The sequence below is a fragment of the Homo sapiens genome, chromosome 5 (assembly GCF_000001405.40).
Source record: "Homo sapiens chromosome 5, GRCh38.p14 Primary Assembly".
Classification (NCBI taxonomy): Eukaryota; Metazoa; Chordata; class Mammalia; order Primates; family Hominidae; genus Homo; species Homo sapiens.
Window position 1 is genome coordinate 57,146,207 of NC_000005.10, and position 143,314 is coordinate 57,289,520.

A 143,314-nucleotide genomic window follows, 5' to 3' on the forward strand; every position below is an offset into this window, starting at 1 on the left:
ATATATTATTCTAAGTAATAGTTTTTTTTCCTTCAGTACTGTAAATATCTCACGGCACTCTCTCCTGGCATGGAAGGTTTCCACTGAGAAGTTCGCTGCTGGACATACTGGAACTCTGTTGTATGTTATTTGTTTCTATTTTCTTGCTGCTTTTAGGATTCTTTCTTTAACCCTGACCTTTGGGAGTTTCACTATTAAATGCCCTGAAGTGGTTTTCTTTAGGTTAAATTTGCTTGGTGTTCTACAACCTTCTTGTACTTAGATATTGATATTGCTCATTAGGTTTGAAAAGTTTTGTTATTCCTTTGAATAAACGTTCTTTTTTTATTTTAATTTTTTTTATTTTTTGAGGCGGATTTTCGCTCTTGTTGCCCAGGTTGGAGTGCAATGGCACGATCTTGGCTCGCTGCAGCCTCTGCCTCCCAGACCCAAGTGATTCTCCTGCCTCAGCCTCCCCAGTAGCTGGGATTAGAGGCGTCTGCCACCACACCCAGCTAATTTTTTGTATTTTTAGTCTTGAACTCCTGACCTCAGGTGATTCACCGGCCTCGGCCTCTGCCTCCCAAAGTGTTGGGATCACAGGCATGAGCCGCCACACCTGGCCAAATAAACTTTCTACCCCTCTCTCTCTACCTTCTTTTTTTTTTTTTTTTTGAGACAGAGTTTCACTCTTGTTGCCCAGGCTGGAGTGCAGTGGTGCTATCTCGGCTCACCGCAACCTCCGCCTCCCGGGTTCAAGCAATTCTCCTGCCTCGGCCTCCCAAGTAGCTGAGATTACAGGCATGCGCTACCATGCTTGGCTAATTTTTGTATTTTTAGTAGAGACACGGTTTTACCATGTTGGTCAGGCTGGTCTCGAACTTCCGACCTCAGGTGATCTGCCCACCTCGGGCTCCCAAAATGCTGGGATTACAGACATGAGCCACCGCGCCCGGCTCTACCTTCTCTTTTAAGGCCAATAACTCTTAGATTTATACCTTTAAGGCTATTTTCTAGATCTTATAGGCATGCTTCATTGTTTTTTACTTATAGACATGGTAGAGATCATTCAGTAGAGAAGGGAAGAAGGCCAGACAAAACCCTGAGGATCACCTACATTCCCAAGATAGGCAGCAGAAGAGGTTCCTAGAAAAAGACTGAGATGAAATGGCCAAAGAAGTAGGATGGAACGCGAGAGAACATGACCTCACAGAAGTCCTGGAAAGGGAGCTTCAGGCCGGGTGTGGTGGCTCGTGCCTGTAATCCCAGCACTTTGGGAGGCCGAGGCGGGTGGATCACCTGAAGTCAGGAGTTCGAGACCAGCCTGGTCAACATGATGAAAGCCCATCTCTACTAAAAATATAAAAATTAGCCAGGCATGGTGGCAGGCACCTGTAATCCCAGCTACTTTCGGAGCCTGAGGCAGGAGAATCGCTTGAGGCTGCGAGCCAAGATTGCGCCACTGCACTCCAGCCTGGGTGACAGAGAGGGACTCCATCTCAAAGGAAAAACAAAAACAGAAACAAAGGACTCTGATGCGTTCTTGAGCATGTCAATTGCATTTTTCAGCTCCAGAATTTCTGCTTCATTCTTATACATTACTTCAATCTCTTTGTTAAATTTATCTGATCGAATTCTGAATTCCTTCCCTGTTTTATCTTGAATTTGTTTCCTCAAAACAGCTATTTTGAATTCTGTGTCTGAAAGGTCACGTATTTCAGTTTCTCCAGGATTGGTCCCTGAGTGCCTTATTTAGTTTATTTGGTGAGGTCATGTTTTCCTGGATGATACTGATGCTTATGCTTGTTTGTCAGTGTCTGGGCATTGAAAGTTAGGTATACATTTCAGTCTTCACAGAGTGAGCTTGTTCATACCCATCCTTCTTGAGAAGACTTTCCAGGTATTTGAAAAGAATTTGGTGTTGTGATCTAAGCATTATCTGCATAAAGGGGCACCCCAAGCTCAGTGACACTGTATTTCTTGCAGACTCATAGAAGTACTGCCTTGGTAGTTTATATGGTTTGGATTTGTGTCCCCACCCAAATCTCATGTCAAATTGTAGTCCCTAGTGTTAGCAGTGGGACTCAGTGGGAGGTGATTGGATCATGGTGGCAGATTTCCCAGTTGGTGCTGTTCTCATGATAGTAAGTTCTCACAAGATCTGGTTGTTTAAAAGTTTGCGGCACCACCCCCTTCTCTCTCTCTTCCTTCTCCTCTGACCATGTGAAGTGCTGGTTCCCCCTCTGCCTTCCACCATGATTGTATGTTTTCTGAGGCCTCCCCAGAAGTTGCTATGCTTCCTGTACAGCCTGTGTAACCACAAGCCAATTAAACCTCTTTTCTTGCTGGGCACGTTGGCTCACACCTGTAATCCCAACACTTTGGGAGGCTGAGGTAGGCCGACCATGAGGTCAGGAGTTTGAGACCAGCCTGACCAACATGGTAAAACCCCATCTCTACTAAAAATACAAAAATTATAGGGTGTGGTGGTGCGTGCCTATAATTCCAGCTACTCAGGAGGCTAAGCAGGAGAATCACTTGAACCCCGGAGGTAGAGTTTGCAGTGAGCTGAGATCCTGTCACTGTACTCCAGCCTGAGCGATAGAGCAAGACTCTGTCAAAAACAAAACAAAACAAACAAACAAAAAAAACTCTTTTCTTTGTAAATTACCGAGTCTCTGCTATTTCTTTATAGCAATGCAAGAATTGACTAATACAGTGGTCTTGAATAAGATCCAGAAGAATTCTTCAGATTACTAGGCAAAGGCTCTTGTTCTCTTCCCTTATGATCTCCCAAACAAAAAAAGTTTCAGCTGGGTGCACTGGCCTCCTATAATCCCAGCATTTTGGGAAGCTGAGGCAGGTGGATCACTTGAGGACAGGAGTTCCAGATCAGCCTGGCCAACATGGTGAAACCCCATCTCTACTAAAGATACAATAATTAGCCAGGCGTAGTGATGGGCACCTGTATTCCCAGCTACTCAGGAGGCTGAGGCGGAAGAATTGCTTGAACCCCGGAGGGAGAGGTTGCAGTGAGCTAAGATCCTGCCACTGCACTCCAGCCTGAGTGATAGAGCAAGACTCCGTCAAAAACAAACAAACAAAAAAAAGAACTCTTTTCATTATAAATTACCGAGTCTCTGATATTTCTTTATAGCAATGCAAGAATTGACTAATACAGTGGTCTTGAATAAGATCCAGAAGAATTCTTCAGATTACTAGGCAAAGGCTCTTGTTCTCTTATGTTCTCCCAAACAAAAAAAGTTTCAGCTGGGTGCAGTGGCCTCCTATAATCCCAGCACTTTGGGAAGCTGAGGCAGGTGGATCACTTGAGGACAGGAGTTCCAGACCAGCCTGGCCAACATGGTGAAACCCCGTCTCTACTAAAGATACAACAATTAGCCAGGCATAGTGATGGGCACCTGTATTCCCAGCTACTCAGGAGGCTGAGGCAGGAGAATCACTTGAACCCGGGAGGTGGGGGCTGCAGTGAGCTGAGATTGGGCCATTGCACTCCAGCCTGGGCAACAGAGTGAGACTTCGTCACAAAACAAAACAAAACAAAACAAACAAAAAAGAGTTTTTCTGTGTTGAGCTGTCTGGATCTGGGGGTATGGTGACACAAGCAGCCCTGCAACCACCACCACTGGGACTGCACTGGGTCAGACCTAAAGCTAGCACAGAAATGGGTCTTGCCCAAGGCACGCTGCAACCACTGCCTGGCTACTGGCTATGTTCACTCAAGACTCTAGGGATCTACAATCAGCAGATAGCAAAGCCAGCCAGGCTTGTGTTTTTCCCTTCAGGGTGGTGAGTTGTCCCAGGCCCTGGGTGGGTCCAGAGATGCCATCCAGGAATTAGGGACCAGAGTCAAAAACCTTAGGGATCTACCTGGTCTTCTGTGGCTGAGCTGGCACTCAAACAATGAGACACAGTTCTTCCCACTTGTCCCTTCTTGGGGAGCCTCACCCCATGGCCACCACCACCACAGGCCTGTGGGGAGTACTACTGCCGATGTTTACTTAAGGCCCAAGGGCTCTTCAGTCAGCTTGTGGTGAATGCTGCCAGGACTGGTATCCATCATTCAGGGCAGTGGGCTCCCCTCTGGCCCAGGGCAGATCCAGAAATACCATCCAAGAGCCAAAACCTGGAACTGGGGACCCCAAGAGCTCGCTTGGTGCTTTACCTCACTGGGAGGGGAAGATAAAGTTCTTCCCCTCCCCAAACCTTTTGTTTGTTTGCTTGTTTTGAGATAGGGTCTCACTCCAACACCCAGATTGGAGTGTAGTGGTGCAATCATGGCTCACTGCAGCCTTGACCACCTGGGTTCAAGTGATCCTCCTGCCTCAGCCTCCTGAGTAGCTGGGACCACAGGTGCACACCACCATGTCTAGCTTTTTTTTTTTTTTTTTTTTTTTTTTTTTGTAGAGACAAGGTTTCACCATGTTGCCCAGGCTGGTCTTGAACTCCTGGGCTCAGGTGATCTGCCCACCTCAGCCTCCCAGAGTATTAGTATTAGAGGCGTGAGCAACCATGCCCAGCTGAGAAAGTTCCTTTTACTCTTCCCTCTTCTTTTCTTGAGCAGAAGTAGTCTCTCACCATAGCCACCACAGCTGGAAATATGCTGGGTCACACCTGAAGCCAGCACATCTCAGAGTGTTACCTAAGACCCATGGCATATGACCTGGGTATTGCTGCTGGTTATTCAGGGCCCAAGGGCTCTTTACTTAGCAGGAGATGGCTCCCGCTTGATCCATCCCTTCAGGGCAGTGGTTTCCCTTCTGGCCCAGTGTGTGTCTAGAAATCTTGTCTGGAAGCTAGGATTTGGAAAGGGGGCCTCAAGACTTTGCTGATGCCCTGTCCTACTGTGGCTTAGCTGGTATCCAAGTTGAAAGACAAAGTCCTCTTTCCTCTTTATTTCCTCTCCTCACATGAAAGGAAAAGATGTCTTTCAGAGGCATGAGCTATGCTGCCCGGGGTTGGGGGAGGGGTGGCACAACCCCTTAGCCACTTCTGCTGGTATCTCAGTGGGTTGCATTCCCCTTAAGTCCACTGGATCTGGGCCCAGCGCAACACTAGGACTTGCCTAGGAGTGGCAGTCCTCATGGCCTAGACTGCCCCTCAAGTTTATTTAGGGCCCCAGAGCACTTTACTCCGTGACGGTGACACTTGCTAAAACTCAGGTTCCAGCTGCTGGGGTGGGTGATACCCCTCTGGCTAGGACTTGTCTAAATGCTCTCTCTGTGGATGTCAGCTGAATGCAGCCCAGTTTGCTTTTCCACTGTGACATGCCTGACCTATTGTTCTTTACTTAGAACAACAAAATACCAAGAGAAGTCAAGAAAGAGACTTTAAGGCCGGGTGTGGTGGCTCATGCCTGTAATCCCAACACTTTGGGAGGCCAAGGCTGGCGGATCACTTGAGGTCAGGAGTTCCAGACCAGCCTGGCCAACATGGTGAAACCCCATCTCTGCTAAAAATACAAAAATTAGCTGGGTATGGTGGCATGCACCTGTAGTCTCAGCTACTTGGGAGGCTGAGGGCCGGAGAATTCCTTGAACCCATGAGGCAGAGGTTGCAATGAGCCAAGATCACACCACTGCACTCCCATCTGGGCAACAGGGCAAGACTCCATCTCAAAAAATAAAATAAAAAAAATAAAATAGAATAAAAAACAAAAAGACTGTAAAAGAAAAGAAAAAAAATTATACTTTTGTGTCTTTAAGTATACGTTTTTCTTGCTTTTTGAAAAAGGAATCCCAACTTTCATTTTGCACTGGGCCTCCTAAATGATATAGACTGTGTTGCCTTGAATGGAAGCTTTCAAACAAATTGTGTTTTTAGGAAAGAGAGGAGCAATGAGGAAAATAGGGAGATGGGTAGGGCAGGGACCTGGGGGTCCTCTTAACCTTATAGACCTCATAGTGTCCTGGCTGCCAAAGGGACACATCCTGATGTAGGAGAGTTAGAGAGCACAGGAAGAGGCAAGGAATGACAGGGGATAGTCAGCAGGGCAGTTTGATATTTAAGGTTGTATTGTGTGCTGTTTCTTCCAGTGTCTTCTGACCAGGCCTACAAGATAATGGCTCCAAGTGGGACATCATGAGAAACTAAAAGAGTGGTTCAGAAAAGTCCTACAACACAAGGACTGTTATAAGTGTCAGGAAGCATGATCTAAGTTTAGGGCCTAATAACACTGCTAACAGTCGTATTGAAGCAGTTGTTAAAAGGACTATATAGAAAGAAATTATGTCCTTCCAGTCTTCATCCCTGGCTGAGTCCTCAGCAATGGTTAGCACCACGTTATCAGCCATGTGAGTGAGCCATCATGGAGTGGATCTTTCAGCTTCCAGCTGAGTTCCTCCAGTTGACACTAACATGGAACAGACGTGAGCCTTCCCTGCTGAAACTTACTCAGATTGCAGGCTTATGCATCAAGTAACTGATTGTTGCTTAAAGCCACTGAGTTTTAGCATGGTTCGTTATGAGGAAACAAATAACTAATACACTTCCCTGAATTCTACTGGGGGAAAGACAGACTTGATGTGACTCTGGGGTTCTAGCATTTCTACCTATGAAAGCTCAGTATAGTGGTTAGGCACATAGACCCTGGAGTTATACTATCAAGATTAATACTCCCCAGATCTACTACCTTCCAGATGTATGACTGTATGCAAGCCACTTATACTCTCTATATCTCAGTTTCTTCATCTGTAAAATAGGGATATAATGACAATAATATTTCACATTGTTGCCAAGGTTAAAGAAGATAACATCCGGCTGGGCGTGGTGGCTCACGCCTGTAATCCCAGCACTTTGGGAGACTGAGGCAGGCGGATCACAAGGTCAGGAGTTCCAGACCAGCCTGACCAACATGGTGAAACCCCGTCTCTATTAAAAATACAAAAATTGCCTGGTGTGGTGGCTCACGCCTGTAATCCCAGGACGTTGGGAGGCCGAAGCGGGTGGATCACAAGGTCAGGCGATCGAGACCATCCTGGCTAACATGGTGAAACTCCATCTCTACTAAAAAAAAAAAAGAAGAAGATAACATTCATAGCATATTTAGAACAGTATGTGGCACATAGTAGGCAGTGGTCTCTATATTATTATTTTCAAAGCAAGGGTATCTTTATCATTTAAAATTATCCCTTATTTGTGATTTTACTCTCCCCAAAGTAGCTGGACTTGAGAAAATATTTTACTTTTTACACATTTAATAATGACCTCTGTCTTCAGACTCTGTGATCAGTCTACCTCTTTACATTCTACAAGACAATGTTTTACTTTATATATTATTATCAGAAAAAAAATGAAAAAAATCTGCAGCACAAAAGTTATAGAGGCTGGGTGCAGTGCCTTGGCCTCCCAAAGTGCTGGGATTACAGGCGTGAGCCCCATGCCTGGCCTCCTTTTTTGTTTTAAGCCTTCTCAAAGGTCTAGACCTCCAGAGAGAGCAGAATTTATTAATTTATTAAAATGAGGCTGGGCGCGGTGGCTCATGCCTATAATCCCAGCACTTTGGGAGATCAAAGTGGGTGGATCACTTGAGGTCAGGAGTCTAAGACCAGCCTGGCCAACATGGCTAAACTCCATCTCTACTAAAAATACAAAAAAAAAGATAGCTGGGTGTAGTGGCAGGCGCCTGTAATCCCAGCTACTTGGGAGGCTGAGGCAGGAGAATCGCTTGAACCCAGGAGTGGTGGTTGCAGTGAGCCGAGATCGCACCATTGCACTCCAGCCTGGGCAACAAAAGTGAAACTCCGTCTTAAAAACTCCTTAAAAAAAAAAAATGGCCAGGTGCAGTGGCTCACGCCTGTAATCCCAACACTTTGGGAGGCTGAGGCAGGCAGATCACTTGAGGTGAGGAGTTCAAGACCAGCCTGGCCAACATGGCAAAACCCTGTCTCTACTAAAAATACAAAAAGTACCCAGGCGTGGTGGCCCACGCCTGTAATCCCAGCTACTTGGGAGGCTGAGGCAGAAGAATCACTTGAACCTGGGAGGTGGAGGTGGAGGTTGCAGTGAGCCAAGATCGTGCCACTGCACTCCAGCCAGCAAGAGACTCCTCCATCTCAAAAAAAAAAAAAAAAATTGTATTATTTTGTTAATTATAACATTATAGATGAACTCTGGATTGTGGGAACACAGGACACAGGTATTAGTTTATGTTTTTTTCTGCACATTTCTGTATTTTAACATCTCTCAAAGTTAAAAAAAGTTAAAAATGTAATAAATTTAAATAATAAATTTAAAATCTGGGAAACATAAAATAGTGAAACAGTCACCTATAATTTCACAGCCTGGAGGTAATTAATAGTAAAATGTCAGTATCAACTTAATATTGAAGGGAAAATGTACTGATCTTCCAGAGATTATATGAAGATTGAGACAGCGGCATCTGAAAGCACAGGAAAATATTTGTCCAAAGACAAAATTACAACAAATTTAGTTTAAAGATGTCATTGGCTTTTATTTGTAATTCTAAAAAACAGAATGAGTATTATGAGGAGCTGAGCCGAGGAGATTGTTTTTGTTTCTTTTTTGAGATGAAGTCTCGCTCTGTCACCCAGGCCGGAGTGCAGTGGTGCGATCTCGGCTCACTACAGCCTCTGCCTCCTGGGTTCAAGCAATTCTCCTGCCTCAGCCTCCTGAGTAGCTGGGATTACATGTGCGTGCCACCGGGCCTAGCTAATTATTGTATTTTTAGTAGAGATGGGGTTTCACCATGTTGGCCAGGCTTGTCTCGAACACCTGACCTCGTGATCCACCAGCCTTGGCCTCCCAAAGTGCTGGGATTAAAGGCGTGAGCCACCGGCACCGCCTGAGATTGTTCTTAAAAGCAGAAAAGTGCTTAAGGAAAGAGAAACAGAACAAAAAGTAGATAGGCCATTTCAAAGTTACTTTACTTGTAAAAGTTAAAGCAGAGATAACTTTATCTTGCTAAAACTGGCTTGCTTGGGGATTCAGCTCTTCTCTCTCTTTTCTGATTTCTCAGAAGGTCAGATAAACAACTTAGTTTCGGGTTAGTGGCATGGAACTAGAGCATGAGTAACTCCATTTTTATTTGGTCTGATGGGCCTAGTACAGAAGCTCAGTCCAATCCAATGGTTTCCTTTAAGTTTTATTTAATACAGGGCATGTGAAAAAAAGCGATATCAGATCCTTCAAATTAAGTCAGGTGTCACAATGGGATACTTAGCACAGAGGCAGAAGAGTAAAATTATAAACAAATCAGAACATTACAGCACAAAAGTAATAATATACAGCACACTTTTAATTTCATACAAATATGTTTCAGAATTTTGCCATTTGAATCGACAAAACCATTCATTTTATAAAATACCCACTCGCTAAACAATTTAACTTTTCCTTCAGGTGTATAGGTGGCAGAATACTTTTTGTAAATTTATTTCTTCACCCACTTTATTAGTAATAAAGTTATCTCTTGGGAGGCAGAGCAAGATGGGTGAACAGAAGCTTCCATTGATCTCTTCCCCATAGGAATACCAACTTCTACATTAGCAGTAGCCTGGCAGTACTCACCCTGTGCTTGTGGTAGTTATGGACATGGCAAGAGACCCCCATGCCTAGGGAAAGAGGAAGGATGCATAGGAAGGACTTTCTCTTGGGCCTTGGATGCCAGCTCAGCCATAGTAGAGCAAAGCATCAGGTAGATTCCTAAACTTCCTTCCTGAAGTTTCTAACTTCAGGCTCTAGCTCCCAGATGGCATCTCTGAACCCATCCAGGGACTGGGACAATTTGTTGCCCTGAAGTGAAGGACACAAGCCTGGCTGGCTTTGCTATCTGCTGATTGTAGAGCCCTGGGGTCTTGAGCGAACACGGCCAGTAGCCAGATAGTGGTTACAGCCTGCCTTGGGCAAGACCCAGTATTGTGCTAGCTTTAGGTCTGACCCAGTACAGTCCCAGTGGTGGTGGCTGCAGGGCTGCTTGTGTTACCCCAACCCCAGCTCCAGGCAGCTCAGCAAAGAGAGAGAAACTCTTTGTTCAGGGGAAAGTAAGGGGAGAGAACAAGAGTTTCTGCCTGGTAATCCAGAGAATTTTCAAAGATCTTATTCAAGATCACCAAGGGGGTACCTCTACAAGTCTGCAAGGATGACAGCATTACTGGGCTTGGGGTGTCCCCTAATATAGATATAGCTGCAATGACCAGAAACTTAGATAGTAATACCCAAGTCCCTTCAAATACCTGGAGAGAGTCCAGGCGTGGTGACTCACACCTGTAATCCCAGCACCTTGGGAGGCCGAAGTAGGTGGATCCCTTGAGCCCAGGAGTTTGAGACCAGCCTAGGCAACAAAGAAAGACCCTGTCTCTACCAAAAAATTTAAAAATGAGCTGGAGCATCTTTTAAGCCTCAGAGATCCAGGCTGCAGTGAACAGTGTTCATGCCACTGCACTCCAGCCTGGGTGACAGAAGGAGACCCTGTCTCAAGAAAAAGAAAGAAAGAAAGAAAAAAGGTCCAGGCATGGTGGCTCATGCCTGTAATCCGAGCACTCTGAGAGGCCAAGGTGGGCAGATCACCTGAGGTCAGGAGTTTGAGACCAGCCTGACCAACGTGGAGAAACCCCGTCTCTACTGAAAATACAAAATTAGCCTGGTGTGGTGACGCATGCCTGTAATCCCAGCTACTTGGGAGGCTGAGGCAGGAGAATCACTTGAACCTGGGAGGCGGAGGTTGCGGTGAGCCGAGATCGTGCCATTGCATTCTAGCCTGGGCAACAAGAGCGAAATTCCGTCTCAAAAAAAAAGAAAAGAAAAGAAAGGAAAAGTACACATATCCATGAAAACTGAAATTGGCGATCATAAATGTGGAATAAGGCCAATCAGCATGATTCTGGGATTTTTCTATAGAAAAACCCCCAAATGTAGAGAGATAATCCTCTGAAAACAAAACCATTATTAAGGAAATGGTTGAGAACAGTCATTTATAATAATGAGTATGTGACAGACTAGGGAGTTTTAGAACATCCAAATTCAGTCAAGATTTGGTTATGATGAGATGATAATCAGATTTAGTGATCTTCTCAATTCATTAGCATTTCTAAAAGAAAAATACTGTAAAGAGAGTTCTCATCAGCCTAGGAATTCCCCTGAAGTGAGGAAAGGTAAGGGGAAGGGATAAGCAGGAACTGAGACAGCCGGAGAGAAGTGGGAATGGATGACCTCACAGACCTACCCAATGCTGAGCGGTAGAATCTTCCCCTGAGGGTAATCTGGGAATTTGTGAGGGTGTTTTTGATTGTTTCAAAGATAGGGAATCTAAATTTAGTCAACTTTGTTTAATATATAAACACTAAGTGTTTCTGGCATGCCTTAAATGTACACTAATTTTCTAAGAAGGCAACTACTGAATAAACTGAAGAATCGTACGTCCTTTTATGGGAAACTTTACCAAGAAACATTCAGAGCTTCAGAAAATAATACCAGTAGGCTGAGGCAGGAGGATCACCTGAGGTCAGGAGTTCAAGACCAGCCTGGCCAACTTGGTGAAATCCCATGTTTACTAAAAATACAAAAACTAGCTGGGCATGGTGGTATGCGCCTGTAATCCCAGCTACTCGGGAGGCTGAGGTGGGAGAATCACTTGAACCTGTGTTAGAAATAGATAATGAGTGCTGCGAAGAAAAGTCAGCACAGAGACAAAAGATCTCTCAGCAAGGCAATTTTTACATTCTGCAGAAAGGGTACACCTGCCAGCAGTCTTGCCACAAGAGTACACCGAACAAAGGAAAAGCAGACATATTTATCCCTTACGCATATGGCTTATCCTTATTGCTGTGTCCTGCATCCGTTGGCTGGAGCCCAACCTCACAGTCTAAACTGATAACCGATTTGCTAACAACCTAAAACTTTTTTAAATAGGTAAAGGCAAGGGAGAACAAAGGAAAGGAAGAAGTTGCTTACGAAAGATTTAAAGAAGCAATAACAATTTCAAATAAAGAAGGGGCACAGGCTGTGAGCATGTCCAACAGCTGCATAGGATAGGGCTTAACAAAGAGTTATTAACACAAAGCAAGGAGGCTTGAAGAAAGTTAGTCTTTAAAAGAAACTATTATTTCTAACACTTATGATTTATTCTTTAACAAGAAGGGAAACTTTGAAGAGGAAACTTTTTACTTTCTACACCTGGGAGGCAGAGGCTGCACTGAGCTGAGATCGCACCACTGCATTTCAGCCTGGGCAACAAAAGCGAAACTTCATCTCAAAAAAAAAGAAAAGAATACCAGTAATAACATGTCAGCTAATTTTATCTAAGTCAGTACAATATACCTGCTTTTCTGCACTTGTAGCTTTTCAGTGATTCCACATATGTGTACAGACGTATGACCATCCCATTATGCATTCTAGTGAAACCATGACTAAACATTTACACATTGAACTGTGTGTTTTATCAATTACTTCCAGTTTATTTACTATAGTAAATTAATGAACACAAAATGTTAATTATTGAAAGAAAAGGGAGGTGTTAGATCTGTCGAGTTGGCCAGGCCCAGTGGTTCACACCTGTAATCCTAGCACTTTTGGAAGCTGAGACAGGAAGATCACTTGAGGTCAAGAGTTCAAGATCAGCCTGGCCAACATGGTGAAACCTCGTCTCTACTAAAAATACAAAAATTAGCCAACATGGTGGTGCATACTTGTAATCCCAGCTACTTGGGAGGCTGAGGCAAGAGAATAGCTTGAACCCAGGAGGTGAAGGTTGCAGTGAGCTGAGATCGAGCCACGGCACTCCAGCCTGGGTGACAGAGCAAGACTCCGTCTCAAAAAAAAAGATCTGTAGAGTTGAGACCCACTGGCCTAGAGTAACAGCTTTTCACTTTTGGACCAATAGACCCCTTTCAGGATAGAATGAAAATTAGTAACAATCCCATCTACACGTAAGCAGAAACCTTTGCATAAACAGTCTGTGCTTTATTATATGCAAGTGAGCCCACTCTTGGGGATAGTTGGAAGATGGGGTAATGAAGGAAGGCATGTAAATAGTTTGATAACAGAAAACTATTTCACTCTTTCTCAGTTTGTACATTTAAATCCTTTCTCTACAATGGTTCTTGTCTGTCCCAGGACAAAATCTTAAGCATGTTTTGTAGTTTTTTTACTGTCAATTTTAGACAAGAAAAAGGCCAGTCCAGTTGAATAGTCCACATTCCAAACTGTCACCAATTCAAGTTCTCCTTCCGTCAAGCTCAAATATATTTCATGTTTTATTGTTTGGAAGGGAGGAAGCAGAAATAAAGAACAGAAAGGTCTTATACAGTTATAATCTGGTATTGGTGTCCTCTAGATTGAACGGATGTTAAATGCTGGTTTTTTCCCATAGAGAGTTTCTCTAGATACTCTCCCACTTTGAGAATTTCTTTGTAGAGATAAAGTCTCACTATGTTACCCAGGCTGGAGTGTAGTGGCTATTCATAGATGGGATCCTGGTGCTCTACAGCCTCGAATTCCTGAGCTCAAGGGATATTCCTGCCTCAACCTCCCAAGTAGCTGTGGTGTCCCGGGTGTAGGACACCACACCCAACCACTTTGAGAATTTCTAATGTTAAAAACCTTTTTTTAGGCCGGCGCAGTGGCTTACCTGTAATCCCAGCACTTTGGGAGCCCAAGGTGGGCAGATCACGAGGTCAAGAGATTGAGACTATCCTGGCCAACATGGTGAAGCCCCATGTCTACTAAAAATACAAAAATTAGCTGGGCATGCTAGCGCATGCCTGTAGTCCCACCTACTCAGGAGGCTGAGGCAGGAGAATAGCTTGAACGTGGGAGACAGGGGTTGCGGTGAGTCGAGATCACGCCATTGCACTCCAGCCTGGGCAACAAGAGCAAAACTCCGTCTCAAAAACAAACAAAAAAACAAAAAAACTGTTTTTTATGTAAAGCAATGATTCCTCCAGCTGGCCATGTGTGGTCTTCCCTTGGCCCCTGGTTTCCAGGAGTTTCCAGTGACCCACCTCTCTGCTGGAGTCACCACATCCTTACAAGTGGTCTTCTTGGTGCAAATCCAGCTCCCTTACCCCAGTCCATATTTGGCTTTGGCTTATGAATAACTCACGCATCCTCTGCCCCACCAACCACTGGGTGCAGACCGTTCCCAACACAGTCCCCTCTCTTAGCTCTTTTGTCAGAAAAGCAGGTCAATACAGCCTTGCTGAGTCAGGTGCTGTGTGGCTTCCAAGCTTCAGGGGAAAATGTGAACCTAGCTCACTTGTTCTTCTAAAGCCCTTTAAACAGGAGGCTTGGCGGGGCACGGTGGCTCACGCCTGTAATCCCAGCACTTTGGGAGGCCGAGGCGGGAGGATCACGAGGTCAGGAAATCGAGACCATCCTGGCTAACACGGTGAAACCCCGTCTCTACGAAAAATACAAAAAATTAGCCGGGCGGGGTGGCGGGCGCCTATAGTCCCAGCTACTCGGGAGGCTGAGGCAGGAGAATGGCGTGAACCCGGGAGGCGGAGCTTGCAGTGAGCCGAGATCGCGCCACTGCACTCCAGCCTGGGCGACACAGCGAGACTCCATCTCAAAAACAACAACAACAACAACAACAACAACAACAACAACAATAATAATAATAAACAGGAGGCTTAGCTTGAGAAGGGGCTAAGCTCTAGCCTCCCCTTGCCCATTGCCCAGGGCATTTGGCTAGTGGGGAGAGCATCACCACACTAATACAGTGTGTGTTTGAGATTCATTTATTTCCTACTTAGAACCAAATTTTGACTTCTATAAACAGAGATGAGGCCATGGGTATCTTGCTCCTTGTTGCATCCTCAGCATTTAGCCCAGTCCCTAAGTCAGAGTAGGTTGTATATGACTAACTGTTTAATGGATGAATTACTATGCCATTAGTAACTAAGTTTTCTGCTTGTAAGTTAAAGCAAAAAACAACACAGAAAATTTTAAGTAATTTTTCTGTTTTCATTTTCTTTTTCTCATCCTCCAATTTTACTTTTTCATTCCAATTCTACTTTTCTCTTAACCTTTGATACACCAACTTTTTTTCCTCAAATTGTCTTTTTTCACCCATTCATTTTACACTTCTAGAAGTTTGGCTGGATTCACCTTTTGCAGTAGAAAAGAATGCTAACTGCAAGGAGACTTCCCAGAGTCTTCCTCAGATTGCCTTTCATTATGCTGACGTGAAAAGAGCTTCTGCTTTGGGTGATAGAGGAAAATTGGATAGGATAAATTGCTTCCTTTTCAATTATATTCCACAAAAAGGATCCTGCTTTTAAGGGAAACTTATTTATAGACAGAGCCAGTGATTCTGATTCTTCTTTGGGCTAGCCATGCTGTTGACACAAAAAGAAAAACACCAGAATTGTTACACTTACCTTATAGGTTGTTTCAGATGGCCAGTTTCTTTACCAAAAGCTGAAGGTCTTCCTCAATAGACTTTGGAGATCATGGATGAAAGAAAACACTGCATTGTATCAGTCAACTTACAGGACAAGGGCCCTGAATTCATAGGTGCTCCTTAGGATGAAAATGACAGAAACCCAATACAAACTAGTAAAGAAGTAAAGAAAATGTATTTACTTCCATTACTGTGAAGTTCAGAGATGATCACTGCTTCAGGAAGGAAGGACTACATTCAAAGACTAAAAAATATGTCAATGCTCTGATTATTTTTGTTTCTGAGAGCTACATGGCAGACAATAGAAATCCCAGATTTTGTCGACTGGTGATCCCACATTTACAACCTCTCAGTTTTAGTAACCCCAGTAGAAAGAGAATGTCTTTATGAGAGCATCTCTGGCAAAGTCCTACACAAGGTTATAATTGGTCAAGCTTGAGTCACATCCTCAAATTGACACTGTGGCCATGAAGATGGAATTTTTTCTTTTTTTTCTTTTTTTTTTTTTGAGATGGAGTTTTACTCTGTGGCCCAGGCTGGAGTGCAGTGGTGCAATCTCAGCTCACTGCAACATCTGCCTCCCCGGTTCAAGCAATTCTCCTGCCTCAGCCTCCCGAGTAGCTGGGATTACAGGTGTGTGCCACCATGTCTGGCTAATTTTTTGTATTTTTAGTAGAGATGGGATTTCACCATGCTGGCCAGGCTGGTCTCGAACTCTTGACCTCGTGATCCACCCTCCTCAGCCTCCCAAAGTGCTGTGATAACAGGAGTGAGCCAACATGCCCGGTCGAAGATGGTATATTATCCTTTTTTTTTTTTTTTGTTTTGAGATGGAGTCTTGCTTTGTTGCCCAGGCTGGAGTGCAGTGGCACTATCTCGGCTGACTGCAAGCTCCACCTCCCAGGTTCACGCCATTCTCCTGCCTCAGCCTCCCGAGAAGCTGGGACTACAGGTGCCCGCCACCACGCCCAGCTAATTTTTTCTGTATTTTTTGTAGAGACGGGGTTTCACCGTGTTAGCCAGGATGGTCTCGATCTCCTGACCTCGTGATCCGCCCGCCTTGGCCTCCCAAAGTGCTGGGATTACAGGCGTGAGCCACCGCGCCAGGCCCAAATATGTATTTCATAATATCGCAATGTCCCAAACTGAACTCATGATTTCCATCTTCCACCTAACTTGTTTTTGGGCCTCAGTTAACTCAGGGAATGCCATTAACAGCCAACCAAGTGCCTAAATTAGAAACTGGGTGTCATCGCTGACTTTTTTCTGCCTTGTCTTCACAAACATTGAAACATCACATTTTCTGAGTTCTATATCCTATTCTTGAATCTGTTTATGTTGCTCCACCACTCTCTGCTCATTCATTTATTCACTCATTGAATTCCCCATGAAACCTAGAGTGCAGTGGGTGAGGCAGATATTAAATAAATAATCTTATTTTTTATTTTTTATTTTTTTAAGGCAGAGCTTCCTCTTGTTGCCCAGGCTGGAGTGCAATGGCTTGATCCGCCTCCCAGGTTCAAGCAATTCTCCTGCCTCAGTCTCCAGAGTAGCTGGGATTACAGGCACCCAGAACCACACCCAGCTAAATTTTGTATTTTTAGTAGACACAGGGTTTCATCATGTTGGTCAGGCTGGTCTTGAACTCCTGACCTCTGGTGATCTGCCTGCCTCGGCCTCTCAAAGTGCTGGGATTACAGGTGTGAGACACTGAGCTCGGCAAAAATTTTTTTTTTTTGGAGACACAGCGTTGCTATGTTGGCCAAGCTGGTCTCTACTCCTGGCCTCAAGCAATCCTCCTGCCTTGACCTCCCAAAGTGCTGGGTTACAGGCGTGAGCCACCATGCCCAGCTAAATAAACTTATAAATTATTAATAACCTTAATTTATAAGTATGATCAGTGCAATAAGGGAGAGTAGGGGAACTAGGTAGGTAGTCAATACAGCTGTCTATAAAAGTGACATTTAGGCTGTGACTTAAAAGCTTGTAAGAGATGGAGACAGAAAGTGGGAGAGTACATGTGTTCCAGGCAGAAGAAACAGTTTGCGTAATGATTTTCATCAGGGAGAATCATGGTGTGTGGGAGAAACCAAAAGGAGGCCAGGGGAGTCCCAGCCACCATCATCTTTCACCTGGATTACTGCAATAGGTTTGTAGCTTCTTTCTCTTCCTGTAGCCTCATTTTCCTTATCTCTTTTTCAGGGGATCACAAGAAGGCTCTTTTGAAAGCATGAATCCAATCATGTCTTTCTCCTGCTTAAAAGACTTTCCAAAGCCTCCAGGATAAACATCTAATCTTCCTAGCACAGTGCTGAGGCCCTTGTGATGCGATCTCAACCCTCTCTGGGTTCCCAGCAGCCTGGGTGGTAACAGTCATTTCTCTTTGCATCTTTGGAAATGCCTTGCTGTGGCCTTTTTTTTTTTTTTTTTTTTTTTGACGGACTCTCACTCTGTTGCCCAGGCTGGAGTGCAGTGGCATAATCTTGGCTCGCTGTAACCTCCACCTCCTGGGTTCAAGTGATTCTCCTGACTCAGCCTCCAGAGTAGCTGGAATTACAAGAGTGCGTCACCATGCCCAGCTAATTTTTGTATTTTTAGTGGAGATCGGGTTTTGCCATGTTGGCCAGGCTGGTCTCCGACTCCTGATGTCAGGTGATACGCCTGCCTCGGCCTCCCAAAGTGCTGGCATTTCAGGCATGAGCCACTGTACCCGGCCCCTTTGTGGCTTATTTTTATCCTTGTGCTTCTAGTTGTGCAACAGCATCTACCTGGAAGGCCCCCGCCCCCTGGAATTCTGTTCAATTTACCAGACTCAGCTTTTAAAACTTTTTCTTGAAAAGCCATCCCATAGCACCCTGTACATGCCTCTAACACAGCACCTAGCAAAACGTCTTGAAATGTATTCACTTGACAAATATTTATTGAATGGCTACTATTGCTAGGTACTGTAGGGTACAGCAGTGAGTGTAGATATTTTGTCAGTTTTATCTCTCAGGTGGTAGGAATTTGGAGGCAGGAACTATATCCTAATCATTTGTGTATCCGCAACAGATAGCACAGCAACAACACTTAATATGAAATAAATCCAAAATGAACTGAGCTAGGATTCAAGCCTAGGTCTGTCTAACTCCAAAGCCCACACTCTTTCCACTGCTATGTGGAAACCAGATTAATCTGAGTCTATTAAAGTGAAAATAGTAGCATTTTAAGACAAACGGTAGGGTAGCATGGATCATATCTAATTCATTGAGCAGTGGGTCGCTTGAGCCCAGGAGTTCGAGATCAGTCTGGGCAACATGGTGAAACCCAGTCTTTATAAAAAATACAAAAGTCACTCACAGCCTGGGAAACAGAGTGAGACCCTGTCTCAAAATAATAACAATAATAAAAAAGTTTAATTTTGAAGTACAGTAGGACCTTACTTCTAACATATACTTTTGCTTGATTTCAAAACCACAATGAGATACCATCTCACACCAGTTAGAATGGTGATCATTACAAAGTCAGGAAACAACAGGTGCTGGAGAGGATGTGGAGAAATAGGAACACTTTTACACTATTGGTGGGACTGTAAACTAGTTCGACCATTGTGGAAGACAGTGTGGCGATTCCTCAAGGATCTAGAACTAGAAATACCATTTGACCTAGCCATCCCATTACTGAGTATATACCCAAAGGATTATAAATCATGCTGCTATAAAGACACATGCACACATATGTTTACTGAGGCACTATTCACAATAGCAAAGACTTGGAACCAAGCCAAATGTCCAACAATGATAGACTGGATTAAGAAAATGTGGCACATATACACCATGGAATACTATGCAGCCATAAAAAAGGATGAGTTCATGTCCTTTGTAGGGACATGGATGAAGCTGGAAACCATCATTCTCAGCAAACTATCGCAAGGATTTTTTTTGAGACAGGGTCTCACTTTGTCACCCAGGCCGGAGTGCAGAGGTACGATTTCCACTCACTGCCACTCACTGCAGCTTCCTTGACCTCCCAAGTTCAAGCAATCCTGCCTCTGTCCCCCAGTCCCCCAAGTAGCTGGGACTACAGGCACAGGCCGCCACACCCTGTTAATTTTTGTATTTTGTGTAAAGACAGGGTTTTGCCATGTTGCCCAGGCTGGTCTCGAACTCCTGAGCTGAAGCCATCCGCCAGCCTCAGCCTCCCAAAGTGCTGGGATTACAGGCATGAGCCACCACTCCTGGACTGAATTTTTTAAAAAGCTGATTAGTATGAAAACATGTCCTAGTGTCACTAAAGTTGAAGTGATCTATGACTACTCTAGTTCTGAAACTTAAAAGCTCAATACTAGACACCAAAATGAGAAATCTTTTTAAAAAAATGTTTCTTAGAATAGAGACGGGGTCTTATTATGTTGCCCAGGCTGGTCTCAAACTCCTAGGCTCAAGGGATTCTCCTGCCTCAGCCTCCCAAAGTGCTGGGATTGTAGGTGTGAGCCACCCAGCCCAGCCCAAATGAGAAATCTTTAGTTTTACTTCTATCTCCATTTCCTTTGATTGGCTTTTGACCATGTCATTTAGCTTGTCTGTATCCCTATATGCTCATTAGACAATTAGACTCAATGTTATGAGAAATATTAATTCACTTAAGTAGAGTGGTTGGGAGGGTTGCCACTTAGTTACACTGGGAAGCTATGGATTCAATCAAGTTTCTGAAAAATATGGTGGATTTCCTTTCCTAAAATGGGTAGCCAGAGTTAAAAGTGGAAGATGCTATGCAAAAATGAACTTGGAAAGAAACCTAAGAGGATAAATAAGAGGGAAATTCCACCACGTGTGTTTGCCCTTCTCTTCAATCATTCATTGGCCATACTTCATTCCTTTCACTCCAGAGTGTATTAGACAGAAACAGGAAGTTGGGGTTGCAGTGTATGTTGTCATATCTAGAGAACATAACAAACAGAATACTCCTAACCATGGTCCCACATGTTCATTTTACATAGGATCAGGAAGGAGCAAAGTAGCCCGGCACTGGACTGGGTTTCTTCTTGTGTCACCCAGTCTTTAACAAGATGCAGGGAATCAACTACACCTCCAGGGTTCCCTGTATTCTTTTCCATTTCTAGAGACAAAGGATACAACCTACTGAAATACAGCACTCTTTTGAAACACTACAAAATATATTCTTCACCTTACCTACAAGAATTTACATGTTTACATTCTTGCTGTAGGTTTAAAATAATAAATGTCATTTATAGAGGCAGCGTTTTGAAAGTCACATATTAGGAAAAATTTTTTTTTAATTTTGCTGGTAATTGTGATCATGCTGTGCGTTCTTGCATATACCTTCTAGTACAGAGGGAGAGGCACAGAGGTGGAAGTGCCAATTAGGGAAACTGGGCCACCCAAAACTGGAGCAGGGCGGAATACTTGTCAACCCATGCATCTCTTTGGATTAAGAAGCATGTAGCAAGTCTGGGTGTGGTAGGTCATGCCTTTAATTCTAGCACTTTGGGAGGCTGAGGCAGGAGGATTACTTGACCTCAGGAGTTTGAGACCAGCCTGGGCAACAAGACCCTGTCTCTACAAAAATAAATAAATAAATAAATAAATAAATAAAAGAAAAAATAAATTAAATTAAATAAAAAGAAGCATGTAGTAAATTCTCCAGCAGTTAATATAAAAACTCCTGAAGTGCTGGGTGCAGTGGCTCACACCTATTATCCAAGCCCTTTCGGAGGCCAAGGCAGGAGGACAGCATGAGGCCAGGAGTTTCAGACCAGCTTAGGTAACAGAGATCTACATCTCCAAAAGAAAGTAAGAATTTGGCCGGGTGTGGTGGCTCATGCCTGTAATTCCAGCACTTTGGGAGGCTGAGCGGGGAGGATTGCTTGAGCTCAGGAGTTTGAGACCAGCCTGGGAAATATGGAAAAACCCGTCTCTACCAAAAATACAAAAAAAATTCGCTGAGTGTGGTGGCATGTGCCTGTAGGCCCAGATATTCAGGAGACTGAGAAAGGAGGATCCCTTGAGCCTGGGAGGTGATGACTGCAGTGAGCTGAAATCACATGACTGCACTCCAGCCTGGGCAACAGAGTAAGACCCTGTCTCAAAATAATAAATAAATAAAAATAAAAAATAAAATAAAAATTTCAAAACTAAGCTGAACATGGTGACACCAACCCACCACCCCCAACCTGTTTTTTTTTGGTTTGTTTGTTTTTTGTGTGTTTTTTTAGACGAAGTCTCCCTCTGTTGCCCAGGCTGGAGTGCAGTGGCATGATCTCGGTTCACTGCAACCTCCGCCTCTCGGGTTCAAGTGATTCTCCTGCCTCAGCCTCCTGAGTAGCTGGGATTACAGGCATGCGCCACCATACCCGGCTAATTTTTGTATTTTTAGTAGAGACGGGGTTTCACCATGTTGGTCAGGCTGGTCTCGAACTCCTGACCTTGTGATCCACCCGCCTCCGCCTCCCAAAGTGCTGGGATTACAGGCGTGAGCCAATGCAGCTGGCTGTACCTTTTTTTCTTAAAATTTTTCTTAAAATTTTTTGTAGTCCCCTCAGAGTGGGCACAGATGTAGCTTTTTATCTTTCTATAATTAGAAAAGTAGGCCAGGAACGGTGGCTCACGCCTGTAATCCCAGCACTTTGATAGGACGTGATGGGTGGATCACCTGAGGTCAGGAGTTCGAGACCAGCCTGGCCAACATGGTAAAACCCGGTCTTTACCAAAAATACAAAAATTAGCCAGGCATGGTGGTAGATGCCTGTAATTCCAGCTACTCGGGAGGCTGAGGCAGGAGAATCGCTTGAATCCAGGAGGCAGAGGTTGCAGTGAACCCAGATCGCGTCCCTGCACTCCAGCCTGGCTGATAGCAAGACTCCATCTCAAACAAAAGTAATATATGCTCTTAGCAGGTATGAATAATAAAGATCTTCTATTAGTCTGCCACCTAGGAATAAGCATTGTTAACATTTTGTTTCTAGTCTGTCAAAATTTTTCCTTTGATTATACTTTTTTATTTGACAAAAATAGGATATTATACATACAGTTTTGTAATCTACCTCTCATTTTTCTTTTTTTCTTTCTTTTTTTTTTTTTTTTTTGAGACTGAGTCTCACTCTGTTGCCCAGGCTGGAATGCAGTGGCTCAATCTTGGCTCACTGCAACCTCTGTCTCCCGGGTTTAAGCTATTCTCCTGCCACAGCCTCCTGAGCAGCTGGTATTACAGGTGCACACCACCACACCCGGCTAATTTTTGTATTTTTAGTAGAGATGGGGTTTCACCATGTTGGTTAGGCTGGTCTTAAACTCCTGACCTTGTGATCTGCCTGCCTTGGCCTCCCAAAGTGCTGGGATTACAGGCGTGAGCCACCGCGCCCAGCCCATTTTTCTTAATAGTATGCTGTGAGCATTTTTTCATGTGACCATCTTTTAATAAATACCATTGTTAATGGCTTCATATTCCACTCTATGGATGTAATATAATTTACTTTGTCAATTTATTATAGACATTTAGGTTGTTTCTCTTTTTTTTGTGGTTTTCTTCTTTCATTTTCTTTTTTTTAAGGCTGGTCAAGTGAAGCAGTGGGAGTGGAGAAGGAACAAAGAAATCTCTAACCAGTTGTCATCAATTAGTTGAAAACATCACTGCACTCGGACCATCCTATTTTTTTGTGTGGGGTTTTAAAGAAGTTATCAATGAACAGCTTCATAAACTGTTGGACACCTTTCCTATTATTATTATCATTTATTTTTCTTTGAGATGGAGGCTTGCTCTGTTGCCCAGGTTGGAGTGCAATGGTGTGATCTCGGCTCACTGCAACCTCTGCTGCCTGGGTTCAAGCGATTCTCCTGCCTCAGCCTCCCAAGTAGCTGGGATTACAGGTGCCCACCACCACACCTGGTTAATTTTTGTAGTTTTATTTATTTTTATTTTATTGTTGTTTTTTTTGAGACGGAGTCTCACTCTTGTTGCCCAGGCTGGAGTGCAATGGCTTGATCTCGGCTCACCGCAACCTCCACCTCCAGGGTTCAAGCGATTCTCCTGCCTCAGCCTCCCAAGTAGCTGGGATGACAGGCGCCCACCACCACGCCTGGCTAATTTTTTGTATTTTTAGTAGAGACGGGGTTTCACCATGTTGGCCAGGCTGGTCTTGAACTCCTGACCTAAACTGATCCACCTGGCTCGGCCTCCCAAAATGCTGGTATTACAGGCGTGAGCCACCACGCCCAGCCTAATTTTTGCAGTTTTAGTAGAGATGGGGTTTCACCATCTTGGTCAGGCTGGTCTCCAACTCCTGACCTTGTGATCCACCCGCCTCGGCCTCCCAAAGTGCTGGGATTACAGGCGTGAGCCACAGTGCCTGGCCTCCTATTATTTTATTAAAATAAATTCCAAGGAGTAAGACAACTGCTTAAAGGGTGTCTTAAAGGCTTTGACATTTTTATGAAAGCCAAACTGTCTTCCAGAAAGCCTTGCACATATCAAGAGTTTCATTCTTGATATGGTTAATGCAAATAAATGCCTATTCCTTATATCCTTTTTCTTTTTTTTTTTTTGAGGCAGGGTTTCCCTCCTATTGCCCAGGCTGGAGTGCAGTGGCCCAATCTCGGCTCACTGCAATCTCCATCTCCCGGGTTCAAGCGATTCTCCTGCTTCAACCTCCGGAGTAGCTGGGATTACAAGCACCCGCCACCATGCCCGGCTAATTTTGTATTTTCAGTAGAGACGGAATTTCACCATGCTGGCAGGATGGTCTCGAACTCCTGACCTCAAACGATCCACCCACCTTGGCCTCCCCAAAGTGTTGGGATTACAGGCGTGAGCCACTGCGCCCGGCCAATTCCTTATCCTCATCCAGGTTTTTGGTCTTTTAAAATCTTTGTCAATCTGCTATTTGAAAGTGGTATATTACTGTTTAAGTTTTTCTGATTTCTAGTGAGGTGCGATAATTTTTCATATAATTATTAAATCCCCCCATATGTTATGTATGTATACACACACACACCCGGCTAGCTTGTTCATGCCCTTGACTTTTTATTTTTTATTTTTTTGAGACGGAGTCTTGCTCTGCTGCCCAGGCTGGAGTGCAGCTGCACTCGGCTCACTGCAACCTTCGCTTCCCAGGTTCAAGCAATTCTCCTGCCTCAGCCTCCCAAGTAGCTGGGATTACAGGCGCCCACCTCCATGCCCAGCTAATTTTTTGTATTTTGTTTTTCTCTGTCGCCCAGGCTGGAGTGCAATGCCAGGTTGGAGTGCAATGGCGTGATCTCAGCTCACGGCAACCTCCACCTTCCGGGTTCAAGTGATTCTCCTCCGTCAGCCTCCCAAGTAGCTGGGATTACAGGCGCTCCCCACCAAGCCTGGCTAATTTTGTATTTTTAGTAGAGACGGGGTTTCGCCAATGTTGTGCAGGCTGGTCTTGAACTCCTGACCTCAAGTGATCAACCCGCCTAGGCCTGCCAAAGTGCTGGGATTACAGGAATGAGCCACTGCATCCGGCCTAATTTTTTGTATTTTTAGTAGAGACGGGGTTTCACCATGCTGGCCAGGCTGGTCTCAAACTCCTAACCTCAAATGATCCGCCCGCCTGGGTCTCCCAAAGTGCTGGGATTACAGGCGCGCACCACCACGCCTGGCTAATTTTTGTGTTTTTACTAGCGATGGGGTTTCACCATGTTGGTCAAGCTAGCCTTGAACCCCTCACCTCAGGTGAGCCACCAGCCTCAGCCTCCCAAAGTGCTGGGATTAGAGGCGTGAGCCAGAGCCACCACGCCCGGCCTAATTTTGTATACATATATTTTTTGCTTTGTTTTTGTTTTTTGAGACGGAGTCTCGCTCTGTCGCCCAGGCTGGAGTGCAGTGGAGAGATCTCGGCTCACTGCAAGCTCCGCCTCCCGGGTTCACGCCATTCTCCTGCCTCAACCTCCCGAGTAGATGGGACTACAGACGCCCGCCACCACGCCCGGCTAATTTTTTTTTGTATTTTTAGTAGAGACGGGTTTCACCGTGTTAGCCAGGATGGTCTCGATTTCCTAACCTCGTGATCCGCCCGCCTCAGCCTCCCAAAGTACTGAGATTACAGGCGTGAGCCACCGCGCCCAGCCTAATTTTGTTATTTTTAGTAGAGACGGGGTTTCTCCAAGTTGTTCAGGCTGGTCTAGAACTCGCGACCTCAGGTGATCCGCCCGCCTCGGCCTCCCAAAGTGCTGGGATTACAGGCGTGAGCCACCGCGCCCGGGGCTAAACTTTTTTTTTTGAGACAGGGTCTCACTCTGTCGCCCAGACTTGAGTGCAGTGGTGCAATCTTGGCTCACTGCAACTTCTCCCTCCTGGGTTCAAGCGATTCTCATACCTCACCCTCCCTAGTAACTGGGACTATGGGTGCCCGCCACCACGCCCAGCTAATATTTGTATTTTTAGTAGAGAGGGGGTTTCCGCTGTGTTGGTCACCCGACCTCAGGTGATCCTCCAGCCTCAGCCTTCTGAAGTGTTGGGATTACAGGCGTGAGTCACCGCGACTGGTCCGCCCTTCACTTTTTAAAAGAGTGGGTGTTATCTTTTTCTTAATAATTTGTAAGAGCTCTTTATATTTTCTTATGCAAATAAAACATACGCTAAGGATGGTAATCGAATATAAATATTAACTTGCTTGTGATTTACTACAATTGTTTCTCTGTTTCACTACCAGTTGTTCGACTTTATAGTGTCTTCTGTCACATGAAAGGCACAAATTGTGTGTCTAAGTTATCAGTTTTATCCTTGGGTTTTTTTTTTTGTTTCCTTTATTTTTTCTTGGTTTGATATCATGCTTACACATAAAAGCACGAGCAGGTCCTCTCCCGACACATAAGTTGCTTATACGGAAACAATGTGGTGTAGAGAAAAGAAAGTGGATCAAGCCCCTAATAGACTTGAGTTTAAATGTGGTACAGCCAAGTTGTGGCGCCCAACTTCCATATTCTGTAACGTTAAACACGTCAATCTCATCCTGTTTCCTTATCTGCAAAATAGTACCCACCCCAGAGGGTGATACAAGCATTAAAATGCCCGGCACGGGCAAGGCATCCAGCAAGTGTTAATTCCCTTTCCTCTGCCCCGCAGAGGGGCATTATTAATTGCTTAAAGTGGCCAACTCCCGATAAAGATTAAAACAGAAGGTTGGGGACGGTAAATTTTGGTGAGTTTACGTTCCACCCGTTTTTCAGGTATCTTCTAGAAACATTCCATTAAACTACAAACCCCATAATGCATGTACAACTACCATAAAATTTCTACGTTATGAAGTCCTTGTGGCTTAGGGGAGGGCGAACAGCCAAATATCTTTATTTTCCAGACTTTCCCTCTTTGAGACAACCTCTCCCCACCTTCCCTCTAAACAAATGTGATTTTTCTTTTTCATAGAATGCCAACTTCCCAGGTGTTAAAGTGAGGCTACGGTTATAAGGCGAAAAGGTGTCACAATTAGAGAAACAACTTTGAACACGGTAATACTGATTTTTAAAAATCTCGAATGGGCTCTGTGGTTCTGATACTCTGGCTGTTGAAATAATTCACCTACTGCAGATTTAGTAGAAAGAAAAATAATTAGCATGATTATACCTAGTAGCCATTTCTACCCTCTTGAGAGTCTGGGCTTGGCTCCCCGCACGTCTGCTTTCCTCAGCCGCAGGGCTCCCGCGTTCTCATGCCTGACACAGTCCGCGTTCGCATGCCACGGTGGAGCATCCCCTCAGCGTGCCCTACCGCTCCGGCGCCGGCTCGGCAGATGTTCCGCCTGCGCAGAGCTGAGCATAGGCGCCGTGTGAGCGCCGATTCACCCAGGCCCGAGCGCGAGGCCCAAGCGGGGTACCCGGCGAAGGGCGTGCGCCGCAGCGTCTTCCGCAGCTTGAAGCTCGGAGGAGCTGCGGCGCAGCTTCGGGAGCTTAGAGCTGGGGAAGACGCTGCGGCGCGCGCCACTCGAGCCTGCGCGGCCGCTTCCCGGCGCAGCACCCCCCTCTCGCCCTCTGCGCAGCCCCACCAGCCCGGACTCCGAGGCAGCCCCGGACGGGGGGAGGTGCGGGAGGAGGGGCTCCTCAGGGAGCGGCGGGGAATTCCCCCTTCCACCGAACGTTCCCGATTGTTCACCGTCCTCACGTCAGCAGCAGGGGGTAATCCCCGACTCCAGCTGCTCCTGACGTCACCGCGTGGAGCCACCGCCCCCCGCGCGCCCCTGCTCCGGGGCCTCCTCGAAGCCCCGCCCCCAGCCTTAGCCACGCCTTCTCCCCCTCCCCCCAGGCGCCCGACGTAGAGGGCGGAGCTTCTTTGACCGCGGCGTGAGCGGTTGCTTGGGCCAGAAGGTTCTCTGGTGGAGGCGCTCTTCCTGGTGTCCCGCCCAGTAGGTTCGTTCGCACCGCTTCTTCCACACTCTTTCTCCCTCCTTCTCCTCGCCCCGCCTTCCCTCCCTCCTCAATCCCTCTAGTTCCTTCCCCGCCTCGCCACTGTGCACGATCTCGCGAGACTTGGCCCAGAACATTGCGGATCGGGTCGGCGCCATTTTGGGACTGAGACTGGTTGTGGGGGAGGGAAAAGCGGCAAAAGGGGATTATTCAAAGTACCGAAAACCTTCTCCCGGGATCAGGCGCGGCGGCACCCCCAGGCCAGGGGCACCTCTGGTGGGGCAGAAGGTAACACCGTCCTCTAGGCTCCACGCCCGAGCCCGGGGGAGGAGGGGAGTGCCCGTGTCCGTGTTGGGGTTTGAGGGGTCGGGAGCGGCGTTGGTGGCGCGAGGTGTGAGGCTGCCCGCCGACGGAGGGGCGGCGAGAAGCAAGGAGTGAGAGGGGGGAGAGGCGCAGATAGGCCCCTCTAGGTATTGACTCGGCCCGGGTGGAGCGGAGGTGGTGGTTGTGAGGAGGGGGTGGGTGGTTTAGCCCCGGCGGCTTGGTTGGGGGGTGTTTGGCGTTTGGCGGAGGCTGGGAGCGAGTCCGACGCTCTCAGTGCTCGGCCTTCCTTCCCCCGGCCTCTTGCACACGCCCGCCTGGTTTTGCACCACTACCCTTCTCAGGGCTGAGGGAGTCGAGGCCGAGTTGTGGCCTTCGGCGGTTTCTTCAGCAGCGCCTCAGCTTTCCCCGCCTCTCCCAGGTCCGTGGCACTTGCCGTGGACTGGGGCGAAGGCTACTTTGTTCCTTTGAGTCCTGTGGGGTCTGAGGGGACATGTGCATTTTTGAGAGAGAACCATTCTTTGGTTTACGAAAAGGGCCCTGTACCTTCCACCCCCTCAGTTTTGGGAGAAACCTGTTTTCTTAATTCGAGGAAGTGGAAACCTACACCTTCTAGCCCTTTGCTCCCTCAGAAGTGGGGAAGTCTCCTCGGGAGAATTTAAGAAGCGGGTTTGCCCTACTTCTAGTTCACCTTTCTGGCCTTACTGGGTGGGAATATGCCTCCTCTAGTAGACGTTCTGATTTGGAGGGAGCCTCTTTCTCTTTACACTTATCTCTGAGTTACATTCGCTAATACTCCGTGGCAGCACACCTGTCTTCGCTTTCCTTGGTCCATCGAAGAGGGTTGGAGATCTTTTGTAAGATTATGTGTCAATTTCATAGTTTTAAAATTTATTCAAGAAGTATAAGAAGGTTTGCTTATATAATTCCCCAGTATGGGATCTGCACCCCTTCCCAGGTGAAATCTGCCCTTGCCCTCCATAATACCGTCACCTACCGTTTTTCCCTCCCTCTACTCCGATGTCTTGTTCATTCAGTAGACTTTTATCGGGTGCTTGCTTGGGTAAAGAAGCCCTTTTCCAGGCTCCTGTAGGGTTATATAGAAGTGATTTTCTCTCCAGAGGTTGACTTTTTAAGTTGGGGATTGATTTTTTTAGCTCAAAATCAAAACTCAGTATATAATTTTTTTTATAACTTTTACAGGTGATTGAATTACTCAGATATGAAGATCATCATCTAGGTTTTGTGTAAAAGGCCCTGGATATTTTAAGTGGCCATTTTGGATTTACAGTGTTTTTGGATAATTTTGCCCCAGAAGTTTATTAAAATTGGCAAGAATCGTCTGTGAAGTGAATTGATAGTAGTGAACAATTCAGCAAGCTACTTAAAAAGAGACCCAGGCAGCATTTCTTCAGTATTTTGGTTCAAACGGATTATATAACTGGTTACAGTATTTCAGCTGGTGGTAATTTTTGCCTCCCCTTCCCCCACCCCGTTGTTGGGGTTCTTCAGCCGAAACTGAGAGACGTTGATTTGTGTACTGAGTAGTTTCAGCAGTTTCAAATGACTGAGTATTGCTGAAGTTTCATGGCAGTTTATTTTTACCTTTATTGAAAGTTTTAGGAATTTTTGACTTCAGCTCTTTCATGTCACAATGGGACACTTTTTCTGAATGAAGAGATTGAAAGAATACAGAGTTTTTTTCCTTTTATCTTTTATTTACGTGGAAATTTAAGATGTTGCAGTTTTCCGGCAGCATGGTAGTATTGAGATAGCTATGTGTGTCTCTGTATATGCTGATGTTTAGGAATGCTCTTCAGATGTGAAATTTTCTTTTTGTTTTTGCTTTTTGGCTCGTAAATTGGATATTTCATCTGGAGTGGACAAGTACAACAGTGGCAAGTACATGGAATAATAAAGAAGACTTTGATCTTAAATCTAAAGAACTTGGCTAATTCGGGAGATAGCCATATGAAAACTTTAAAACAGAAGTATGGGTAGCTGACTTGAAGTAACTCTATGTCAAATAGTCGTAGGTTAAGTATCTTCAAAGAACTTCGATATTATTTCAGAGGATACAAAATAAAAATACAAACTGGAAAATAAAGATTACAGAGAAAAAACCAACACCTTCCTGTGCAGTCCTGTTGGAATTTGTAAGTACTATTATGGTGAGCAAATCAAATGTTCATTTGTAAACTGTAATCAGAGTTGAGTTTATCCTATGTTATTCTCGGAAGCCTTTCAGTTTCTTGCAGTAACATTGCTTGGTTTCAGTTTCCTTGACAGTCTGAAAACAACTATTAACCATTGTCTGAGTAAACTGAAATTCAGAAAAAACGTTTAAGGCTTAGGAACTTTTCAGATTCAAACAGTCCTAAGCTACAAGTTTTTGCGCTTTTTAAGTAAAAAGCTAAATTCGTATGGCCGGTATATATTGCCTTAGGCTTTGAAGATTCATTCACAGTGGTAGAAAGGTAGGAAAAAATGCAACAAATAATTCACCACGTGTCTTCCTAGCCAGTTTGTATTCTAAATGCGTGTGCCTTGGTAGCCAGTTGACTTTGCAAATGTGAGTTTAGACTGCATTCCAAATGCAGTTTAGTGTTGCATTTGGAGTTACATAGTTTGGTTATATTACAGGTAGTAGTTCTTAATGTATTTCATGAACTAGCTTGGTTTAAGGCATAGTTGTTCCTAACATATTAATCCGTTATAGAAATTAAGTTTTTGAAATAGTTTTGTTGAAATGGTTTTGTATTTCAAATTATTTCTTTACTTTCAAAAAAAGAGGGTATTACCAGGACCAGAAGCTCAGAGGAACTGAGCAAGCTGAATTAAGAACCTTTAAAATAACTTAAGAAAATATGAGTATACATTTTTTTTTCCACTCAAGAGGTTATGCTGGCCTAAGTTTGTAAGCAAAGCTTTTTTTTAAAAAAAGTTGTGAATTAATTGCTATAATAGAAATTGTTTTGACAGGTGAGAGAGTTATCGTTTAATGTTTGTATTTTTCAGGATTAAACGGTGTTTTTAGTTACCGTTAGTTACTACATTTAATTTTTCGGTGAATCATAGGCATTTAATGTTTTTTAAAGAGATACACTAAAATTTAATTTTTTTTTCTCTTTGACTAATGACAAAATTTAATTTTTAGGCAGTTAATATTAGTGAACACGAGTATAACTAAAATTAGAGGGTATTTCAATTAATTGTCTTTCTGAGACGAAAGACTAATTTTTATTTGAGACCGAGTTTCGCTCTTGTTGCCCAGGATGGAGTACAATGGCATGATTTTGGCTCACTGCAGCCTCCGCCTCCCGGGTTCAAGCGATTCTCCTGCTTCAGCCTCCCAAGTAGCTGGGATTACAGGTGCCCGCCACCACGCTCGGCCAATTTTTGCCTTTTTTTTTTTTTTTTTTTTTTTTTTTTTTAGTAGAGACCTGGGTTTTCACCTTGTTGGTCAGGCTAGCCTCGAACTCTTGACCTCAGGTGATCCTTGCGCCTTGGCTTCCCAAAGTGCTGGGATTATAGGCCTGAGCCCACGCGCCCGGCTGAGATTGCAATTTTTGAACTCTTTACCAAGATGGCCTAACATCATAACTTGTCAGTTGCTTATTTTGAACCAATTTTTTTTTTGCTTAAACTGTTGAATCCTGCTAGCTCCCATAGAGTGAAAGTGGTAGTAAATGTAAAATAGAGTTTTTTTTCTCTGAAATTGATATTAGAGAGTTCAGTGTTTCCCTTTGTTATAATAGACTAGGTTATATGTGTTTTCTCTGTCAGACCTGTGTGTAGTAATTCTAATTGAGTGTCTACCTTGATTTATAAAATCGGTGAGAACATTCCACACCCTTTCACTTGGGAGAGCATGTATTTTGTTCATTCCTCAATTCAATGACTTTTCAAGTTGCTTAACAATATGCATCTTAAATAAGATTAAGTTGAACTGGAGTCAAACGATCATTCTTCTAGAAAACTACATAATATTTATTATTTGTGATTTTTTCTTTTTTTGAGACGGACTCTTGCTCTGTCGCGTGCCCAGGCTAGAGTGCAGTGGCGCAGTCTCGGCTCACTGCAACCTCCGCCTCCTGGGTTCAAGCGATTCTGCCTCAGCCTCGCCAGTAGCTTGGATTACAGGTGCCCGCCACCACGCCCAGCTAATTTTTTGTATTTTTAGTAGGGACAGGGTTTTACCGTGTTGGTCAGGCTGGCCTTGAACTCCTGACCTCAGATGATTCACCTGCCTCCACTTCCCAAAGTGCTGGGATTACAGGCCTGAGCCACTGCGTCCAGCCTTGTTTTCTTCTAAATTGCCATTACTGATATTGTTAATCTAAGCAGTAGTGTTAGGATAAAGATTACTCCAGAGATCAGAGTTTTTAGCAATTAACTTTAATCTGTGAATAGTCTATAACATTTGTCAACTTTGCGTACAGCAGTTCTTCAAGGACAGATTTACTTGAACGTTTTGACAGATATTTTCAGTATTTTATTTTTCTGGAGATTGGAATAAATAGTTGCATCCGTTGGTAATTGGAACTATTGCTGGACGCTGCTTTTCCCCAGAAGTTAACACCACTTTTCCTTTTATCTTTTCTACTCTTTATATTTTGCTTTTTTGTCCCTTTCTAAACTGTAGGTCTAAAAATAATAATCATAGTGGCTAACATTTATAGATGATGATGGTTTTTTTGCTGTGTAATTTATGTGGCATATTTTAATTAATTCTTAATCCCGTGAGGAAAGTACTATTATAGTCACTGTGGTACTGATGAGAAAATTAGGATTTAGGGGGGCTGAGACTGGGAGAAAGTTACTTTGTTAGAATTGTAATCTTGACCAAATAAATGTTCAAGCAGTCTGACTCCAGAGCACATACTCAGCACTATGCCATACTTACACTGCCTTCTTGGGGATTTTACTTTACTAATTCATTTATTTGAACATTATCTTTGATATTTTTTTCTTTTCATGTACTGCTTCTCTTTGGTTGATGTTGATTACAGACTGCTAATGGAGTTTGGAAATAAACTAAGAGATATTACTGTTTTGCTATTTGCAGTAACTATTTGGGTGATACCTTTGGTTAGCTAAAATTGTGTGTGTGTGTGTGTTTGAGACAGGGTCTCGCTCTCTCACCCAGATTGGAGTGTAATGGCACGATTGTAGCTCAGGCAACCTCGAACTCCTGGGGTTAAGGGTTCCTCCTGCCTTGGCCTCTCAAAGTGCTGGGATTACAGGCCTAAACCACAGTGCCTGGCCTTGTATTTTTCTTTCACCCATAGCCTGTTTCCACAGGCATGGAGCTAAATGCATAGCTTTGTTTTACCTTGTCTTTTTTTTGTTGTTTTTTTGGGTTTTTTTGAGACAGAGTTTCGCAGTTGTTGCTGAGGGTGGAGTGCAATGGCGTGATCTTGGCTCACTGCAACCTCTGCCTCCCCGGTTCAAGCGATTCTCCTGCCCCTTCAGCCTCTTGAGTAGCTGGGATTACCCGCATGTGCCACCAGGCCTGGCTAATATTGTATTTTTAGAAGACGGGATTTCACCACGTTGGTCAGGCTGTTCTCAAACTCCTAACTTCAGATGTCTGTCCACCTCTGCCTCCCAATATGCTGGGATTATGGGTGAGAGCCACTGGGCCCGGCCCCTTGTCTCTGTTTTTGAATTGAAATAGTTACATGGATTTTTGTGCTTGAAGCTGCTGATATGTTAAAATTGAGGAAGGGAGGAGTAATGGGGAAAGAACAGGAAGAGTGAGCAGGAAAAAAAAAACTGGGGAGAGTTACAAGAAAGGGGTAATTGAGGAGGACTTCTAATCTGAAAGTAAAATAAGCAAGTGAGGATAGAGTTTAAAACCAGGCCAGATTATTTAACTTTTTTTTCTGAGACGGAGTTTTGCTGTCACCCAGGCTGGAAAGCAGTGGCACAATCTCTGCTCACTGTGACATCCGCATCCCGGGTTCAAGTGATTCTTATGCCTCAGCCTCCCAAGTAGCTGAGGTTACAGGTCCCCGCTGCCATGCCCAGCTAATTTTTTGTATTTTTTGTAGAGATGGGGTTTTGTCATGTTGGCCAGGCTGGTCTCGAACTCCTGACCTCAGGTCAGATGATCACCTGCCTCAGCCTCCCAAAGTGCTGGGATTATAGGCGTGAGCCACTGCACCTGGTCAGATTATTTAACTTTGTTTAACCAAACCATCTTTTCTGTTTCTTTTTTGATAAAAATGTTTATCAAATGTTTAGGTAACAACGTTTAGATCTATCAATGTTTAGGTAACGTTTAGATCCAGGTAAGGTACTGATGTAGAAAAAGGGTCATGGCTGAGGGTTTGGAAGGGAACTTGGTTTAGGATATGGAATATCTAGAAAAATGCCTGTGTGACTGTATGTTCACCTAACTTTTTTTGGCCTTAGTTTCTTCATTATACTGATGGAAATATATATGGAGGGTTTTTGTAAATTGTGAAGTGTAATACAGATGTAAAGATTTTTTTGGGGTTTTTTGTTTTGAGACAGAGTCTCGCTCTGTCACTCATGCTGGAGTGCAATGGCACAATCTCAGTTCATTGCAACCTCCGCCTCCCAGGTCCAAGCGATTTTCCTGCCTCAGCCTCTCAAGTAGCTGGGATTACAGGTGCCCACCACCACGCCCAGCTAATTTTTGAATTTTTAGTAGAGATGGGGTTTCCCCATGTTGGTCAGGCTGGTCTCCAACTCCTGATCTCAGGTGATCCACCCACCTCAACAAATTTAAATATGGCTTTAAAATATAGTTTGAAAACTGAATTAAGAATTAAAGGGGGCCAGGTGCAGTGGCTCATGCCTGTAATCCCAACAGTTTGGGAGGCCAAGGCAGGAGGAACACTTGAGATTAGGAGTTCGAGACTAGCCTGAGAAACATAACAAGACTGTCTCTCTACAAAACATAAAAAAAATTAGCTGAGCATGGTGACATGCGCCTGTAGTCCTAGCTACTTGGAAGGCTGAGGCAGGAGGACTGCTTGAGCCTAGGAAGTCGAGATGGCAGTGAGCGGTGATTGCACCACTGCACTCCAGCCTGGGTTGCAGAGTGACACCCTGCCTCAAAAATGAATAAGAATTAAAGAGATGAGGCCGGATGCCTCGGTATTTTTGGCGCTGCGATCGCGACACTGCACTCCAGCTTGGGGTGACAAGACTGTGTCAAAAAAAAAAAAAAGAACCTCTGACATACAAAATACTATTTAAAAAAGGGGTGAGGGGGCAGGGCATGGTGGCTTATGCCTATTATCCTAATACTTTGGGAGCCTGAGGCACGAGGCTCACTGGAGCCCAGGAGTTTGAAACCAGCCTAGGGAACATTTAAAAAAAAGGTGGGGGGGCGGTGCGGGGGCAGGGAATACATCTCTTTTCAAACTCCTGACCTCAGGTGTTCTACCCACCTCGGCCTCCCAAAGTGCTGGAATTACAGGTGTGAGCCACCATGCCAGGCCGAGACAGTGGTTTCTGAGAATTCTTTGAAATTGATAATTTTGTGGGCATTTCAGTGCATTTTTCTGGAAAGGTCCATTACCTTCAACAGAAATGTTGAAAAACAAAATGTTAGTGGTTACTGGTAAACTGTTTTGTGGTTGTGACTGTTTTTCAGTTTTTACCTGCTTGCTTTTCCCATTTTGTCAGCTGTCCCACCCATCACAATAGTTAACAGATTTGCTGTATAACCCTGCAGATAATTGCTAGTTTCTGCATCTTTTTATATACAAGATATGTCATTTAGTTTCTTGGTCTTTAGTTATTATTTTGTTCACAGCTTGGTGGGTGCAGTGCTTTTGGTCTTTCCATTTTCTTCCCTTTAATTATTTTATAAATTTTTTGAGACGGAGTCTCCCTCTTGCCCAGGCTGGAGTGCAGTGGCATGATCTTGGCTCACTGCAACCTCCACCTCCCAGGCTCAAGTGCTGCTTCTGCCTCAGCCTCCCTAGTAGCTGAGATTACAGGCACCTGCCATCAGGCCTGGCTAAGTTTTGTATTTTTAGTAGAGATGGGGTTTCACCATGTTGACCAGGCTGGTCTTGAACTCCTGACCTGAAGTGATCTGCCCACCTCAGCCTCCCAAAGTGCTGGGATTATAGCCATGAGCTTCTGTGCCTGGCCTTTTTTTGAGATGGAGTCTCACTCTGTCGCCCAGGCTGGGGTGCAGTGGTGCGATCTCGGTTCACTGCAACCTCCAACTCCCGGGTTCAAGTGATTCTCCTGCCTCAGCCTCCCGAGTAGCTGGGATTATAGGCGCCTGGCACCATACTTAGCTAATTTTTGTATTTTTAGTAGAGATGAGGTTTCACCATGTTGGCCAGGCTGGTCTTGAACTCCTGACCTCGTGATCCACCTGCCTCAGCCTCCCAAAGTGCTGGGATTACAGGCGTGAGCCACCGCACTCGGCTTCTTCTCTTTAATTCTTATTTATTTATTTTTGAGACAAAGTGTCACTCTGCCACCCAGGCTGGAGTGCAGTGGTGCAGTCACGGCTCACTGCCATCTCGACCTCCTAGGCTCAAGCAGTCCTCCTGCCTCAGCCTCCCAAGTAGCTGGGACTATAGGCGCATGTCACCATGCTCGGCTAATTTTTTTTATTTTGTAGAGAGAGAGTCTTGTTATGTTTCCCAGGCTAGTCTCGAACTCCTAATCTCAAGTGTTCCTCCTGCCTTGGCCTCCCAAACTGTTGGGATTACAGGCATGAGCCACTGCGTCTGGCCCCCTTTAATTCTTAATTCAGTTTTCAAATTATATTTTAAAGCCATATTTCAATTTTTTTCCTACACTTTTCATGCAAGAATAAGTTTTTAAAACTCTTAGTTGCCAGGCATGGTGGCTCATGCCTGTAATCCCAGCACTTTGGGAGGCTGAAGCGGGTGGATCACCTGAGGTCAGGAGTTCAAGACCAGCCTGACCAACATGGCGAAACCCCGTCTCTAATAAAAATACAAAAAATTAGCTGGGCGTGGTGGCACATGCCTGTAATCCCAGCTACTTGAGAGGCTGAGGCAGGAGAGTCGCTTGAACCCAGGAGGCAGAGGTTGCAGTGAGCCGAGATCATGCCATTGCACTCCAGCCTGGGTGACAAGAGTAAAAACTCTGTCTCTAAATAAATAAAAACATACATACATACAAACATATGTACAACTCTTAAGTTATCCTTTCTCCGAAACTGAGAATCTGGGCTTGGCTTGTGGCTCACGCCTGTAATCCAGCACAGGAAATTTAGAAATTAGCCCAGGTCAGTAGTGCGCCTTGTAGTCCCAGCTACTTGGGAGGCTGAGGTGGGAGGGTCACTTGAGTCCTGGAATTTAAGATGTCAGTGAGCTATGATTGTATCACTGCACTGTAGCCTATGCACCAAACAAGAACCGCCCCCCCATCTCAAAAAAAGAATTACGATGAAAGTGTAGTATAAGGGAAATACTAGTCTATGTTTTTGTATTAAAATTAACATTTCAAGAGTTGATAGCTAATATTTTTTAATACGGGGGGGATATGAATTTTTTTTTTTTTTTTTTGTTTTGGAGACAGGGTCTCACTCTATCACCCAGGCTGGAGGGCAGTGGTGCCATCACAGTTTGCTGCAGCCTCGACCTCCCAGACACAGGTGATCCTTTCTTTCACATCAGCCTTCTAAGTAGCTGGGACCACAGGTGAGTGCTGCCATGTCCAGCGAATTTTTTATTTTTTGTAGAGATGGGCTTCTGCCATGTCTCAGAATTTTGGTAGGCTGAGGCTGGTGGATCGCTTGAACCCAGGAATTTGAGACCAGCCTGGCCAACATGGTGAAACCCTGTCTTTACTAAAAATACAAAAATTAGCCGGGCGTGGTGGTGCATACCTGTAATCCCAGCTACTTGGGAGGCTGAGGCAGGAGAATCACTTGAACCTGGGAGATGGAGGTTGCAGTGAGCCGAGATCGTGCCACTGCAGTCCAACCTGGGTGACAGATTGAGACACTGTCTCAAAGGGAAAAAAAATTAGGTTTATTGGGGTGTAATGTACATAACTTTGTTAGTCTGTTTTTGTGTTGCTTTGAAGAAACACCTGAGACTGGATAATTTATAGAGAAAAATGGTTTTATTGGCTCTTGGTTCAGCAGGCTGTGTAGGAATCTTGGTAGTGGCATCTGCTTGGCTTCTGGTGAGGCCTCAGGGAGCTTACAATAATGGCATAACTGGAGCAGGCATGTCACATGGCAAGAGGGAGCAAGAGTGAGGTGAGGGGGGAGGTGCCACACACTCTTTAAACAGCTCTCTGGTGAACTATCAGCAAGAACTCATCACCAAGGGGTTGGTGCTAAGCCCTTCAGGAGGGATCCGCTTGCACAGTTCAACACCTGGCACTAGGTGCCGCCTTCAACATTGGGGATCACATTGGATATCTCATGGGACAGACATCCAAACTGCATCAATGACAAGAAAATTCTTTAAAGTGTATACAGTTGTGTAACTGCAGAATCAGAATATAGAATATTTTCATCACCCCAAAAAGTTACCTTGTGTCCTCACCCATCATCGTCAGTCCCTGTAAAGTCCCAGTCTGTTTAGTATCGATGTCCTTTCCTATTGGGTATTTTCCGGAATGTCAAAGGAATTATACAGTGGATTAGCCTTTCATGCATGTTGTTTCATGTATTATAGTTGATGTTTTTATTTCATTTTATTTATTAACTCCCTGTGGGGACATCTTAGTTGATTTTTATTATTGCTAAATAGTATTCTCTTGTGTGGTTATACCACAATTTGTTTATCAGTTCTCTCGTTCAGAGACATTTTGTTTGTTTCCAGTTTTTGACTGTTGCAAATAAAGTGAATAGGAACACTTGTGCATAGGACTTGGTGTGGACTTAAGTTTTCATTTCTCATATGAAAATCCCTAGCAGAACTGCCCGGGTCATGTGAATTGTGTGCCTTCCCACCAGCAATGGGTGTTAGTTGTTATCACCAGCCCTCTTTAAAATTTGTTTTTGGCAACCATCTTTGGTTAGGTCTTTTTTTTTTTTTTTTTTTAAAGACAGAGTTTTGCTGTTGTTGCCCAGGCTGGGGTGCAATGGGGCAATCTCGGCTCACTGCAACCTCCGCCTACCGGGTTTAAGTGATTCTCCTGTCTCAGCGTCTGAGTAGCTGGGATTACAGGCACATGCCACAATGCCCGGCTAATTTTTGAATTTTTGTATTTTTAGTAGAAACGGGGTTTCATCATATTGGTCAGGTTGGTCTGGAACTCCTGACCTCAGATGATCCACCCCCTTCAGCCTCCTGCAGTGCTGGGATTACAGGCGTGAGCCACTACGCCTGGCTAGTTATGTCTTTTAAATTTTAACCCTTGTGTATAGTTGGAATTAGCATTATGTCTTTAATTTGCATTTCCCTAATAATGATAGCATCTTTCCGTGTGTTTTGGTGAAGTGTCTGTTCAAATATTTTGCCTGTTTAAAAAAAAAACTGGGGCCTGAGCACGGTGCCTCATGTCTGTAATGCCAGCACTTTGGGAGGCCGAGGTGGGCAGATCGCTTGAGCCCAGGAGTTCGAGACCAGCCTGGGCAACATGATGAAAACCTGTCTTTACAAAAAGTATAAAAGTAAGCCTGGCACAGTGGCGTGCCCCCTGCAGTCCCACCTACTGCAGAGGCTTGAGCCCAGGAGGTAGAGGTTGCAGCCTGGACGATGAGAGTGAACCTTGTCTTAAAAAAAAAAAGGCAAAAAAATTGGGTTGTCTTAACGAATTGTGAGAATTCTTCATGTATTTTGGATACATGTTTTGCAAATAATTTCTCTCAGACTGTGGTTTGTTTTCATTTTCTTGATACAGTGTCTTTTGAAGAGCAAAAATTTTAAGTACTGAAATAAAATGCCTGGTGGCTCATGCCTTTAATCTCAGTACTTTAGGAGGCTGAGGCTGGAGAATCCTTTTACGCTGGAAGTTCAAGACCAGCCTGGGCAACATACTAAGACGCCTATTCTCCAAAAAATTTAAATTAAGTGGGCATGGTGGCATACCTCAGCTACTTGAGAGACCAAGGTGGCAGGTTTGCTTGAACCCAGGAGTTCAAGGCTGTAGTGAGCTATGATTGTGGCACTGCACTCTGGTCTGGGTGACAGAGCGGGACCTTGCCTCTTTAAAAAAAAAAAAAAATTTTTTTTTCTTTCATGGTTTGTGCTTTTGTGTCCTAAGAAATCATTGCCTAACCCAAGGTCATAGAGTTTTCTCCTGTCTTGTAGAAGTTGTGTAATTTCGTTCTTATCTTTTAGGTCTTTGATTCATTTTGAATTTTTTGCATGTGGTGCGATAAAAAGATGTTCACTTTTTGGGGGGTGGGGTACACAGGGTCTCACTCTGTCACCCAGGCTGGAGTGCAGTGGCGTAATTAACAGGTCTCTGCAGCTTTGACTTCTTGGGCTGGAATGATCCTCCTAATCCTTTTGAGTAGTTGAGACTACAGGTATGTGCCACCACACCTGGCTGATTTTTAAATTTTTTTGTGTGGAAACAGAGTCTCACTGTGTTGCCCAGAGTGGTCTCAAATTACTGGACTCATGGGATCCTCCTGCGTTGGCCTCCCAAAGTATTGGGATTACAGGCGAGAGCCGCTGTGACCACCCCTATTTTTTTTTTTCCATGTAAATGTCCAGTTGTGCAAGTTTCATTTGTTGAAAAGATTGTTTCCCATTGAATCACCTTGAAATTTCTGTGATGAAAATCAAATTATGTGTGTCTATTTCTGGACTCAGAGAAGTGTGTGTGTGTGTGTGTGTGTGTGTGTGTGTGTGTATGTATGTTTGTATGTATTATGCTAATTCTATGGAATGCTAGTCCATAAATAAAATAGTATTTGATTTTTTTTTCTGCTTTAACATTGGATGTCTTACATTTTCTAAAATATTTTATAGGAAATTTGGAGCAACAGGGAAATTGTTTTTGTGGGTGTGTGAAGTAAGACCTGTTGCAAAATAACGTCATCTTGAATTCGTATGTCAATCTTCTTTTAAGTGGCTTGAAATGTTAGATATCTAATTCATACTTGAGCATACTTAGAAAATGACAACATTTCTATACTGGAAATGAGAAAGTAGGATGTAAAAGTATCAACTTATTTACTATGATATATTATCTCAACAGTGGATTTGGGACTCTTCTCTCTTGAGTGCTAATTATGTGCTAGAGATTTCCTTTGCCTCAGGAAATGTTTGAGTGCCTATGGTATCGTTGGTGCTGGGGATTTTCTAGTGAACAAGGCAAAAATGTAAGATTCCTCTGTCCGTGAAGTTTGCTGTGAAGTTCTATGAATACAGAATAAAAAGAGTCCTTGAATTTGAATTATGGTTTCATGCCATCTGTTACATTATATAATAGCTATGTGATATTGGCCAACATAGTCTTTATGACTTAATTCTTGCTCTATAAAATAGTGCCTCACAGAGTTGTTGTTATTAAAGTCAAGTGAAATAATGAATGCTAAATGCTTTGAAATTGTAAAATAATACAGACAGTGGTGTTGTGGCTGGTCACAGGTGATAGTGGTTGAAGACCATATCATATGATCAACCAGGAGGGAGAGATTATGAATTGGAGGACATAGGTAAGTATAAATTGAAGGGACAGAAGAAGCAGAAACCAGATATATATATATATATGTATAATGTATTTGTGTATATATAATATATATGTATATATGACATTTAAAATTATCGAGGCTGGGCTTGGTGGCTCATGCCTGTAATCTCAGCACTTTGGGAGGCTGAGGTGGGTGGATCACTTGAGGTCAGGAGTTTGAGACCAGCCTGGTCAACATAGTGAAACCCCATCTCTACCAAAAAATACAAAAATTAACTGGGCATGATTGTGCACGCCTGTAGTCCCAGCTACACAGGAGGCTAAGGCAAGAGAATCGCTTGATCTCAGGAAGTGGAAGTTGCAGTGAGCTGAGATCGCACCACTGCACTCTAGGCTGGGCGACAGAATGAGAGACTGTCTCAAAAAAAAAAAAATGGTTGAAGCACATGCATTCCACTCTTGGGATAATACTTGTGTAATTTGTGGTATGATACCATAGCTTTAAAAGGTATATTTATGCAAATGATCTCAAGTTTAAATTTCCAGTTCAGATCTTCTCTCCATATTCCAGGCTTATAGCTTAACTGCCGTCTTGACTTCTCTACCTGTAAAATTTAACGTTCAGTGCTACACTCAGGCTGGACATGGAGGCTCACGCCTGTAATCCCAGCATTTTGGAAAGCTGAGGCAGGTGGATTGCTCGGGAGTTTGCGACCAGCCTGGGCAGCATGGTGAAATCCTGTCTCTACTTAAAAAAAAAAAATGCAGAAATTAGCTGGGCATGGTATTGGGTGCCTGTAATCCCAGCTACTCGGGAGGCTGAGGCATGAGAATTGCTTAAACACGTCAGGCAGAGGTTGTAGTGAGCCGAGATCGTGGCACTGCACTCCAGCCTGGGCGACAGAGCGAGACATTGTCTCAAAAAAAATAAAAGGCAAGCTACAGTCTTACTTCCTAGCCCCATACTCTCTCTATTCTTTCTCATCTCAGTATGGCTCCACCAGCTACCTATTTATTCAGGCTAAAACACGTGGGAATCATCTTTGGCTTTCTTCTTTCCCCCCATCTAATCCATTAGCAAATTATGTGTTCTACCTTCAAAATCTCCTAAATGTATTCATTAATATCCCACTGCTACTAGACTTGTACAAGCCTCTTTCTGTCTGTCTGTCTGTCTGTCTTTCTTTGCGACGAAGTTTCACTCTTGTTGCCTAGGCTGGAGTATAGTGGTGTGATCTTGGCTCACTGCAACCTCTGCCTCCCAAGTAGCTGGGATTACAGGCATGCACCACCATACCCGGCTAATTTTTTTTTTGGAAGACAGTCTCGCTCTGTCCCCCAGGCTGGAATGTATTGCCACTATCTCAGTTCACTGCAACTTCCACTTTCCAGTTCAGGTCATTCTCATGCCTCAGTCTACTGAGTAGCTGGGATTACAGGTGCCTGCCACCGTGCCCAGCTAATTTTTGTATTTTTAGTAGAGACGGGGCTTTGTCATGTTGGCCAGGCTGGTCTTGACCTCCTGACTTCAGGTGATCTGCCCACCTAGGCCTCCCAAAGTGTTGGGATTATAGGCGTGAGCCACCATGCCCAGCCCAGCTAATTTTGTATTTTTAGTAGAGACAGGGTTTTACTATGTTGGACAGGCAGGTCTCGAACTCCTGGCCTGTGGTGATCCACCCACCTTGGCCTCCCAAAGTGCTGGGATTACAGGCCTGAGCCACTGCGCTCAGCCCACTTTTTTTCACTTGAACTACTGTGGTAGCCTTTTAACTTTATTCCTGTACCATTGTGTACTCTATTTCATTATTCACAGAGCAGTGATCCTTTAAAAATGATATTCGATTGTGTCATTATTGTGCTTAAAACCCTTTAATGTCTTTCCATTGGATCTAAAAATAGCATGCATACTCTATAGCCTGCAAGGATCTGCATTGTTTATTTGTTCCCTCTCCTTGTCTGGAACCTTGCTTACTGTCTTACTGGCCCATTGGCCTTCTTTCTCTTACCTGAACACGAGACATTTTTCTTTATATTTGTTCCCTCTTCTCTGTTCTTCCCTTGTCAGCTCAATTTTAGCTCAAACCTAACTTTCTCTGAGATTCTCTAACCATTTTGTGTAAAGTGGGCCACTCTATTCAATACTTTGATTTCTCTTATTATTCTATATTATTTCACTTAAAGCACAGCTTATAATTATCTTGTTTACCCTGTGCCCGTCTTTATCACATAAGCTCTTTGAGAGCAGGGACCTTGTCTCATTTGTTTACTGTTGTAGTCTCAGTGCACTTATTTGCACAGTAAAAGAACTATTAACATCTATAAATAATTTAGCCTTACTTTTTTTTAGGGGGGGGATTGGGTGTATATGGTTGTTTTTATTATAGAGCTATTTTTAACTGCTTGGGGACTAGGTGGAATTTGTTATTGGATTATAGGAGGGTTGATTTGTTGTCATGTCATTTAGAAGCTGTTTTATCAGCTGGGCGTGGTGGCTCATACCTGTAATCCCAGCACTTTGGGAGGCCGAGGCAGGTGGATCACCTGAGGTCAGGAGTTCAAGACCAGCCTGGCCAACACGGTGAAACCCCATCTCTACTAAAAGTATAAAAATTAGCCGAGCGTGTTGGCACGCACCTGTAATCTCAATTACTGGGAGGCTGAGGCGGGAGAACCACTTGAACCCAGGAGGTGGAGGTTGCAGTGAGCTGAGATCACGCCACTGCACTCCAGCCTGGGTGACAGAGCAAGACTCCATCTCAGTTAAAAAAAAAAAAAGAAAAAAGCTATTTTATGTGTCTAGAATTAAATAAATTGTTATATGAGCTTTTTGTCTGCTAGATTCAAGACTGGCTTTGGATTTGCTGTTAGCTTTTTTTTTTTTTTTTTTTTTTTTTTTTCCTGAGACAAGGTCTTGCTCTGTCACCCAGGCTAGAGTGTGCTCCATTATCACAGCTCACTGCAGCCTTGACCTCCTGGGCTCAAGCAATCTTCCGGCCTCAGCCTTCTGAGTAGCTGGGACTACAGGTACATACCACCATGTCTGGCTAATTTTTGTATTTTTTGGTAGAGACGGGGTTTTGCCATGTTGCCTAGAACTCTAGGCAAAACATGTTGCCTTGAACTCTAGGTAAAACATGTTGTCTTGAACTCTAGGCAAAACATATTGTCTTGAACTCTGGGGTTCAAGTGATCTGCCCGCCTTGGCCTCCCCAAGTGCTGGGGTTACAGGTGTGAGCCATTGTGCCTGGCTCCTCTTAGCTGTTTTTTTCTTTTCTTTTTTTTTTAAGGCATTCTCCGTCACCCAGGCTGGAGTGCAGTGGCACAACCTTGGCTTACTGCAACCTCTGCCTCCTTGGTTCAAGTGATTCTTGTGCCTCAGCTCCCAAGTAGCTGGAATTAACAGGCGCTTGCCATCATGACCAGCTAATTCAGCTAATTTTTGTATTTTTAGTAGAGGCAGGTTTCGCCATGTTGGCCAGGCTGGTCTTGAACTCCGGACCTTAAGTGATCCATCTGCTTCTGCTGTCCAAAGTGCTTGAATTACAGGTGTGAGCCGCCGTGCCTGGCCTTGCTCTTAGCTTTTTGAAGGGACTGCCTCATCTCATAAAGATTTGTTTACTGTGACCCTTGCCTTTAAAAATTTCCCCAATTTTGAACTGTTGAGTCAGAAGCCTTGAAACCTAGGTAATTTTTGCTCTCAGGTTCAAAGAAACAAAATACATTTATCTTTAGGTTTTTTTTTTTTTTGTTTGTTTGAGACCGAGTGTCACTCTATCACCAGGCTGGAGTGCAGTGGTGCGATCTCAGCTCACTGCAACCTCCGCCTCCTGGGTTCAAGTGATTCTCCTGCCTCAGCCTCCCGAGTAGCTGGGACTACAGATGCGCATCACCACACCCAGCTAATTTTTGTATTTTTAGTAGAGACGAGGTTTCACTGTGTTGGCCAGGATGGTCTCAATCTCTTGACCTCATGATCCGCCCACCTCTGCCTCCCAAAGTGCTGGGATTACAGGCGTGAGCCACCACGCCGGCCTGTCTAGGTTTTAAGGAGTGGCTTTGAAATATATGAGCAGAATTTAAGACTTATCATTTTTCAGAGATGAGACCATGATAGTTCATTTGTAGTGTGTCTTTGAGGAGGATACTAATGCAGATAAATATCCACAGAGCTTTAATTATTTTTGGTGTTACAAAGTTTATCTGTGTGATCTTGTTTTCCTTCTATGTAAGAAAAACATGTTATATAGATCCCTTGCAAGGACGTTATTTACTGAAGCTCTTAGAAGGATGCTAAACTTGAGGCTGTTTCAGGTGAGTATCCTCAGGAGAGTGTTGAAATTGTTTCTGGAACACTGGCTAGGTTGAAAACTACTTGAAAAATGCACTTACCTGAGCTGGGTGCCTTAATTTTTTTCTTTTAACTTGACTGGTAGTTTCACATTTCTATTAAGTACTTCCTGTTAAGTACTTCTGAGTACTTAATTTGCTGAGAGGACAGTAGTCTGTTTGGGGATAGCGCTAGATTGCAGTGGTAGCTCAAATTGCTCATCTTTTACCTGTCTAGGTGATTGAGACCTGTATTTTGTACTTTTTGACACAGCAGTAGTGTAAGACAGTGCCTGAGTAAAACTTAAAATTTAGGAGTTGGCTGGGCACGGTGGCTCACGCCTGTAATCCCAGCACTTTGGGAGGCTGAGGTAGGTGGATCACCTGAGGTCAGGAGTTCGAGACCAGCCTGACCAACATGGAGAAACTCCGTCTCTACTAAAAATACAAAATTAGCCTGGCGTGATGGTGAATGGCTGTAATCCCAGCTACTCAGGAGGCTGAGGCAGGAGAATCGCTTGAACCTGGGAGGCGGAGGTTGCGGTGAGCTGCGATCACGCCATTGCACTCCGGTCTGGGCAACGAGAGCGGAACTCCGTCTCAAAAAAAAAAAAAAAAAAAAATTAGGAGTTACTTACATGTCTATTACGAAGGCTAATGTTTTGTGTTAGATAAGATCTCTGTCTGATGTATCCTATGTTACTTACAGTATGTATATGTATCCAGAGCAGTTAAGAGTTTCAGCTACTATTTGACCTTGGGAACTTTAAAATGGACTTCACGTTTATATAAACACTTATTTTTCTTGTTTTGAAAAGAAGGTAACATCAACCTCCTGGAGATGGGATGAGGACTAAATGAGATGAATGTTAAAGAAACTGTTGGCCGGGCACGGTGACTCATGTCTGTAATCCCAGCACTTTGGGACGCCAAGGCGAGTGGATCACCTAAGGTCAGGAGTTGAAGACCAGCCTGGCCAACATGGTGAAACCCTGTCTCGACTAAAAATACAAAAATTAGCTGGGCATGGTGGTGGGTGCCTGTAATCCCAGATACTCAGGAGGCTGAGGCAGGAGAATTGCTTGAACTGGGAGGCCGAGGTTGCAGTGAGCCGAGATCGAGCCCTTGTGCTCTCGCCTGGGTGACAAGAGTGAAACTCCATCTCAAAAAGAAACTGCCTAGGCCGAGTGCCGTGGCTTACTCCTGTAATCCAGCACTTTGGGAAGTCGAGGTAGGAGATCACTTGAGTTCAGGAATTTGAGACCAGCTTGGGCAACATGATGAAACCCCATCTCCACAAAAAAATACAAAAACGACCTGGGCATGGTGACTTGCGCCTGTAGTCCCACCTGCTTGCGGGGCTGAGGTGGGAAGATCGCTTGAGCCCAGGAGGTGGAGGTTGCAGTGAGCCAAGATCATGCCACTGCACTCAAGCTTGGGCAATAGAATGAGACCCTGTCTCAAAAAAAAAAAAAAAAAAAAAAACTATGAAAAGTATTCTGTCTTTGTTAGTGCTATCTGGTTCGTAGGATTAGGCGTGTTTAAAAAATTAAATTGTTGGAACTTGTTTCCTGTGCTTGGGATGATTGGTCTTTAGCCTAACTCAGTTTCAGAAAAAAAATGGATTAAGAGTTTAAGGATTTGAAAAAAACAAAACAGTTTATTCAGGAAACAGTAAAATTGAGTCAGACTAAAAAAGATTTAAAATTGTTTTGAATTTATGCACACAAATTACAAAAGGTGTACCACAAGAGGTTTAGAGGAAAGTCACCCCTTTAATCCTGTTTCTTAGCAGTTCCCCTCTGCGGAAACCACTGTTAGTTTCTTATGTATTTTAGAGATGTATATAAAACCACATTCTTTTGCTTTCTAATACAAGTAGTAGCATCATGTCTACCCTGCTCTACAGTCTTTTTTTACTTAATGAACTTAGAACATTATTCCATATTAGTATGTGTAAAGTTACCTCATTCTTTTTATTGGCTGCATGCTAGTATAACTAGACCTCTATTGATGTATATTAGCCTGTTTCTTGTTTTTGTTTCTTTTTTGCTATTATGAGTAGCGCTAGTGAATAGTTCTCGTAAATATAAGGCAAATTCCTGTAAGTGAATTTCTGAGTGTAATTTGAGATAATGCCCAGTTGTTCTCCATAGAGGTGTACCAATGTATATTTCTAGTGCTAATGAGGTGTATCAGACCTTTTTGTTTGGCATTTTTGCCTTGTGTAAAAAATATATATATATTTCTACTTATGGATGAATAATAGTTACACATATTTAAGGAGCACATATTTTGATAAAAGCATACAGTGTGTAATGATCAAATCAGGGTAGTGGGAATATCACTTCAAGCATTCATAATTTTCTATATTAGGAACATTCCAACTCCATTTTAGTTATCTTGAAATATATAATTATTGTTAACTGTAGTTGCCCTGTTGTGCTACCAAATACTAGATCTTATTCCTTCTATTTTTGTACCAACTAACCTCCCGCTCTTTATCTCCCCAACCTTCCCACTCCCCAGCCTCTAGTAACCATTATTCTCCTCTACCTGTGAGTTGATTTTGACCTCCCACATAAGAGAATGTGGCAGTATTTGTTTTTCTGTGCCTGGGTTATTTCATTTAACATACTGTCCTCTGGTTCCATCCTTGTTGTTGCAAACGACAGGATTTTGTTCTTTTTTATGACTGAATAATATTCCATAGCCATATACATACCATGTTTTCTGTATCCATTCATTCGTTGATTGGCAGTAAGGTTGATTCCATATCTTGGCTGTTGTGAATATTACTGCAGTAAACATAGGAATACAGATATCTTTTCCATATACTGATTTCCTTTGTTTTGGATATATACCCAGCAGTGGGCTTGCTGGATCATATGGCAGCTCTGATTTTAGGTTTTTAAGGATGGGTTTTTTTTTTGCAATGAGAATAAAAATTTTCCATGTATAAGATCAGTGTCTTTGAACTTTGTTTATATCCTTTGCCCATTTTTCTATTGAGTTCTTTTTTCTTTTTGAGACAGGGTTTATTGCCCAGGCTAGAGTGCAGTGGCATGATCACAGCTCACTGCAGCTTTGATCTCCCGGGCTCAAGTGGTCCTCCCATGTCAGCCTCTTCAGTAGCTGGGACTAGAGGCACATGACATCATGCCTGGCTAATTTCTTGTATATTTTGTGGAGATGGAGTCTTCCTATTTTGCCCAGGCTGGTCTCCAGGTCCTGGGCATAAATGGTCTTTCTGCCTTGACTTCCCAAAGTGTACCACGTCTGGCCTAGAAATTTTATTCTTAACATTTTGTTTAATTAATTACTTTCTAATTCTAGGAAGTTGATTAGCCTGGGACATGCAAATTATAAAGCCTATTTTGTTGTAGTTAGCGAAGTTGTAGTTTTAAAACTGAATTCTGTACCATAATGTAGATGAAAAAAGACTGGAGTAAGATGTATTTGCTTGTATTTGAAGCCATTAGGAGCTAGCTGTGATGACTTAGGCACAACCTCTTTAAGCCCGAAGGTTTTTTATTTGCGAAATGAATATTAAAATACGTTTTTCGGCTGGGCGCAGTGGCTCGTGAGCGCCTGTAATCCCAACACTTTGGGAGGCTGAGGCAGGCGGATCACCTGAGGTCAGGAGTTCATGACCCTCCTGGCCAATGTGATGAAACCCCGTCTCTACTAAAAATACAAAAATTACCTGGGCGTGGTGGCATGCGCCTGTAGTCCCAGCTACTCTGGAGGCTGAGGCAGAAGAATCACCTGAACTAGAGAGGCGGAGATTGTAGTGAGCTGAGATCGTGACAGAGTGAAACTCCATCTCAAAAAAAAAAAAAAAAAAAAAAAAAATTTTTTTTTTTTGTTTGCAAGGGTTGAGATATGTAAAAGTCAATATGATATCTGCACATAGGCTCTCAGTATTTCCTTTTCCATATGATGGTTACTTCTTGTCAGTGTTTTCTATCTCTGCCTACCTACTTTCAGTTTTTAAAGTCGAGATTTATTGTTTTATTTTCTTAATATTTTGTAGAGCCAAGGACTCTCTTTTTGGCCAGGCTGGTCTCGAAGTCCTGGCCTCAAGTGATCCTCCTGTCTTAACTTCCCCAGAAGTGCTGAGATTACAGGTATAAGCCACCATGCCTGGCCTCAGAGTCAAGACTTCTTTCGACTGTTCTTTACTGATGTGGAGTTTCAACACCAAGTAACCAGTTATGGAATTAATTTGTTATCAAATTGATAGTAGAGAAATTTAATCTGGTGGATTTCACATTTGGTAATTTCAGGATAAGCATTACCTTAGTGCACCTTTGTTTTCCACCTGTTTTGTGTTGTGTAGCATCAGATGCTATAAATGGCAAATAACCACTGAACAAATTTGCTTTCATGGTGCTAAAAGGACCAGGATTTAAATAAAATTGTCATCATCTATTTATTTATTTATTTATTTTTGGAGACAAGGTCTCGCTCTGTCTTCCAGGCTGGAGTGATAAAGTGGAACAATCAGGGCTCACTGCAACCTCGACTTGCTGGGCTCAAGCCATTGTCCTGCCTCAGCCCCCCAAGTAGCTGGGACCACAGGTGTGTGCCACCATGCCTGGCTAATTGTTTTGAATTTTATTTTATTATCATTATTATTATTTTTGAGATGGAGTCTTGCTGTGTTGCCCAGGCTGGAGTTCAGTGGCACGATCTTGGCTCACTGTAACCTCTGCCTCCTGGGTTCATGCGATTCTCCCGCCTCAGCTTTCCAAGTAGCCGGGATTACAGGAGTACACCACCATACCTGGCTAATTTTTTTATTTTTAGTAGAGATGGGATTTCACCATGTTGGCCAGGCTGGTCTTGAACTCCTGGCCTCAAGTGATTCGCCTGCCTCAGCCTCCCACAGTGCTGGGATATAGGCGTGAGCCACCACGCCCGACCTGTTTTGAATTTTAGTAGAGACAGCGTTTCACTATGTTGCCCAGGCTGATCTTAAATTCCTGACCTCAAGTGATCCTCCTGCCTGGCCATCACATCTAGCCCATTTTTTTTTAAAAAAGTAATTTATATAGTAGTTTACAGTTACAAGGCTTTCCTACACATTGTCCTCCTCCATTTGAGGAGAAGAATCATTATAGAATCTTTATTTCCATGCTCAGAGCAGGAACTCTCCTCAAGCAGTCCCTAGGCTTCCCAAAATTGTAAAAGAATATCATTTTGCTTTTTTTTTTTTTTTTTGGACAGTCTCGCTCCGTCGCTCATGCTGGAGTGTGCATTGGTGCGATCTTAGCTCACTGCAACCTCCGCCTCCTGGTTCAAGCAGTTCTCCTGCCTCAGCCTCCCAAGTAGCTGGGATTACAGGTGCCTGCCACCATGCCCAGCTAAGTTTTTGTATTTTTAGTAGAGATGGGGTTTTGCCATGTTGGCCAGGCTGGTCTAGAACTCCTGACCTCAGGTGATCCACCCACGTCAGCCTCTCAAAGTGCTGGGATTACAGGCGGGAGCCATTGCGCCTGGCCTGCTTCAATTTTTTTTGCTTGATGTCATGTTTTTCTTCATTTGCCAGGCAGGTGTTGTTTTCTTTCTAGAAGTTGTTCTTTGTCCTTGGTTCTGAAAAATTCATTTATCTTGCTAGTTATTTCTTAAATTCTTTGTTTCCTTTTTATTCATAGTTTTTTTTTAATGATCTCTTTCATTTGCTACTTTGCTTAAAATGTTTGATGATTATTAGTTCATATTTAAGAATGAGGCAATAAAAAGTTGTTTGAGAGTTAGGTGTATGTGAGCAGTGCTTATTGAACGGCTGTCAATGTTCTAGGACCCTGAAAAGCCAAATATCTTTTGGTGCCAGAACCCATATTAGCTCCTTATTTGTGTTTGAGAGAATCTACCTTTCCTTTTTGTTTCGGTGTCGTTGTTATGTTTATGTGTTTGCTTATATTCATGTAGACAACTGTGCATTCAAATTTTTCAGTTACTTCTTTTCAATCTCATTTCCCACTCTGCCCTCCTTTGTATCTGCAGTTTTGCAGTCCTAAATCATTTCAGCATTCTAGGGAGCAGATCAGCTTCCCACTGTATTCTACCTTCCACATGTATTCTAGGCCTTGGCTTTCGTTGTCTAGTTTCATCAGTTATTATGCTTTCATTTATGTCATTCCAAAAATTTCATGAAGTGGCTCATGGCCTTTTCATTATCACAGTTTTATTCCTTTATTATTCTTTAACTCCTTTGTTTTGCTTTTTTAATAGGATCTTTGAAGTCAGGATGCCATCATGAACTTGAAATCCTGTTGTATTTGTAATGGGTACTAATGAACCGAATAAACAAGTTCAGTATCTTGTGTAAATCGAGTATTTTTATATTTCTATTATGGTAGTGGTTATCATAGTTTTCTTAGTTTTCTATAGTTCTTTATAAATATTTATTAGGCCGGGCGCAGTCACACCTGTAATCTCAGCATTTTGGGAGGCTGAGACTGGCGGATTGCTTGAGGTCAAGAGTTCGAGACGAGCCTGGCCAACATGGTACAACCTTGTCTCTATTAAAAATACAAACATTAGCCGAGCATGGTGGCGCGTGCCTGTAATCCAGCTACTCGGGAGGCTGAGGTGGGAGAATTGCTTGAACCTCGGTGGCAGAGGTTGTAGCCTGGGTGACAGTGAGACTGTCTCAAATATTTATTAGTAATTATTTAACTCTTTTTGGTACTTCAGTGTCATTTGCTTCACATTTTGTTTTTTTCCAGTTATGAATATATTGTTTGCCTTTGCAGTTGCAATAATTTTATGCTTAAAAGTATTTTGTTTCTTTAGGTAATAGGCATCTGTTAAACAGGAAAAATCTTACTATATCTCATGATGATAAAGTAGGATTTAATATGAATTAATCATGATTTGGACTCCAATAAATATTTCTCAAACAAAATCGAAGTACATTTACAATGGCGGGGTACACTTAGTACAGTTCTTTTCTGTGTTCTTTCAGAATACTACTATATCAATTCCACAATATTTATGTTCTTTTAACATACAAAATAGTTGTACGTAATCATACTCCTGTGAAGTAAAACTAGCGATATTCTTGTTTTGTAGATATAACAAAAGTTAGCTGTGTCATAGTGGTTATTTAGTTTCTGACTATTTTTTATAGTTTTTGACTCACAGTTTTATATTATTAGTGTTAGAACTGGGACTAGACATTGGGATATATGAACATTAGGGATGGGCGGAACCTGATGAGACTGAGGAGGAGCAGCCATAGGGATACAGGGGAAACCAGTAATGTGGTGTATTGGGTTAGCCCTGGAAAGGAAATTGGATGAAGGAGATAAGAATTGAAAGGTGACACTTCTCCTTCCTTTAACACATTGCTACCAGATTTCTTTTCTTTTCTTTTTATATATATATATATCTTTATTATACTTTAAGTTCTAGGGTACATGTGCACAACGTGCAGGTTTGTTACATATGTATACATGTGCCACGTTGGTGTGCTGCACCCATTAACTCGTCATTTACATTAGGTATATCTCCTAATGCTGTCCCTCCCCCTGAGATTTATTTTCTGAAAGCATACTTCCAGATATGTAATCGTCACTTTAAAACTTCTAAATACTTCCCTTGCCTGCTGGATTAACTTCTGATTTCTCATACTGCTGTGTGCTGTTCAAGAACCCCTACTGTCCCCATACTACTAGAATTTAGGTATACCTGGAATATATTAAGTGGTGTTTGGTTGACTAGACCTAGTGGTTTCAGATGTATTTTTAACAGTGGTTTTTTTTTTTCTTTTGGAACTCTTGACTTCAAGTGATCTACCTGCCGCAAAGTGCTGGGATTACAGGCGTGAGCCACTGCGCCTGGCCCTTACTTGAAAATCTTTTTTTTTTTTTTTTTTTTTTTTTTTTCTGAAACAAGTCTTGCTCTGTCTGTGGCCCATTCTTAAAGTGACTTTGTTGCCTCACCTCACCTTGCCTCACCCGTCCCCGCCCCGCCCCTCCCCTCCCCTGCTTCCTTCCCTTTCCTTCCTCTCTTTCCTTTTCTTTCTTTCGTTTTAGAATTATGCTGCTGGCCAAGGCATGGATGCAGGCAGGGAGAAACGGTGATAAATTCCATGTTCTTTCTATGTTAGTGCTTGAGAAGGTAATTTCATTTTCTGTTTAATTAAAACAAAACATAAAGCATTGTAGTTTTTGTGTCTTGAGTAAATAAGTTTGAATTTTTTTTTTTTTTTTTTTTTTTTTGAGATGGAGTATCATACTGTCTCCCAGCCTGGAGTGCAGTAGCACGATCTCGGCTCACTGCCACCTCTGCCTCCTGGGTTCAAGTGATTCTTCTGCCTCAGCCTCCCTAGTAGCTGGGATTACAGGCATGCGCCACCATGGCTGGCTAATTTTTTGTATCTTTAGTAGAGTCAGGGTTTCACCAAGTTGGCCAGGCTGGCCTCGACCTCCTGACCTTGTGATTCTCCCGCCTCGGCCTCCCAAAATGCTGAGATTACAGGTGTCAGCCACTGCGCCTGGCCTGAAAATTTTAAATAACAAAACTTACTTTTGTATCTTAAGGGATACACTCCGTTGCCCAGGCTGGAGTGCAGTGGCATGATCTCCGCTCACTGCAAGCTTCGCCTCCCGGGTTCACGCCATTCTCCTGCCTCAGGCTAACAAGTAGCTGGGACTACAGGCGCTAGCCACCACGCGCGGCTAGTTTATATTTTTAGTAGAGATGGGGTATCACCGTGTTAGCCAGGATGGTCTTGATTTGCTGACCTCGTGATTCGCCCACCTCGGCCTCCCAGAGTGCTGGGATTACAGGTGCAAGCCACCATGCCTGGCCCATGCCTGGCTAATTTTTGTATTTTTAGTAGAGAGAGGGTTTCACCATCTTGGCCAGGCTGGTCTTGAACTCCTGATCTCGGGTAATCTGCCCTCCTCGGCCTCCCAGAATGCTGGGATTACAGGCATGAGCCACTGCGCTCGGCCATGAGCCTTGTTTTTTAAAAAGTTAAATTCTGTATCGTATGAGGTAATTGTTAGGTATTTCTCTCTTTTTTTGAGTCAGGGCCTTGCTCTGTTGCCCAGGCTCGTGATCCTTCTGCCTCAGCCTCTTGAGAAACTGGGACTTACAAGTGTGTGCTACCATGTGCAGCTAATTTTTTTTTCCCAGTACAGAAAGACTTTAATTGATGCATTGCTGCCCATGCCACACAGGAGATGGAGTTATTACTCAAATTGGTCTCCTAATTTTTAAAAATTTTTAGTAGGGATGATGTTTCACTGTGTCACCCAGGCTGGTCTCGAACTCCTAAGTGCTGGAATTATAGGCGTGAGCCACTGCATCTGGCCAGATAGTTCTTTTTGATAATATAATAGTCATGTAGCCTTATTTTTGTCCATGTTGAACTAAGCCATCTCTAGGATTTTACATAGTTCAGCAGTGTTTTTTTATACAAATTGCTTAAGAAACACCTAGGGTAGCCGACACCTAAGGTGGCCTCTTGCTGTAAGGTTATTTTACTTGATAGTAAGTAAACATTCTTTTTTATATTAAAACACATGGATATTGTAGTGCAATGCAGAAATTTCATTAACTTGTTAAACAGGTCTTGAAGACGGGTTATTTGGTTACTTTCTGAAAAATGTCTTTGGAGGGGTCAGGAGAATGGGTTTGTTAACATTCAGTAATTGCTGTGGGAAAGTTTGAGAGAGATACTGTAGTGAAAAAGTGGGCTTTTGAGGTGGGGGTACCTGGGTTCACATTACCTAGTTTCTGTCATTTATTGGCTCTTGTAGCTTAGGGGCAAATTACTTTAATCTTTCATAATTCTGCGTTTTTTAAATTTAAGTCAGTCTGGCTTTGTTTTTTAATTTGAGATGGGGTCTCACTTGGTTGCCTAGGCTGGAGTGTAATGGAGCGATCATTGCTCACTGTAGCCTTGACTTCCCAGGTTCAGGTGATCCTCCCACCTCAGCCTTCCTAGTAGCTGGGACTACGGGTGCATGCCACTACGCTCGGCTAGTTTTTGTAGAGGCGAGGTTTCACCATGTTGACCAGGCTGGTCTCAAACTCCTGGGCCCAAGCAGTCGGGCTGCCTTGGCCTCCCAAAGTGCTAGGATTGTAGGCATGAACCAGTGGGCCTGGCTCCAGCATTGTTTTTGTTTTTTGAGATGGAGTTTCACTCTTGTCACCAGGCTGGAGTGCAAATGGCCTGATCTTGGCTCGCTGCAAGCTTCACCTCCCAGGTTGAAGTGATTCACCTGCCTCAGCGTCCTGAGTAGCTGGAATTATAGGCGCATGCCACCACGCTTGGCTAATTTTTGTATTTTTAGTAGACTCAGGGTTTCACCATGTTGGCCAGGCTGGTCTCGAACTCCTGACCTGCAGTGATCAGCCTGTTTCAGCCTCCAAAAGTGCTAGGATTGCAGGCATGAGCCACCGTGCCCAGCAGCATTTTTTTTTTAAAAAGCTTATCTATCATTTGAACCCTCGAAGTGATGACATTTTTTGGTAAGTATTTCAGAGAAAAAATTGCTTGTCTACACTTCTAAGAGGATTTGAGGCAGCAACATTGCATTACAGTTATTTGTTAATGCTATTAGATTGTAAGCTGTTAGAGGCAGGAATGCCCTCTCTTATGCCTTGTATCTTCCGTTGCTTAGGCCATATTGCTCATATTATTAATAGCTGTTCAATAAATGAGTTGATTTAAATTAAATTTTATCCCAATGAGTTCATACTGTTTGCAATATATTTCTAAATTAAAACTTGCCAATCTTTAAAACAAAAAAGGATTCCATAGGCTGTTAGAATAAATTTCAGGGATGACTCAGTCAGATTCAGTTTGTGAGGAAAGAGAAGCTCAATAAGTAGAAATTTGTTTACCTTATGGAGAGTAAAGCTTATTTTCTTGTAGTGAAGTTTATATGAAAGTTAAGTAAGTTCGTTGTAAGTTTTGAAGTTCAATTATATTTTGTGTGTTGTATCTTTAATATGTCTCAAAAATTGAGAATTAAAAACATTTGTTTTCAGAATATAATGCTTTTTTAACCTTATTTTTCTTAGGAGGCTGAATGTACCATATTTATGTATATGTATGTATGTACTTACATACATTTATAGCAGTTTTCATATGGAATAATTTAACAAATAGAGTAATTTTTGTAACTTCCTGTTTTGATTTTTATGATAAAAATGTAAGTAAAGCATAGAAAGGGTATGGCGCTGTGGCTCACACCTATACTCCTCATACTTTGGGAGGCCGAGGCGGGCAGATCACTTGAGGGCAGGAGTTTGAGACCAGCCTGGGCAACATGGCAAAACCCTGTCTCTACTAAAAATACAAAAAAATTTAGCCAGGCCCATGTGGTGCTACACACCTGTGTAATCCCAGCTACTTGGGAGGCTGAGACAGGAGAACTGCTTGAACCCAGGAGTGGGATGTTCCAGTGACCCAAGATTGTACCACTGTACTTCCAGCCTGGTGACAGAGCAAGATTCTGTCTCAAAGAAAAAAGAAAAAGAGCATAGAAAGGTGCTGACAGCTTAAGAGGTAAACTGAAGAGGATGGAGTCTAACAAATTTCAGATAAGAGGAACATTAAAATGGAAGTTTTCAAATGTTGGGACTTTCTAATAACCTAGATTTCTTAAAAATTTATGAATGCAGTTTCATGTTTCAGATCATGTGATCTGTAAACAGATAGCTTGGTAACTAACAGATAAGACATTGGATACTTCTTTCTGGACCAAACATCTAAAAAATAGGGAAGCAATAGAATTTTTGCTACCTTTAGAGGCCATGTTCCTTAGACAGGTGTTTTCTTCTTTGAATAATAGGGCATTTACCATCCTTATCTGATGACCCGTAACTCTTAGTATTTATTTAAAAACAGATTTCTATGCAATGCTTAAGTACCATTGAATCAGAATCAACAAGGGAAGTCTGTAGATCACTTAGCATGCAGTAGATGTCTACTAAATATTAATAAAGTTTCGTTAATTATGTTAAAACTGAAGCAAACAATTCAGTGGAATAAAAATGTCATAGTTTTTAAAAGTTAAACACGTAACTCAAAAATAGAATAAACATGTTTTACAGCTTGTTTTTTTTGTTTTGTCTTGTTTTTTTTTGGTCAGTCTGGCTCTGTCGCCCAGGCTGGAGTACAGTGGCTCAATCTTGGCTTACTACAACCTCCACCTCCCAGGCCCAAACCATCCTCTTGCCCCAGCCTCCTGAGTAGCTGGGACAACAGGCCTGCACCACCACACCTGGCTAATATTTGTATTTTTTTGATAGAGATCGGATTTTGCCACGTTGACCAGGCTGGTCTCAAACTCCTGGATTCGGGCGATACCCCGACCTGGGCCTCCCAAAGTGCTGGGATTATAGGCATGAGCCACTTTGCCTGGCTTGATTGATTTTTAAAAATTACTTTCCTTGAATTTAAACCTGACACTTCTGAAAATTTTGGGTCAGTTATGTTAGTGTCTCTCAGGTTTGGCTTTTCTCTTGTTTAGATTCAGGTTATTTACCTTTGGTCTAGAATATTACAGAAGTGGTGCTTGTTTTGTTCAGGCACACAATATCAGTTTGACCTGTTACTGATGTTGTTCACTTTAATTTGTTGATTAAGGGTGCATTTGCCAGGCTATTTCACTGCAAAGCTGCAATTAATTTTTTGGGGGAATGAGGTACTTAGAAATTATAGAATAACCTGTTTCCTAAATTTACATACATTTATTTATATTTATCTGGATTTATGTTTTTTAATTTATTCAAGAGATTATAATATAGTACTCTACTTACTTTTATTAAAGTAAAAATAACATCACATAAAGTTAATCACTTAAAGCATACAATTCATTGGCATTTAGTACATTCATAGTGTTTTCAAGCCTCCACCTCTATCAAGTTCCAGAATGTTTTCATCACCCCAAAAGAAAACTGTCTCTAAGCAGTCACCCGCATTCCACCCTCCCAACAGTCTCTAGTAACACCAGTTTGCTTTTTTTCTCTATGAATTTACCTCTTATGAATACCTCTTATAACTTGAGGCATACAACGTGATCTTTTGTGTCTGGCTTCTCTTTGTTTTTGACGTTTATACTCAGCATGTGTTAGTAATTCATTCCTTTTTATCGTTACGATTTCATTGTGTATGCCACATTTTCTTTTGTCTATTGATGGACATTTGGGGTGTTTCTACCTTTTGGCTACTGTGAATAGTGCTGTTTTGAACACTGGTGTACAACAATTTGAGCATCCTTTCTCAATTCTTCTGTGTATATACCTAGCAATGGTATTTCTGAGTCATGTGGTAATTGCGTGTTTGACTTTTTAAGGAATTGCCAAACTTCTACAGTTGTTGAACCCTTTTACCTTCACACCAGCAATATATAAGGGTTCTGGTTTTTCCACATCTTTGCTAACATTTATTTCCTCTTTTTTTTTTTTTTCATATTTTGATTATAGCCATTCTAGTGGGAGCGAAGTAGTATTTCATTGTGGTTTTGATTTGCATTTCCCTAATGATACTGAGTATATTTTATGTGGTTATTGGCCAGTTGTTTATCTTCTTGGGAAAATATTCAAGTGCTTTGCCCATTTTTATTTTATTATTTATTTTATTTATATATTTTTTGAGACAGGATCTTGTTCTGCTACTCAGGCTATAGTGCACTGGCACTATCAAGGCTCACTGCAGTACCCACCTCCTGGTCACAGGCGATCCTCCCACCTCAGCCTCCTGAGTGGCTGGGAATACAGGTGTGCCTCACCACACCTGGCTAAGTTTTAAACATTTTTTTGTAGAGATAGGGACTCACTGTGTTGCCCAGGTTAGTCTCAAACTCCTGGGTCAAGTGATCCTCCTGCCTTGGCCTCCTAGAGTGCTGGGATTACAGGCACAAGCCATTGCATTTGGCCCTTTGTACATTTTAAAATTGAGTTGTCTGTTTGTTGTTGAGTTGTAAGAGTTCTTTATATATTCTGGATACTAGACCTTATTAGATATGAGGTGCATATATTTTCTTCTGTCAGTTGTCTTTTTACTTTATAGATAATATTTTTTGCACATGTTTTAAATTTTCATGAAGTTCAGTTTTTGTTTTCTTTTTTTAATTGTTACTCTTGGTTTTGGTGTCATATTTAAGAATTCATTGCCAAATCCAAGGTCAGGAAGCTTTATCTCCCTGTTTTCTTCTAAGAGTTTTATAGTTTTTGCTTTTATATTTAGGTCTGTGATTTATTTTGAGTTTATTTTATTTATTTATTTTTGAGACAGAATCTTGCTCTGTTGCCCAGGCTGGAGTGTAGTAGCGCGATCCCGGCTCACTGCCACCTCTGCCTCCTGGGTTCAAGCTATTGTCCTGCCTCAGCCTCCCAAGTAACTGGGATTACAGGCACCTACAACGATGCCATGTTGGGTTTTGCCATGTTGGCCAGGCTGGTCTCGGACTCCTGACCTCAAGCGATCCACCTGCCTTGGCCTCCCAAAGTGCTGGAATTACAGGCGTGAGCTACTGCACCCAGCTGAGTTTATTTTTGTATATGGTTTGGGTAGGGGGGTCCAATGGCTATTTAGTTGTCCAGTCTGTTTTTTTGAAAAGACAATTCCGTATTGAATCATCTTAGCACTCTTGTTGAAAATAACTTGGATATAAATGTGTGGGCTTATTTCTGGTTTATATGTCTGTTCTTAGGCCATACTACAGTTTTGATCACTATGGCCAAGGTGCGAGGATTGCTTGATTCCAGGAGTTTGAGACCAACCTGGGCAACGTAGACCCCATCTCTACGAAAAATATTTTTAAAATTAGCTTGGTGTGGTGGGGCATGCCTATATTCCCAGCCACTTGGGAGGATGAGGTGGTAGGGTCGTTTGCACCCAGGTGGTGGAGGCTGCATTGAGTCATGGTAGTGCCACTGTACTCCAGCCTGGGTGATAGAGTGAGACTTTGTCTCGAAAAATAATCAAAATGGGCAAAGGACTTGAATATTTTTCCTAAGAAGATCTACAAATGGCCAGCTCACTGTTACTTTACAGTAAGTTTTGAAATAGGGAAGTGTGAGTTCTGTAACTTTATTCTTTTTCTGAATTGTTTTTGGATGTTTAGGGCCCCTCGCACTTCCAAAGGAAATTGAGAATAGCCTTTTTTATTTCTGTACAAAAGAGAGTGTTGGATTTTTTTTCTTTTTTGAAATAGTGAAACTTAGTGAAAGGTTCTCTTATCCCCTTTGCAGGGCATGTGATGGGGGTGTGCCTTGCTTCTTTGGCACCCCACTGCTCAAATCTCTAGGGAGAGCATGCAGACAGGGCAGGCTGTGGGACTCCGACCCCACGGCAGCACCTAGGGGTGAATGTTTACAGCTCCTGAAGCCCCAGTGGGCATGTGTTACAGGGTGCCCTTTTAGTCTAGCCATCCATAGGCGGCTTGTGTTAGCTCAGTTAGATGCCCTGCCTTATCGCAAGGACAGAGGGCTTTTTTGCCTTGGTGTATGGGAAGAATCAGATCACACGTGGGCTTGGAGAACGAGTGCAAGGTTTTATTGAGTGGAAGTTTCCAGCAGATGGATGGGAAGCCAGGAGGGAGATGGAGTGGGAGGGTGTTTTCCCCTGGAGTCCTGCAGCTCAGTGACCTGGGCTCTCCTCTGACCGCACCAGCCAAACCCAGCCAAACTTCATGCCCTTCTTTGGTCGATGGCCTGCCAGCCTGCTTTCTGTCAGTGTGGTATTCCACTGGCATGCTTCCCTGGACATCCAGCTATTTGTGTGTTCTTCCGCCGATATGTCCCTCTCGATGACGTCCAGCCACTTGTGTCTCTGCCTACTAGAGTCTCTGAGGGTTTTATAGGCACACGATGGGGGTGTGACTGGCAGAGTGGTCTTGGGAAATGCATCATTTGGTCAGGAAAACAGAAATGCCTGTCCTCACCTAGATCCGTGGGCACAGAACCGGGGATGGAGCCCTCGCGAGGGACCATGCCCTTCCCTTCCCAGCGCTTGCCTGCACACTTCTGTATCAGTAGGGTCTTACTCTTTCTCAGGGGATTGGAGCCCTAGCCAGGGACCATGCCCTTTTCTTCCCAGCACTTCCTTGCCTCCCTCCATATCAATAGAGTCTCATTTTGTTGCTCAGGCTGGAGTGCAGTGGTGTGATCTTGGCTCACTGCAACCTCCACTTCCCGGGCTCAAGCAATCCTTCCGCCTCAGTGTCCCAAGTAGCTGGGACCACAGGTACGAGCCACCATGCCTGGCTGATTTTTTTATTTTTAGTAGGGACGGGGTTCACCATGTTGCCCAGGCTGGTCCTGAGCCACTGAGCTCAAGTGATCTGCTCACCTTGTCCTCCCACAGTGCTGGGATTATAGGCGTGAACCACTGTAGCCTGGCCGGGTGTTGGAATTTTAATAGAGATTACGTTGAATCTGTAGATCATGTTTGGGTAGTGTTGTTGTCTTAACAGTGTTGAGTTTCCCAGTCCTCAAACACAGGGATATCTGTCTTTTGTTTTTCTTTTTTTTTTTTTTTTTTTGAGACAGAGTCTCACCCCGTCGTCCAGGCTGGAGTGCAATGGCGTGATCTCGGCTCACTGCAACCTCTGCCTCCTGGGTTCAAGCGATTCTCCTACCTCAGCCTTCCAAGTAGCTGGGATTACAGGTGCCTGCCTCCATGCCCAGCTAATACTTTATTTTAGCAGAGATGGGGTTTCACCATGTTGGCCAGCCTGGTCTCAAACTCTTGACCTCATGTGATCCACCTGCCTGGGCCTCCCAAAGTGCTGGGATTACAGGCTTGAGCCACTGTGCTGGGCCAGGGATGTCTTTCTGTTTAGGTCTTTTAACATTTCTTTCAGCACTGTCTTAATAGTTTTTGGTGTGCAAGTCTTAACATTTTCTTGGTTATATTTATTTATTATAGGTATTTTATGCTTTTGGATTTTACTGCGAATTGAGTTGTTTTCCTAATTTCTTTTTTGGATTGTTAATAGTGTATACACAAACAGCTGTTTTTGTGTGTTGATCTTCTATCTTGGCAGCGTTCCTGAATTTAATTAGCTCTAATACATATTTTTTCTGGACTCTTTAGAATTTATGTAAGATCATGTAATCTGTGAATAGGAATAATTTTACTTTTTCCTTCCCAATTTGGATGCCATTTAAAAAAATACGACACTGTCTCACTATGTTCCCCAGGCTGGAGTGTAGTGCTTTTCACAGGTGCCATTATAGCACTCTACAGCCTCAAACTGTGGGGCTCTAGCACTTCTCCCTTCCCAGGCTCCCAAGTATCTGGGACTACAGGTGCTTTGCACTGTGGTGGCTCAGGATGCCTTTCATTTCTTTTCTTGCCTAGTTGCTATGGTTAGAACGTCTACTACAGTGTTGAATAGAGCTTGTGAAAGCAGGGCATTCTTGTCTTGTTCCTGATCTTAAGGGGAAAGCTTTCAGTCTTTCACCATTGAGGATGATGTGCTGTGGTTTTTTTTAATAGATGCTGTTTATCAGGTTGAGCAAGTTTCCTTCTTGTTTCTAGTTTGTTGAGTATTTTTATAATTAAAGGGTGCTAGATTTTGTCAAATGCTTTTTCTGCATCAATTAAGATGATCGTTTGGTATTTTTCTTTCATGTTATTAATGTGGTGTATTATTGATTGATTTTTGTATGTTGAGTCACTCTTGCATTCCTGGGAAAATACTACTTTGTATGGTGTTTAATCCTTTTAATATGCTGCTAGATTTGGTTTACTGGTATTTCATTGAGGATTTTTACTCAGTACTTTGGTTGTAGTTAGAATTCCTTAGCTATTGGTTGATTTTGGGTGTTTTTGATGGTCTTTGTGATTTTAAAGCTTATTTTAAAGTTTTCTGAAATCATTATAAAGACAGTAAGTTTGTTATTCTGATGAAATCAATTTGAGTAAGTTTTTCTTTGAAAACGTGGCACAAATTTGGTAGGGTCAGAAATAAAACATAACAAGAAAGAGAAAAAAGTCTCATCTATTTGTATTTTTTGCCAAAGTGTATTCTTTTTCAGTCTGAAGAATAATCTTTTTTTAAAAATTAAAAGTCAGGCATGTGCACTTAAAGATGTACACTTAGGTTTTATTTTTTTCAGAACCAGCTTTCTCCCGGGGAAATTTTTATTCTTCATGGATGTCGTGAATAAATTGTAAATTGGGTGACAGAGAAAAAAATTAGGGTTTTCATACTAGCAGTATTTGTGTATCTTAAACTCTTTATGTCCACATGGGACCTTCAGATATGACAGAATCCAGTAGATTTCTTAAAAAAAATTTTTTTAAGCCAGTCAAATTTAGTATTGGGGGGCCAGTAGAAGATTTCTAATAAGCTGTGGAATCCTGACTCCTGAGTTGTTAGTAGGACTGTTGATTTGCCTTTTTTGAGGGGGAGGGTAGTTGTCTCCTGTATGTACCTGGTTGTTGTGTATGTGTAAAGGAAATATTTAATACATAAACATTTTAGTTGGTCTATTTCTAAAGTTGTTTGTAGTTTACTAGGGCTGCCATAACCAAATACCACAGACTGGGTGGCTTAAACAACAGACATTTATTTTCTCAGTTTTGGAGGTTCTAAGTTCAGGGTAGAGGCATCAGCAGAGGGTTGGTTGCCTCTGAGACCTCTCTCTTTGGCTTGTAAATGACTGCCTGCTTGCTGCCTCTTCACATGGTCCTTTTATCTGTGCATGTGTCCAAATTTCTTATAAGGGCACAGTCTGATGGGAATAGAACCCACTCTAATTGCCTCATTTGCAGTTAATCACTTCTTTAAAGACCTTATCTTCAAATATTGCTACATTTGAGGTATTGGGGGCTATGACTTCAACATACAAATCTTGTTGGTTGGGGGGACACAGTTCAACCCATAACATACACAGGGAAAGGAAGAAGAGACAAAATCAGATGGCACAATGCAGTTAAGATGAGTGGTGTGGAACTTGTGAAACTTTAATTAGCCTTTATATACTTGTGTAACTGCCATAGCCATAACAATACTGCCTTTTTTTTTTTTTAAATCTTTTTTCAGAACATGAGTTAACTTCTTTTTTTGAGATAGGATCTTCTCTGTCACCTGGGCTGGAGTACAGTGGCGTCATAGCTCACTGCAGCCTCAAACTTCTGGTCTCAAGCAGTCTTCTTCCCTCAGTCTCCGTAGTAGCTGGGACTACAGGCATGGACCACCACACTCAGCCGGTTTTTAAAATTTTTTGTAGAGACGGGAGTCTTACCATGTTGCCAAGGCCGGCCTCAATCTCCTGGGCTCAAGGGAGCCTCCCACTTCACTTCCCAGAGTGCTGGGATTACAGGTGTGAGCCTCCACACCAGGCCCATACTTTAAGAACTAGATTTAAATTAAAGTTAATATAAAGACATTGCAGAAATGAATAGGTGATTTTAGTGGTTTGCCTCCGGGGATTTTGTTGTTGTTGTTGTTGTTGTTGTTGGAGATGGAGTTTCCTCCTTGCCCAGGCTGGAGTGCAATGGCGCGATCTCTGCTCACTGCAACCTCCGCCTCCCGGGTTCAAGCAATTCTCCTGCCTCAGCCTCCTGAGTAGCTGGGATTACAGGCATGCACCACCACGCCCGGCTAATTTTGTATTTTTAGTAGAGACGAGGTTTCTCCTTGTTGGTCAAACTCCCAACCTCAGGTGATCTGCCCACCTCGGCCTCCCAAAGTGCTGGGATTACAGGCGTGAGCCGTCGTGCTCGGCCATTACGTAACTTTTTACCATTTTGTATGATATGCCTTTTTGAAAATTTGTTACCAATTTTAATTAAAAAAAAATTTTTTTTTTGAGACAGAGTCTTCCTCTGTCATCCAGGCTAGAGGGCAGTGGCGCGATCTCGGCTCACTGCAACCTCCACTTCCCAGGTTCAAGCGATTTTCCTGCGTCAGCCCCCTGAGAAGCTGGGATTACAGGTGCCCACCACCGTGCCCTGCTAATTTTTGTATTTTTATGGGGTTTCACCATTTTGGCCAGGCCGATCTCGAACTCCTGACCTTGTGATCCACCCACCCCAGCCTCCCAAAGTGTTGGGATTATACATGATTCCAGCCCATTTTTGGTTAAGTTCTCTGAAGTTTCTGGCCAGGAAGTTGTTGGAAAAGTGTGTAAATACTAAATACTAAATACTAAAATACTAAAGCACCGTTTAGTATTTAACTTCATGTTAAAAGATGAAAATCTTTTATAAATTTTCAGACACCTTAGTTTTCATTGTTACTCCACAAGACTTTGACATTTAATGCCAATAGAAATAAATAGGACTCTGAATACCTGAATTTTTGTGATGTGCAGTATATTTTGGTTAGACATAGTCTTAAAACCTGTATTTTGTTTCATGAGTGTTTTATTGGAATTCCTCTTAAGGTTTTCAAGTTGTATCAGAGTTTTTCTCCCTAAGCCCATATTGAGCATTTAAACATTTTCACTTACATTGCCAGTTTTAACTAGTTGTATTTGTTTTTTATATCTGGTTACTCTTAACCTTTCTTTTCTTTTTCTTTTTTTCTTTTTTTTTTTTTTGAGACGGAGTTTTGCTCTTGTTGCACAGGCTGGAGTGCAGTGGCTCTATTTCGGCTCACTGCAATCTCCATCTCCTGGGTTCAAGCAATTCTCTTGCCTCAGCCTCCTGAGTAGCTGGGATTACAGGCGCACACCACCACACCTAGCTAATTTTTTTTGTATTTTTGGTAGAGACAGGGTTTCACTATGCTGGCCAGGCTGGTCTTAAACTCCTGACCTCAAGTGATCCACCTGTCTGCCTCAGCCCCCTCCCTCAAAGTGATGGGATTATACGCGTGAGCCACAATGCCGGGACCATTCCCTGGTTTATTTTAGAACAGTCCAGATGTATCATCAATTTAGTTGTAAAGATTTGAGTATATGTCTTTTTTTTTATTATTTTTTTCAGAGGGAGCCTTGCTCTTTTGCCCAGGCTGGAGTGCAGTGGCGTGATCTTGGCTTACTGCAACCTCTGTCTCCCAGGTTCAAGTGATTTTCCCGCCTCAGCCTCTCAAGTAGCTGGGATTTAGGCACCCACCACCATGCCCAGCTAATTTTTTATTTTAGTAGAGATGGGGTTTCACCATGTTGGCTAGGCTGGTCTCGAACTCCTGACTTCAGGTGATCTGCCCTCCTCGGCCTCCCAAAGTGCTGGGATGACAGGCATGAGCCACTGCACTTGGCCGGTGTCTTCCTTCTAAAACATCATAACCACCACACCATTATCACATCTAAAGTGATTATTCCTTAGTGCCATTTAATAATATCCAGCTTATGTTCAAAGTTCTGATTGTTTCATAATTTTCTTTTTTTTTTTTTAAGATTGATTTGTTCACATAAAGGATTCTTAGTTCATCTGCCCATTAAAAGCCACTATTTGTCGTAGAAACCAGTTCATTTAACCTTTAGATTATCACTTCCCCCAGATGTCCTTTAACTTGTTCTCCATCTTGAATGTACTGCTAATTGGTAGTTAAATCAGATTTCAAATTTTATTTTAGGTGGGCACAAGACTACATCATAGATGGTACTCTGTATTTCATTTTGGGTTATATCAGGAAACATTTGATGTCTAGTTGTCTATTTGACTTTTTAATAAAAGCTATACTGAGGTATACTTTATGAAAAAACCAGTTTTAAGTTTATAATTTGAGGTTTGACAAATGTGTACAGTTGTAATAACCACCGCAATCAAGATAATACTCAGTTACCCAGAAAATTCCCTCTTCTTTCTTGCAGTCATCCCCCTTCCAAGTTGATCTATTTTCTATCTCTATAGTTTTGTCTTTTCTAGATTTTCATTATAAATAGAATCCTATAGTAGTAAGTAGTAAGATCATTGTAATATAAAGGCGCTAATTTTTGGCCAGGAGCTGCAGGTCTAATTCCTTCCATTTTTATGTGACAGGGACTTGCCATGAGGTGTTGAAGCCTTGTTTCACTGAGTTGGAGAGACTGGACCTAAATGGCGCAGCATGACTTTGCTCCAGCCTGGCTTAATTTCCCTACTCCACCATCATCAACAAAGGTACTCTTTCTGCATCTTTCTTTCTGTCTGCTTCTCTTGCATTCATTTTTTACACAAATGTAATTAAGTCATGGAGGAGTAATAATATCTTTGCAGAGAAGTACATTTGTGGCTGGGCGCGGTGGCTCACCCCTGTAATCTCAGCACTTTGGGAGGCTGAGGTGGGTGGATCACCTGAGGTCAGGAGTTGAAGACCAGCCTGACCAACATGGAGAAACCCTGTCTCTACTACAGATACAAAATTAGCCAGGCGTGGTGGTGCATGCCTGTATTCCCAGCTATTCAAGAGGCTGAGGTGGGAGAATCACTTGAATCTGGGAGGCAGAGGTTGTGGTGAGCTGAGGTCGCGCCATTGCACTCCAGCCTGGGCAACAAGAGCGAAACTGTCTCAAAACAAAACAAAACAAAAACAAAAACCCAAAACATTTATATTAACATCTAAGTTATTTAATTTGTTGGCTCTATTAAAATTTTTTTTTTGAGACAGAGCTTTGCTCTGTCGCCTAGGCTGGATTGCAGTGGCATGATCTTGGCTTATTGTAGCCTACACCTCCTGGGTTCAAGCGATTCTTCTGCCTCATTCTCCTGAGTATTTGGGATTACAGGTGTGGGTCACCATGCCTGACTAATTTTTGTATTTTTATTAATAGTAGAGGTGAGGTTTTGCCATGTTGGCTAGGCTGGTCTCTAACGCCTGACGTTAAGTGATCTGCCCGCCTCAGTCTCCCAAAGTGCTGGGATTACAGGCATGCGCCACCGTGCCCAGCCTGTTCTATTAGTTAACAAGTCAGTTTTTATTACACCATCAGCGTACACTAAGCCATTTATTTCAAAGTTGTCTTTTGTAGTAATCAGAGTTTCACAAATTTTAATTCTTACCAGTCATATACTTTGAACAGAGCATCTTACCTTTTTCTATACTGTTTTTTACTCTTACATGGATTGACTTGTTAATGATATCCACCATACATGATGTACTTCAGTTTGCAGAGTGCTTTGCTGAACATTATCTAATTTGTTCATAATTCCATGAATGTGGTGATTTAGAATTATTCTTAGTCCCTGCTGTACTCATTTTAAATATTGATCTCCTTTATGAGGGAAAGTAAAATGATTGAGGTGCAGAGTAAAGGGTTTGTGCACAGTCACTTTGGGATGAGGGTGATTTATCTGAGTTTTCTGTGTCTTTCCCCATCTTTCTGTAAAGCTGTTTGCCTCATTTGATATCAAACCCATCCGTTAGGCTCCATTAATTCCCAGCTGATTGCTCTATTGTTTTCATTAATGCCTGAAGGGCCTAAATTTGATCCATGCTCTGATCCAATTTAGTTATGGCAGGTGTAGTTTTGAGGCCCAGTCTCCTGAGGTTGGTTCTGACCCTAGTAGGGCTCTCCTTACGTATCTCTTTCTCAGGTTCATTCAGAACTAGCTGGCCTGTGATTCAGCTTATTGCTCTTCATGCAGAGGAGCTACTTATTTTCTTACTACCAGTATCTCCATTGTTTCTGAGAGGGCTGTTAGTGTTTGAATAAAGTTAGTTCCTTTGAGAGACTGCTTCTTACCCTTGGCAAAATCTTTGAGTCATTACTCCACGTGCTAGGTGGAGCAATAGCCTGAATCTTCTAAGTTTTTCCAGTGTGAAACTACTTATTGCTTATTCAGCTTATTGCTCTTCATGGAGAGGAGCCTCTTATTTTCTCACTACCAGTATCTCCATTGTTTCTGAGAGGGCTGTTAGTGTTTGAATAAAGTTATTTCCTTTGAGAGACTGCTTCTTACCCTTGGCAAAATCTTTGAGTCATTACTCCACGCGCTAGGTGGAGCAATAGCCTGAATCTGAGTTTTTCCAGTGTGAAACTACTGCCCTATTAGATAGCTGGAGCAAGAGCAATTAGGGCCTCAGTGTTCTTGGGCTGATGAACCTGGGGTAGAGCCTTCATTCTGTGAGTGGGGGTTGGGTGGAATAAAGGAGCTCCAGAGTTCTCGACTGTAGTTACCAGAAATTTAACTTCTTCAGTTGGAATTGGAGAGGGTGAGAAATGTTGGCAGTCTGCCTCTCCCAGTAAGGTGTACCCCCCTTGTTTAGAAGATGAGAGAGGGGAAGAAACCTGTCTTCTTGATTACAGCTGCCCAGATTGGATGTGGGGAGGGTAGCTGGTTGTAGCTCAAGTGCTGCAGACTCTTGCAATTGAGTTTTAGTCTGAACAAGTATAACTGGGGAAAACGATTAAAAAACAAAACACCGTGGTCGGGCGTGGTGGCTCACACCTGTAATCCCAGCACTTTGGGAGGCACAGGTGGGCAGATCACTTGAGGTCAAGAATTCGAGACCAGCCTAGCTAACATGGCCCAAACCCCGTCTCTACTAAAAATACAAAAATTAGCTAGGTGCGGTGGCATGAGAATCACTTGAACCCGGGAGGTAGAGGTTGCAGGGAGCCGAGATCGTGCCACTGCAGTCCAGCCTGGGTGAAGGAGTGAGACTCTGTCTCAAAAACAAAACAAAACAAAAAACACTAAAAGTCTGAAAATTATTCTAAGGGCACATAGCAAATGAAGAAACATTTATTTAAGAAAATCTGAAAACTTCGTGTTTCTGTACTATTCTTCTGATAACCTGCTTTACTTTCTCCTTATGAACATTTTTTCAAAGCCTTTTCATATATCTGGAACGCTTTTTTTTTTTCATATAAATAAGACTCGAATGGCTCATGACTACAATTTCAGGAATGTGAATTTTGCAATATCGTTATATATTAGGACTCACTAAGGAATGTTGATTTAACTTATATAAATAAAAATAGAATAGTTTTTTACAGGTACATTTACAGACATTCAAGGAGAGTGCAAATTATTAAAATTGTCTATTTTTAAGATGTGCTAAGAATAAATTTTTGAAGCAGATGCTAGAAATGGACTTTTTTGATAGATTATATGCCACTAGTGATTTCTTTAATAGTCTGCAAAGTGGAAAATAGCGGCGTATTCTGATAAAAAGTTGTAATACAATTTTTTTGGTCAAGTTATTTTGTTAGGGGAGCTTTTTGATGGGCCTTCCCTCCAGCATGATCTAGTGTGTAAACATAAAACAACTACTGCCTGGGTGCGGTGGCTCACGCCTATAATCCCAGCACTTTGGGAGGCCGAGGCGGGCGGATCACCTGAGGTCAGGAGTTTGAGACCAGCCTGACCAACATGGAGAAACCCCGTCTCTACTAAAAATACAAAATTATCCCGGTGTGGTGGTGCATACCTTAATCCCAGCTACTTGGGAGGCTGAGGCTGGAGAATCGCTTTAACCGGGAGGGTGGAGGTTGTGGTGAGCCGAGATTGTGCCATTGCACTCCAGCCTGGGCAAGAAGAGTGAAATACTGTCTCAAAACAAACAAACAAAAAACACAAAAAAACACAACTACAAGTGGTCAAAGATCTACCTGTAACTGTCTAGATATTTGCCTCTAAATAATGAGACAATGCGAATGCAAAGAGCCAGTATGATTAAGAATATGACCATTTTCAGAAAAAGCATATTGACTCTCTTGGGTCAGATATGGTGGCTCACACCTATAATCCCAGTACTATGGGAGGCTGAGGCTGGAGAATCTCTTGAGGCCAGGAGTTTGAGAACAGCCTGGGCAACATGGTGAAACCCTGCCTCTCTACAAAAGTAAATTAAATAAATGAAAATTTTCACACAGATTAAGAGTTTATTTAAAAATATCTTTCTCATAAATACTAGTTAATTTCTTTTCACTTATGAAATTTTTTATAGTAATTTATACTTTTGGTTCAGGCAAGCTGTGTTCATTTTGATTTAAAGTAATTCCTATAGGTGTTTTGACTTTTCTAGACTATAAGACCTGTGTAAAAGAAAAAAAAACAAAAAAACCCCACTTTTTTTCCTCTCTACTCTCAACACAGAACACTTCTATAACCACATAATTTGGATTCTCCCCCTCAAAGCAGTTCTCCAGCAGACACTACCTGGGTATCCTATAATTCATTTCAGTTCTGACACTGTCTGCTTGGGATAGGGTCAGATCCCACAGGTTAAATGTTCAGTCCCACAAGACTGCTTTCACTTCAGATGCCAATAGCCAGTCCCAGTCACCAGTACTCCTCACTGGTTACAAACCAGGATTTCTGCAACCACCCCCATTGGGTCTGAACAATTTGTTGGGATGGCTCAAAGAATTCAGGGAAACACATTTGCTGATTTTATTATAAAGGATACAGGTGAATAGATTGATAATGGTGAGGTATTAGGTGAGGGGAGGTGGTGTGGTGTGTGGAGCTTCCATGCCCTGTCTGGGTGTACTACCCTCCCAGCACTTTCATGTGTTCAGCAATTGGTCTATGGGTGGTGGGGCTGAAAGTTCATACCCTCTAATCACTTGATTTTTCCTGTTACTGGCCCTGTGCTGAGACTGTTGGGGGCCCCAGTCTAAGTGACTATTAACATAAACTTGAGTTATCACAGGGACTTGATAACTTGATTTCACCTCAAGTGATCCGCCTGCCTCTACCTCCCAGTGTGCTGGGATAACAGGCGTGAGCCACCACGCTCGAGCCAGAATCAATTTTATAATTTGGCATTTTGTTCTCCCATAAGGACTTACCAGGTCCTAATAAATTTTGGCCATATGTGTTGAAAAAGATACACTTAAGTTATAAAATTCTCCTATAGAATATAATTTTAGGGTTTGAAGATGGATCTTAGTGATCATCTAAACCTTATACAGATTTTGGAAGGTTAACTGAATTGTTTTCACATAGCTGATTAGTGTGAGCCTAGATTAGAATCCAGGATGTATCTCCTATTCTGTGATCTTTCCATAGGACTCATTTTGGAATTCTGTAAAATGAGTAAAAATTCATAGACTGTAAAAAAGGGATTTGAGGCCGGGCGTGGTGACTCACGTCTGTAATCCCAGCACTTTAGGAGGCCAAGGCTGGTGGATCACCTGAGGTCAGGAGTTCAAGACCAGCCTGGCCAACATGGTGAAACCCCGTTTCTACTAAAAATACAAAAATTAGCCGGGTATGGTGGCACATGCCTGTGGTCCCAGCTACTCGGGAGGCTGAGGCAGGAGAATTGCTTGAACCCGGGAGGCAGAGGTTGCAGTGAGCCCAGATCCCGCCACTGAACTCCAGCCTGGGTGACAGAGCGAGACTCTGTCTCAAAAAAAAAAAAAAAAAAAAAAAAAAAACCAAAAACAAACAAACAAAAAAAAAAACAACAAAACCACACACACAAAAAACAAATAATTAAAATTTAAAAAAAAAGGTACTTGAAATTGTTGGGGAATGGAGACCTCTGTTGATTAAGCCACTGAAATCAATTCTTGTTATTGACTTTTGCCACCTTCTCATTCGTGTGTGGGTCCCTGGAATTCCCCTGTACCGAGCTGCTCTTGTTTGTCTTTTAAGTCAGCATTTTCCCCAGTCCTGCCTGGATGCATATGGGTTTCCTGCTTTCCTCTTTTGTCATTTTCTCTGAAATAAATGTAAGACTTCTTGTAATTTTTAAGTGATTTCATAGCTAACATAAAGCACAGTAATAAAAATTAGCATCTGGGCCGGGTGCGGTGGCTCATGCCTGTAATCCCAGCACTTTGGGAGGCCGAAGCAGGGGGATCACCTGAGGTTGGGAGTTCGAGACCAGCTGGACCAACGTGGAAAAACCCTGTCTCTACTAAAAGTACAAAACTAGCTGGGCTTGGTGGCGCGTGCCTGTAATCCTAGCTACTCGGGAGGCTGAGCAGGAGAATCGCTTGAACCTGGGAGGCAGAGGTTGTAGTGAGCTGAGATCGTGTCATTGCACTTCAGCCTGGGCAACAAGAGTGAGACCCTGTCTCAAAAAAAAAAAAAAAATCTGGAAAGATACACAAAACATTAAAAAAAGCTTGTAAATACTTGTCTTCATTTAAATGTTAACTTGAAGTTAAGATTGGTAATTTAAAAAATTAAAAAAAAAATAGAGACAGGGTCTCACTATCTTGCCCAGGCTGGTCTTGAACTACTGAGCTCAGGAGATGCTTCTGCCTTGGCCTCCCAAAGTGTGATTACAGATGTGAGCCATTGAGCCTGGCTGATAATTGTTAACGTGCGTTGAAATTCTCAATGCTTTTTGGACCTGACTCTTGATTAATTTATATAGGCCCTCATAATGATGATGATTTTACTCTTAGAATTTGGAACACCAGTTCTAAATTCTGAATTCTTCTAATTAAAAATTAGCTTTAGAAAATAGTTGACAATTTAAACTTTTTTTTTTTTTTTTTGAGATGGAGTCTCGCTCTGTCGCCCAAGCTGGAATGCAGTGGTGTGATCTCTGCTCACTGTAACCTCTGCCCCCCAGGTTCAAACGATTCTCCTGCCTCAGCCTCCTGAGTAGTTGGGATTACAGGTTCCTGCTATCACACCCAGCTGATTTTTGTATTTTTAGTAGAGATGGGGTTTCATCATATTGTCCAGGCTGGTCTTGAACTCCTGACCTCAGGTGATCAACCTGACTCGGCCTCTCATAGTGCTAGGATTACAGGCACGAGCCACTGCACCCCGCCCAATTTGAACTCTTAACTAGCAGTATTTGAGATTTGTTTCTTTGCCCAAAGTGGTTTTGACAAACACAATACTTTCTAGTGATACTTTTATTGTACCTTTTCTGTCTTATTCTTTCTCAGAATCATCATTTATGAATTCTATTTGTAATTAACCTCTTGTTTTCTGCCATAGACTTTTGTTTACCCACATCGTTTCTCTTTTTAATATTGTTCTGAGTAATTGGAACAGACATTAATTAGTATTGCATTCTCTACTTAAACGGCAGTATTTATTTTTTGTTTGAAAAGATGACATGAAGATTTGAATTAAGGGTAAAAATGTTTTCAGAACTGTATGGCAGTAGTTTTGAGATGTGTAGAACTTTAGCCCCATCATGTGGTAAAAATTTAAACTGCATGTGGCTGAGTATAAATCTCTTATTTAGGGCAGTGACTTTTAAACTGTTGATTGTGACCTGTAGTGAGAAGGATATTTTACACAGTCTTTTCATTTTCATGTATATGTAACAAATTTTATATACCTGTGGCGCACTAGTTTTTTCTTTTGTGATTTTCTAGTTTTTTTAAATTCCATTAAATAATGCCAATTGTGACTGATCTTATCATTTGTTAATAGGTCCTGACCAGCAGTTTGAAAGTAAGTATTACTGAAAGAATATTGAACAGATATTGAAAAATTTAGATAACTAGCAAATTCCATTTGTTATGCTAGGAAGGATGACAAAATAATCCCTGTAAACAGGATGCTGTATCTTCATAATTGTTTGATGAAAGATTTCGGGGTTGTGGTATTAAAAGGGTAGATGAATGGTATAAAATAGAAAGTTGGAGATTTTTTTTCTTTTTAAACAAAAAATGTGGTGGAACTTTACTATGATGAATACATTTTCATGTTTGTATTCAATAATCTGTAGTTTTCTCTGTAGTGTATAATAGTAGCATTTTTTGATTCTTTTATGGCAGTGTTAAAAAGATTAGTATTACTGTACCAAAACTTTCCTTTGACAATGTAAGCAGTGTCAGCTTGCGATGAAAATGTAGGCTATTTATACTTTTAGGCTAAAAGGATCAGAAAATTCAGCCAGACTGCTAGTCGAGTTCATTGAAACTTTTAATTTGATTTTTGCTGTTCTGAAGGTACATAGCCAGATTTCATTGAAACTTCTGTGGAGAAGGTTTACTGTGTAGATTTTTTGGTTTATTGTTTATTTAGGTATTCTGGGCTTTAGAGAAAATTTTAAATGAAACTTTTTTTTTCAACTTTAGTTTTGTTTTTTTGTTTTGTTTTTTTTGTTTGTTTGTAGAGACAGGGTCTCACTATGTTGCCCAGGCTGGTCTTGAAATCAGTGCTGGGATTATAGGCTTGAGACACTGTACCTGGCCTTAAAACTATTTTTAAAAACAGTCCAGAAAGAAAGGCAGTGTAAGAGGGAATGGATGGAGATGGTCTCTGCCTTACTTGTTGTAATAAAACACTTATATTAAGGTAACAAAAATCTTAAGATGGTAGACACTCTTATCTCCCCCTGCCCCACCATTTACAGATGAGGGAACTCAGCTTGAGAGATTAATTTGCTGAGACATACTAGAGCTGGAATAGGAAGCCATATGTATCAGACTTTAAAATTCATCAGTTTAATAAGTTTTTTTTCTTGATTATTAGGATAGTAGACTAGGTTTCAGAAGTGAAATGCTAAGTTACTTTTATGCATACACCAGAATATATTTTTATTGCAGTTTGGAGAAACATGAAATAACTGTTTTTTCCCTTTTTTTCAAGGATACCATCTCTAGTATCTTTCTATAGTCAGTCATAGGAAATTCATCTCTTTTTAGTGGCTGTGTAAACTTTTGTTGAGTGGATCTATGTGGATTATGTAATTAATTACCTATTAATGGACTAAACTGTAGAAATACCTGGGCATTTCTTTGATAATGGTAAGGTAAATTTCTAGCAGTAGAATTGCTGAATCAGAAGGTTTGTACATTTTGGTAGATAATGCCTAACTGCTCTCCAAAATGTTCGTATCTACTTATAATCCCATTACAGTTTTATGGGGAGGGGGGCAGGTTTTCAGTCTTGGCGACACTGGATGTTTTCATTTTTACGTTTTTGTGAAATTAGATGAAAAGATGGTATTTCGTTTTGATTTGCATCACTTAATGACGATGGAGCATATTTTTGTGTTAGAAATTTTATCTCAGAATTGCTTATGTAGTGTATTTCTTAGTGATTTATAGCTCCTTTCATATTGGGTTATGTTTGACTATATTTTTTATTAAAATTTTTTTTTTCATATGGCGCCCCAGAACTGAGCAGATGCCATTTATATTGCAAATGTTTTTCTACAGCTTGTTTGATATTTTAAAAAATGTCCTTAATTTTTTTTCCCTCTTAGAGACAGGGTCTCACTGTGTTACCCAGGCTGGTCTTGAACTCCTGGCCTCGGCTTCCTGAGTAGCCGGGACTACACGCGTGTGCCACCACGCCCAGCTAATTTTTGTATTTTTAGTAGAGACAGGTTTCACTGTGTTAGCCAGGATGGTCTTGATCTCCTGACCCCTTGGTCCTCCTACCTCAGCCTCCCAAAGTGCTGGGATTACAAGTATGAGCCACCGTGCCCGGCCTCTATAACTGTTTTCTTTATACTCTTTCCAGAAGTTTGTCAGATTAGCTCCAATTCTTGGTGCTATCAGTGGTACCTTATCATGGTTGAAACTTTTTCAAGAATACCTTGCAGGATCAATATTCAATATAATCAATGGACATTCCATGCTCTCTACCATCCACAGACATCTGGTATTGTGAAGTAGTACTAGAAGAGCCGCCTCAAAATTCAGCTCAAAACAAGTTAAAACTCCACCTTCCTTACCTCCTCACACCTCCGTAAGGCTGTTTGGTCAATGAATGCAGCATAACTAAAGAAATGTCTTCATAGTCGCTTCTGGGTATAATTGGTATAAAAGAAATGAGAAATTGTGAGAATGTAGACATTTTAGTTATATATATATTTTAAAATTATATATATAATTTTAAAATTTATAATTTTAAAAAATATATATATTTGTTTATTTTATTTTATTTTATTTTTGAGATGGAGTCTCGCTCTTTCCCCCAGGCCGGAGTGCAGCGATGCTATCTCGGCTCACTGCAAGCTCTGCCTCCTGGGTTCATGCCATTCTCCTGCCTCAGCCTCCCGAGTAGCTGGGACTATAGGCGCCCGCCACCACACCTGGCTAATATTTTGTATTTTTAGTAGAGACGGGGTTTCACCATGTTAGCCAGGATGGTCTCGATCTCCTGACCTCATGATCCGCCCGCCTCGGCCTACCAAAGTGCTGGGATTACAGGCATGAGCCACCGCGCCCGGCCTTAAATTATATTTTTAATTAAAATTTTTTCTAGAGACAGGGTCTCAGACTATGGCCCAGGCTGGAGTACAGTGGCGTGATCATAGCTTGGTGCAACCTGGAACTCCTGATCCTCTTTTTTTTTTTTTTTGAGACAAAGTTTCTCTTGTTGCCCAGGCTGGAGTGCAGTGGCACAATCTCAGCTCACTGCAGCCTTTGCCTCCCAGGTTCAAGCATTTCTCCTTTTCCATCCTTCCGAGTAGCTGGGACTACAGGCAGATGCCACCATGCCCGGCTAATTTTTGTATTTTTAGTAGAGACGGGGTTTCACCATATTGTTCAGGCTAGTCTCGAACTCCTGACCTCAGGCAGTCCACCTGCCTCAGCCTCCCAAAGTGCTGGGATTACAGATGTGAGCCACTGTGCCTGTCCTCAAATGATCCTCTCTAGTCAGCCTTTCAAGTAGCTGGGACTACAGGTGCGCACCACCATGCCCAGCTAATTTTTTTGTAGAGATGGGGTCTTGCTATGTTGCCAAGGCTGGTCTTGAACTCCTGGCCTCCCAAAGCACTGGGATTATAGGCGTGAGCCACTGTACCCAGTTTATAGTTTTAAAATTCGGGATTATGACCTGACCATCCCTGGACATGATGTTGCTTTCCCCTAAGAGTAATTAAAGTCCAGGCCATACCACAGGGTGATAGCTTGGCCAAAATGGAATCTAAATAATTCTAACTTATTAGATTCTCTTGGGTTGACATCCTAGATCATGAAGACAATGACCATTTGCTTGAGTGAACTGCTCACCTACTCTCCCCCTACAGTATCCATTGAGAACGAAGGTAGGGGACACAGTGGATCACTGCAAATTACATAAAAATGCCCCCATCTCATTCACATCTTACCTCCCCAGATGAAAAGTCTAGGTTCAAGTAGGAGATTTTCTTTTTTTCTTAAGTGAAGTCACAGCTCTTGTACTTTAAAGACTGACATATAGCCAGCACAGTAAAATATGAGTAAGAAATACAATAGGACTAAAAAGGAAGATAGAAAACTGGTATTATTTCGCCGGGCACGGTAGCTCATGCCTGTAATCCCAGCACTTTGGGAGGCCAAGGCGGGCGGATCATGAGGTCAGGAGATCTTGACCATCCTGGCTAACATGGTGAAACCCCGTCTCTACTAAAACCTGGCTAACATGGTGAAACCCCGTCTCTACTAAAAATACAAAATATTAGCCAGGCGTGGTGGCGGGCGCCTGTAGTCCCAGCTACTCGGGAGGCTGAGGCAGGAGAATGGCATGAACCCGGGAGGCGGAGCTTGCAGTGAGCCAAGATCGTGCCACTGCACTGCACCCTGGGAGTCAGCAAGATTCCTTCTCAAAAAAAAAAAAAAAAAAAACAAACTGGTATTATTTGTGAACAATTAACTGTCCATATTAAAAAAAACTCCGACAGATTCTACAAAGTAAGAATTAAGATTGCTAGACACAAGACTAACCAATTTCATGGCTGTGGAGGGAGAGCAGACAACTCCAACACTTGAGAAACACATTACCCCAGGAGGTGCAGAAAGGTGAACAATTAATGCCCTCTCTGTACCGTTGAACCAGCATCACTGCCTGAGTCAAACAGCAGCTGGAGGAGATGACACTGACACACTGCTAGATTTGTCACCTCTGTCCACATGCTTTGAACTTGGAAAAATTGATGTGGACATGGGCAGTCAGCTATCCTGCTACTCCTGATGCCATCAATGCAGCTCCTAAATCTGCATTTGAACACTCAGATCCATACAACCTTGTTTCGTTATGATTAATAACAATTCATATGCTTATCCAGATACCTGAAAGTTAACGACATGTGTAGCAACTGAGGCTCCAGTTACTTTGAGACAGTGTTCATGTTTCTGAACTAAGCTATTAACAGTAATCCAAATCAAGTTTAACAACAGATCTTGGAGTGACCTGTGTCCCTTGGGGTGGTTGGTTTTTATGTGAGAGAATGAGATACAGGACATCTCTCTATTGACAATGAGGGGTAACTTTTGGCCCATTTGTTGCCCTTGTAATTGTTAATGAAAGACACCAACAGTCAGGTCGGTTTAAATTCCTGTTAATGAACTGTAATGGATAATCATGGCCTTAGACCATATCCTGGCAAAATTACTTATTGGTGGTTCCCAACCTCCACCAGCGTTCCTCCTTCCAGGGTTTATTCAGTTGGCTGGGTCCTGACCTCACTTGAGATGTTGATAATAGACTTAATTAAATGCTGTATAAGACCAGTTAAATGAATTTTGTTCTAGTCTCTGTCAGGAAGATTAATATGAGTTACTAACAGTGGAATAATAATGGGAAAATTCAAATTCAGCCAAGAATGTATAGGGCTGATGGGTAGATCATTGAGAGAGGCAATTCATCCTGGGCTCTGAGCATTTTTGCTTTTTTTTTTTTTTTTTTTTTTTTGAGATTGAGTCTTGCTCTGTCACTCAGGCTGGAGTGCAGTGGCGCGATCTCAGCTCACTGCAGCCTCCGCCTGCTGGGTTCAGGCAGTTCTCATACTTCAAGTCACTGGGATTACAGGTGTGCGCCACCAAGCCTGGCTAATTTTTGTATTCTTTTTTTTTTTTTTTTTTTTTTTTTTTTGAGACAGAATTTCGCTCTATTGCCCAGGCTAGAGTGCAGTGGTGCGATCTCTGCTCACTGCAAGCTCCGCCTCCTGAGTTCATGCCATTCTCCTGCCTCAGTCTCCCAAGTAGCTGGGACTGCAGGTGCCCGCCACCGCGCCTGACTAATTTTTTGTATTTTTAGTAGAGACGGGGTTTCACCATGTTAGCCAGGATGATCTCGATCTCCTGACCTCGTGATCCTCCTGCCTTGGCCTCCCAAAGTGCTAGGATTACAGGCGTGAGCCACCGTGCCCGGCCTGTATTCTTTTGAAATTATTTTTTAACTTTTGGAGGTGGAGTCTCGCTCTGTTGCTCAGGCTGGAGTGCAGTGGTGCAATCTTGGCTGACCGCAACCTCCACCTCCCAGGTTCAAGCAGTTCTCCTACCTCAGCCTCCTGAATAGCTGGGATTACAGGCACCCACCACCATACCCAGCTAATTTTTGTACTTTTAGTGAATTTAGTGTATTTAGTGAGCCGTTTCACCATTTTGGCCAGGCTCGTCTCAAACTCCTGACCTCAGGTGATCTGCCCACCTCACCCTCCCAGAGTACTGGGATTACAGGCATGAGCCACCACACCTGGCCTAATTTTTGTAGAGATGGAGTTTCACTGTATTGACCAGGCTAGTCTCAAGCTCCTGACCTCAAGTGATCCACCTGCCTCAGCCTCCCAAATTGCCGGGATTATGGCCATGAGACACTGCACCCAGTCCCCTACACGTTCTTGCTTGTATGCCAAGAATGCAAAATCTTGACTACACTTTGCATGGGCCGTTTCTTGGTTGTTTGCAGTAAGCAACATTGAGGGACAAAGACCAAGCTCTTTATATATGTGGTTGATTTGCCAAACTCAGTGCAAGGGCAGCATCCACCTGGGCCCCTCCCTGTCAATCCCCAAAGGTCTTAGGGGGCTGTACAGAACCAGTGCCAACATCACGCTTATGCTGCTTGCTGTACCATGAGTAATAAAGTCTTTGTCTCATGTCTTTTGCCAGCATCCATGAAACAGTATCCAGGCTAGCTTGTTAGCTTGCACAGATGGTAACATCCCAGACTCTTGAAAGACTCTGACATATAGCCAGCATAGTAAAATATGAGTAAGAAATAACAGGTAACAGGACTAAAGGGCAAGATAGAAAACTGGTATTATTTATGAACAGTAACTGTCCGTATAAAAAAATCCCAACAGACATGCTACAAAGTATGAATTAAGGTTACTAGAAATAAAGTTGCTAGATAAAAGACTAATACAAGATAGAATTGTAAGTGCAACAAAGACTTAAGGCTTTAAAAAATATTTAAAATAGTAACAAGTACCCTGTTTAATTACTTCTTTATATGTTTAAATACTTCATTAAAACCACCTATATAGTCTTTTTAGAATATCAAAGCTAGCTGGGCGTGGTGGCTTACACGTGTAATCTCAGCACTTTGAGAGCCCAAGGCGGGCAGATCACAAGGTCAGGAGTTCGAGACCAGCCTGGCCAATATGGTGAAACCCCATCTCTACTGAAAGTACAAAAATTAGCCAGGTGTGGTGGTGGCCACCTGTAGTCCCAGCTACTTGGGAGGCTGAGGCAGGAGAATCATTTGAACCTGGGAGACGGAGGTTGCAGTGAGCTGAGATTGCACCATTGCACTCCAGCCTGGGTGACAGAGCGAGACTCTGTCTCAAAAAAAAAAAAAGTCTGCATCTATATCTGTATCTCAAAGCTGGGTGCAGTGGTGCATGCCTGTAGTCCCGGCTGCTCAGGAGGCTGAGGCAGGAGCATCACTTGAGGCCAGGAGTTCAAGTCTGGCTTGGGCATATAGATCTGTCTCTAAGGGGGAAAAAGATCCCCTCCATTCTTTATTTTACTCAGATTTCAGCGGGGGAAATTTTTTTAAGGAAATTAAAAAAAATAAGCTGTAGAAAAATATTTGCAGTATAAATGGCATCTGCTCAGTTCTGGGGCATAATACAAAAAAATTTTTAAAATGCTATAAGGTGCTAGGATAAATCTATTGAAATACATGCAAGACTGAAAAAAAAAAACTAACCATAAAGACTTAAAAGATGACAAATATAAGTATAGATATACATGTGCATTTCCCTCCCTACTGAGAGAAGTAAGCAAGCATATATGTATGTGTATGTTTTCTAACCCAGTAATGAATAATTGTCTGGGCTGAGTGCAGTGGCTCACTCCTATAATCCCAGCACTTTGGGAGGCCAAGGCAGGTGGATCACTTGAAGTCAGGAGTTGAAGACCAGCCTGGCCAATAATGATCAAACCCCGTTTCTACTAAAAATATAAAAATTAACCGGTTGTGGTGGTGGGTGCCTGTAATCCCAGCTGCTCACGAGGCTGAGGCAGGAGAATCGCTGGAACCCAGGAGGTGAAGGTTGCAGTGAGCCAAGATCGTGCCACTGCACCCCAGCCTGGGCGACAGAACAAGACTCCATCTCAAAAAAAAAAAAAAAAAAAAAAAAAAAAAAAAAAAAAGGAGTTGTCTGTCTTCTCAACCCTTACTGTCATTATATATTGGCCAATGGGCAAGAGGTGCCAGCTTTGTTCTAATCTTGCATTTTGATTACAAGAGAACCTGGCTATGTTTTCATGTGATTTGTGGCTCTTTAATTTTTGAGAACTGGCTTTTTGCTCATGTTTTCCCCATTAGGTTGTCCTTATTTGTATTGATTTATAGAGCTCTATTTTCCTTTCCTTTCCTTTTCCTTTTTCCTTTTTCTTTCTCTTTCCCTTTCCCTTTCCTTTTCTTTTTTTGATGGAGTCTTACTCTGTCTCGTCCAGGCTCTGGAGTACAGTTGTGTCATCTCGGCTCACTGCAACTGCAACCTGCCTCCCAGGTTCAGGCAATTCTCCTGTCTCAGCCTCCCGAGTAGCTGGAACTACAGGCGTGTGCCACCACACATGGCTAATTTTGTATTTTTTGTAGAGATGGGGTTTCACTGTGTTGGCCGGACTGGTCTGGTCTCGAACTCCTGACCTCAGGTGATCTGCCCACCTCAGTACCCCAAAGTGCTGGGATTACAGGCGTGAGCCACCATGCCTGGCCTTTTTCAAACATTTATTGATCATTTTCATGCATTTTCTTTTTAGATTACTGAGACGACTTGTTAAAATTTTCCCTTCCCTTCCCATCCCGTTGCATCGCATCGCGTCCCGTCCCGTCCCGTCCCGTCCCGTCCCTTCTCACATGCAATGGCGTGATCTCGGTTCACTGCAACCTCCCCGCCTCCCAGGTTCAAGCGATTCTCTTGCCTCAGCCTCCCGAGTAGCTGGGATTACAGGCATGTGCCACCACACCTGGCTCATTTTTTTGTGTTTTTAGTAGAGACGGGGTTTCTCCATGTTGGTCAGCTGGTCTCGAACTCCCAATCTCAGGTGATCCGCTTGCCTCGGCCTCCGAAAGTGCTGGGATTACAGGTGTAAGCCACCGCGCCCGGCCTAAAATTAAATTCTTTAAAAAAACTGTTGGAAGTTTTGATTGTGGTTTTATCAGATTAGTAGATTAATATTTGGGGCTAGTGACTTTTATACATTGTTAGAACTTTTCTGTATTTCTAATTTTTTGGAATACTTATTGTACATTCTTTTATTTTGATACCTTTTTAAAAACACTTGGTTTGGGGAAGAGGAATATGGAAATAAATTTAAGGGACTTAGAACTGAAGATTCATTTGACAATTTTTCTCTGATGTAGAAGGAAACTGAGCTGTAGTGAAAATTTATATCAAGTAGTGTATGATAAAGACTTAACATTTTGTTGAGAAACATCGTATTTTAACTTGTTTTCCATACAGTGGCATTTTACCTTTATATTTTTTGGAAAAAAAGATGTCGAACTCTAAGCACATGTGCTTGTTTCCATTAGATAGAAGAAAATGGACCATCGGTGAATCCATTATACAGTTACCCAGTTATCAAATACCTTGAAAATAACTGCAATATGTTTTTCTTAATCATTTAAAATTTTTGGAAATAAGTGAAGTTGGAGTATTACTAGTTTTTAAAGTTATATTTAGGTTTCATAAATACCTGTATTTTTATAATTTGTTTCAGTCGTCATTGAATTTTGAGAAGCATTCTGAAAACTTTGCATGGACAGAGAATCGTTATGATGTGAACCGTCGACGACACAACTCTTCAGATGGCTTTGATTCTGCTATTGGGCGTCCTAATGGAGGTAAAATTTGCTAAGGAATGATGTTTATGGCTAATTTTCTTTATGATTTTTAAAGAATGTTTTGATGTGATTCAATCTTTAAGCTTCTCTTCTTTGAATTTATATTACTTTGCTATTATCAAATAAAGGTAACTTTGGAAGGAAAGAAAAAAATGGATGGCGTACACATGGAAGAAATGGTACAGAAAACATAAATCATCGAGGTGGATACCATGGTGGAAGTTCCCGTTCTCGTAGCAGTATTTTCCATGCAGGAAAAAGCCAAGGACTACATGAAAACAACATACCTGACAATGAAACCGGGAGGAAAGAAGACAAGAGAGAACGCAAACAGTTTGAAGCTGAGGATTTTGTAAGTTTTTTATGACTTTTATACAAATGAAGTTTCTGTAAGTGCTATTTTAAGTGATTCTCCTGCCTCAGCCTCTCCAGTATCTGGGATTACAGGCATCCACCACCAGGCCCGCCTAATTTTTATATTTTTGTAGAGACAGGGTTTCACCAGGTTGGCCAGGCTGGTCTTGAACTCTTGACCTCAGGTGATCCACCTACCTCAGCCTCCCAAAGTGCTGGGATTACAGCCACTGTGCCACTGCGCACTGAGCCACTGTACACTGAGCTACTGCACCCGGCCAAAATACTGTATTTCTTAAATTACAGAAAAATTGACCCAGTGTACAGTCATATTTATCTAGTTCTTGCGATTCATTCTTGATAATTTAAAAGCTAGATAGAATTTGCACTCTTTTTATATATTCATTGTCAATTCTTATTCAGTATATATGAGTGACTCTGAGTCAGCTGGTGTTCTTGGCACACGCAATACATACTGGATTGAGATAGGCAAAGCCCTTACTCTTACCAAGTTTCTGTTCTCTAAGCAAGTAATATTTTGTAGTGAATTTAGACAGGAAGTGACATTTAATTTGGAACATACTTGATAAGCAGCGAGCTTTTGTTAAGACTGAAAGGAAGAGAGAGAGAGCTCATGCCAAGATGCGATCATCCTTGGTTTATCTTATTTTTTTCATGTTTGTGTGTGTGTATCAGGGTGGGGGGTGGTGGTGGAATTGAGACAGGGTCTCACTCTTTTGCCTAGGCTGGAGTTCATAGCTCACTGCATCTTCAAACTTCTGGGCTCAGGCAGTCCTCTCTTGTCTCAGCCTCTTGAGTAGCTCCTCTAGGACTACAGATGCACACCACTACACCTAGCTCACTATGTTGGCCTAGTTGGTCTTGAACTTCTGGCCTCAAGCAATCCTCCGACCTCGGCCTCCCAAAGGGCTGGGATTATAGGTGTAAAAAGTAAAGTAGAGGTTCTTCAAAGAGACTTTCTTCCTAGTCTAATTAAGAATAATTAGTAACTCTTCTTAGAAGCAGTATTTATTCAAACACTTATGCTAACATTCTTAATTATCTGCTAGCTGTAATAAAGAAATCAACGTACTTTATGTTCTTAGCTCCTACAATTAAGCCTAAATATTTGCCTTGGCATGCTTATACCAATCCAAGCAGGCATTAAGTCATAGACTGTTCTTCCTTATTTGGAGGTGTTTTTACCTTTATCAGCATTCCACAAGTTACTTCCTCCTTCCTTTGTTCTCTGCCTTTGCCTCTTTTAAAAAGTTTAAAAACTTTTTGAAAAGTTCTAAGGTGCTAGCCAATCAGGACAAATACAGAATGTGAAGTCCTGTTCCAGCCAATAGAAACTGGACACAGCAGTAAAGTAGATGCGTCAAGTTATAAATGACCCTGTCTCCTTTGTTCGGTGTACTCTCATGGCAAAACTGGTGGCGAGTGTGTCCTTTCTGCAGAAAGTAAAAATGGCCTTGCCGAGGAAGTTAAATTTATGTTCAAGTGCTATTTATTTACGGCACCAAAGAACAAGCATTTCTAACATAGGCATGAGTCATCATACCCAGCCAACCTTGTTATGTTTAAGGGATAAAAGGCTAGTATGAGTAAAGAGTAGTTTAGTATTAGACAAGGTTAGAGAGAGAGGAAAGGATTTAAATTGAATGGAATTTTTGCAGGTCATCAAAGTACAGAATTTTGGTTTAATTACAAGGTGAATGAGAAGCTGGTTTAGAGAGGAGTCACGTGATGCATTGTTAGTTTTTACAGTTCTTAGGTCTTGAACGGATTATAGCAAAAGAGAATACTTCAGGAGAAAATGATGGCTTGAACTGGGTAGTTGAGATAAATGAAAATAAATAGTTTTTGGATATGATTTGGAAGTATTTTGGATGGAAGGTTTCAGTAAGAGGAAAAATTTGATAGATTGGGTTTAGGGCGAGGAGTGGTGAGGGAAATAGAAAAATAAAAGATTACTCTTAGGTCCTGTTATCAAGTAACTTTGTAATTACTCTGTATTCTCATGTTAGTGATCTGTTTTTTCCACTTAATAATCATAACATTAAAATTTTACAGTATAGTTGACCCTTGAATAACACAGAGGTTAGTGGTACTGATCCCCCCTTGAAGTCCAATTTGCTTATAACTTTTGGCTCCCCCAAAAACTTAACTACTAGTAGCCTACTGCTGACCAAACTCTTGATTATAATATAAACAGTTAACACATATTTTGTATGTGTATTGTATACTGTATTCTTACAGGTAAGCTAGAGAAAAACTGTTACTAAAGTCTTAAGAGGAAATATATTTACTATTGATTAAGTGGAAGTGGGTCATCATAAAGGTCTTTGATTCTTGTCTTGATGTTGAGTTGACTGAAGAGGAAGAGAAGGGGTTGGTCTTGCTGTCTCAGGTGGCACAGATGGAAGAAAATCTAGATGTAAGTGGATTTGCATAGTTCAAACTTGTGTTGTTCAAGGTTCAACTGTATAAACAAACTCTGGGAATGGTAATAGTACTCTCATAGTGTTGTGAGGGTTAAATTAGTAATACAATTAAATTACTTAAAACTGTGTGTGACACATAGTAAGCACTCAATAAAAACTAATTGCTGTTGTTATTTTCATATCCCACCCCCATTCTCAAGATGTGGTTGTCATTGGCTATTATAATCCTAGACTTGGCAGAGTATAATTTCTAATAGTATACTTTAAAGATGCTATGCACATGTAACCACCGCCAAAATCTTAATTCTGTTTAGTTTGTATCTCTGAAGGAATCATGGTGGTATGCATGTATATTTGCTTTACAATAATCTCAGTACAATGTTAGTAATCATTTTTTAGGTGATTAAAATGTTTATATTAAAATTGATTTTATTTAATATATATTAAGTACCTTCTTTAAAAGAGGCAGTTTGTGTGCTAGGAAAAATACCTGATAGAATACTGGAAATTTAGGATTTTGGAGGATAAACGCATCTACCAAGATTAGCTTTAGAGCACTCATTCAATGCTCATCTCACTTTTGTTTTTAATAATCCTGAATATCACTTGTTGAAATACAGATTTGGACTTGGCTTTGGCTTTGATAGTGCGTGTGTTAACTAGTGATGACAACTTTAAGAATTGGGGCTGGGTTCAGTGGCTCATGCCTGTTTTCCCAGCACCTTGGGAGGCTGAAGTGGGAGGTTCAAGTGAAGCCACGAATTTGAGACCAGCCTGGGCAACATAGCAAGACCCATTATCTACAAAGTTTTTATTAAAAAATTAAAATTATTGGGGCCAGTCTAATCACTTGAGCCCTTAAAAGCAGAGAAGTTTCTCCAGCTAAAGTCAGATGTGCAGCAGAAAAGGAAATCCAAGAGCTTTCACGTGTGAGATGGATTTGATGTGCAATCACTGGCTCTGAGATACAGTTGCCCAGATACAAAGCTAAAAAGAGAATTCTCAAAGCTAATAGAAATTCCCAGGTGACAGCCAGCAAGGAAATGGAGACCTCAGTCCTACAGCTACAAGAAACTGGATTGTGCCCACAATTTGAGTGAATCTTCCTATAACCCATGCTGTCAACACAGATTATAGCTTGGTGAAACCTGAAGCAGAGAAACCAGTCAAGCCAACCCAGACTTCTGATCTACAGAGCTATGAGATAATAAACATGTGTTGCTATAATGAAAAAAAAAATTAAAATTATTATTAGTCCAGGTGTGGTGGCTCACTCCTGTAATCCCAGCACTTTGGGAGGCAGAGGCAGGTGGATCACTTGAGGCCAGGAGTTGGAGATCAGCCTGGCCAACATGGTGAAACTCCGTCTGTACTAAAAATACAAAAATTAGCTGGGCATGGTGCTGCTCACCTGTAATCCCAGCTACTTGGGAGGCTGAGACAGGAGAATCACCTGAACCCTGGAGGCGGAGGTTCCAGTGAGCTGAGATCGTACCACTTCACTCCACCTGGGTGATAGAGCAAGACTGCATTTCAAAAAAAAAAAATCTGATTTTCCTCTTCTCTGATCTTGACCTTATGCTAAGGAGGGATTATTTCTTAGACTGATGCAAAGACCTCCATTCTCTTGAGTTTTTCTTTTCTTTTTTTTTTTTGTTTTAAATGAAAGCAAGTTTATTAAGAAAGTAAAGGAATAAGAGAATGGCTACTCCATAGGCAGAGTAGCCTGTTTTTTAACCCTGACTTTTTTCTTAGTTATGGATAAGGAAACTTAAACACACTCTTGTTTTCTCTGACCAGCAATTAGTATAGATAGTAACTAGTTTAATGGTTAGCAAAGTAAGCTGAGAGTAAGGTTTATGAGTAATTCATGTTTAATACAGGCTGAATGTCCTTTATCTGAAATGCTTGGGACCAGAAGTGTTTTGGATTTTGGATTTTTTTCAGATTTTACGTTTATTATTTCAGCATCCTGTTTCTGAAAATCCAAAATCCAAGTGCTTCAATGAGTAGGCAGAGCGTGACACTGGCACTCAAAAAGTTTCAGATTTTGTAGCTTTTCAGATTAGGGTTATTCAACCTGTAGCTAAGAGTTGGTCATATTTGATTCATCAGTTACAACATGTATGATTCTGAGATTGGTTTTAAATGATTTATTTTTAAAATGTGAAATGTTTATTCCAACTTTCTTCCAGCCGTCTTTAAATCCTGAGTATGAGAGAGAACCAAATCACAATAAGTCTTTAGCTGCAGGTGTGTGGGGTAAGTAATTTTTTATCTATATTTGAGGGGCACAAAATGTTGATATTTATAGGTTTCACTTTTTGTGTTTTTTAAAATAGAGAGCAGGCTAGAATAAAACTTTCTTTTTAAAGTATTTGTATTTGATGTGCTTAGCTACAAAAAAGGTAACATTCGTCTTTAAAAAGGAGGATTGGAATAGAAGAGTTTGAAGTAGTTGATTTGCACATGTTAGTATCATTAAACATACTCAACTTGAATATGACTTAAATGATAATAAGTTAGTGTAATGAATTGATACCATTTTGAGAGCAGCTGGATAATGTAAAGAAACAAACTGAGTTTAAATTAATTTTTAGTTGTTCAAAGTTGAAAACTTTAACTGGAAATACTTCTGATCATAGTGTGACATGAAGTTAATATTTTTACCTATGAAAGTGGTTACGTATATATATATACACATATATGTATAGACTGTTACAGATAATTGTATAAATTTGCTTGTGGAGCTAGTCTATATTTGAAGTTATTTGTCTCTGATTTCTGATTTTCAAAGCTTAATGAGAGTTCTTCTAGAAATAACCCAGCCCCCATTTTTTTTTAAAAGACTGCTGACAGTTCAATTTGTTAGCATTTTACAGAAGATTAAACTGAACTCATATAGTACAATTTAGACAGCTTTTTTAAAGATTCAAGTGAAGTTTAAAATAATGGAAAATTTTATACTAAGATTTGACATCTGAAAAATAAAATTAATCATTTGATACTAAATTCAGAGGTGCTCAATCCATGTTGGAACTTAAACACATGTTCATTTGTATTTTTCTATTGAAAATCAACTCACTAAAACAAAAGGATTGTGGCTTTTGACAGCATACTAGTCCTAACAGTAAAGGCATTATTTTAAACTTTGCCACTTCCTGTGCTATATTGTATGTATGAGGTGAAACTCGGGAATTATTTTGTTTTCTTTTGATCTTCCTCTTTATTTAAGGGCTTTTTGAGGGTGGGGGTGGGGGTGGTCAGACACTTTTGTTAGAACCATGTGAATGGCATTGTTTTTTCTGTATTGCAAATTAGTATTTCTACCACTCTCCCCAGGCCTACACGCCCAGACACACACATACCCAACCAAAAAAATCTCCCAAGCTCCTCTCTTAGGTATGTTTCCTTATTATTCAGTTTTTCTGGGAACAACTGATTGCATAAGAATATAGAACCACCTGGAAGGTGTTAAATAGAATCTCTAAGAAATTAGGAATAATTTGGATTTGATTAGAATGAAAGTTTTAAAAATCAAGAATGCCAGTGAGCGTTTGTCATATAAAACTATCTATAGATACTATTGGTACTGATCCTGGGTTGATTTAATAATCTTAGAAATGATTTAGAGACAAAGACATATTTGAAAATAATGAGAGTAAAATGTATTAATATGAAGATTTTGGTTCTACTGTTTCAGGGTTGGTCTAAGGATTTTGAGTACTAGTTGAAAAGATGTTCAAAAGGAAGATGTACTCTTTACTGTGTTTAGGTAAACTAAGAAATGTGTCTGCATAAACAAAAAAAGAAAATGGTTAATTGTGGAATGGTTAATTGTTAAATTCCCAGTACTTCCCATAGGAATACAATGAAACTCTCATTGTATCACACTTTACTATTCCTCTCTCACTTTCCCCCCTGGGTTCCCAAGTATTGTTTTCCCTATTGCAACATTTAAAATAGCTATGTTCCTGAGGAAGACGAGAATTTTAGGAAAGACTTCAATAGAGCTTTTCTAGTGCTACTTCCTTCCAGGTAAGTAAAAATTTACTAACGAAAATATAATATTTATTAAAAAAAAAAAGCAATTTGTCCCTGAAACTATAATTTTGTAGATTGAAAACTGGCAGACTTAAACATGATGCCCCAATTTGAGAAATACCCTGCGGGGAATGTAGTTAAGTGATTTATAATATAGCTACATAAATTGAATTCTGCTTAGAACCTAGTTGGCTTTACTGGAAACACCCTCATGCAGCTTATATCTGTGACTTCAATAGTGTTTTTATGTTAACCAGAATCATAGCTATTAGGTACATAAAATTAATGGTTATTAAATAGTCCATCTCCACGCTGTTAATTTAAAACTAAAACAGGAATTCAAGCTGCCTATGAGAATTTAAAAATAATGTAATTGTTTGATTGATTTCTTTGGTGAGTGAGGAAGAAAGAGTGATGTATGTTCAAGTGTTAGTGTGCAGTTGAGTTGAGTTGCATTAATAATTAGTGGCGACCAGGCATGGTGGCTCATGCCTGTAATCCCAGCACTTTGGGAGGCCAGGGCAGGTGGATCACCTGAGGTCGACACCAGCCTGACCAACATGGAGAAACCCCATCTCTACTAAAAATAAAGAATTAGCCGGGTGTGGTGGCGCATGCCTGTAATCCTAGCTACTCGGGAGGCTGAGGCAGGAGAATCGCTTGAACCTGGGAGGCAGAGGTTGCGGTGAGCCGAGGTCGCACCATTGCACTCCAGCCTGAGCAACAAGAGTGAAACTCCGTCTCAAAAAATAAATAAATAAATAAATAAATTAGTGGCTACTGATCATGTGTTTTTAGAAGTCCTATGGAGTACTGTTTTTGTGCCAGTGACCATGTCAGCAACATACTATTGGCAGAACTTAACATTTACTTAAGATATTAAAAAATCAGAAATTTCAGTGACTAGTAATTAGCTTAAGCATGGTCTTCTTCCAACTCAGCATTTATATATTTTTTCAGCTCCTTGGTAGTTTGATGAGCTTTCTTGATTTTAGCTCATATTTGATATACTACTTAAGAACATAAAGGTTCATTGCTCAGAGTTCTTTTGGTTTGTTGAGCATTCTGAATCAAAGCAAATTAGTCACCAGTTAATATAAATGGATTGTTTTCTAGAGAATTCCAATATTTGCCACAAGCATACAGATTGAGTGACATAATTGCATTCAGTGAGGTAAATTATGATGAAAGCCAATGGGGATTGATTTTATTAATAGGAACTTTGGTAAACAGAATTAAGGGAAGGGAAAATTCTTCGTTGGATTTTTTTGACAGTATTCTGTTGATGAATTGCTTTGTATGTTGAAATGACTTTTAATATCTGTCTTATATGAAAACAGTTGTTGAAATTATAGTGTTTTAAGAAAAAAGTAGTACAACGTGTTCATGGTTGAAAAGGGAAAATTAATAGGATTTGAGTAGACAGCTTGATACAGCTTGACCCAAGTACATTTTATTTGGTCTGAATTACTTGTTCACCATGGAAATTGTTGATATTTGTGAAATGCATTTCTTTAAGCATGTTCTTTATATGAATAACGTTGAGAGCCCCCGTTAAAGGGGGAAAGTACCATATCGATTGGTGTTGATATAAATTATAACAGTTAGTGAAACTCATTTGACTAAAACTCACAGTATTGTAAACCAAAATAGATTTGTTAATAAAATAAAGACGTTAAAAACCAGCTGGGCGTGGTTGCTCATGCCTGTAATCCCAGCACTCTGGGAGGCCAAGGTGGGCTGATCATCAGAGGTCAGGAGTTCAAGACCAGCCTGGCCAAAATGGTGAAACCCGTTTCTACTAAAAATACAAAAATTAGCTGGGCGTGGTACTGTGTGCCTGTAATCCCAGCCACTTGGGAGGCTGAGGCATGAAAATCGCTTGAACCGGGGAGGCAGAGTTTGCAGTGAGCCAAGATCGCGCCACTGCACTCCAGCCTGGGCGACAAAGAGACACTCCATCTCCGAACAAACATTAGAAACCAACAACATTCAAACAGCACCAATTGTTGTAAAAATGATCTTAAACATTTTTTTTGGTATTAAAACTAGTGTTCACAATAGAAATTTGTTTAAATTGCTGCCTTATAGAGTCTTTGCATTTGGTCTGTGTATGTACTATTGTCTTAGTGATAAGTTTTCTCTTCAAATTAATTGGAAAGCTTGCTGGGTGCAGTGGCTCATGCCTGTAATCCCAGCATTTTTGGAGCACAGGATGGGGGTATCACTTGGGGCCAGGAGCTCTCATAGGGAGACCCTTGTCTCTACAAAAATAAAAAATAAAAAATTAACTGGACGTGGTTGTGTGTGTCTGTAGTCTTAGCTACTTGCGAGGCTGAGGTGGGAGGACTGCTTGAGCCCATGATTTCCAGGTTGCAGTGAGCTACGATTGTGCCGCTGCACTCCAGCCTGGGCAACAGAGCAAGACTCTTTCTCCAAAGAAAGAAATGAAAACTTGATTAATTCAGATACTGATTACCCTTCACTTGGCTACATGCTTTTGTTGATACATTAAATTTACCTCTTCTGTCAAAATAATAGGAAACTAAATTAGTAACTGGCATCAATGTGATGATGACTCTTGACGTCACTTGGTATAGTGCACACTTATAAGCCTCTTACCCCAACCATTCAGTGTAGGTTTACTAGTGGAGTTGGAATGGTAAACATTTTGAAATATCTGCCACAGGAACAATTTCCATTTTCTTCATTAATATAATGGTGGAAGAATATTGAGTTCAGAATCAGATGTGGCTAACATTAGATCTTTTGCTTATTGATTATTTAGATTTTGGGCACATTGCTTAATCTGAGTGAATTTATTCATCTGTGAGGTGAGGATGACCACAAAAATTATAATGAGAAAAGCACTGTTGGGCCGGGAGTGGTGGCTCTCACACCTGTAATCCCAGCACTTTGGGAGGCTGAGGCAGGTGGATCACCTGAGGTTGGGAGTTCAAGACCAGCCTGACCAACATGGAGAAACCCTGTCACTACTAAAAATACAAATTTAGCTGGGTGTGGTGGCACATGCCTGTAATTCCAGCTACTCGGGAGGCTGAGGCAGGCGGAGGTTGTGGTGAGCTGAAATCGCGCCATTGCACTCCAGCCTGGGCAACAAGAGCGAAACTCTGTCTCCCATTTAAAAAAAAAAAAAAGGCATTGTTAAGGTTAAATTGTCTACTATGTAAAAATATTTGGTCATGTCACAGGTGTTTAATAAATGTCAGCTAATTATGTTGTTCAAATCCAATAAATGAAGGAGATTCTAGTTGTAGCTTTGTTAGAAGGCAAAAATGAATTTCTAGGTAGTGGGCCAAAGAATGAAGTAGTTAAATGTAGTGATTGAGTCAGAAACTTCATGTATGTAGAAGGTAGCTATATGGAGAGTGTAGTGAAAGGAAAGAGGTGAGGAATTGAAATGTCAACTCTGAATTATCTGTGTGGCCAATTTACTTTGTATTATATGTGGCAGTATTTTTGTTCTAATTTGTCTTCCTGAGAATTGGGCCAGTTCCCCGTCATCACTGCATTTATAGAAGAAAACTAATTCTTACATTCATAGGTATGGGAAGAGCATGAATAACAAGACAATAAAAGTGATATTTAATATTTAAAGTCAATTATAGGGCCAGGATTGGTGGTCCAGGCCTGTAATCCTAGCACTTTGGGAGGCCGAGGTGGGAAGATCAGTTGAAGCCAAGAGTTTGAGACCAGCCTGGGCAGCATAGTGAACCTTGTCTCTACAAAAATAAAAATAAAAAGGTCAGTTATTGTCAGGCTACATTTATTTGCGAGGATAGAGGGAAATAATGTTAAGAAAATCCAAAGGTCACATTTGCCTTCAGTTGTTCTGAAATTTGAACATGAGAATACCTGTGTAGGTGAGGTTGATGTAATAAGCACATGAAACTTATAGAAGATAGTCACTTACTTTCTCATTTTATATAGGTATTAAGGTCTGTCATCAATATATAAGTTTTCTCTTTTAAAATGTAAACATTTGGGGTCTTCTTCATATAATTAACCAAGTCAGAAAGTAAACATTGGATAATGTTTGACTCTAAGAGCTTAAATACTTGGCAAGGTTTTCCTAGGAGAATTTGTGGAGAAAATCTGTGAATAGATGAGCCAATTTTTAAATAATATAAAATGGGGATACATGATGCAAATTAATTCTTGCCTTTTAGTCCCACATCCCTTCTTCCATTACTTACAGGTTATTGTTACCATTAAGAACACTTCTTTTTCTTAAATGAGCAGGTTTATGTCGATTATTCAGAGTTGTTACACAGGACATAGATTGGTTTTATCATGTCTATCTTAAAGTTTTTCTTTTTCTTACTCTTACCAGTCAACCTAAAATTCTTTTTTCCCTCTGATATCTAATTGCAGGTTAAGCAACCTGAAATTCTTGCAAAAGGACACCTTTAATTTGAATTGTAATTGGAATCCTATGCTAGTGACAGTGTATGGCTTTTCTGTATTGTTTTCTAATAATTATTTGAATATGAAACATTCCACAGTAAATCCCAGACAAGAGCTATTGTTTTTCATTTTATAGGTGAGAGATTAAGTAACTTATATAAGATTATACAACTGGTAAGGTTGGAGCTAGTATTCAAATTCTGATAAATCTGGTACAAAAGTACACATTCTTCTGTAATATTTAAATGTGAATTCTTTTTGCAGTTTTTGAGTCAGAGTCTTGCCCTCTCCCCCAGGCATGAGTGCAGTGGTGCGATCATGGCTCATTGCAGCCCCAGCCTCCTAGGCTCAAGCGATCTTCCTGCCTCATTTTTAAATTTTTCATGGAGATGATGTCTCATTATGTTGCCCAGCCTGGTCTTGAACTCCTGGGCTCAAGTGATCCATCCCACCTTGGCCTCCGAAAGTGCTGGAATTACAGGTTTGAGCCACCATGCCTGGCCTAAATATGAATTATTATTATTTTAAATGGAGTCTCACACTGTCGCCCTGGCTGGAGTGCAGTGGTGTGATCTCATCTCACTGCAACCTCTGCCTCCCGGGTTCAAGTGATTCTTCTGCCTCGGCCTCCCGAGTAGCCGGGATTAGAGAGGCCTGCCACCACACCTGGCTAACTTTTTGTATTTTTAGTAAAGACAGGGTTTCACCATGTTGGCCAGGCTGGTCTCAAACTCCTAACCTTGTGATCCGTCCGCCTCAGCCTCCCAAAGTGTTGGGATTACAGGCGTGAGCCACTGCGCCCGGCCTAATATGAATTACTTTTTTTGTTTTTTTCTTTTTTTTGAGATGGAGTGTCACTCTGTCGCCCAGGCTGGAGTGCGGTGGTGTGATCTTGGCTCACTGCAACCTCCACCTCCCGGGTTCAAGCAGTTCTCTGCCTCAGTCTCCCGAGTAGCTGGGATTACAGGCGCCTGCCACCATACCTGGCTAATTTTTGTATTTTTAGTAGAGATGGGGTTTCACCATATTGGCCAGGCTGGTCTTGAACTCCTGACCTCGTGATCCACCTGCCTCGGCTTCCCAAAGTGCTGGGATTATAGGCATGAGGCACCGTGCCTGGCCTAATACGAATTCTTAATAAGCACAATAACGGTATATCCCTCCCCTTTCCTCTCAGTCCCTATCCTCTTTCTTCAGGGACTTTTGTCATCTCTTACTCTGCTACCTACTCTTCTGTGAATGATTTCTTAGGTTTCACTTTCCTTCTTTATAGAATATTTCATCATTCTTTGTACTGAAGACCTCATTGAGGAACTAGCCAGAATATTTCTTACTCCTAGGCATCTAGGAATCCAGCTTTAGGAAAGGTGAAATTTGTACTCAGAAACTATATTGAGGCTTAAAGATAGTATATCTACTTGCCTATCTAGTTTTCATGTCTTCTGCTTCCTTGTTTTTGTTTTGAGACAGGGTCCCACTCTGTGGCCCAGACTGGAGTACAGTTGTGCCATCACAGCTCACTACAGCCTCAACCTGGGCTCAAGGGATTCTCCTATGTCAGCCCCCCAAGTAGCTAAGACTACAGGTGCACATCACTGTGTCTGGCTAATTGAAAAAATTTTTTTTTGTAGAGACAAAGTTTCACTATATTGCCCAGGCTGGTCTTGGACTCCTGGACTCAAGCGGTCCTCCCACCCTGGTCTCCCAAAGTGCTGGGATTACAGGCATGAGCCACCACACCCAGCCTACTTCCTGGATCTGATACCTTCATATTTATAAAAATTTTTATTTCTTCTTATATCTTCAGCTTTCCACATTGGATCATTTTCCTTCTGCCTAAAGTACATTCTTTAGAATTAGTAAGGATCTTTTGAATTATTCTATTTTTATCAAAGTTGCATTTCTGCCTTCTACCATATCTGGCATTTTCAAGTCCTGATCCCTTTGAGGCTCTATGTGGTAGATTAGGTCCTCCTCAGCTGTTAGGTTCCTTTGTGTACACTCTAAATTGAAACTTTTTATTTACTTCTCTAGAACTGTGTGTTGAAATCATTTTCTTGCTGATGACTCTACTCCTATTTTATATAGTTGTGTTTGGTTTCCTCCCTTACAGTAATTTTAATATAAGAATCTAGAAGAAGATAAACTTGTGTGCTTAGCCACATTGAACTAGAAGTCTCTGTTAGCCATGTTTAAACTTACTTAGTTGTAGTATAGTGATAGAACTGCCCCCTGCTTTAACACCTGGATTCCTCTCAGATGAGATTACCTTTCACATTTTGTAGCACTGATCATTCCTCAGATTCCTGGGCTTTACTCAATTTAGATTTTGAGTTACATGCTAAGATTTTCTCTCACATTTTATTAATGTCAAGAATTTTTTTTATACTTCATCCATGCCATTATCATCTGTTTACCAAAAATAATTGGAAATCTTACATTGTTGAGTACAATCCTAATATTATTTACTATTCTTTGTTTGAGATTTTTTTTTTTTTTTTTTTTTTTTGAGATGGAGTCTTGCTCTGTCGCCCAGGCTGGAGTGCAGTGGCGTGATCTCGGCTTACTGCAACTTCTGCCTCCCAGGTTCAAGTGATTCTCCTGCCTCAGCCTCCCGAGTAGCTGGGATTATAGGCACATGCCAACACGCCCCGCTAATTCCTTTTTGTATTTTTAGTAGAGACGGGGTTTCACCATGTTGGCCAGGCTGTTCTTGAGCTCCGGACCTCATGGTCTGCCCGCCTCATCTCCCAAAGTGCAGGGATTACAGGCTTAAGCCATCACGCGCAGCCTGTTTGAGATCTTTATTCATTTTTGTTTTGTTAACTTTGTTGTGTAATATCAGAAAAGCTATACTTTGGTAGTAATACTTTGTGTGTTTTTGTGTGCCAGAAGTTGTCTTTTTTAGCCCTTTATATTGGGCTTTTTTTAGACCGTCAGGAAGTTTCAATCTTTACCCTAGTAAGTCAACATGTGTTTAATTTTTGGAAAGATGAACCTTTTCTCAGATTATTTTAAGCCCTTGTTCTTTTTATCCTTTAGCATTTCAATAGGTGAAGCACCATACCGGCTTTATCTTTTGGAGAGCTTGAATCCTCCCATGAACTGGAGAGTCCCTCCGGGTTTCCCTAGGAGTCCATATTTAGTTTTGGGTTTTGAGATGATCCATGAGGAAGCTTGATTTAGTTTTTGAGGAGGGAATCATTACAGATATCTACCCAGCTCACTAATTCACATGATCTTATTTAATGTGGAGAACTTAATTTATTCTAAACTTTCCAGCTGTGAAACTGATGCTTTTAAAAGTTTTTGTAAGGGAAGAAAGAAAGACTTCACTGCAATGTCTGTTTGATTACACACACACATTGATTAAATTATAGGAATAATAGGTATTTTTGGCAACTGCAGTAGTCTTGAGAAAAGTCTGCCTTTAGCAATTATTCGTAGTATTTATCTTCAGAAATCAGGATTGAGTTGGTTGGTCTGCATTCATATAATGCTTTGAATGTAGATAAATGGTCAATAAATACATGAATGAATTGATATTGTGAAATAGAATTCTCAGTCATAACTGAAGTATTTAGAAATAAAAGGAATGTAATTTCTTGCTTATTGGTAATAACTTTGTAAGTGGAGTAAAAAGAATGAAAAAATTGAAATTTTAATTCTCTTCAAATGGGGAAGGGAAAATAGAAATGTATTTTATATTCTAAATCTTAAGAGTCATTAGGTTGATGTTTGCAATTTTTTATAGTTAATGCAAGGCATGTTAAAATATAATTTGTCTTGGTTTTAACATTCTGAGCCACTGTGTAGCAGAATTTATCTGTATTACTTGACATTGCCCAATTCTTCCTATATTCTGTGGGATAATGTTTTAGCTTTACTTGTTCAATTGGAATATAGTTTGTACTTTTTTAGTTTAGTTATTTTACCCAGGAGGCAGCTGTTAGTTAAAAAAAAAAAAAAATTTGGAATATACTGTTCTTTTGGTGGTTTTATTCTATACTAAAACTTGAAATTGTGAGTGACTCTTGGTCATGCTTTATTTATGCAGAATATCCTCCGAATCCTAAATCTAGAGCTCCAAGGATGCTGGTCATTAAGAAAGGTAATACAAAAGACTTACAGCTATCTGGATTCCCAGTAGTAGGAAATCTTCCGTCACAGCCAGTTAAGAATGGAACTGGTCCAAGTGTTTATAAAGGTTTAGTCCCTAAACCTGCTGCTCCACCTACAAAAGTAAGTTCTAAATTACCACAAATGTAAATTTTGAGTTGATAACCAATTTATGTCCTATGGGGGGAAATGTTAAAGAATTTAAAGTGTGTATGGAGGTACTTCGTGGGGTGCTGAGTTCTAGGTGGCAAGAGTTGACCCATATGTGCTCTTAATTATCTTTGATGTGGTGTGTGCGTGTGTGTGGTTTTATTGTTTTAGCAGTAGTAAGTGAAACTTAAAAATTTTTTTTTTTTGCTAGATGTAGTTGTGATATATTTGCTTAATGATAATATATAATGCTGTTTTACCTGGTGCTCAGTTTTAGGTTTTGGAAACTCACATGTTTTTTCTTATTCTCAAGTGAAAGAAACCCAACTTTATGTAGCTTTGGAAAAATAGCAATTTAGTTAGATACCTAAATGTTCAGTTTTTATTTTATTTGTTGAAAAAGAAAGGGACAGAGAACTATGTAGGAATAATGCAGTGTGATACAAAAATAATTGTTTCCATGAGCCTAGCGTAGTCATTTTTGTTTTATAATATTCACTGTTTTTGTCTTTCTCCTGTAACCTGTTTTTGATAGCCATTAATGTTTGTGTGTTTTTCTTTAGCCTACACAATGGAAAAGCCAAACAAAAGAAAATAAAGTTGGAACTTCTTTCCCTCATGAGTCCACATTTGGCGTTGGCAACTTTAATGCTTTTAAATCAACTGCCAAGAACTTTAGTCCATCTACAAATTCAGTGAAAGAGGTATGACATTAAAAATCACACTTGAGGAATGTAACATTTTAATTATGATAGTTTAACAGTGAATAAAAGGTAGAAATTCATTAAATGAATACATTAAAATGAGTTTCATTCCTTCAGAAAACTGGATTCATTTACTTCATTTGTTAACCAATTTTGCACTTTGGGAAAGTAGGAATCATTTAAAATATTTTAAATGAAAATTCCCAGCTCATTCCTATAATCCCAACATTTTGGGAAGTGGGACAGGAGGATCACTTGAGCCCAGGAATTTCAGACCAGCCTCGGCAATATGGTGAAACCCTGTCTCTACTTAAAAAAAAATAGCTGGGCATGGTGGTATGTGCCTGTGGTCCCAGATCTTGGGAGGCTGTTGTGGGAGGAACACCTGAGCCTGGGAATGTCAAGGCTGCAGCAAGCTGTGATTGTGCCACTGTACTCAAACCTGGGCAACAGAGTGAGACCCTGTCTCAAAAGTGGTGGCAGAGTGGGGATGGGGGGGAATTCCAAACATCCTAATAAACAAAGAATAATTTTTTGGGGGGTGGTAGGAGGGACAGAGTCTCTGTTGCTCAGGCTGGAGTACAGTGGCTCGTTTGTGGCTCACTGGTGCCTTGACCTCCTGGGCTCAAGCAGTCCTCCCATCTTAGTCTCCTGATTGTCTAGGACTACAGGTGCTTGCCACTGGGCCAGCTAATTTTTTACTTTTTGTAGAGACGAGGATCTTGCTATGTTGTCCAGGCTGGTCTCAAACTCCTGGTGTCAAGTGATCCTCTCTCCTCAGCTTCCCAGTTCCTGGGATTACAGGCATGATCCACCACACCTGGACCAAGAGTAATTTTTAAGAAAACAATTAAGAAAATTGCAATTTTCTTAATTTGATACTTGTGATAGTTACCTTGTAGGATTGAAATTAACTAATGAGGATTTGTATTGTATAATGTCTTCTTTTGGGGATGATGGACATTTTATTACTATTAACACTGATTGGGGGGAAAGGAGGAACAAGAGAGAAAGGTATGTATTGTTACTGTACTGACTGTGAGTACCTGGTAGTTCAGGTATTTTCTTTCTCATTTGATCAAGGTTTTGAAACTCCCAGAACAGGGAGTTCTCTGACCAGTCTAGTGTCAAAGGACACCCATAGCACTTATATTATTATACCTGAAATTGCTTTGGGTACTGTATTGGAACCCCTCATATACTATTTTTTTTTTTTTTTTTTTTTTTTTTGAGACGGAGTCTCGCTCTGTCGCCCAGGCTGGAGTGCAGTGGCGGGATCTCGGCTCACTGCAAGCTCCGCCTCCCGGGTTCACGCCATTCTCCTGCCTCAGCCTCCCAAGTAGCTGGGACTACAGGCTGGGCATGTAGCCACTACGCCTGGCTAATTTTTTTGTATTTTTAGTAGAGACGGGGTTTCACCGTTTTAGCCGGGATGGTCTCGATCTCCTGACCTCGTGATCCGCCCGCCTCGGCCTCCCAAAGTGCTGGGATTACAGGCGTGAGCCACTATTTTTTATTTATGATCTCAGACAGAATTTTTGAGCTTTGAGGGAAGGACTAGCATTCCTAGCTGCTTAATTCTGCTAAGATTAGTTATAATATACATACATTAATGCCAACAAGTAAGCATTATTATGGTTTGTTTCCGTGACTAATAATCCATATGACACAGAGTTTTAACATTCTGTTTTGTGTTCCACTGTCAAAACACCAAAGAACCAAAAACAAAAGGATTCTTTCTCCTCTCCTCCCTGCCATCTCACAAACATTTTACCAGGTGAAATCCACTCTTATAAACCCTATGTATGTGTATAAATAATTATAAAATACATTTTATTGGAGCTGTTACTGAACTCTAGAACTCTGTGTAACACAGTTTGAAAAGCTGCTCTTCTGTGTATTATAGAAAAGTTTAAACAATTCTAGGATGCATTTATAAAATAATAGACACCTAATTTAGAATCATAGTTCTGAGTATTATCAGACCTTCATTGTTTGTGGGATAAGAAAATTATTTTGTTGACTCATTCAGTAGGGGAAAAAACAGGGATAGAACTAGACTGTAACATAGACATTATAATCAATTTTATTTTGTGAGTAAAGGTAAAATAGGAAGCTGTGGTAGTAGTGAATTTTATGTTGACATTGATTCCTTGGCTACATATTTATCAGTATTTCTGAATTTCCTCTTAGTGTAATCGCTCAAATTCCTCTTCTCCTGTTGACAAACTTAATCAGCAGCCTCGTCTAACCAAACTGACACGAATGCGCACTGATAAGAAGAGTGAATTTTTGAAAGCATTGAAAAGAGACAGAGTAGAAGAGGAACATGAAGATGAAAGCCGTGCTGGCTCAGAGAAGGTAATTGAATTTATAGCAATACTTGATTTGACATTGATATGTCATTGAAATATTTGAGCATGTATTAGGACCTTGGAATACATTTGAATCATTTCCTTGGAAAGAAACTTGGAAAGCCATTTGCATAAATAATGACTTGGCTTCTCCCCTCCTCTCTCCTTTTCTCGCCTCCCCCCTTCCCCCTCCCCCTTCCCCTCTCCCCTTCCCCTCCTTCCCCCCTCCCCGTCCTTCCCCCTCCCCTTCCCGTCCTTCCCCCTCCCCTTCCCTCCTTCCCCTTTCCCCCTTCCCTCCTTCCCCTTTCCCCCTTCCCTCCTTCCCCTTTCCCCCTTCCCTCCTTCCCCTTTCCCCCTTCCCTCCTTCCCCTTTCCCCCTTCCCCCTCCCCTCCTTCCCCCTTCCCCCTCCCCCTCCTCCTCGTTTGAGACAAAGTCTCACTCTATCACCCAAGCGGAGTGTAAGGGCATCATCTTGGGCTGCAGCAGACTCCACTTCCCAGGTTCAAGCAATTCTTGTTCCTCAGCCTTCCTGGTAGCTGGGACTATATTTATGTGCCACCACACCTGGCTAATTTTTGTGTTTTTTGTACGTTTGGCTAATTTTTTCATTTTTTGTAGAGACGGGGTTTCACCACGTTGGCCAGACTGGTCTTGAACTCCTGACTTCAGGTGATCCGCCTGCCTTGGCCTCCCAAAGTGTTGGGATTACAGGCGTGAGCCACTGTACCTGGCCATGACTTCATTTCTAAAGTAGATTTGCTTCATTCTATAGTTTCTGTGGAAAAATACATTTAAAAAGCATTCTTGTTTATATCTGCTCTCTTTTGCTTGTCCCATCTTGCCTGCCTTCATGCTTTTAATTTTGCATTTGTTGTATAGATATGAATACTTAGGGTAAGAAAGCTTTGGATATCCATCCTGGCTTAATTTTTCATTCCTAAATTTAACAATTATAAGTATTACGTTTATGGTTGTTGGTTTTTTTTTTTTTTTTTAGAGTTTTGCTCTTGTCTGGAGTATAGTGTACAATGGCATGATCTTGGCTCACTGCAACCTCCACCTCCTAGGTTCAAGCAATTCTCCTGCCACAGCCTCCCAAGCAGCTAGGACTACAGGCGTGTATCACCACGCCCAGCTAATTTTTTTGTATTTTTAGTAGAGATGGGGTTTCACCATTTTGGCCAGGCTCGTCGCAAACTCCTGACCTCAGATGATCCACCCGCCTTGGCCTTCCAAAGTGCTGGGATTACAGGGGTGAGCCACTGCGCCTGGCCGCATTTATGTATTTTCAATGGAAGCTTAGTTAGGATCTATTAAAAGTTTTTAATAACTGTATTCTGTAGAACTCATTCTTTTTTTTTTTTTTAACTCTCTAAAAATCAGGATGACGACTCATTTAATTTACATAACAGCAATAGTACTCACCAAGAAAGGGATATAAACCGAAACTTCGATGAAAATGAAATTCCTCAAGAGAATGGCAATGCCTCAGTGATTTCCCAGCAGATCATTCGGTCTTCAACCTTCCCACAAACTGATGTTCTTTCAAGTTCACTTGAGGCAGAACACAGGCTAGTATTTGTTTGTACTTTTTGCTCAGCATTTTCTGTATTCGAGATTTCAATATTATAGAGTTTTTACGTGATTTAACAGGTTTATTGGAATACAACTTACGCCATAAATTTCACCCATTATGATATACAGATGGTTTTTAATATATTCAAAGTAGCCCTTTGTTCACTCGCATTTACTTTTCATTTGCACTCTGTCCTAGGCAGCTACTATTCTTTCTATAGATTTGCCTTGTGTATGTATCTTATATAAGTGGAATAATATAGTATGTGATTTTTGATGTCTAGCTTCTTTCACTAAGTATAATATTTTCAAGTTTTATTTGCATTGTAAGCACGTCAGTACTTTGTTCCTTTTTATTGCTGAATAGTACACTATATGACTATACTGCTTTTTTGTTCATCAGTTGATGAATATTAGTTGTTTCCACCTCTTTTTTTTTTTTTTTTAACAGTAGGCTCTAGTCCAATCTACTTTTTGACTGTTTTGGATAATGCTGCTGTGAACATTCATATATAAGTTCTTGTGTGGATATGTTTTTATTTCTGTTGGATAGATACCTAGGAGTTGAATTGCTGGGACATATGATAGTTGTGTTTCACATTTTTAGAAACTGACAAACTATTTTCCAAAATGACTATGTCATTTTACTTCCTTATCAGCAATATAGAAGGTTCTAGTTTCTCCACATTCTTACCAACACATGGTACCATCTATCTTTGATTACAGTCATTCTAGTGGGTGTGAAGTATGATTTCCCTAATGACTAATAGTGTTGAGTATCTTTTTATGTGCTTATTGGCCATTTATCCTCTTAGGAGAGAAATAACTGTATAAATACTTCGCTCATTTAAAAATTACATTTTCTTACTAAGTTGTAAGAGTTCTTTATATATTTGTGTATAAGTCTCATATATGATTGGCAGATAATTTCTCCCATTCTGTGAGTTTTTTCATTCTCTCAGTAGTGCAATCACCTCCCACCCACCCCCACCCCCACCCCCACAGGCACCTTTTGAGATGAGGTCTTTCTGTGTTGCCCAGACTGGTCTCAAGTGATCCTCCTGAGTAGCTGGGATTACAGGCTTGCACCACCATGCACGGCTTCAGTGGTACCTATTGAAGGGCAGAAAGTTTTAATTTTGATGTAGTTCATTTTTTTCCTTGTATGGTTTATGCAGGTTTCCTGGATGATGTGAGGTAGGAGTTCAGACTCATCCTTTCCCACGTGGACAGCGAATTGTCCCAATATGTGATTTATTTTTCGAGACAGTGTCTCACTCTGTCACCCAGGCCGGAGTGCAGTGGTGCGGTATTAGCTCACTGTAACCTCTGTCTCCCAGGGTCAAGTGATCCCCCCACCTCAGCCTACCAAGTAGCTGGGACCACAGGTGTGCACCACCATACCCAGCTAATTTTTGTATTTTTTTGTAGTGATGAGGGTTTCACTATGTTGCGTAGGCTAGTCTCAAACTCCTGAGCTGAAGCGATCCTCCCGTCTCGCCCTCCCAAAGTGCTAGGAGTACAGGCATGAGCCACAGTGCCCAGCCAGTCATTTAGTTTTTATTGTAAATTTTTTTTTTTTTTTTGACAGGTCTTGCTCTGTTGCCCAGGCTGGAGTTCAGTGGCAGGATCTTGGCTCACTGCCACCTCACCTCCTGGGTTCCAGAGATTCTTGTGCTTCAGCCTCCTCAGTAGTTGAGAATACAGGCACACGCCACCATGCCTGGCTAATTTTTGTCTTTTAGTAGAGATGGGATTTCATCATGTTGGCCAGGCTGTTCTCGAATTCCTGACCTCAAGTGATCCACCTGCCTCAGCCTCCCAAAGTGCTAGGATTACAGGTGTGAGCCACCACTCCCAGCCTGCTGTAAACTTTTAACAGCACTTTTTGCTTCCATCAGTATAGTCTAAAGCGTTTTAAAAAATAGTGATCTCTTAAGTGGTTTAGTCTTAGAATTGAAGAGTATTCATATCTAGAATTTATTTTTGTTTTTTTGTAGTTAAAAGCAGGTATTTTTGCAGAAATGACATACCCTTACTGTATTCCTTAAATAACCACATGGTTCGGCATAACTAAAAGATGTTGAAAACTACGAAAGCAAAGAAAGTTAATAGTTTATACCCTTAGATTATCATATTATTATTCTGTAATTGCTTTGTATAAACTGATTTTTTTTTAACTTAAAAAGTCTTACATCTTCTAAGAGCAAGCTTAGGGCTAAGTTACATTTATTAACAGCCCAGTTGATTGACTTGACTTTTTGCCAGTTCTAGAACCTCATTTAATTCTAAGACAGTGGAAAACTGGGTTATATCTCCTCTTGGATAACTTTTGTGGAATTTATTTATAATTTCAACTTCTATTTTAATTAAGAACATAAGCTACATGAGGCCAAACATTTTGTCCATCTTGTTCACTATATCTAGCACCTAGAATGGTGCTTGGCACATTACTTTGCTTAAATTTGTTAAATGAATGAGGGAAGTAAATATTGCAGTATTTTTCTACCTGTTATGTAAATCTGTAGTTTTTTTGAGGAATATTTTAATTTTACTTTTTATTTCTAATTTTTTCAAATGTTTTAATAGTTTATATTTCTCCTGCCAAGGGTTATGGCTGCCCCCTTAAAAACAAAAAACAAAAAAAACATAGAGATGAGCTCTCACTGTGTCACTGTGTTTCCCAGGCTGATCTCAAAAACTCCTGGACTCAAGTGATACTCCTGCCTCAGCCTCCCAGAGGGCTGGGAGTAGAGGCGTGAGCCACGACACCTGGCTAGATCTTCTTTCGTTCTTTTCTTTCTTTTTTTGAGGCAGGGTCTTATTCCATTGTCCAGCCTGGAGTGCAGTGGCACAGTGATGGTTCACTGATACCACTCAAATGATGCTCCTGCCTCAGCCATTGGAACAGCTGGGATTACAGGTGTGTACCACCATGCCTGGCTAACTTCTGTATTTTTTGTAGAGATGGGGTTTCGCCATGTTGCCCAGGCTGGTCTCAAACTCTTGGGCTCAAGCGATCCTCCTGCCTTGGCCTCCCAGAGTGCTGGGATTACAGCCACCATGCCCAGCCCTTCCCCACGCCCCTCGCTTTTTTTCCCTTAGATTGCTCCTTCAGAATAAATCTTTATCTTTCTGTCTTTAATCATATATTATTACTTTATCTTCGTGGTTACTTTTGTTTCCCTTCTCCAAATCATGTCCTGTTTTGCTTCTTAAATGTGGCTGTAACTATTGTATGTGAATGTGTAGGCATTTAATTTTGTAGGCTGGGCGTTGTGGCTCACACCTGTAATCCCAGCACTTTGGAAGGCTAAGGTGGGTGGGTCACTTGAGGTCAGGAATTCAAGACCAGCCTGGCCAACATGGTGAAACCCTGTCTCTACTGAAAATACAAAAATTAGCTGGGCATGGTGGTGCATGCGTGTAATCCGAGCTATTCAGATGGCTGAGGCATGAGAATCACTTGAATCTGGGAGGCAGAGGTTGCAGTGAGCCGAGATCGTGCCATTGCACTCCAGCCTGGATGACAGAGTGAGACTGTCTCAAAAAAAAAAAAAAAAAGAGTAAGTTTTGTATTTGGACCTTTCTCCTAAAATAATTTATTGGGCTGATGATAATTGCATTTGAGAATTAATTTAGCTAGATTAATTTATAACTAACTTAATCAGATATCTATAAATTCACTTGTTTAGACAAAGTATAATTTATTGTACATTTAATGTGAACAGATGAATAAATAACCACACTATTTTTATTGCCTCCCAAATTGTGGAACTTCATGCTACCACATAATACAGTTTATGACTTGTGACTAACAGGCTTGAGTGATGGCTGAAATGTCAAATACAGAAAAAATTTAGCAAACATGAATTCTTTTTTAAAAAGATTAACATAAACAGATATTTCAGAATTTTTTTGATCATTCTAATGAATCACCTTGTTTTTCCCCCTCTGCCATTTGAAGCCACTATTCTATAGTATGGATATAAATTGTGAAACTGTTTTCCTGTGATCAAGATTTATGTGTGTTCACGTCCTCTCTCTCTTCTCTCCCCTTCTCTTTCCCTTTCTCTCCCCTTTCCTCTCCTCCCCTCTTCCTCTCTTTCCTTTCCTCTTCCCCCTCTTATTCCAAATAATGCTGTTATCAGCATCCTTGTATTTATATTCTTGAATATTTGTGTAAATGTGTAGGTAACAGATTACTAGGAGTGAATTTGATTGGTCAGATGGCATACATATTTAAAATAATCAGCTACTGCCATGTTACCCAAAAACATTCTGATAATTTGCACTCTCACCAATGATCATTGAAATATTTCTAGTCACACAATTGGTAGAAAGGGAAAAGGCCTGTGTGTAGAAAGGAGAATAAAACACAAACATATCAGATATTCTAATGATAGTAAAAGATGAATGTTACCTCTTAAGGAGATAGAGCATAGGCAGTAAAAGAATACAGATAAAAGATTTTTTTAACTCCTAGAATCTATTCATTAAGGCCATAGTGAGAAAGTTGTCACCTAATATCTTGTCTTCTGATTTCCCTTCAGTACTTAGTAGCAAAAAAACAGTTGGCCCATACCTTTAGAAAATGTTTCTTATAACCCCTAATAGACATATCTAATGTTTAATTATATTTTTTTAATCTGCAGAGCAGATGTTTAGTGCAGGAAGCATTTTGATGGTTCTTCTTTCATTTAGGAAGACTTGTGGAAGAGAGACTTTAGTTTCATAACTTGACAGAATTTGGTTCTCTGTGACTACTAACAGGAGAAAATGGAGAGGATGAGATTTAGAAACTAAGGCAAATCAAGATGAAAACATCCGGCTGGGGACAATGACTCACGCCTATAATCCCAGCACTTTGGGAGGCTGAGGCAGGTGGGTCACTTAGGCCAGGAGTTTGAGACCAGCCTGGCCAACATGGTGAAACCCCATCTCTACTAAAAATACAAAAATTAGCTAGGCGTGGTGGCGTGTTCCTGTATTCTCAACTACTGAGGAGGCTGAAGCACAAGAATCTCTGGAACCTAGGAGGTGAGGTGGCAGTGAGCTGAGATCGCACCACTGAACTCTAGCCTGGACGGCAGAGCAAGACTCCATTCTCAAAAAATAAAAAATAAAAGACAAAAACATCCTAAATTGGAGTAAGCTCTAGAGGGAGGGGGAAAAAAAAACACCCCATACTGCATGAAGAGATAGTATCAGTGATGACCTACTTGAATGATTATTTTAGTATATATGTTTTAATTTTTTTTGAGACTTTATAGATTACATTGTTTTCGTCTTTTTAAAACAGTGGATACTTTTCTTTTATATTTAGGTTACTTTAAAAGTTTTAACCAAGTTTTTTTCCCTTAAACCATATAGTTTAAACTATAAAAAGAGAGAGTTATGCATACGAATACCATTATCTAGTGTGGACATGAAGATGAAGGGGGCAAACAATAAGAACATTTTGTTATTTGCCAAGAATAGAATAAAATTGTGGATTCAAGATTTCAGATTTGGTAGCCGCTAGTTGGAATAGAGGGATAGTTTTATAGAAATGTTGCACTTGCTGAAAAAGATCCTAAGACAAGTAAAGGGGCTAGTTGATATGAAACTGTTTTTATTTAAATTTCTTAGTTTGAGTTTCCTTGACTGTTTAAGTAGAATATGTGTTTGTAAATGTTTCAAAGACGTATATCAATACCTTTTTCCCCACTCTTAAGCTAAGAGAGTTAATGGCTTTTAGATTTTAGGGGTTTTTTTCCCTGTCAAAATGGAATGTTACTTCTTTTCCATTGCTTCATATTTTCTGTAAACTTTGTGACTTCTTAAGTTATATACATATAAATACTCATATTAGTTGAATTCAATAATATGGGGCAGTGATAGTTTTTGTTTTTGTTTTTTTTTTGAGATGGAGTTTCACTCTTGTCACACAGGCTGGAGTACCGTGGTGTGACCTCTGCTCACTGCAACCTCCACCTCCCGGGTTCAAGTGATTCTCCTGCCTCGGCCTCCCGGAATAGCTGGGATTACAGGCACCCGCCACAACACCTGGCTAATTTTTTGTATTTTTAATAGAGACGAGGTTTCACCATGTTGGCCAGGCTGGTCTCGAACTCCTGACCTCAGGTGATCCACCGCCTTGGCCTCCCAAAGTGCTGGGATTACAGGCGTGAGCCACTGCGCCTGGCCAGTGATAGGTTTTTTAAGGATAATGCTTTTCAAATATTAAAATATGAAATATTCAATACTAAGGCACATAGATCATTCTTAGTTTTATTGTCAAGTTTTAGCCACTTTATCAGGGTATCGAGGTAGCCTCAACATCAAAGGGATACAGTTGTCAACTTGTTTAAGCAGACACCAAATTAGTGGAAGTAAATGCTAAAGAAATTCAGAGGGTTTGGGGATAGAGATCATTATGACTTGGGTACCAGTCAGAGGTTTCTTTCTTTCTTTCCTTTTAAAATAGTTAATTGTATAAATATTTATTTTTTAGAGACATGGTCTCACTGTATCTCAGGCTGGTCTTGAACTCCTAGCCTCAAGTAATCCTCATGCCCTGGCCTCTTGAATTGCTGGGATTACAGGCATGAACCATCACACCTGGCCCTAGTCAGAAAGATTTAATTGGGACCTAAATTAAATCTTGAAAGGGTTAGACGTAAATAAGGGCAAGCGTGCTAGAAAAAGAAAGGATGTAAAGACATGGTTAGAATGGTGTATATACCTAGTTTGTTTTAAGGGTGTTGAGTGGGATATTTTGACACAAGCAGGCAATTTACTCACTGAAGTTAAAGATCATATTGAAAAGGCAGGACTTTAGAGATGTCTTATACTTGGTTTGTGATAGAGTAGGAACTGTGACCCAGGTCTTCTAACTTCTAATCCTAGATTTTCTCTACTGAGGAATTTGAATTTGTGACCATGGCACAAACACAGTTAAGGAGTTTGTTCTTTAGAAAGTGAGAAGCCACCGAAAATATTTATCAGAGGATGGTAGTTGTGAAACTGGTATCAGGATGATTTGGCAATAGTTTGAAGGAGAGTGGGAAGGAATAATTGAAATGAAAAAGCAAAGTACAGATAAGGGTTACAGTAATATAGTCAGTCATGCATTGCTTAATGACAGGGATATATTCTGAGAAACGTGTCGTTAGGTGATTTTGTCATGGCGTGAAACTCATAGAGTGTACTTACACAAACTAGATAGTATAGCCCACTACCTACCTAGGCTATATGGTATAGACTGTTATTTCTAGGCTACAAACCTGTATAGCATGTTACTGTACTGAATATTGTATAGTATTTGTAATCATAATACAGTGGTATGTATTTGTATATCTAAGCATATCTAAACATATACAAAGGTACAGTAAGAAAATGGTATTACAGTCTCATGGGATTATGCATCATATGTGCGGTTGTCTGACCAAAATATAGTTACGTGGCACATGTTTGTATGTTTAGGGGGGAAAGGGAAACACAGATTGTTTTTATTTTTTCTTATTTTTCTTTTTGTAGAAATGGAGTCTCACTTTGTTGCCCAGGCTGGTCTTAACTCCTGGGCTCAAGTGATCCTCCCACCTCGGTCTCTCAAAGTGCTGGAATTACAGGCATGAGCCACCATGCTCGGCTAGATTATTTTGAAAGCTATTTCAGGAACAGTTAAAAGCTACAGCCTCTGGTGGAGAAGTAGAAATACTTGCCTTCTGTTATATTCTCTTTCATAATAGTTGATAATTTTTTCCATCTGCATTATTGCTTAGTTACGATTCAGTTTTTAAAAGTAAAACAGATAAAAGTTTGGATCCAGCAAAAGAGCAGTTAGATTGTTTTGCTAGTCTAGATTTAATAGTCTCTGTATTAGGTGTCATTGAATGGTAAAAGTGAATGGAAATGCTATTCCAAAAGGAGGCCATCCAGATTAAAGAGTAAAGATAGTGCATTGGAAGAAGTCGTGGCTAAAAGGAATGAAAGAAGAAATGATTAATGCTGACTGTGACATTTTTGTTCAGAAGCAACAAGGTGCTGTGCAATACATACTAATTTGGGAGACAGAAAACCAAAATTCTATTTGTCTTTGCCATCAAGTAAGCAAGTTATTTTACTTATATGATCTTGATTGTTCATGTGTAAAATGTGGATATCATGTTATGTTTTATTCAAGGTCTCAGATATTCTGTGAGACTCTGAAAAAAGGTCTAAAAGTCTATAAGCAGCTATTGTGTAGCAGGTGCAAGTTAAAAGATGAGTAGGTGTAAATAAGAGGGGACTTAAACGTTTGTGGAACAATGTAATTAAATGATAAAAACTATTAACTCTGTTTTTCAACATAACTCCATCAAGTTCAAGACCCTTTTGTAAGCAATGATAGCAGTCATTTAGACCATCCCTGAAGAACTGAGGGCCCTGGCAGTTTAACCGTGTCAGTGCTGTCTTTTTTACATTAACTGAAGAAAAATGGGCCCCCTCTAAAATTTAAGATTAGGAAATGAAGTCAGAAGGAGCCAAATCAGGACTGAAAGGTGGATGCCTAATGATTTCCCATTGAAACTTTGCAAAGGTGCCCTTGTTTGATGAGAGGAATGAGCAGGAGTATTGTGGTTAAGGACTCTCTGGTGAAGCTTTCCCAGGCATTTTTCTGCTAAAGCTTTCCCAGGCATTTTTCTGCTAAAGCTTTAGCTTTCCTTCTCAAAACACTCTCATAATAAGCAGATGTTACTGTTCTTTATCCCTTCCAAACAACTGTTGCCATGACCTTTGCTCTTGACTGGTCCTCTTTTGCTTTGAGTGGATCCCTTCCACTTCTTGGTAGCTAGTGCTTTGATTGTGATTTGTCTTCTGGATCATACTGGTAAAGCCATGTGCAGTTCTTTGAAGAAATGCTTCAGAATCTTGATCCCACTTGTTTAAACTTTCCATTGAAAGCTCTATTTTTGTCTGCAGATGATGTGGGCACACATTGAGTGGAAATTATTCAACTTTAATTTTTCATTCAGAATCATGTAAGCTGAACCAAGTGAGATGTCTTGTCTGTGGTATTGGCTATTTCTGTTGTTAATCGTCAGTCCTCTTCAGTTAGGGCACTAACAAGATTAATTTTTTCCTTGTCAATTGATGGGGATGATCTGCTGCTGCTTCTGTGAGGGCTTCATCTTCAGAATCACCTCATCTTTTCTTAAAATGAGTTATCTATTTGAAATTTCTTGTTTCCTTGGGGTATTGTCCCCATAAACTTTTCGTAAAGCATCAGTGATTTCATTATTCTTCCACCCAAGTTTCACCATAAATTTGGTATTTGTTCTTGCTTCGATTTTAGCAGAATTCATGTTGATCTGATAGGGGCTTTTCGCAAACTGATGTCTTACCTTTGTGGTGCCTTAAACAAGATTCTGTTGAAACATGTTATCACAAGTTAGCACAAGTTTATTTTGGTGCAGAATTTTTTTCTTGAAATTCTTGCATAGTTTTTCCATGATACACATTTTTTATGAACTTTTTGAAGACTCCTTGTAGGAGTAACAGAAGTACTTAGGGGTTTCATTTTTTAAAAACAAACCCTTTCATATCAATACAAGATATGTGGCCATATAAGAAACAAGCTTGGAGGTTTCCTGATCAAATGAAGTAGCTATTGATGCAGTGTTCATGACTGCCCAAGTAGAAAACCTAATGAGTAGTCAGAAATATGGTGGTACTGAAGAAAAAGAGGAGTGATATTGCTGTTACTTTTAGTATAAGAATTTAGCAGATTTGCTTCACATCTGTTAAAAGTTTCCAGCCTGAAGAGCCTTTGACACCAAGGATTAAGCAGTCAAGGAGTTCATTCTAATTTTAATATCAGTTTATTAATCTTACCTGTTTATTCATTTTCAGAAAGATACTCAAAGCCTGAGCTCAAAAATCCTTTTGATGTGTCTTGGGGTCTTTGTATAATGGATCCTGGTGGATCATGTTTTCTTATACATAATGTAAATGATACTGTCCTACTCAGGGTAAGCTTTACATTAAACTTAATTTCCTCTCCTTTTCAGATTGTTAAAGGAAATGGGCTGGCAGGAAGACAGTGAAAATGATGAAACATGTGCTCCCTTAACTGAGGATGAAATGAGAGAATTCCAAGTTATTAGTGAACAGGTAAGAAAACCTGAATCATACAACTTCACTTTTAAACTGCCCTTATTTAGAACAATATAATTATATGTAAGCATGGAGTGGGGGAGATTTAGGAATTTATCACGATAGGTCAGAATTGCTTTTAAAAAAAAAAAGAGGGAGGACAGGCTTTTGCTATGGTGTCCAGCTGGCCTCTAGAACTCCTGGGTGCCAGGTGATCCTCCAACCTTAGCCTCTGGAGTAACTGGGACTACAGGCAGGAACCACTGCACCTGGTTGAATTGACTTTATAGAAGTCTGCAATAGTGACTTATTTAAACTATTGGGTGTGCAATAGTTAGGAATTAGTGTAAGTGATGTCTATGGATTAGTCATTTTCCAGACCTTTTTTGTTTTGTTTTTTGTTTTTGTTTTTGGCTTTTCTGGGGGAGGAGCAAGAGTGATAAGAAGTAGAGAGTGTTAGTAGCTTCCTAAGTAACTTCATCTTTTATCCTTTTCTTGCACAAGAGTATTTCATATTCTAAAACATCTTGCTTAATGTCTCCCTAGTTACCTTTCTGAAAGAGTATTAGGGAATTTTTGTTAGAGCATCAGGAAGTTGAGATGCTTTTTTTCAAATCGATTATTTGTTTATTTAAAGAGTTGGGGTCTCACTCTGTCATCTAGGCTGGAGTGCAGTGGCTGGTCATAGCTCACTGCATCCCCAAATTTCTGGGCTCAAGCAATACTCTTGCCTCAGCTTCCTGAGCAGCTGGGGCTACTGGCTTGTGCCACTACACTGGGCTTATTTTCTGTCTTTAAATTGTTTCTAATTTGGGCCAACTATCTTTTTTCTTCTTTGATGATGTTTTGACTCAATTCTTATTTATTACCAACCTTTTAGTTATGATTTCTCATTTTCAGAAATAGAGAACTGTATTTTTTCTAGTATCTTCATCTCCGGTTAAACGAGACAATTTTGTAACTTTATATACCTCATTCTACTTTACAAACTATGAACAAAGCAGATTGGGGGGTGTATTAATTTAGGTCAGAATAATAAAAATAACAGATACAGCTTAATGGTTTCTGATTATATTCTGGTAAGTCCCTGAAGGTATTTATTACAGTTGTCACTTGAGGCAATAAAAATGTGGGAAAGTTTAGTACCTTAATCAGTGTGACAATTATTACTCACATCTACTTTGTCTGGATCCAGAATTTTTTCAGAAATATCATTACTTGTGTAGTTTTTGGGTTAGGATACAATTTTATTATATTCATGCTTATATTATTACAGTAGGTTTGTAACTCTTGAGGGATAATTTATTTATTTTGCTGTTAACATTTTAGTTACAGAAGAATGGTCTGAGAAAAAATGGTATTTTGAAAAATGGCTTGATCTGTGACTTCAAGTTTGGACCGTGGAAGAACAGCACTTTCAAACCCACAACTGAGAATGATGACACAGAGACAAGTAGCAGTGATACATCAGATGACGACGATGTGTGAAGGATTTCCTAACAGCTTTAGAAATCTTAGTGTGATACATCTCTCATACAGTTTGGGGTGAATTGTAAAAATGAAGAACTATAATTTATGTAGTGAAATACCCCATTAGAAGAGGATTTTTTGGGGGACTTCAATATGAAGAAAACCAAGAATGTTTTGTTGGGCTGTGTTGAACATTATTTCTTTGTAAATGAATGTTGTAGGAATGAGGACTTGGGTTGGTCCAACATTGACTTTCTTCATCACTGCAACATTTCTCTGACTAGCAATGTGACGATGTAACAAATGAGATTTTCTCATTTAATAATAAAAAATTGTGTAATGTTTTGCAAAGCTTCTGTCTTAAAATGTCCAGGTCTTAAGAAAAAAGGCAGCTTACACTGTTTTGCTTGCAGAGTCATATCTTTTTCGTACAATGGAAATCCTCAAGTCCACTTTGTGCGGTCTCCCTCTCCTTCCCCCAAAAAACAACAACAACAAAACAAAAACCAAAAAGGAAAATGTAGCATGTTGGCTAAAACTGGAGCAAAGTGCACTAAAACAATTTCCTGAACTCACCTGTTGTACTATTCACCTTTTAAACCATAAATTGCTCTTTAGCCATTTGTAGTGCAGTAAATGTTACAGGAAAAGACTTGGCACATTTTCTTCCAAATTTTAAGAGGTGATTTTCAAAAGCTTTATTGGGGTATGTTGTCAGACCAGGGTTTTCAGAGTTGATGGAAAAGAGTCTTGTGAGAAAACTTATTTTGATAAATTATTACACACGCAGAAAAACTGATCACACTGACTGGATCTGTCCACGACATGGAAAATAAACTGGATTTTCAGAATATTGTTGTTTTCTGTAGTGTTCAAGGTATTGTTTCTAAACATAAACATACTCTAAACATGCTTTATTCACTTGTTAAAGTCATACTTTTAAAAGTAATACCTTACTAAAGATGGTGATTACTTTTCCGAGGTCAGAAAAGGAAAGCTAAGCGTTTTCATTATCAAATACACAAGCTTATTAAATGAATGACTGTTAACTACTTTATTTTCATTTGCACATTAATTTTGGAATTGTTTCTGTTTTGCTGCTGACGGAAATACTATTTTGGCTCTGTGTATATTTGTATTTTGATTTTTCTGGTTTGTTTACCCCCATTTGCTTTTAGCTCCCCCTTATGTTTAAATATATTCTAACTTATGTAAAGAGCATAATCTTAGAGCAAAAATACTTGAGGTTTTATGTCAGATCTAATCTTAAGTGTTTGTTGTTTTTTAAAAAGTGTTTTCTCAGATGGCTGCAGTGTTTTTGCTATTTCTGCATAAATACCCTACCTGGACTCCCCAGTTTTCACCAGAAACTGTTATTTTTTTTTGTTGTTGTTCCCACTGAGACTGATGGTGATGGGGAAATTAAAAACAACACACTAGCACACTCCCACAAAACTTGAGGAAGAGTTAGAATGGTAATAAAATATTAAATAGACCTTATACTTAAAATAAGGTTTCACTATATAATTTGTCACAATTCAATCTAATCAGCTAAAGTTAAATGTAGTTAGAATTAGCCACAGGAGAATGTAAAGCATGCTTTGACGAAGCTATCGGTAACACATATTGAATGTCTTTGAGACTCTTAGATTGTACTATTTGCTTAATAGATTAATGAAATTTATCAGATACAACCTGTATTTCCAAAAACAAGCTAGAAGGAACCTGAGGAATGTGGTTTACATTTGAGATCCACCTTACTGTGTTTTCTACTTTCAGAAAAGATTCTGTAGTTTTGGTTTTTGGCATCTTTCTTATACTCAGTTTTTTCTGCCTTAATTCCCATTTACCAGCAGTTAACTCATGTTTATTGTGCTTTCATGCATTGTGATATGGAATGTGTTTAGTAATTTACTCCTTATAAATATGGTAAAGTACAGTGGTATGGTTATTCTATGCATTAAGTTAATGACATTAATAAGCTTGGTTATGAGGGGTTGGAGCCATACATGTAATTTAAGAGAACAGTTAAAAGTGTAACATAGTTTTAGCTTGGTGTCTAAATAATGGGCAGCTGATAAAACAGCTTGGACCATATTGTTTTAAAGAGAGCCTACAAGCACAGAAACTAGTTATAGATCTAATGTGGAATTGCTGAACTCAGAACTAGGCCATGGAAGTCTGAAAAGCAAATATGGCTGTTTCAAACTCATTTTTTTGGCAGCTTTTTTATTTTTAACACTTTATTGAGGTATAAATTGACTTGAACACACAGGTAAAACATACAGTTTACAGTGTTTTGACCTACAACTAAGTGAACATAATCTATTATTCCCCCGAATTTCTTGGTTCCTTTTAAGTCCCTGTCACTAATTCTCCACCCCCCTCTCATTTTATTTTGGTATAAAATGTAATTAATGAGCAAAATTCTTAAGGTAATGACTTAAAATAGCATTTCAAAAACTATTTGCTTGATTTTAGTATAAGGATTAGAATATTTCTGCAGATAATTTCTATTGAAATTGTTAATCTAAAATCAGCTTGACTTAATCAGATTTATATTAACAGAATTCAGTATGTTAAAGGATCTGGTTCCCCCAAAATACTTTGTCCTTTTTTGCTAGTGTTTATGTATACTGTTAGAATGTGGTTATATAAACCTTTTAAATTTAGGAATCTGTTAAATAACTTGTTTTAACACCCCATCCGTCATCATCCCTAATCTGATACTGGAGTCTAAATACATGCTCCATAATCATGCAAACTAAGTTGAATCTAGATGATGAGGGTAGACTGGGTGCGGTAGCTCATACCTGTAATCCCAGGACTTTGGGAGGCCAAGGTCAGCAGATCACCTGAGGTCAGGAGTTAGAGACCAGCCTGGGCCAACGTGGTGAAACCCTGTCTCTACTTAAAAAAAAAAAAATACAAAAATTAGCCGGGCGTGGGGGCATACACCTGTAATTCCAGCTACTCATAGGATATTGAGGCAGGAGAATCGCTTGAACCCAGGAGTCGGAGGTTGCAGTGAGTTGAGATCGTGCCATTGTGCTCCAGCCTGGGCAACAGAGTGAGACTACGTCTCAAAATAAAAAAAAAATGATAACTAGGGTAGAAAGGATACACACTTGTGAAATATTTCTATAAAGTGAGATTTTTATTTTGGCTTACACAATAAGGGATGTGTTACTAGGGCTTTTAAATGATTATCACTAAGAGTTGGATATTTTAACTTTTAGATAGTTAAGTTTCCTGAGGTTATAAAAGTTATTTGGCTGTTAGGGGAACGACAGGACATATCAAGCAATAGAAAAATCCGTGAAAGCCTCCAGATGCCGCAGAGATGCTTCAGATTCTGGTTTTTGTTTTGCTACTTAATATTTCCTTTCTTTAGGCAGGGCTGAATGCTTGCACTTAAAACGATGGGACTCAGAGGACAGCTGTGATTGTTTTAATATTTAACTATGGGGCTGGGCATGGTGGCTCACGCCTGTAATCCCAGCACTTTGGGAGGCTGAGGCGGGAGGATCACCTGAGGTCAGGAGTTCAAGACCACCCTGGCCAACATGGTGAAACCCCATCTGACCCAGTCTGTACTAAAAATACAAAAATTAGCTGGGTGTGGTGGTGCATGCCTCTGATCCCAGCTACTTGGGAGGCTGAGACAGGAGAATTGCTTGAACCTGGGAGGCGGAGGCCATAAGCCATGATTGTACCACTGCACTCCAGCCTGGGTGACAGCGAGACTCTTGATATATATAACTGTATAACTATATATATATAACTATATAACTACATATATAACTATATAAAAACTATAAAACTATGTAAAACTATATATAAGACTATATATATATAAAACTATATATATATAGTTATGGGACACGTGGACCTGAAACATTCGTAGTTTAGGACTTGAGAATGTGTTGTAATTAAGAGGTTTTGTAATTGTGAATTTTTGTTCAGTTGTACAGTTAACTTTAAGTTCATTCTGCCTACCCATATGGATTCGTTTTGTAGAACTACTCTGGCATAGTGATTGAAGGTACAATGTATTATATCATTAGGTCTGGTTGAAGGACACTGCTGAAGCATGTTCCATGCAGCAGTGTCCTAACTTGCAATATGTAAGAGCATGTGTAGTGGTGGGGCCCAAACTTATCTACACCATTGGTATCATTGGGGAGCTTCCCCAATGTGTCCACCATCCCCCACCAACACCCCAGATTGTGGTTTAATTAGACTGGGGCGTGGCCTGGGCTTTAGAATATTTAAAAATCCTGCCCCCAAAACCCATTCTTTTTTTTTATTTTTTGAGACAGAGCCTTACTCTGTCACCCAGGTTGGAGTGTAAGTGGCGTGATCTTGGCTCAGTGCAACCTCTGTCTCCTGGGTTTGAGTGATTCTCATGTCTCAGCCTCCCAAGTAGCTGGGGTTACAGGTGCGCACCACCATGCCCGGCTAAATTTCATATTTTTAGAGATGGAATTTCGCCACGTTGGACAGGTTGGTCTCGAACTCCTGACCTCAAGTGATCCTCCTGCCTATGCCTCCCATAGTGCTGGGATTTACAGGCATGAGACACCGCGTCCAGCAACCAGTTATAATGTATTAACATACAGTATGGTGGAAGTAGTCACACCTGGGTTTGAAACTACATTTTTTTTCCCCCTTTTTATTTGTGCCTTTTTTTATTTTTTATTTTTTGAAGACAGAGTTTTGCTCTGTCACCCAGGCTAGAGTGCAGTGGCATGATGTCTCCTCAATGCAACTTCTGCTTTGTAGGTTCAAGCAATTCTCATGCTTCAGCCTTTCAAGTAGTTGGGATTATAGGAGTGACCACCATGCCCAGCTAAGTTTTGTACTTTTAGTAGAGACAGGGTTTTGCCATGTTGGCCAGGTTGGTCTCAAACTTGGCCTCACGTGATCCGCCCACCTTGGCCTCCCAAAGTGCTGGGATTACAGGCGTGAGCTGCTGCGCACAGCTTTAGCTGTGACTTTAATCCAGATAGGCAACTTAATATCTATTCGATAGTGTTATTGTGAGGATGAAAACAATAATGAAAAGCACCTGGTGTAAATCCTGGTTCACAGTAGGTGTTCCATAAATTTAGCTAATTTGCTACTAGTGACAATTCAACTGGACCTTTCCCAGTAGCAGGCAGTACCTATTTTTAAAAAATTAGCTGTTGTTAAATAGGTACTATTCTAAGTGGTTGTAAATAGTGTGAAACATCTGTTTGAGTTCTCACAGTAAATTACAACTGTTTTACGTCTGCTTTGTTTGGCATTACGCTCAGTTATGACCTAAGCTTGATTTTATTCAGCTGTTAAAATGAGTTTTATCAGAGATCTGAAATGTAATCATTGAACTTTAATGGTAAATTATAGTCCTGTGAACTAATTGCAAGAATGGGTTTCCATGCTTTCAAATCTTTCAAAATAGAATTGCCTTTGCTAGTCTCATCACTTTATGCTTTTTGTGGAAATAAGGTAGTTAAGCACATTATTAGGCAAGAGTTTAACTTGATACTCATACTCCATTTCTCTCAAGGTTTTCCCTCATTTTCTGGAATGCTAAAGGTGAACAAAGATAATGGGCTGGAGAATTGTGACAACAGTATATAACTTTTTCCCCTCACTTTTTAATTTTATTAAAGAGACAGGGTCTTGCTACATTGCCCAGGCTGGTCTCAAACGGTCCTGGGCTCAAGCAATTCTCCTGTCTCAGCATCCAAAAATGCTGGGATTACAGGCATGAGCCACCGTGTCTGGCAAGAGTATATAACTCTTTTGCCTTACTTCAGTTACTTAACCTTTTTAAAATTGGGCACTTGATATGCTAAAACTAGTTGTCTGGTAGACATTAATATCTTGAGAAAATGAGATTGTATGTTTGTGTCAGCTTTTGTGTATTATTATGTATGTAATTTTTACTTAGATGCCAGAATGTACCTTTCCTCACTAGGGAATATAATTTTGTTGTAGCCTTAATGCCATTTGAATTTTTTTTTTTTTTTGAGACAGTTTCACTCTGTTGCTCAGGATGGAGCACAGTGGCATGAACGTGGCTCACTGCAATCTCCGCCTCCCGGGTTCAGGTGATTCTTACTCCTCAGCCTCCCGAGTAGCTGGGATTACAGGCATGTGCCACCACACCTGGCTAATTTTTGTATTTTTAATAGAAATGGGGGTATTGCCATGTTGGCCAGGCTGGTCTCGAACTCCTGGCCTCAAGTGATCTGTCCACCTCAGCCTCCCAAAATGCTAAGATTACAGACGTGAGCTACTCCGCCCGACCCTAATGTGATTTTCTTTAATGGCTGGAGAGAAGCAAAAACTAGCAGAAGGGAAAACAATGAAATGTCAATCTGTATACTGTAATAAGCAGGTACAGTTGCGTTACGAGAAGTTGACTTGGTGAGGTGAAGAGATATTTTCTCCCTCAAATTTGGACTTAATGTCCTGACATTGTTTAGCTTTTGAAAAGTTATTTTGGTTTATTGACTATTAGAGTGAGTCATTTGACAGAATGAGAAGAACCTGGCTACTGAGAAAGTGAGTCTAGGCAATTCTGTATCCCCACATAGAGACATAGAGACTCATGCCATCTATTAAGATGTCTGAAATTTCTTTTTTGAAGATTATTTTCTAAACCGAATGTTGGCAAACTTTTTCTGTAAAGGGCTAGATGGTAAATATTTTGGACCATGTGATTTTTGTTCCAATTACTCAATTAATAGTACCAATGCAGCCGCAGACAGTAAACAGGTAGGTGTGTCTTTTCCAATAAAACAAGCTGGGTAGGGACAGTAGTTTGCTGATCCTCATTATAAACATTAAAAACTAGGCCTTTGGAAACTCAAGGAAAGTGAAAGTTGGGTTGTCATATTTGATCTTTATACCATTACCTGTGTGATTTTTCAGTCTTGCAAAATGCTTCCCCCTGTCCTGCCCAGTTCTGGGGCAATATTTGAAAGCCTAACTTTTTTTTTTCTTTTAATACAGACATTCTGAATGTAAGGAAGCTTAACTTTTAAGACAATTGTTTCCCGTTTGTAAAACATGATTGTAATGTGTCCACACAGGATAAAATATAGTGTGTCCTAAATCACAAGGAAAGAAGTACAAATTTATCAGTGCAATATAGAGACTTTTACAGAGAAAGTGGGAAAACTTGTGAAACATGGAGATAGTTTTCAAAGGATAGACCTGCTTCCCTTTCTCCTCCAAAAGTGAGGTAATTTCTTCTGTCACTCTGCCAGCATTCTCTGCTTTGAGTATTTATGAGGATAAAAACTGTCTTTTTTCCTCGATTGGATTGTGCCAACAACAATAAGGACCATTTATTTTAACAGAAGACCCTTGCCTGCCTTTGGTGGAAATTATAGCTTATTTTTCTCCAAAGTGGAGACGTTGGCGAAGAGCATTTCATCACTTTGTTATGAACATGAATTGAGAACTAGAGGCATCACTTTATCAGCAACAGGAAATAATAAAACAGGATAAGAGCTTTGAAACAAGAGGTCAAGGTTTGGTATTGAAGTTGCCGTGATAAGGCATCAGGTTGCCATAATTTTGGGGTTTGTACTAAAGTTGAGTAGATGCTGGTGAGACATAATAGCGCAGATAGAAAGCCATAGGTGATGAAGTTAGTATCTTATCAGTAACACATGCTTCAGACTAACAACTAGGCACAGAGGGCAATACTCAAATTCTAGGGTGGGGATGAAGGAAAGATTTCTGTGATGGGGCAAAGATGTGAAGTCAGCGTACTGGACCTGAAATCTAGGAATTAGGAAATTGTCCTCAGCCAGTGAAACCACTCCAGAGGTACCACATGATATCTAAATCCATAGAAAAGAATAAAGAACAAGTTGCTGCAGGAAGCACTGAGAACCCTCCTAGACCTAGCTAGAGGCAGGGCTAAACAAAGTTCAAATAGCCCAGTCAGTCCAACCTCCATGAGAAGGGATCTGATCCATGATGATGAGTAAATAGAGAAGGCCTTCACTAGTTACATTAAAATGTGATCAATGATTTCTTTGGTAGCAAATATTTCTGTAACTGCAACTTTCTAGATTAAAACAATATTCTGCCTTCTCTTTAGATTGTATGAATCTTTCTCCTTTTACCAAATTAAAGCAACAAAGTCAGTAAATAAGGGCCTGCTAGGCTAGGCCTTGTACTGAGGGTACAAAGAATAAAGATAACCCTTGTGCTGAAATTGATCACAACCTTGTAGGACAGACTACTGCAAATGAGTTTTTCAGTATGTGCTGTGTACAGAGCATAGAGCATAGTAGGACAGCTCAGGGAAAGCTTTCCAGAGGATGTCATCGTTTCAATGATTGATTAACAATAGGCACGCTATAGCCCATTGGGTTCAGGAAACCTTTTGGAGTTCAGTATAGGTGTAAGGGGAGGAAAGGGAAATGAGGCTGGTGACACAGCAGGAGCCAGGTCATGAAGGACCCTCTACCATTTTGACCAAATTTTGATTTTATCCTGCAAGCAGTGGGGAGCCATCAAAGATGTTAAAACTGGAATATCAGTCCTTAAGTAACACTAAGATCCATATATATGATTGCTTAAAACTGCAGGGTAAGGGAGGAGGGAAAACTTGTGAATACTTCAGGTGTCACTTTAAGTGACAAGTCATCTAGAGGAGTATATGTTAGTAATGAAAGAGGCAAACTTCCTGGCATGTTGGGATGGGGGAAAGGTTGAACAAGGATCTGACCTGAAGTAGAGAAATTGCCTACGGCAGTCCCTGAGTAATACGCTGTCACATAATTTTAGACCTCACAAATAAAGATGAGGTTCTAATAAGTAATTTCTATCTCTTTTAATAAGCCTATTCTCTATTCCCTGTCCAAAGTAATTTATACTGAAAATTAATTGAGTAATTATTGAGCAATTACTATAAACAAAATGTAGTGCTGGTGGATGAAGAGACCCAAAGATGTAAAAAGTGTGGTCCTGCCTCAAGAAACATCCTCTATTTTATCTACATCTGTTTCCATATATAACTAAGTCCAGGGAAGACAAGCCTTGGATTTTCTGTATAGCTAGGCACATTCTCAGTACCTGAAAATTTGTGTCCAGAAAAACAAAATACTTCTTTTTGAATAGGTGCTTTTGCCATTTCTAAAAATGCAATGAATTTATATGTTTAATGTAGTTTTCTGTGGTTTGTTTCACAATGGGAGAAATAATTAATTTTACAATTTGCTAAGCCATGTCCTCTAAGGCCAAGAACTGCTACTATTAAAGATATTTAAGATATAACAAGAAAAAATAATAAACTAAAAAAACAACAGACAAGATACTTAAAATATGTTTTGACTTCAGAAGACAGATCAGAAGAATAATTCCAAAAATGCTCTAAGCAATGGCAGCATTACCAGAACCATTCCTACATTGACTGAATGCCTTCTGTGTGCCTGGTACTATGATGAGTGTTATTAAATAAATGCAGAGCCCATCAAAGTGACTACTATGAAGGTAGTCATCCAATAGTCGTTTGGATGATCCAGTTTTAGTGTGTGAAAAAATAAAAATCACTTTTGTTTATTGCGATGTGACATTAGTGAGAAATAAACACTCTAACACTGAGGCTGGGTGTGGTGGCTCACACCTGTAATCCCGGGACTTTGGGAAGTCGAGGCGGGTGGATCACCTGAGGTCAGCAGTTTGAGACCAGCCTGGCCAACAGAGTGAAACTCTGTCTCTACTAAAAATACAAAAATTAGCTGGATGTGGTGGCGGGTGCCTGTAGTCCCACCTACTTGGGAGGCTGAGGCAGGAGAATCACTTGAACCTGGGAGGCGAAGGTTGCAGTGAGCTAAGATTGTGCCACTACATTTCAGCCTGGGTGACAGGGTGAGACTCCAAATCAAAAAAAAAAAAAAAAAGAGTAACACTGGTTTTTAGCCTTGGGATTTAGCTATTTGGTGTACAAATGTTCTGCTGAAATCGCAGTTGCTAACTTTGACAAATTTTCAAGCCTTTCTTTTTGACTTGGAGGTAGTTATAAAGAGAGGTTGCATTATCCTAGCATATTTCTCAATGCAGGCTGGGTTGCATTTACTTCACAGATGTTTGTCTTGCTGAACCTGATTAGCAGAGGCATCCTTGGGTCTCAAAAGGTCCAGTGACCAATTGACTCCAGGATTCTGAGCCATGCCTCTGGCCAGGCTCTTCTGAGCAAAAGACAAATGTGTGTGCAGGGGTCCCCAAAGATAAAGCAAGTAGTCAGTAGGTAGGAAAGCTGTCTTCCAGTATTTGAAGGGCTGTTAGGAAAAGAGGAACTAACTAGGTAGTTTTTGTGTGACTTGGGTTGTTACCTGGCTTGTATGTGCTTCAATTTCCTTAGGTATAAAATGGAATACTGTTTGAGCTATGCCATTAAATTGTTGGAAAGAATTTTTTATAACATGGGTGAAACCATGAATGAGACATTGGCACATAGTCAATGCTCAGCAATAGTAGCTTTTTAAAATTCTGTATGGCTCCATGGAAAGAAATCTAGCAAGGTGTCTTTCTAAATAAATGTATGTTGCATGGATGAACACTATTTTTATGTTTACCAAGAAGTTTTAAACATAATCTCCAGTGATCTTTGCACCAACTGCTGGGGTGTGGTTGAAAGAATTATTATTCTCCATTTTCATAAACGGAAACTCAAGGAAGTTAGTAATTTGCTCAAAGTCACTTTGCAGGTGTGAGTGCACTGTAACTTGAAGGAGGTCTAATTTCCCAATTCTTTGTCTTAGTCCATTCAGTCTGCTATAACAAAAATTCTGTAACATCTATGTCTTATAAACAACAGAACTTTATTTCTCACAGTTCTGGAGGCTGGAAAATCTAATATCAAGACGCCAGCAGATTTAGCCTCTGAAGGAGACTCACTTGCTCACATAATGGAAGGGTGAGGGAAGACTCCAAAGTCTCCTTTATTAAAAAGGCACTAATCCCTCTCAGAGTGATTAGTCACCTAATCACCTCTCAGACGCTCTGCTTCTAAATATAGCAATGTTCTATAGCAATGTTCTTTCCACTATATCAAATCAAGAAGTTTTGACTTGGAGGTTGTTATAGGGAGAAGTTACATTTTCTGCATATCTCTCAAAGCAGGCTGGGTTGCATTGAAGAGGAATGCAACGAGGGCTGATTCAAGCATGTTGAAAGGATGCAGATTCCACTTCACTGAGGGAAAAATAATCTTTCTACTAGAATTCTTTAAAAAAATGATTTTCTTAAAAGGGAATGAGTAGTAGTGGTGTTTGAGCAGGAGATGTGTGACCAATCTTCCTACATATTGTGGAGGATCTTGCATTTGGGAAAATCTTGACCAAGATGACTGTAATGGCCTTTTAAATTTTGGTTTTATAGTTTTAAGTACACGAAATTTGTTGACTCGTACTTTTTTTTTTTTGAGACAGGGTCTTGCCTGTTGCCCAGGCTGGAGTGCAGTGGCATGATCTCAGCTCACTGCAACCTCCACCTCCTGGGTTCAAGCAATCCTCGTGCTTCAGCCTCCTGAGTAGCTGGGATTACAGGTGTGTGCCACCACACCCAGCTAATTTGTATGTATTTTTAGTAGGGATGGGGTCTCACCACATTGGCCAGGCTGGTCTCCAACTCCTGGCCTCAGGTGATCCGCCTACCTCGGCCTCCCAAAGTGCTGGGATTACAGGTGTGAGAGACTGTGCCTGGCCATGTTCACTCATACTTTTAAGATTGTCATTTTTTTATTGCAACTCATCAAAATGTCACAAGTCATGTAAACTACTCCCTTAGATGTTCTAGTGTAATTTATTTGCTTCATGCTTTCTAAATAGCAAAATATGAGTAATATGACCTAGAATATTTAGCTTTAGGTGTATGTCCCATTGCATCACACAGAATATGAAAAAGATGTTCTCAAGATTTGAAACTTAATAAAAGTAATAATTTTTACTGTTTTATACAGAACATCTGTAAGTGAAGCTGGCATTTTTCCCCTTTACTATTAAATACCTGGGCGCTAAGAAATACAATGACTACTAATATTCTTTGGTGCCATCATGAATACTTTTGATTCATGTTAAGACACCAGCAGTTTTATCCACTTCCTGTGCACCATCAGTGCAAATGTTTGACACAATTGTTTCAGTAAAACACCCTGTGATTCAAAAAGGTTATTTAGTGCTTTGACTATTTCAGCATCACTTATGTTTGTTGACAAGTATTTACATAAAAGAAGATATTCTTTGATAATTGCTTGGTGCTGACATCACATGAATACAAGTAAAACAGCAAGTTCAGCCACATATGTAGATTTGCCCATTTGTAAAGCAAGTACAATTCTGCAGATAAGCTATTAACTGAGTCTTCATGTTTGCAACTAAATTTTTAATTTGACAAGTTATCTAAAATTAACCATCACAATAGCTTTCCTCATACTTTTTGTTTATTTATAGTTTTGCCCAGTTTATTTGAAGTAAATTCCCTTTTTTCATGAGTTAGAAAACGCTGTGGTGTCAATTTCATTCTTTGAACATTTTTAGATATTGATGGTGCAGCCGTTGATTGAGAAAACAAGTCTTCTTCTTCTTCTTTTTTTTGACATGGAGTTTTGCTCTTGTTGCCCAGGCTGGAGTGCAATGGTGTGATCTCAGCTTATTGCAAACTCTGCCTCCCGAGTTCAAGCAATTGTCCTGCCTCAGCCTCCTGAGTAGCTGGGATTACAGGCCTGCACCACCACGCCCAATTTTGTATTTTTAGTAAAGATGGGGTTTCTCCATGTTGGTCAGTGTGGTCTTGAACTCCCAACCTCAGGTGATCCACCCACCTCGGTCTCCCAAAGTGCTGGGATTACAGGCGTGAGCCACTGTGTCTGGCCTCTTCTTCTAATCTTTATTTTTAGCCAACTTATCTTCTTAACTATAATAAAAATAAAAATCTATTTTTGCTAATTTAACTTTTTATTTTTTTCTTTTTTGAGATGGAGTCTTGTTCTGTCACCCAGGCTGGAGTGCAGTGGCACAATCTTGGCTCACTGCAACCTCCACCTCCCAGGTTCAAGTGATTCTCCTGCCTTAGCCTCCTGAGTAGCTGGGACTACAGGTACGTACCACCATGCCCGGCTAAGTTTTGTATTTTTAACAGAGACAGGTTTCATCATGTTGGCCAGGCTAGTCCCAAACACCTGACCTCAAGTGATCCGCCTGCCTTGGCCTCCCAAAGTGCTGGGATTACAGGTATGAGCCACTGTGCCTGATTGCTAATTTTAGTATAAAATATTAAACTGAAATATTTTAGGTAAAAATTAAAAAATTAGAAAAGTTTTAAGAATTTTAAAATATTGCAAAATAAGACATCAACGTGTATTAAATAGTGTTATTTCTACAGAAACTCAGAAAAATTTCTGAGTTTCAAAATAACAATTTGTTGGACAAAAAGGTTATAGAGATCACAGTGATATTCCTGAAGATAGTTTGTAAAAGCCCTATGGGAGTACAGAAAACAAACTAAATTAATCTCTGAAAGTGCACAAATTTATATCCTAAACTTACTCTCTTGGAGATTTCTTTAAAAACACAATTTAGAAGCATACATTCCATTAGTCAGCTGTATTAGTCTGTTCTCATGCTGCTGTGAAGAAATACCCGACCGGGTAATTTAAAAATAAAAGAGGTTTAATTGACTCACAGTTCCGCATGTCTGGGGAAGCCTCAGGAAACTTACAATCATGGCAGAAGGCATCTTTTCACAGGGCAGCAGGAGAATCAGTGCCCAGCAAAGGGGGAAGCCCCTTATAAAATCATCAGCTCTCATGAGAACTTACTCACTGTCACAAGAACAGCACGGGGGAGGGGGGAGCTGCCCCCATGATTCAATTATCTCCCACCAGGTCCCTCCCATGATACGTGGGGATTACAAGATTACAATTTAAGATGAGATTTGGGTGGGGACAAAAAGCCAAACCATATCATCAGCATAGCAACCACATTGTCACATGTTATATAGCCTTTGGAAAATACCACTCTACATGCATTAAAAAAATGAAAGCAAAAACATTTTACTATTATAATGAATTTTTTTTTTACCTTAATCAACCCCAAGAGGATCTCAGGGACTCCTAGGAGTCTGGGCCCTACTCAGAGAACCACTGTCAATGAGATTGGATGTGCTTATACCTGATGACAATAAGTAACTCAAACCATGACATTCTCCTCTGTAGCACTAAGGCCACCCCCTTCACATCTTGACCTCACTGACCAAGGCCAGTGATTATGTTTCATTTATCTCTGTGTCCTTATTACAGATGCTTGTCCATAACAGTGGCTGGGTGTGGTGTCTCATGCCTTTAATCCCAGCTTTTTGGGAAGCTGAGGCAGGAGGATTACTTGAGGTCAGGAGTTCATGACCAGTCTGGGCAATATAGCAAGACCTTGTTTCTACAAAACCAAAAAAACATATAACTGCTTAATAAATGTTCATTGAAAGAATTTGAACTTTTTATTTCAGCAGAAAATATGACAAAAAGATTTTTAATGCTTTGGTGCCCTCAGGTGGCATTATATCGCAAAGTAACTTAGGAAAAAATACTGCATGTGTTAGTTTAGAACCTTGAGCCCAGTTTGGATTTTGGTTGCCATTTTGTATTAAAAATACTTTTCTTCTGATTCAAATTATCTTGCACATGTCAAACAAATTATTTGGATGAATTCCATCTCCATCTCCTATTTTATTTTGATACAGGTTGAAATTATTCTATTCATTATATAATTTTTCACTAGATTCATTGAGCTGACCAATCTATCATAGTCTTTCATTTCTTTCCCATTGCCATAAAATGTTGAGTGCTTCTCATTATTAGTTAGTTTTTAGATAAGAGAAATGAGTTATATACCTGGCAGGGTTCTTAAGCTATCTCCAACCTTTAACTCAAGTCTTTACATACTTTACTTCCTTATGGATCTGCATTTCTTTTGAGAGCAGATACTTATTTTGTATTAGGAATGTCAAGCATATTTTTGTATTTTCTATTTTCATTTAGTTTTACTATTTTTTTCTTGTTATGCCTCTTCCAAAATATATGCATTTTTTTCTTACTTTGTGAATTTATAGGTGCATGTACTTGTAATCAAAAGAGTGAAGGTGGCCATATTCAAAGGGAACTCTGAGATATATGAAAAATGTGGGTGCTCTTCCAAATTATGATTAGGAATTTGGCAAATTGGATGACATACTGCAGATGTATTGAGTTCCTTTTACTCTCCAAACTGTTAAAAGTCTTTCAGGCTGGGCACGGTGGCTCATGCCTGTAATTCCAGCACTTTGGGAGGCCGAGAAAGGCAGATCACTTGAAGTCAGGAGTTTGAGACCAGCGTGGCCATCATGGTGAAACCCCGTTTCTACTAAAATTACAAAAATTAGCCGTGGTGGTGGGTGCCTGTAATCCCAGGTACTTGGGAAGCTGAGGCAGGAGAATCCTTTGAACCTGGTAGGCGGAGGTTGCAGTGAGCCAAGATTGTCCCACTGCAGTCCGGCCTGGGTGACAGAGTAAGACTCTGTCTCAAACAAACAACAAAAAAAAAGTATTTCAGATCATTTAATCAATGGCCACTATATTGGAATGAACCGTGAGTGAGATACTTGCTTTAGGGATGTTTGATTCAGGTTCAAGGGTATGTGAAGAACCTGGAGATATATATATATGTGTGTGTGTGTGTGTATAAATGTGTGTGTGTGTATATATATATATATATATATATACACATACATACACACACACATAAATACATGTGTGTATATATATATACACACACATATATATACATACATATGTATATATATACACACATATATATACACATATATGCACACACACACACACATATATGTATATATTTTGGAGGTTCATCAAAGTGAAGGTTGGGAGAACTAAAATTCTGTAACCAAGGAAAAGTCTGGGGTGGAGACATCCACCAAGGAAGTACATTTACATTTACAATATGGCCACTCTTCCACTATTTAAATGTTTTGTTTCATTCATTTGCTCAACAAATATTTATGGACTCTAATATGTAATTTCAGCTGTTGTGTATCTGGGAATATTTTCGTATTTGGGAACACAGATATTGAAAAAGGAGGCCCATCCTTCACAAAGCTCTTCATCTAGTAAGGAGACAGCAAAGTTAATTAGGCAGCATCATGAGCACTATGAAACGCATAAAAGCAAGTCAATAGAAGAATCTGATTCAAGCTGGTACAGTGGCATTCACTGGTAGTCTCAGCTACTTAGGAGGCTGAGGTGAGAGGATTGCTTGAGTTAGAGGCTACAGTAAGCTATGATTGCACCACTGCACTCCAACCTGGGTAATAGAGTGAGACCCTGTCTCAAAAAAAGAAAAAAAAAAGGAAAGAAAATAATCTGATCCTTGTTTTGAAGAACAATTAGGTGTTAGCTGTTTGGTGGAAGATAGGGTGTTTCAATAGAGGGGCTAGTGTGTGAACGGCACTGGAGGAGTGTATGTGGAGGAATAGATAAAGGCTAGAAAGTCTGGCTGCATTGGCTCACACCTGTAATCCTAACACTTTGGGAGGCCGAGGTGAGAGAATCACTTGAGGCCAGGAGTTCAAGACCAGCCTGGCCAACATGGCGAAATCCCATCTCTACTAAAAATACAATTATTAGCTAGGTGTGGTGGCACATGCCTGTAGCCCCAGCTACTCAGGAGGCTGAGGCATAAGAATTGAACCCTGGGGCGGAGGTTGCAGTGAGCTGAGATTGCACCCCTGCACTCTAGCCTGGGTGACAGAGCAAGACTCTGTCTCAAAAAACAAAACAAAACAAAAAAAATAGAATAAAAAAAAAAGGTAGAAAGGCAGGTAGAGATCTTGAGACTCTAACTAAATATCTGAATGCTTTCCTGGAGGCCGAGGAACTACTGAAGGTTACACTTTGGCCACAGAATAAAGAAAAGACTGGGCTGGGCACAGTGGCTAACACATGTACTCCTAGCACTTTGGGAGGCCAAGGTGGGAGGATTGCTTGAGGCCAAGAGTTCAAGACCAACCTGGCCAACATAGTGAGACTCCATCTCTATTATTTTTAAAAATTAAAAAATTAAAAAAGGAAAAGACTGGAGGGGGTAAACTAAGAAATAGGGAGGCAGTTAAAATGTTGCAATACTACTAGAAAGAAATGAAAAAGAAGTAAGGCCATTGTAGTGGGAGTAAGTTGAGATGTTAAGGAGACAGATCAATAGGGTTTGGTTGGTAAAGGGGTGAAGATGTTAAGGATGTCTGTGCTGTACTTGGCTTATATGGTTGTGCCATCCATTATGATAAGAATTCAGAAAGAAGAGTGTATTTTTGGGGGCAGGGGAAAAGAGTTTAGCTTTGGATGTTGAATTTAAGACATTCAAATTGCAGTTTGTCATACAGTTTGAGAAGTCCAAAGTGGTGTACTGGAGAGAGACCACCCAGCAAAATCAGGTGGGGAGTTGGCCCTAGAAGAAATGAATGGCATTGGCTGAGTTTCCTGTTTTCATGGCCTCTAAGTCAAGCCTTAATCAGGAACAGCTAAAACCCCAATAGAAAACCTGCAATCTTTTTGGCTTAAAGAAGCACAGGACAGACCTTGAGGCAACCACAGTTGCTGGAACGCTAGTGGAGGACCTCCAGAAATAAGAAACCTACAGAGGAGGAGGTTCATTTTCAATATCCTTCCTTGATATCCATGGGAGATTGGTTCCAGGACCCCCACGGATACCAAGATCCAAAGATGCTCAAGTAACAATGTAAAATGGCATAGGATTTGCATATAACATATATACATCCTCCCATATGCTTTAATCACCTCTGGATTACTTATAATACTTAATACAATATAAATGCTATGTAAATAGTTGTAATGTTATATTTTTAACTTATATTATTTTTTATTGTTCCTTCACTGGTTTTTAAATAATATTTTTGAATCATGGTTGGTTGAGTTAGCAGATGCAGAACCCAAGGATATAGAGTATAAACTCTGCAAACATCCATTGGGAAGACTTAGATTTGAGCCTTAGTGGATGACCTGGGGCAAGGTACTTCACCCTTGGTTTCTTAATTTTTAAAATGCAAAAAATAATATTTTTCAGAGTAGTTATGAGCAGTAAAAACAAGTACTTGTAAGATATTTCACACAGTCTTGCCACATAGCTGACTCTCAATAAATGACTGCTGTATTAATCAGGACTCTGCTAGTAGCAAGTGACAGGAACTGAACTCGAGCTTGCTCAAGTGGCCAAGGAAGTTGATCAACAGCAAGGTAGAACAGGAGGTGGAGTCAGGATCTCTGTCATCAGGTCTCTCTCTCTCACCCAGTCACACCTTGCCTTATCTCCTGAAGTTTATCCTTCACTTCCGTTGATGGCCTCCTCCTTTGGGAATGGGTGTGGGTAGAGCTGTGGGTGTGGGTGTGGAGATGCCTGATCCAGGATTACACCCTCAATGATAGGCAGAAGAAAAGCCCCCAAATAAGCTAATATCTTAATCTCAGAAACCTGTAAATATGTTTCCTTACTCAGCAAAAGGGAACTAAGACTGCAGATGAAATTAAAATGGCTAATCAACTGATTTTAAAATAGAGAGATTATCCTGAATTATCTAGGTTGGCTCAATGTTATCATTAGGGTCCTTAGAAGCAGAAGAGGGAGGCAGGAGAGAGTCAGAGGGAAATATGACCACAGAAGGCCAGAGTGATATGATGTGAGGACTCAACTGCTGTGGCTGGCTTTGAAGATGGAGAAAGGGGCCATGAGCCAAGGAATGGGGGAAACCTCTAGAATCTGGAAAAAGCAAGGAAACCAATTTTCCCCTAGAGCCTCCAGAAGGAATGCAGCCCTGTCACTAATTTTAGCCTAGTGAGACCCATGTCGGACTTCTGACCTACACAACTATGAGATAATAAATATGTATTGTTTAAGCCTCTAAATTTGTGGTAGTTTGTTAAAGCAACTATATAAAATGAATATGCCATCCCAGTTTTGTTGGGATGATATGTGTTTCGTGGAGCCTAAAATGTATGCATTTTGGGGGTCTCTCTTTAAGGAAAATTCAAAATCACAAAAGAAAGAGAATATTTAGAATGAGAAAGATCACAAAAAACTGCAAAATTTAAGAAGATGACAGGCAAGAAGGCAGAACAGATGGCTCCACCTATCATTCCCCCAACAAGGGCACCAGTTTAACAACTATCTATGTAAAAAAAACACCTTCATAAGAACAAAAAATCAGGTGAGCACTCACAATACCTGGTTTTAACTTCTTATCACTGAAAGAGGCACTGAAGACATAGGAAAAATGATCTTGAATCATTAATGCCACTGATATTAGTGGCATCTGTGTGCCCACCCAAATCTCATGTTGAATTGTAATCCCCAGTGTTGGAGGTGGGGCCTGGTGGGAGGCGATTAGATCATGGGGTGGTTTCTAATGGTTTAGCATCATTCCACTAGTGCTGTTTCGGATAGAGTTCTCATGGTATTTGGTTGTTTAAAAGTGAGTAGCACACCAGGCGCGGTGGCTCATGCCTGTAATTCCAGCACTTCGGGAGGCCGAGGCAGGCAGATCATCTGAGGTTGGGAGTTTGAGACCAGCCTGACCAACACAGAGAAACCCCGTCTTTACTAAAAATACAAAATTAGCCGGCATAGAGGCGCATGCCTGTAATCCCAGCTACTCAGGAGGCTGAGGCAGGAGAATCGCTTGAACCTGGGAGGCTGAGGTTGTGGTGAGCTGAGATTGTGCCATTGTACTCCAGCCTGGGCAAGAAGAGCAAAACTCCATCTCAAAAAAAAAAAAAAAAAGTGTGTAGTACCTCCCCCTTCACTCTCTTCCTCCTCTTCTGGCATGTAAAATGTGCCTGCTTCCCCTTTTCCTTCCACCATGATTGTAAGTTCCTGAGGCCTCCCCAACCATGCTTCCTGTACAGCCTGCAGAACCTTTTAAGTCAATTAAACCTTTTTTCTTTATAAATTACCCAGTCTCAGGTAGTTCTTCATAGCAGTGCAAGAATGGACTAATACAGCCACTCCTCTCCCAACCCCTGGCAGTGGTGGCACAGTGTGGCAAGTATTTTGATGTTCTTGGGAGAGGGAGACTGCAGCATTTGTGAGGCATTGAACTCAGTGCTGCCCTATTATAACAGAAAACAAAACTGGACCAAACTCAGCTGATGCCCACCACAGAGGCAGAATTTAAATCAGACCTAACCTGATCTGATTAGGGGAATTGCTGATCCCAGTGGTCCAAATTTGAGTTCCTGCAAGCCTCACCACTGTGGTCTAAAGTGTTCTGGGGCCCTAAGTAAACTTGAAAGGCAGTCTAGGCCACAAGGACTGAAACTCCTAGGTGAGTTCTAGTGCTGAATTGGGCTGAGACAGTGGACTAAGGGAGCATGTGATCTACTGAGACCCCAACCTGGGCAGCCAAGGGAGTGTTGGCATCACCCCTCCCCTAACCCCAGGCTGCACAGTTTGCACTTCCAAAAGAGACCACTTCCCTCCACTTGAGGAAAGGAGAGGGAAGAATGGGGAAGAGTTTGTCTTGCATCTTGGATACCAGCTCAGCAGGATAGGGTACCAGTCAGAGTTGTGAGGTCTCCCTTCCAGACCTTAGTTCCTGGATGACATTTCTAGACACATCCTGGGCTAGAAGGGAACCTGTTGCCTTGAAGAGGAGGACCTAGTCCTGGAAGGATTTATCACCTGCTAACTGAAGAGCTCTTGGGCCCTGAATTACCAGCAGCAATACCCAGATACTACGTCAAGGGCCTTGGGTGAGCCTCTGAGACTTGCTGGCTTCAGGCAAGAATGAGCAACACTCCTAGCTATGGTTGCTACAGGGCAAGATCCTTCCACTTGAGAAAAGTGTAGGGAAAAGCAAAGGGGATTTTGTCTTGCACCTTACATACCAGCTCAGCCACGGGGGAGTAGAACACAAATGAGCTCTTGGAGGTCTTTGATTCCAGGACTTGACTCTTGGATGGGATTTCTGGAACTGCCCTGGACCAGAGAGGAGCCATTGCCATCAAGGTGAGTCCCAGGCCAGGCAGCATTCACCACAAGCTGACTGAAAGGCACTTGGACCTTAAGGGGACATTGGTGGTAGCCTGGCAGTACTCCCTTTGGGCCAGTGTTGGTGGTAATCATTGGGGGAGGCTCCCTTATCTTTGGAAAGGGGAGGGAAGACTAGAAAGAACTGCATCTTGTGGTTTGAGTGCCAGCTCAGCCACAGTACAGTAAAATACCACCAGGTAGACACCTAAAGTTTTTGACTTTAGTCCCTGGCTCCCGGATGGGATCTCTGGACCTACCTGGGGCCTGAGGGAATTCGCTGCCTTAAGGAGAGCATAGGCCTGTCTGGCTTTGCCATCTGCTGATTGTAGAGCCCCAGGACCTTGAGCTCCAGGGCCTTGAACATAGGCCATAGGCAGGGAGTGGTTGCAGCAGGCCTTGGGTGAGACCTAGCTGTCTTTAGGTCTGACCCAGTGAAGTACTAGTGGTGGTGGCTACAGGGGTGTTGTGTCACATCACCCCCAGCTGCAGGTGGCTCGGAGCAAAAAGAAAGATATTCTATTCATTTGGAAGAAAGCAAGAGAACAGAATAAGAGTCTCTGTTTGGTAATCCAGATAATTCTTCTGGATCTTATCCAAGACCATCAAGGCAGTACCTCTATGAGTCTGCAAGAACCACTGTGTTACTGGGCTTGGGGTGTCCCCTAAAGCAGATACAGCTTAGATCACAACACTCAAGTCCTTTAGAATACCTGGAGAGCCTTCCCAAGAAGGACAGGTACAAACAAGCCCAGACTGCAAAGACTACAATAAATACCTAACTCTTCAATGCCAAGACACTGAAGAACATCTACCAGCATCAATACCATCCAGGAAAATATGACCCCCTCACCAAGTGAATTAAATAAGTTACCAGGGAGCAATCCTGGAGAAACAGAGATATGTGACCTTTCAGGCAGAGAATTCAAAATAGCTGTATTGAGGAAACTCAAACAAATTCAAGATAACACAGAGAAGGAATTAATTTAGAATGTTATCAGATAAACTTAACAAAGACATTGAACTAATTAAAAATAATTGGCTGGGAGCGGTGGCTCACGCCTGTAATTCCAGCACTTTGGGAGGCCGAGGTGGGTGGATCACTTGAGGTCTGGAGTTTGAGACCAGCCTGACCAACATGGAGAAATCCCATCTCTACTAAAAATACAAAATTAGCTGGGCATGGTGGCACATGCCTGTAATCCCAGCTTCTCGGGAGGCTGAGGCAGAAGAATTGCTTGAACCCGAGAGACGGAAGTTGCGGTGAGCTGAGATCATGCCATTGCACTACAGCCTGGGCAACAAGCGTGAAACTCCGTCTCAAAAAATAAAAATTAATAATAATCAAACAAAAATTCTGGAGCTGAAAAATGCAATTGGCATACTGAAGAATGCATCAGAGTATCTTAACAGCAGAACTGATCAAGCAGAAGAAGGAATTAGTGAGCTTGAAGACAGGCTATTTGAAAATACACAGTCAGAGGAGATGAAAGAAAAAAGAATAAAAAAAAGAAGCGTGGCTACAGGATCTAAAAAATAGCCTCAAAAGGGCAAATCTAAGAGTTACTGACTTTAAAGAGGAGGTAGATAAAGAGATAGGGGTAGAAAGTTTATTTAAAACTATAATAACAGAGAACCTTCCAAACCTAGAGAAAAATATCAATATCCAAGTACAAGAAGGTTATAGAACACCAAACAGATTTAACACAAGGAAGACTACCTTCATTTAAAAATGAAACCCCCAAAGGTCAAGGATAAAGAAAGGATTCTAAAAGCAGCACGGGAAAAGAAACAAATAACATAAAATCAAACTCCAATATGTCTGATGGCAGACTTTTCAGTGGAAACCTTACAGGCCAGGAGAGAGTGGCATGACACATTCAAAGTGCTGAAGGAAAAAAACCTGTTATCCTAGAATATTATATCTGGGGAAAATATCCTTCAAACATGAAGGAGAAATAAAGACTTTCTCAGATAAACAAAAGCTGAGAGATTTGATCAACACCAGACCTGTCCTAAAAGAAATGCTAAATGGAGTACTTCAATCAGAAAGAAAGACATGCTAATGATCAATAAGAAATTCTCTGAAGGTACTAAACTCACTGGTAATTGTGACTACACAGAAAAACACAAAATATTATAACACTGTAATTGTGGTGTATAAACTACACTTAGGTAGAAAGACTGAACAATGAACCAACCAAAAATAACTACAGCGATTGTTCATAAGATGTAAATACAAACAACAAAAAAAAAGGTGGGATAATGAAGTTAAGGCATCAGTCTTTATTAGTTTTCTTTTTTGCTTGCTTGTTTGTTTATGCAAACAGTGTTAAGTCGTTAGCTTAAAACAATTGTTTATAAGATAGTATTTGCAAGCCTCTTGGTAACCTTAAGCCAAAAAACATACAATGGAGACACAAAAAATAAAAAGCAGGAAACTAAATCATATCACCAGAGAAAATCACCTTCACTAAAAGGAAGACAGAAAGGAAAGAAAAAAGGAAGAGAAGACTGCAAAACAACCAGAAGACAAATAACAAAATGGCAGGAGTAAGTCCTTACTTATCAATAATAACATTGAATGTAAATGGACTAAACTCAACAATTAAAGGACATAGAATAGCTGAATTGATAAAAAAAAAAAAAAGACCCAGTGATCTCTTGCCTACAAGAAACACACTTTACCTATAAAGACACAAATAGCCTGAAATAAAGGAATGTAAAAAGATATTCCATGCCAATGGAAATCAAAAAAGAGAAAGAGTAGCTATACTTATATCAGATAAAATAGATTTTAAGGCAAAATTAGAAGAAGAGACAAAGAAGGTCACTATATAATGATAAAGAGGTCAATTTAGCAAGAGGATATAACAATTTTAAATCTATATGCACTGAATGCTGGAGCACCCAGATATATAAAGCAAATATTATTAGAGCTAAAGACAGAGATAGGCCCCATTACAGTAATAGCTGGAGACTTCAACTCCCCACTTTCAGTATTGGATACATCTCCCAGACAGAAAATCAACAAACAAACATTGGACTTAATCTGCACTACAGACCACATGGATCTAATAGTTATTTACAGAATATTTCATCCAATGGCTGCAGAATACACTTTCTTTTCCTAAGCACTGGAATCATTCCCAAGGATAGACCATATATTAGGCCACAAAACAAGTTTTTTTTTTTTTTTGAGACAGAGTCTCACTCTGTCACCGAGTTTGGAGTGCAGTGGTGTGATCTCAGCTCACTGCAACCTCCACCTCCTGGGTTCAAGCAATTCTCCTGCCTCAGCCTCCCAAGTAGCTGGGACTACAGACATGTGCCACCATGCTCGGCTAATTTTTGTACTTTTAGTAGAGATGGGGTTTCACCATGTTGGCCAGGCTGGTCTCAAACTCCTGACCTCAAGTGATCTGCCTGCCTCAGCCTCCCAAAGTGTTAGGATTACAGGCATGAGCCACTGTGACTGGCACAAAACAAGTCTTAAAACATCCAAGGAAATTAAACTAATTTTTTTTTTTTTTTTTTTAGACAGAGTCTTGCTCTGTTGCCCAGGCTGGAGTGCAATGGTGTGATCTCAGCTCACTGCAACCTCTACCTCCCTGGTTCAAGTGATTCTCCCTGCCTCAGCCTCCCAAGTAACTGGGATTACAGGTGCCTGCCACCACACCCAGCTAATTTTTTGTATTTTTTGTACAGGCATGGTTTCACCGTGTTGGCCAGGCTGGTCTCGATCTCCTGACCTCAGGCAATCCGCCCACCTCGACCTCCCAAAGTGCTGCGATTACAGGCATGAGCCACTGTGCCCAGCCAAAATTAAACTAATTTTAAGCATTTTCTCTGACCACAATGGAATAAAACTAGAAATTAACAAGAGGAGTTTTGAAAACTATACAAACACATGGAAATTAAACAATATGCTCCTAATGACCAGTGGGTCAAGTAATAAATTAAGAAGGAAATTGGAAAATGTCTTGAAACAAATGATAATGGAAACACAACAGGCCAATATTTATAGGATGTATAGCACGGCAGAAGCAGTGCTAAGAAGGTACTAAGGGGGCCGTTTATAGCTATTTAAGTACCTACATCAAAAAAGAAGAAAAACTTCAAATAAACAATCTAACAATGCACCTTAAAGAACTAAAAAGCAAGAACAAACAAAACTCCAAATTAGTAGAAGAAAAGAAGTAATAAAGAATAGAGCAGAGATAAATGAAATTGAAATGAAGAAAATACAAAAGATCAATGCAACAGTTGGTTTTTTGAAAAGTTAAACAAAACTGACAAATTTTAGCCCAACTAACTAAGAAAAAAAAGAGAGAAGATCCAAATAAATAAAGTCAGAGATGAAAAAGGAGACATTACAACCAATAGTGCAGAAATTCAAAGGATGGTTATTGGCTACCATGAGCAACTATATGCCAATAAATTGGAAAATCTAGAAGAAATGGACAAATTTCTAGACACATACGACCTACCAAGATTGAACCATGAAGAAATCCAAAAGCTGGACAGACCAATAACAAGTAACAAGATTGAAGCTGTAAAAAAAAGTCTCCCAGTAAAGAAAAGCCTGGAACCTGATGGCTTCACTGCTGAGTTTCACCAAACATTTAGATAAAAAATAATACTAATCCTACTCAAACTATTCTGAAAATCAGAGGAGGAAGGAACACTTCCAAACTCGTTCTACAAGGCCAGTGTTACCCTGATACCAAACCCAGACAAAGACATAAAAACAACAACAACAACAACAAAACTACAGGCTGATATCTTTGATGAATATTGATATAAAGATCCTCAACAAAGTACTAGAAAACTGAATTTAATAATACATTTAAAAGATCATTTATTATGACCAAGTGGGGTTTATCTCTGGAATGCAAGAATGGTTAAACATACACACATCAATCAATGCAATACATCATATCAACAGAATAAAGAACAAAAGCATATGACCATTTCAATAGATGCTAAAAAAAAGCATTTGATAAAATTCAACATCCTTTTAAATCCTCAAAATTTAAATCCTCAAAAAACTGAGTATAGACTAAACATATCTTAACATAATAAAAGCCATATATGACAGACCCACAGTTAGTATCATACTGAATGGGAAAAAACTGAAAGCCTTTCCTTTAAGATCTGGAACATGACAAGGATGCCCATTTTCACCACTGTTATTCAACAGTACTGGAAGTCCTAGCTAGAGAAATCAGAAAGGGGAAAGAAATAAAGTATATCCAAATTAGAAAAGAAGAAGTCAAATTATTCTGGTTTGCAGATGATATGATCTTATATTTGGGGAAACCTAAACACTACTAAAAAATGAATTCAGTAAAGTTGCAGGATACAAAATCAACATACAAAAATCAGTAGCATTAAAAAAGAAGTAGTCTCATTTACAGTAGCCATAAATAAAATTCTATACCTAGAAATTAATCAAAGAAGTGAAAGAGCACTATAATGAAAACTATAAAACACTACTACTAATAAAAGAAATTGAAGAATACATGAAGAAAGGAAAAGCTATTCCACGTTCATGGATTGGAAGAATCAACATTGTTAAAATGTTCATATTATCCATAGAAATCTACAGATTCAATGCAATTCTTATAAAAATACTGATGACATTCTTCACAGAAATAAAAAAAAATCCTAAAGTTTATATGG

The 143,314-nt window shown here is 40.9% G+C and overlaps 1 protein-coding gene across 5 annotated transcripts, besides 13 other annotated features; it reads left to right on the plus strand.

Moving 5' to 3' along the window:
• Nucleotides 26,632–26,681: an enhancer, noted in NCBI's record as "active region_22577". NCBI's record gives its function as "activates an Ori minimal core promoter by ATAC-STARR-seq in GM12878 lymphoblastoid cells {active_cell/tissue: GM12878}" and the evidence as "EXISTENCE:reporter gene assay evidence [ECO:0000049][PMID:35858748]".
• Nucleotides 27,158–27,745: an enhancer, noted in NCBI's record as "NANOG-H3K27ac-H3K4me1 hESC enhancer chr5:56469191-56469778 (GRCh37/hg19 assembly coordinates)". NCBI's record gives its function as "activates a minimal SCP1, AML or CMV promoter by ChIP-STARR-seq in naive H9 embryonic stem cells {active_cell/tissue: H9 hESC(naive)}" and the evidence as "EXISTENCE:reporter gene assay evidence [ECO:0000049][PMID:30033119]".
• Nucleotides 27,158–27,942: a biological region, named in NCBI's record as "Sharpr-MPRA regulatory region 13785".
• Nucleotides 27,193–27,522: a silencer, noted in NCBI's record as "silent region_16030". NCBI's record gives its function as "represses an Ori minimal core promoter by ATAC-STARR-seq in GM12878 lymphoblastoid cells {active_cell/tissue: GM12878}" and the evidence as "EXISTENCE:reporter gene assay evidence [ECO:0000049][PMID:35858748]".
• Nucleotides 27,563–27,672: a silencer, noted in NCBI's record as "silent region_16031". NCBI's record gives its function as "represses an Ori minimal core promoter by ATAC-STARR-seq in GM12878 lymphoblastoid cells {active_cell/tissue: GM12878}" and the evidence as "EXISTENCE:reporter gene assay evidence [ECO:0000049][PMID:35858748]".
• Nucleotides 27,616–27,910: an enhancer, noted in NCBI's record as "tiled region #13785; HepG2 Activating DNase unmatched - State 1:Tss, and K562 Activating DNase unmatched - State 1:Tss". NCBI's record gives its function as "activates a minimal TATA promoter and a strong SV40 promoter by Sharpr-MPRA in HepG2 and K562 cells {active_cell/tissue: HepG2 | K562}" and the evidence as "EXISTENCE:reporter gene assay evidence [ECO:0000049][PMID:27701403]".
• Nucleotides 27,833–27,942: an enhancer, noted in NCBI's record as "active region_22578". NCBI's record gives its function as "activates an Ori minimal core promoter by ATAC-STARR-seq in GM12878 lymphoblastoid cells {active_cell/tissue: GM12878}" and the evidence as "EXISTENCE:reporter gene assay evidence [ECO:0000049][PMID:35858748]".
• GPBP1 (GC-rich promoter binding protein 1) lies at nt 27,853–118,473 on the plus strand. 5 transcript variants are annotated; one of them, NM_001331037.2, is made up of 13 exons: nt 27,853–28,005; nt 29,242–30,209; nt 67,868–67,987; nt 84,640–84,763; nt 84,892–85,115; nt 89,760–89,826; nt 90,907–90,966; nt 100,094–100,278; nt 100,869–101,009; nt 103,203–103,370; nt 104,748–104,935; nt 114,974–115,076; nt 116,388–118,467. In NM_001331037.2, the coding sequence occupies exons 3-13, from the start codon at nt 67,925–67,927 to the stop codon at nt 116,544–116,546; spliced, it is 1,482 nt and encodes a 493-aa protein (NP_001317966.1). In that variant the 5' UTR covers nt 27,853–28,005; nt 29,242–30,209; nt 67,868–67,924; the 3' UTR covers nt 116,547–118,467. The 5 variants fall into 5 exon arrangements, with proteins under 5 accessions (NP_001317966.1, NP_075064.1, NP_001190175.1 ...); NM_022913.4 differs by lacking the exon at nt 90,907–90,966 and having other exon boundaries at nt 29,242–30,194; NM_001127235.2 differs by lacking the exons at nt 27,853–28,005; nt 90,907–90,966 and adding an exon at nt 75,170–75,190 and having other exon boundaries at nt 29,242–30,194; nt 103,248–103,370; nt 116,388–118,473.
• Nucleotides 28,276–28,570: a silencer, noted in NCBI's record as "tiled region #13834; K562 Repressive non-DNase unmatched - State 1:Tss". NCBI's record gives its function as "represses a minimal TATA promoter and a strong SV40 promoter by Sharpr-MPRA in K562 cells {active_cell/tissue: K562}" and the evidence as "EXISTENCE:reporter gene assay evidence [ECO:0000049][PMID:27701403]".
• Nucleotides 28,383–28,522: an enhancer, noted in NCBI's record as "active region_22579". NCBI's record gives its function as "activates an Ori minimal core promoter by ATAC-STARR-seq in GM12878 lymphoblastoid cells {active_cell/tissue: GM12878}" and the evidence as "EXISTENCE:reporter gene assay evidence [ECO:0000049][PMID:35858748]".
• Nucleotides 29,621–29,670: an enhancer, noted in NCBI's record as "active region_22580". NCBI's record gives its function as "activates an Ori minimal core promoter by ATAC-STARR-seq in GM12878 lymphoblastoid cells {active_cell/tissue: GM12878}" and the evidence as "EXISTENCE:reporter gene assay evidence [ECO:0000049][PMID:35858748]".
• Nucleotides 33,577–33,696: an enhancer, noted in NCBI's record as "active region_22581". NCBI's record gives its function as "activates an Ori minimal core promoter by ATAC-STARR-seq in GM12878 lymphoblastoid cells {active_cell/tissue: GM12878}" and the evidence as "EXISTENCE:reporter gene assay evidence [ECO:0000049][PMID:35858748]".
• Nucleotides 56,040–56,540: an enhancer, noted in NCBI's record as "H3K4me1 hESC enhancer chr5:56498073-56498573 (GRCh37/hg19 assembly coordinates)". NCBI's record gives its function as "activates a minimal SCP1, AML or CMV promoter by ChIP-STARR-seq in primed H9 embryonic stem cells {active_cell/tissue: H9 hESC(primed)}" and the evidence as "EXISTENCE:reporter gene assay evidence [ECO:0000049][PMID:30033119]".
• Nucleotides 65,410–65,575: a silencer, noted in NCBI's record as "fragment chr5:56507443-56507608 (GRCh37/hg19 assembly coordinates)". NCBI's record gives its function as "represses an EF-1alpha promoter that drives an FKBP-Casp9 reporter gene in an ReSE screen in K562 erythroleukemia cells {active_cell/tissue: K562}" and the evidence as "EXISTENCE:reporter gene assay evidence [ECO:0000049][PMID:32094911]".

Excerpts from the sequence above, each read along its gene's own strand:
- GPBP1 (NM_001331037.2), top strand. The coding sequence starts at position 67,925 with ATGGCGCAGCATGACTTTGCTCCAGCCTGGCTTAATTTCCCTACTCCA. Across the intron at positions 84,764-84,891 it reads TATTGGGCGTCCTAATGGAG|GTAACTTTGGAAGGAAAGAA; the intron begins GTAAAATTTGCT and ends TATCAAATAAAG. Across the intron at positions 104,936-114,973 it reads TCACTTGAGGCAGAACACAG|ATTGTTAAAGGAAATGGGCT; the intron begins GCTAGTATTTGT and ends TCTCCTTTTCAG.